This window comes from Salmo trutta, chromosome 31 (genome assembly GCF_901001165.1).
Source record: "Salmo trutta chromosome 31, fSalTru1.1, whole genome shotgun sequence".
Lineage (NCBI taxonomy): Eukaryota > Metazoa > Chordata > Actinopteri > Salmoniformes > Salmonidae > Salmo > Salmo trutta.
Genome location: NC_042987.1, coordinates 28,889,604 through 29,009,525, shown reverse-complemented (window position 1 = coordinate 29,009,525; position 119,922 = coordinate 28,889,604). Strand labels below are relative to the sequence as shown.

At 43.3% G+C, this 119,922-nt stretch overlaps 9 protein-coding genes, 1 long non-coding RNA gene and 5 other non-coding genes across 22 annotated transcripts; 5 read left to right on the top strand and 10 right to left on the bottom strand.

Moving 5' to 3' along the window:
* The first annotated feature begins 5,674 nt into the window (after positions 1-5,674).
* LOC115169887 (tissue factor) lies at positions 5,675-8,938 on the top strand. Its single transcript, XM_029725964.1, has 6 exons — positions 5,675-5,973; positions 6,728-6,842; positions 7,126-7,319; positions 7,560-7,741; positions 7,870-8,038; positions 8,290-8,938. Exons 1-6 carry the CDS (start codon positions 5,901-5,903, stop codon positions 8,424-8,426), a joined length of 870 nt encoding a protein of 289 aa, XP_029581824.1. The 5' UTR covers positions 5,675-5,900; the 3' UTR covers positions 8,427-8,938.
* Positions 8,939-9,552: 614 nt separating this feature from the next.
* On the bottom strand, positions 9,553-25,503 carry LOC115169885 (ATP-binding cassette sub-family D member 3). The gene is made up of 22 exons (XM_029725961.1): positions 25,304-25,503; positions 24,671-24,707; positions 22,280-22,375; positions 22,028-22,116; positions 17,908-17,977; positions 17,353-17,450; positions 16,308-16,431; positions 16,037-16,093; positions 15,731-15,873; positions 15,534-15,603; positions 14,998-15,067; positions 14,762-14,859; positions 14,591-14,682; positions 13,035-13,129; positions 12,810-12,882; positions 12,494-12,557; positions 12,262-12,339; positions 12,011-12,166; positions 11,650-11,769; positions 11,302-11,406; positions 10,723-10,779; positions 9,553-10,490 (listed from the first exon to the last, which is right to left on the bottom strand). The coding sequence occupies exons 1-22, from the start codon at positions 25,411-25,413 to the stop codon at positions 10,413-10,415; spliced, it is 1,980 nt and encodes a 659-aa protein (XP_029581821.1). The 5' UTR covers positions 25,414-25,503; the 3' UTR covers positions 9,553-10,412.
* A 165-nt stretch (positions 25,504-25,668) lies between these two features.
* On the top strand, positions 25,669-44,123 carry LOC115169882 (histone deacetylase complex subunit SAP130-like). 3 transcript variants are annotated; one of them, XM_029725954.1, is made up of 19 exons: positions 25,669-25,953; positions 27,163-27,290; positions 27,435-27,706; positions 27,788-27,961; positions 28,100-28,214; positions 28,394-28,637; positions 28,931-29,169; positions 30,014-30,109; positions 30,362-30,503; positions 30,787-30,905; positions 31,280-31,558; positions 35,885-36,059; positions 36,191-36,265; positions 36,461-36,780; positions 36,973-37,197; positions 37,462-37,587; positions 41,050-41,153; positions 41,481-41,594; positions 41,968-44,123. In XM_029725954.1, the coding sequence occupies exons 2-19, from the start codon at positions 27,182-27,184 to the stop codon at positions 42,124-42,126; spliced, it is 3,087 nt and encodes a 1,028-aa protein (XP_029581814.1). In that variant the 5' UTR covers positions 25,669-25,953; positions 27,163-27,181; the 3' UTR covers positions 42,127-44,123. The 3 variants fall into 3 exon arrangements, with proteins under 3 accessions (XP_029581814.1, XP_029581812.1, XP_029581811.1); XM_029725952.1 differs by having other exon boundaries at positions 28,091-28,214; XM_029725951.1 differs by having other exon boundaries at positions 28,085-28,214.
* Positions 43,984-61,523, bottom strand: LOC115169883 (uncharacterized). 3 transcript variants are annotated; one of them, XM_029725957.1, is made up of 10 exons: positions 61,192-61,523; positions 59,660-59,717; positions 50,997-51,158; positions 50,433-50,630; positions 48,941-49,132; positions 48,751-48,843; positions 48,132-48,267; positions 47,851-47,898; positions 46,116-47,740; positions 43,984-45,713 (listed from the first exon to the last, which is right to left on the bottom strand). In XM_029725957.1, exons 1-10 carry the CDS (start codon positions 61,251-61,253, stop codon positions 45,654-45,656), a joined length of 2,634 nt encoding a protein of 877 aa, XP_029581817.1. In that variant the 5' UTR covers positions 61,254-61,523; the 3' UTR covers positions 43,984-45,653. The 3 variants fall into 3 exon arrangements, with proteins under 3 accessions (XP_029581817.1, XP_029581815.1, XP_029581816.1); XM_029725955.1 differs by lacking the exon at positions 61,192-61,523 and having other exon boundaries at positions 59,660-59,917; XM_029725956.1 differs by lacking the exon at positions 61,192-61,523 and having other exon boundaries at positions 48,132-48,264; positions 59,660-59,917.
* Positions 61,524-62,002: 479 nt separating this feature from the next.
* On the bottom strand, positions 62,003-66,109 carry LOC115169886 (calreticulin). Its single transcript, XM_029725963.1, has 9 exons — positions 65,889-66,109; positions 65,434-65,535; positions 64,905-65,108; positions 64,655-64,749; positions 64,357-64,566; positions 63,995-64,108; positions 63,681-63,824; positions 63,373-63,465; positions 62,003-62,993 (listed from the first exon to the last, which is right to left on the bottom strand). Exons 1-9 carry the CDS (start codon positions 65,974-65,976, stop codon positions 62,775-62,777), a joined length of 1,269 nt encoding a protein of 422 aa, XP_029581823.1. The 5' UTR covers positions 65,977-66,109; the 3' UTR covers positions 62,003-62,774.
* Positions 66,110-66,304: 195 nt separating this feature from the next.
* LOC115169888 (uncharacterized) lies at positions 66,305-68,782 on the bottom strand. The gene is made up of 8 exons (XR_003870933.1): positions 68,718-68,782; positions 68,207-68,270; positions 67,993-68,027; positions 67,771-67,830; positions 67,506-67,568; positions 67,249-67,322; positions 67,012-67,083; positions 66,305-66,535 (listed from the first exon to the last, which is right to left on the bottom strand). It is a non-coding gene; the product is annotated as an uncharacterized LOC115169888 (long non-coding RNA).
* On the bottom strand, positions 67,140-67,212 carry LOC115170292 (small nucleolar RNA SNORD47). Its single transcript, XR_003871035.1, has one exon. It is a non-coding gene; the product is annotated as a small nucleolar RNA SNORD47 (small nucleolar RNA).
* LOC115170294 (small nucleolar RNA snR60/Z15/Z230/Z193/J17) lies at positions 67,382-67,466 on the bottom strand. Its single transcript, XR_003871037.1, has one exon. It is a non-coding gene; the product is annotated as a small nucleolar RNA snR60/Z15/Z230/Z193/J17 (small nucleolar RNA).
* On the bottom strand, positions 67,642-67,725 carry LOC115170295 (small nucleolar RNA snR60/Z15/Z230/Z193/J17). Its single transcript, XR_003871038.1, has one exon. It is a non-coding gene; the product is annotated as a small nucleolar RNA snR60/Z15/Z230/Z193/J17 (small nucleolar RNA).
* LOC115170301 (small nucleolar RNA SNORD75) lies at positions 68,095-68,165 on the bottom strand. Its single transcript, XR_003871044.1, has one exon. It is a non-coding gene; the product is annotated as a small nucleolar RNA SNORD75 (small nucleolar RNA).
* LOC115170293 (small nucleolar RNA SNORD74) lies at positions 68,343-68,422 on the bottom strand. Its single transcript, XR_003871036.1, has one exon. It is a non-coding gene; the product is annotated as a small nucleolar RNA SNORD74 (small nucleolar RNA).
* Positions 68,783-68,853: 71 nt separating the features above from the next.
* Positions 68,854-73,352, top strand: LOC115169884 (piggyBac transposable element-derived protein 4). 3 transcript variants are annotated; one of them, XM_029725959.1, is made up of 5 exons: positions 68,854-68,960; positions 69,650-69,743; positions 69,882-70,016; positions 70,328-70,522; positions 70,736-73,352. In XM_029725959.1, the coding sequence occupies exons 2-5, from the start codon at positions 69,673-69,675 to the stop codon at positions 72,732-72,734; spliced, it is 2,400 nt and encodes a 799-aa protein (XP_029581819.1). In that variant the 5' UTR covers positions 68,854-68,960; positions 69,650-69,672; the 3' UTR covers positions 72,735-73,352. The 3 variants fall into 3 exon arrangements, with proteins under 3 accessions (XP_029581819.1, XP_029581818.1, XP_029581820.1); XM_029725958.1 differs by lacking the exon at positions 68,854-68,960 and adding an exon at positions 68,967-69,224; XM_029725960.1 differs by lacking the exons at positions 68,854-68,960; positions 69,650-69,743 and having other exon boundaries at positions 69,900-70,016; positions 70,328-70,451.
* Positions 73,353-76,364: 3,012 nt separating this feature from the next.
* Positions 76,365-85,744, top strand: mrpl37 (mitochondrial ribosomal protein L37). Its single transcript, XM_029725950.1, has 7 exons — positions 76,365-76,863; positions 77,050-77,233; positions 79,365-79,480; positions 79,790-79,975; positions 80,102-80,256; positions 85,131-85,334; positions 85,557-85,744. The coding sequence occupies exons 1-7, from the start codon at positions 76,482-76,484 to the stop codon at positions 85,632-85,634; spliced, it is 1,305 nt and encodes a 434-aa protein (XP_029581810.1). The 5' UTR covers positions 76,365-76,481; the 3' UTR covers positions 85,635-85,744.
* A 136-nt stretch (positions 85,745-85,880) lies between these two features.
* LOC115169880 (acyl-coenzyme A thioesterase 11-like) lies at positions 85,881-109,244 on the top strand. 2 transcript variants are annotated; one of them, XM_029725948.1, is made up of 16 exons: positions 85,881-86,199; positions 97,703-97,899; positions 100,676-100,745; positions 102,573-102,633; positions 102,769-102,870; positions 103,209-103,344; positions 105,287-105,440; positions 106,111-106,230; positions 106,483-106,621; positions 106,777-106,832; positions 106,946-107,012; positions 107,409-107,492; positions 107,671-107,804; positions 107,949-108,113; positions 108,196-108,322; positions 108,459-109,244. In XM_029725948.1, exons 2-16 carry the CDS (start codon positions 97,734-97,736, stop codon positions 108,639-108,641), a joined length of 1,764 nt encoding a protein of 587 aa, XP_029581808.1. In that variant the 5' UTR covers positions 85,881-86,199; positions 97,703-97,733; the 3' UTR covers positions 108,642-109,244. The 2 variants fall into 2 exon arrangements, with proteins under 2 accessions (XP_029581808.1, XP_029581809.1); XM_029725949.1 differs by having other exon boundaries at positions 108,252-108,322; positions 108,459-108,681.
* On the bottom strand, positions 109,216-114,514 carry fam151a (family with sequence similarity 151 member A). The gene is made up of 8 exons (XM_029725947.1): positions 114,253-114,514; positions 113,814-113,966; positions 113,385-113,534; positions 111,430-111,592; positions 110,905-111,129; positions 110,638-110,777; positions 110,160-110,294; positions 109,216-109,984 (listed from the first exon to the last, which is right to left on the bottom strand). The coding sequence occupies exons 1-8, from the start codon at positions 114,416-114,418 to the stop codon at positions 109,338-109,340; spliced, it is 1,779 nt and encodes a 592-aa protein (XP_029581807.1). The 5' UTR covers positions 114,419-114,514; the 3' UTR covers positions 109,216-109,337.
* Positions 114,515-119,922: the final 5,408 nt, after the last annotated feature.

The following is a 119,922-nucleotide window of genomic DNA, read 5'->3' as shown; positions in this document are numbered from 1 at the left end:
TTATCAATTATACCACAAATTATAATATATGATGTAATGTCATATTCAGCATATTCATGAAATAACAGTGATGGCAGAGGAGACGATACTTTTCCTCAATGCAACAGAGCGTGCATTGCAGTTTTGAAGGATCATTATACATTTTAACCAGAAGTACATTAGGCTATGTGTAAAGGCAACCACCATTCATTCTCTGAATATGTTATACATTTTAACCAGAAGTACATTAGGCTATGTGTAAAGGCAACCACCATTCATTCTCTGAATATGTTATACATTTTAACCAGAAGTACATTAGGCTATGTGTAAAGGCAACCACCATTCATTCTCTGAATATGACTTGAGAGATTGATCCAATTGGATATTTTCCAAATCCCAAATTCAAACATACATCCAAAGATACCAAAACGTATTGCTGTGGTTTGACATATATTTGTAAAGAATAGCCCTAACAATCAAATCAATGCTAGAATATATAAATGGTCTGTAAGTTGTGTGGCGATGCATGTACACCCATATCTCACTCTGTCTTTTCAATTAATACTAATTCACCATGCTGAATCTATCCGCTCACCCTGTCATGCACTAAATCACCCGCATTTGGCAATGTACAACTAAATATATCACAGGTTGGGTAACTTGGAGATTTCATTTATTTGTAACATTCTGAATTCATATAGGTGTGCAGTACTTCAAAAATATTGCTGAAATAGGTCTGGACTAGAGTCCTATTCTTGCCTACGTGGACAGTTCTTAGAAATGCTCATTATGTCACTGTTTCATGTAAGAAAAAGTATGTGAACTCTTTGGAATTACCTGGTTTTCAGCATAAATTTGTCATAAAATTTGATCTGATATTCATCTAAGTCACAACAATACACAAACACAGTCTGCTTAAACTAAACTAAAGTTTTTTACAATCACTTTGGCACTAATTTCGGAACCTTGATGTCATTTTACAAAACTCTAGACACAAAACTCACAACCAATGGTCAAAATGAACATTTTTCAAAACTCTAACACTTTTTCCAATTGCTTGGATACAATCCACATAAAGCTAAGATCATTTGTCCATTGAACTAAAATCACCTGTTCAAAATGACACAACATAACATCAAAGTATTATCATTTCAAAATGCAATTCACACATTACATCTGAAATGACTGTCTATTCATTTCATTACAATGATCTAACTATCAATTGATACAACTGCTCAAAATGATAAGTAGCTGTTGCATTACTCTTAATGCATAGTTTTATGGAAACTGACGAACAATATTCCATGTTTAGATCATGAAGGTTTCAGGATAACGAGATCCAATGACACCAAATTTCGTGGACCATGAACCAATTGGACTACATTATCTATGGATGTAATATTTCATCATCATTCTTTATCAGACAGTGTTTCTATGGTCCCATGTACCACTTTTCCAGACCGTGTTTTCAGATTTGACATTACTGTACACTAACTGGCCACTTTATTAGGTACACCTATCTAGTACTGGGTAGGACCCCCTTTTGCCTCCACAAGACGGTAGTGTGTAAAAATCCCAGGAAGGCAGCTGTTTCTGAGATGCTGGAATCACCAGGTGGGGCATCAACAATCATACCATGGTCAAAGTTGCTTAGATTACTCATCTTGCCTGTTCTAATGTTTGGTCGAACAACATCTAAAGCTCTCTACTCTATATACTCTATATATTGAGTTGCAGGCAGCCACATGATTTGCTGTTCGAATGTAACCTTCCTTGATGAGCTAAATTAGGCCTGTAGAGCAGATGGCATGACCTATGTCATTGTGTGGGATAATGTCAGGTTCTACCATGCTCAAATGGTGCAAGCATGGTTTCAGGCCCAACAACAATTTACCACCCTGTACTTACCCCCATCCTCTCCTTTCCTTAACCCGATTGAGGATTTTTTATCCACATGGAGGTGGAAGGTATATTGTAGGCACCCTCACGAACAAGCCGCCCTTCTCCAGGCCATGGATGATGCATGCAATGACATCACGGCAGACCAGTATCAGGCCTGGATTCGCCCGAAGAGTCTTCCCAAGATGTTTGGCTAATGAAAACATCCATTGTGATGTGGATGAGAACCTATGGCCAAATCCACAAGACAGGTTTGATGGAAATATAGAAGTACAGTAATCAATCCTTTGTTTTGCTTTTTACAGTAAGCCAGGTGAGGAACACTGCAGTTGACGTTTTACTGTAGTTTTTTTCTTTTTTTGTAGCTAATTATTTTTGCTTTGATTCAAGGAAACCTATGTTGTGATTTCATTGCATTTCATCAATAAATTTCATATTTTGTTCAATGATTCCACTGTGTCTGTAGTATTCTCTCTACTAGTCCTTTTACAGTGATGTATTTACGTGTAGTAGCATAATGAAACATGTATCACATATTTTGTACTACAATATTTAATGATTGTACGAACAACTACACAGTGAAACTATCGGTATCTTGTGTGTGGGTGATCTAAATGAATGTTCCTATGGTATTTCGTGATAAATGAGTTATTTGAACCAATGATTCTGCAAGTGCAAGGTTTCTTTAAAGTATGAATGCACAATGCAATGTTTTGAACAATGGACAGCCTGTGTTACAAGTGATGACCGTTTTGAGTTTTGTGTCTAGAGTTTTGAAAAATTACCACAAGGTTCTGAAATTAGTGCCAAAGTGTTTGTAAAAAACTGTAATAACACACAAACAATTATACATGTTCATGTGTTTATTGAGCACAATGTGTAAACAATGATGAAAAAAGTATGTGAACCCTTGGATTTAATAACTGGTTGACCCTCCTTTGGCAGCAATAACCTCAACCAAACATTTTCTGTAGTTGTGGATCAGACCTGCACAACGGCTAGCTGAGCAGGCTGCCCATATAATCTGTCAAGGCGTTTACTGTCCGTACATGGTCATCTGGATAGTAAATTTGACCTGTAGCTTGTCATATATCGTAGCAGCGACATGAATGGAGAGACATGGACATTTTACAAATTTGAGTCAATGTAAGATTTTTGATAGTCCTCTTTTGAAACTGTGTTCTTTAAATAACTAGAATGATGAGTTTCAATGTAATAGTACATTTTGTTATAACTATAAATAACTATTATACATGATTATATAAATACTGTTTTTTTAAGTACTTGCAAAATGGTTTGTGATAAATTGTGATAAGAAACATTATGACGAAGGGGGATAGAATCTATTTCTGACCATACAGTGAACCGAAAGCAATTTGTTGGTTCTGAAATGTTTTGGGAAACCAGATATGCTTGTAAACAGATTAACATACAGTAGTCTAAGCCCTGAAATTCCAAAGCAGTGACTGAAACACAGAGTTCTCTGATGACTGAATCTGTATCCATTAGGAGAACAAGCTGTGAGTCAGCTAGGCCTGTCTGAAGTGTAGGATTGTTGTGATATTGTGGTTATACAGTGGCAAGAAAACGTATGTGAACCCTTTTGAAATTACCTGGATTTCTGTATAAATTGGTCTTACATTTTGATCTGATCTTCGTCTAAGTCACGACAATAGACAAACAGTCTGCTTAAACTAAACTAATAACACAAACAATTATACATTTTCATGTCTTTATTGAACACACCGTGTAAACAATCACAGTACAGAATGGAAAAAGTATGTGAACCCTTGTATTTAATAACTGGTTGACCCTCCTTTGGCAGCAATAACCTCAACCAAACGTTGCGGATCAGACCTGCACAACGGTCAGGAGGAATTTTGGACCATTCCTCTTTACAAAAATGTTTCAGTTCAGCAATATTCTTGGGAGGTCTGGTGTGAACCACTCTCTTGAGGTCATGCCACAGCATCTCAATCGGGTTGCGGTCAGGACTCTGACTGGGCCACTCCAGAAGGTGTATTTTCTTCTGTTGAAGCCATTCTGTTGTTGATTTACTTCTGTGTCTTGGGTCGTTGTCCTGTTGCATCACCCAACTTCTGTTGGGCTTCAATTGGTGGACAGATAGCCTTACATTCTCCTGAAAATTGTCTTGATAAACTTGGGAATTCATTTTTCCGTTGATAATAGCAAGCGTTCCAGGCTCTGAGGCAGCAAAGCAGCTCCAAACCATGATGCTCCCTCCACCATACTTTACAGTTGAGGATGAGGTTTTGTTGGTGTGCTGCTCCTTTTTCCCTCCACACATAGTGTTGTGTGTTCCTTCCAAACAACTCAACTTTAGTTTTATCTGTCCACAGAATATTTTGCCAGTAGCGCTGTGGAACATCCAGGTGCTCTTTTGCGAACTTCAGAAGTGCAGCAATGTTTTTTTTGGAGTGGCTTCTTCCATGGTGTCCTCCCATGAACACCATTCTTGTTTAGTGTTTTAGGTATCGTAGACTCGTCAACAGAGATGTTAGCATGTTCCAGAGATTTCTGTAAGTCTTTAGCTGACACTCTAGAGTTCTTCTTAACCTCATTGAGCATTCTACTCTGTGCTCTTGCAGTCATCTTTGCAGGACGGCTACTCCTAAGGAGAATAGAAACAGTGCTGAACTTTCTCTATTTATAGAAAATGTGTCTTACCACGGACTAATAAACATCAAGGCTTTTAGGGATACTTTGTAACCCTTTACAGCTTTATGCAAGTCAACAATTCTTCATCTTAGGTCTTCTGAGATATCTTTTGTTCGAGGGATGGTTCACATCAGGCAATGCTTCTTGTGAATAGCAAACTCAAATGTTGTGACTTTTTTTTTATAGGGCAGTGCAGCTCTAACCAACATCTTCAACTCGTCTCATTGATTGGACTCCAGGTTAGCTGACTCCTGACTCCAATTAGCTTTTGGAGAATTCATTAGCCTAGGGGTTCACATACTTTTTCCAACATACACTGTGAATGTTTAAATAATGTATTCAACATAGACAAGAAAAATACAATAATTTGTGTGTTATTAGTTTAAGCAGACTGTGTTTGTCTATTGTTGTGACTTAGATGAAGATCAGATCAAAATGTAAGACCAATTTATACAGAAATCCAGGTAATTTCAAAGGGTTCACATACGTTTTCTTGCCACTGTATAACCACAATATCACAACAATCCTACACTTCAGACAGGCCTAGCTGACTCACAGCTTGTTCTCCTAATGGATACAGATTCAGTCATCAGAGAACTCTGTGTTTCAGTCACTGCTTTGGAATTTCAGGGCTTAGACTACTGTATGTTAATCTGTTTACAAGCATATCTGGTTTCCCAAAACATTTCAGAACCAACAAATTGCTTTCGGTTCACTGTATGGTCAGAAATAGATTCTATCCCCCTTCGTCATAATGTTTCTTATCACAATTTATCACAAACCATTTTGCAAGTACTTAAAAAAACAGTATTTATATAATCATGTATAATAGTTATTTATAGTTATAACAAAATGTACTATTACATTGAAATTCATCATTCTAGTTATTTAAAGAACACAGTTTCAAAAGAGGACTATCAAAAATCTTACATTGACTCAAATTTGTAAAATGTCCATGTCTCTCCATTCATGTCGCTGCTACGATATATGACAAGCTACAGGTCAAGTTTTACTATCCAGATGACCATGTACGGACAGTAAATGCCTTGACAGATTGTATGGGAGGCATGCTCAGCCAGTGACAAACCAATGATGTATATGAACCACTGGACAAAAGCCCATGATCGAGGAGAGTTGTAAGGGAGGTGGAGCTATTGTTGAATGAGTCGTAACAAAAATTTCGACCGCTTGAAACTGAAATGTGGTAGGCTATAAAAACGAGGCACCAGCAGCACTGTGAGCAGTTATCTGGCGAACTTTGAAGTGTTATTTTTAGACGAACACTGGCTCAAGGGAGGACAATCAGCGTTTATTATTCGTTTTCGATAGTAACATTTTGGATTATGATGGATGTAAGGACTTCCGTTCACTTTGGAGTTTCCATCTTATCGGTACTATTCACGATTGGAGCATCTGGTACGTTTTACTTATGGCTTTTTATGAGTTTCATCTCAAAAACATTTAGCCAATTTTTTTTACCCAAGGCTGCCTAAATAGGCAGAAATTAACAGTCTCAGCTGATTCTACATAAACATTTTTGTTTTTTCCATTGGCACAGTTTTTGCGCTACACATTGTAATATGCACAATTACTTAGCTCTGATGCTCAGTGGGAAATATGCGAGATATGTGCATTCAAATCGATATATGTAGGCTATAGATCCTATTTCATTTATAGGCAATACTTTGGGGATGATATCTTGATTGTTGCTTTTTTATCAGGTTACAGTATCTGAGTTGTACAGATACAGAGGTAAAATACTCTGGACATCTTATCTTCACATTTACAAAACATCAACATCCCAAAATAAGTTAAAGGGAAGACTGGTGAACCAAACTACTCAGTAATCTCCTCCATATAACCTAACTCTCACACACTGACATGCACACACACATTTCAACAAAACACTTTTTTTTGTGTGATAACTGATCAATTAATTTATACATTTATAATTAGTCGATTTTGTTATCTGTTTTAACAAACCTTTTTTTGTATTTATGTTTTGTATTTTGTTGTGGTGTGGTTTTCATATAAGCCCTTGTTCTTCTAACCACACCTGCTCACTGTTTTATTTTTATCTGTTTTGTTGTCTATCACTTGTTTTCTTTGGTGCAAATATATTTTACTAAACTAAATAACTAATCATGCCTTGTTTTTCCTGGGTTAACAGGTGAGGATTATTTCCCTGAGGCTCAGAATGTTAAATGGGTGTCCAATAACTTCAAGACTATTCTAACATGGGGCCCTGAACCTACCAACTACACATACACCGTAGAATTTTCTGAGTAAGTAGCCTACATCATGTCTCTGCAGTCTCAGTCTGCACTGTTCTGTTCATCATTACATCATTGTTGAGAAAAAAAACGCCCTGTCCGTACAAGCACAAATTGACCACTTTTATTGATGAATACCTTCCTTCATGTCAGCAGAATGAACTTAAAACTGAGTGTACAAACTGTACCTAACACATAACTACACACACTACAACTTCACATTCATTTGAAGTGTATGACAGCAAATCACAGTTCAAACACTGTCTGATGTGGGAGTGCTGTGTTGTGTGTTCAGGGTCGGCAAGGACAGACAGAGGAACCCCTACTGCATTCAGAGCTCGGGGACAGAGTGTGACCTCACCAACGAGCTGCGGAACCTGGAGGAGACCTACTCTGCCGACGTCCTATCAGAACCCCTACCTGGTGTGAACTCTGACCTTGTAGAGTTCCCCTACACCCGGGCCGAGAGGTTCTGCCCCTACAAAGACAGTGAGTGTTATTAGCTACATTATTATTACAGTAATAAATACATTATTATTACAGTAATAAATACATTATTATTGTATTTACACTCACACAGTAACAACCTGGGACATTAAGCACCTTGTTATTGCATTGTAAAATAATGAAGTTATAGTATTAATTTATAATATTAAAATGTTGATTTCACTGGAAATTCCCCAAATAAATTCTGTCTGTGGTGCCTAACTTGTCTGGTTCTCCTTTTAGCTCAAATAGGAGCACCCAGTTTCAACATCAAGCAGAGCGAAGACAAGACCAAGATGACACTCCACATACAGGACCTTCTCACTCCCCTCTACAAAGATGACCAGCTGTTGACTATCAGAGGCATCTTTAAGAAGGACCTGAAGTACAGCGTCGTATACAACAAAGCTGGGAGCACAGGAAGGGTGAGTTGAACAGTCACAGTCAATAGATTGTAAATGCATCGCTTATGAGACTATACCTGTTGATTCCCACCAATGACACAGTGTGCGATGAGATAATATTGTATCTAACTCTAAACCTCTGTCCACAGAAAGAGACAATGTCAGACCTGAGAGATGTAGAGCTGACCAACCTGGATAAAGGAGAGAGCTACTGCTTCATGGTGGCAGCCTGTATCCCCTCTCGCTCTGCGGAGAAGAGACTGGGAGATTGGAGCAAGCCGAAGTGCTCACCCAGAGAGAGCAAGACCATCTTTGAGGGTAAGTGACCCCACAATGCAAAGCACCTGGTATGTTGAAGTTGAGATGGGGTGGAAGGAATTGAAGTAAGGGGAAATTCAGTGTACTCAATTAAATGTGTAGTGGATGGAGTAACTACAACAAATCTAGTCTATAAAGATAAACTGTAATTTGGGCAATAGCCTTTTTACTATAGACAACAATATGTAGCAACTTCAAGAACTTCAATTAAATTATCATAAATGAAATGAAGTATTCTTTCCTTCTCTCAGAATTCCCCTTTGGTGTGATCGCAGGTGCCATGGGCATCATGCTGGCTTTGCTCATCATCCTCATCACTCTAACCGTGGTGTGCTGCAAACGCTTCTGCTGCAAAAATAAGGAGAACCTGCAGTTGAGTCCGGTGTAAAGCTTTGTGTATGTAGAGTATGTGTGTACGTGTGTCTTATAAATAATGGTACTTCACTAAATCAACCGTTTCAGAGGGAGCTGTGCTCCCAATAATTTAGCACAAATGTGTCTTAACACTGGAAATGCATAAGGTCTGTGTTCACATTCCCTTTGTAAGTCTCATTATTAGCTGGTTCTTTTAAATGGGTAGATCATTTTTTTACACTACTTATTTGTTTAATACTAATGTTGAACAAGTAAATTAGATGAATCCTTGAGAAATACATATTTTTGCCACTATGTAGAAAAAACATTTCATTACTTGGCCACTTATTTATTTCAATCAATGTTTTTTTTGTTAAATATTTATTTTTGTATGTCTAATATGTTGATGTATAGTTCATGTTGAATAGGATTTGTCCATATTGTGTGCTGTTGGAACATGGATTTGCTACTTTTGGATGTGATCATTGTGGTGCATTGTGGTACTTTTTATTTTATTTTTTACAATTAAATGGATTGATGAGTCAATTCTCATTTGTCTTTAATCTAACACTATCCCTGAGAAGGAAATTTGACTTACAGCGCCATCTAATGTCATCTTTGTTTTACATTTGCCTTAAAATGATCTTACTTAAATCATGTTTGAAACTGATGAAACAAGAGGAAAGCCTTCTCATAGAATGATTGATTGTAGCTTAATGCCTGCTTATCAGTTTATGACCCAGTAAACCATGGGAATACCCTGGCAGAGGAGTGACACCAGTCACCATGGCAACATGGTGCCAGAGACCTCCGAGACATGCCCTGGAGCAGGTCCAAGTAATGGGTGCAGCTCAATAATAAACCAAATGGACTGCCTCTTCTTCATCTGAATGGACTTAAATGCCACTGTAACCTATTCCTAGTTCCCCTATATTTTTCTTGTACCGTGTTGGGCTAACATGCATCTGAAAAGGCAGAATAAGAGACAACATGGCAAAAGCTTTCTGGGGCATTTGCTTTCACCTGTCAAATTGTTTCAAGATCGGTGTGGAATCAGTGGATGAATGAAAGGAGATAGGAAGCCACTTAAGAGGTATTGGGATGCACAAACTATACTCTGATATCTAACAGAGAGAATAACAGTCTGCAGAACAGAAGACCAAGGGTCTTGAAATATTTATTTCTAGTTCAGCTCATAGCAATGGCATTTTAAATATCCTATGTTAACAAAAAGTACCACGTCCTCGATCCCCTTTTACAAAATAAACAAAGCTAAATTAAGTACAGTGTAAAGTAACTACAGTGCAGTACCTTCCAAATTGAGGCAGCCGCTGAGGGTTTATACTATAAGAGACAAAAAAATGTTTTTGCGTACATGTATGTACTGCAATTGACATATTTGGACTATCTATGCTTAATGTCATTTACAGTTACTGGCTTCATGAAAGAAAAATGCACTTCAGTGTTTCAACAAACAGCACTAAACAAACATTTAATTCAACATCAAAACTTGACATTAAAACTGACCATATTAAATAATGAAAAACAATGCAATATTAACAGAAATAACATTTTAAAACATAACTAGCCTCACCGATTGTTTCTTAGTACATTATTTGCTTCATATACAATTAAAACTCTCACTACACGCACGTCCTTAAAGGTAGACTCTGCAATATGACATCATCATACACAGCGGGGCGGCTTCCTGCTTCCAGTTCTAAACAACAACAGAATTCAATATCTGCCCTTAGGAAGCACCAATACTTTCAGTCTTGTTTTGTTGATTTCTGCAAGCAGGGAGTGTACCCTGCTCGGTATGATGATGTCATATTGTGGACTCTACCTTTAATCTAATACAGGATTAGCTATTTCTCTCTTGACATTGAGCTCCCAGTCTTCATAGTGTAGCGTAACATTTTAATATGTTAGGACTTGACTTCTCTGTTCCCTATGCTTCATGTAGTGCAGAATTACTTAGGACCATCTCTGTGAGCAATAATTGGCTGTGGTGAGGTCGTTATGACCCAAACTCAACCGTTTCCTGGGTGATGGCTTTGAACTCATAGTTTCCCCGTCCGTCCATGTGCAGGTAGTACTGGAGAAGAGACAATCACTGGTTAGAAGGTGTTCTTTCTTAAAGGTCCTTTTAGATATTTGGAACGTATTTTAACCTATATAAAAAACATGCTCCTATAAAATGGATATAAACAAGTAAACGCTCTTAGAATTAAAAAAGGACAAAAGAACAGGGCTTTAGTATTCACCTGCATTTTACTATTATATGCACAGTTATTTTATGTTTCATCGTTCGGTGTGAAAGGACTTACCTCATGGTGTTTCCACAAAGACTTTCTGTGAGAAACCGTGAACAACGTGATGCCCACCTGAGGAAAGGTAAATATGACATCCCATAACCTCGGAAAACACTTTCTCAGTCTCCTGTAAGTTTATTTTTATTTAACAAATTATTTTTACAATGACGGCCTACCAAAAGGCAAAAGGCCTCCTGAGGGGACGGGGGCTGGGATTAAAAATAGGACAAAATACACATCACAACAAGAGAAACACCACAACACTACATAAAGAGATATCTAAGACAACAACATAGCAAGGCAGCAACACATGACAACACAGCATGTTAGCAACACAACATGACAACAATATGGTAGCAACACAACATGGCAGCAGCACAAAACATGGTACAAACATTATTGGGCACAGACAACAGCACAAAGGGCAAGAAGGTAGAGACAATAACACATCACATCAAGTTACCATGCATCAGTTTCCTTGAATCTTTTTCATTCCTCTTTCACAATGTCCACATAAATAATATCTTTTTAAATAATCATCATTATCTATTTAATGTATAATCTTCATTAATAGTCCACGGTGTTGTATCTTACCGTCCTACAGTGGCTGTAGATGAAGTCCTCCACATCTACACTCACAGCACTGGTACACTCATCCAGGATGGCAAACTGGGGCTTATGGTAGAACAGACGGGCCATCTATATACCAGCGAGAGCGAGAGCGAGAGCGAGAGCGAGAGAGAGTCCAATCAATGAAGAGCTACATTTACCCATTTTACAGCCATATGTGCTTGTAAAATGGTCTTAAAAGTCATGGCAACATAAATGGAGTGAAGTGCAATGCAGCTAGCGGAATTAATCTGGCATAGAAAGAGACAAAACAACTACACGTGTCTACACTATTCTCTGTTGGTTTTTTTTAGGAAATGAGCAGTGACTTACAGCCATCCTCTGTTTCTCTCCTCCACTGAGGACGTCCATCCAGTCCTGGACTGTGTCCCAGCTGCCCTCCCTCTCCAGGATGTGACCAAGCTGGACGTTGTCCAGGTACTCCTTCAGCACCTGTTCCCCAGCAGAACACACACACACACACACACACACACACACACACACAACACTGTCAACAAACAGCATGCATAGCTTAGTGTTATCCTCAGACATACCACACCCTACTGACAGAGGCCACGTACAGCACACTGTTCTTTCTTCTTGAGAAGCATTACAATCATTGGTCCAGAAAAGGGCTGCTGTGATTGGATATATGATCCAGTAATGAGCTGATGTGATTGGATAGTTAGTCTACCTTATCAAAGGTGCCCTTCCTCCTCTGGTCCTCCACTGTATCTGGGTAGATCACCTGATCCCTCAGAGAGCCCAGGGTCATGTATGGCCTCTGGGGAACATAGAAGAGTTTCCCTCGCTCAGGTTTGGTGAGACGGCCACCAAACAGAGGCCAGAGCTGAGAAACAGACATCCATTACTACTCATGAATGTAAAACAGTCAACACTACAGCAACATAACAGGCTTTTTCAGCAATTGTTGATTCCTCATACCTCTCCCAGGACTCTGAAGAGTGAGCTCTTCCCACAGCCGTTGGGGCCACACACCAAGACGTTTGTCCCTGACGTCACCTTAGGTTAGCAGGGGATGGGAAGGCACAGTTCAGCCGTCTGCACTTACAGACGAAACAGTCCCTCAACCGTCTAAAGTCTAGTCTTTAGATTTCATGAATTGTATTAATTGGTTCAGTACGGAGTTGCTCCTAGGTGGGATGGAAATACTCACCTCAAAGCTGAGGTCTTTGATAAGAATGTCCCCATTGGGCGTTGCAAGAGGTGTATGCTCAAACCTGAAACACAAGTACAACAAGAGGTGTATGCTCAAACCTGAAACACAAGTACAACAAGAGGTGTATGCTCAAACCTGAAACACAAGTACAACAAGAGGTGTATGCTCAAACCTGAAACACAAGTACAACAAGAGGTGTATGCTCAAACCTGAAACACAAGTACAACATCAAACCAGGTAGTAGCTACTTTCATTAAGCATGTTAATCATGTTTATTGTATTGCTATAATATATGTATCTGTCAGACACATACTTAATAATCTTGTCTTTGTGGATGATTTCACCACTTCCTGGGACCAAGGTGATTCTATCTTGTAATTCACCATCTGAAAATGTGACAAAAAAATCTAAAGCAATCATCTATCACATCAACTAGTAAAATGTTCTCATGTTCCTGCATTAGAGTACTACAACATGAGACTGCTATCCAACAACAATAATATCATCAATACATTATCAGGGAACATGCAGCGGGCACCTCTGCCTCCCTGCTGAGAGACCATGGTCCTTTCGTATTTCCCAGAGTTCAGCTCTTTCAGGACTTTCATGATCTCGGTGATGCGAGCTGTGAACCTGTAGGGGGACAGCGGGGGTCAGTGAGGAGGAGACAGCAGGGGTCATTGAGGAGCAGACAGCAGGGGTCAGTGAGGAGGGGACAGCGGGGGTCAGTGAGGAGGGGACAGCAGGGGTCAGTGAGGAGGGGACAGCGGGGGTCAGTGAGGAGGGGACAGCAGGGGTCAGTGAGGAGGGGACAGCAGGGGTCAGTGAGGAGGGGACAGCAGGGGTCAGTGAGGAGGGGACAGCGGGGGTCATTGAGGAGGGGACAGCGGGGGTCATTGAGGAGGGGACAGCGGGGGTCATTGAGGAGGGGACAGCAGGGGTCAGTGAGGAGGGGACAGCAGGGGTCATTGAGGAGAGGACAGCAGGGGTCAGTGAGGAGGGGACAGCAGGGGTCATTGAGGAGGAGACAGCGGGAGTCAGTGAGGAGGGGACAGTGGGGGTCAGTGAGGAGGGGACAGCGGGGGTCAGTGAGGAGGGGACAGCGGGGGTCAGTGAGGAGGGGACAGCGGGGGTCAGTGAGGAGGGGACAGCAGGGGTCAGTGAGGAGGGGACAGCAGGGGTCAGTGAGGAGGGGACAGCAGGGGTCAGTGAGGAGGGGACAGCAGGGGTCAGTGAGGAGGGGACAGCAGGGGTCAGTGAGGAGGGGACAGCAGGGGTCAGTGAGGAGGGGACAGCAGGGGTCAGTAAGGAGGGGACAGCAGGGGTCAGTGAGGAGGGGACAGCAGGGGTCAGTGAGGAGGGGACAGCAGGGGTCAGTGAGGAGGGGACAGCAGGGGTCAGTGAGGAGGGGACAGCAGGGGTCAGTGGGGGTCAGTGAGGAGGGGACAGCGGGGGTCATTGAGGAGGGGACAGCGGGGGTCATTGAGGAGGGGACAGCGGGGGTCATTGAGGAGGGGACAGCGGGGGTCATTGAGGAGGGGATAGCAGGGGTCAGTGAGGAGGGGACAGCAGGGGTCAGTGTGGAGGGGACAGCAGGGGTCAGGGAGGAGGGGACAGCAGGGGTCAGTGAGGAGGAGACAGCAGGGGTCAGTGAGGAGGGGACAGCGGGGGTCAGTAAGGAGGGGACAGCAGGGGTCAGTGAGGAGGAGACAGCAGATGGAGGGAAAGAAGAACAAGTGGAGCAATCTCAGACCATTAAACCAGTGAACAATTGAACTGGTCCCAGATCTGTTTGTGCTCTTACCGTATCCATTGCTGTCATTATCAGGCCAAACAGTCTAGCCTCACAGCAATCTTCAAATATGAACATTAATGAGTTTGAGGAGAACAGATGATTGGATCCTAATTCTATAACCCCCACAACTATGCAAATATTGGAACTCTATCGCAATAACTGACAGGGAGTTGGCATGATAGCACAAACAGACTGGCATTCAGACTACCAGTGAACCACCAAACCATTGAACCACCGAACCAATGAACCATTGCACCAGTTGAACCAATTGTGTGATAAGAGCATTGTGTATGACTGACCCAGAGAGCCTGCTCATGTCTCTGCCAGCCAGGACGATCCTGCCCAGGGCCTGAGACATGCTCAGCAACATACGCCCACTCTGGTAATAGTCCTGAATGAGAACGAGGAGACAGGGAAGTTAGGATCTCAACCATCCAGAACACACACACACACTCTTTGTCTCTCCTCACCTCAAGCAGCTCAGCGTGGGTACTACGTAGGTGGCGTGGGTGGGTATGGTTCAGGAACGGCCTGCTCACCACCAGGTACCCCACAACAGTGGCAATATCTACAGAGATGGGAAAACCACAAGTAGTTAATTCAGCTATTTTCAGTTAATTCAGCTATATTATCTTAATTCAGATGAGAATATAAATAAAGCAATTGATAACAAACTTCAAATCAAAGACATGACAAGTATTCTCACACTTTGCAATGATGCTGTCCACAAAACCAGTTGAAAAGCGGAAGACAATGAAATTGTGCAAATGATCCACCTAGGGGTAAAAGCGAATGCAACGTGAGACATTGTATATGTACTGCAGTAAAGATATTCTGTGATACCATAGTACAGGGCCCGCGGGTGATTTTATTTGGCCGCCCAACTTGTTTTTTTATTTTTATGTTGGGTACATAAAAGACTGTAAAACCCCCCAGAAAATCAGCTCCAACTGATTTTAATTCTGGGAATCTGTTCCAAAGTATTCTCACACATAATAGAGAGATATATGTGATCGTATACAAACGTAAGCACTGTTTGAAATGATTATGTTCTAGTAAAATGTTATATATGTTTGGGCTTCTTGCGGTCAATTTGCAGTCTACTAATGATTTGTAATTATGTTCCGGCCCCTGACCATCCGCCCAAGAAACAAATGATCCCCGGGCTGAATCTAGTTGGTGATCCCTGCCATAGTAAGTCAACTACTGCCACTGATACAGTTAAAGCTCCAGCCCTCTCACCAGTTTCTGGAAGGTAGAGTGAATGGTCTGTTTCTCCCTCAGGTTTCCATTGTAGAAGGCAATTTCTTCACTGTGGCAAACAAAACATTAAACCATTTCTTTTTCACAGTGGAAAAAGAACATGAAACAGAAAGTCTTGTCTAAAAAAAAGAAGAAGAGGGGAACAGTAGTAAGGAGAGATGTGCGTCCCGACTGACCTGTTGGTGATTAGGCGTGAGTTGACGAATCGGTACTCTCCCTCGTATCTCTGCTCCATCACCGTCATCTTGCCGATGGGCCGCCGCAGACGTGTCAGGATGAGCCCAGAGAACACCAGGTAGCCTATCATACAGGCAGGACCCTGAGGGGGAGAGGAAAGTAGAGTAGACGTTAGAAACTCTATTCTACTGTACGGATGCATTGGAGATTATCATGGTCATTCTTTCAATTTAAACTTCATAAGCCTAAATGTAGGACAATTCCAGAGATCCATAGAAGGCTACATCAGACAAAGCAAGACTCACCTGTGGCCCGATGGCCGAGGTCAACTTGAAGATGTACAGACCAATGTCCAATAGAGGCTGAAGGGACAGAAAACCTGTCTGATTATCATCATAGGTTCAGTGTACTGTCAATAGCAGTAGATTGTATCAGGCTTTGGCAGAATTAGTTGTCTCTACAACAGAGGTCTTTTTTAATAACCTGGTTGAACCAGACTGAATTCTGCACTCACCATTGTTTCATTTGAGTGCAGAATTCGGTCTAGTATAACCAGGCTATTTAAGTGCAGGTTACCTTGCTGATGTTGGAGTAGAGGTCCACTACACTGTTACAGAACCTCTCAACGTCCTGGGTCAACAGCTGGTCGGGGTTACCGATGCGGTTGTCCAGGTTACCAATCTTATAGTACGTGTAACCTCTGGAGGATGGTGTGGTGAAAACATGAAACAGGGTTTAGCAGGTGGGTTATGTATTTTCTATCACTTTGAGTTTATGAAGTCATTGTTCCTTACACCATTGTAACAGGGTCACTACACTGTAACTATTGCATTGTGGCCACAAAATTTGTAAGATGAAAGAGGATCAAGGCAAAATCCTTCCAAACCAGCTCTATTGCTAAAGGCTAATCCACTGGGTTATATACAAACTAGAGACAGCGCCCAGAATTCTGGACGCCTGTTGTTTTCAGCGTAATCAACTTAAGTTTTCAGACGCTGTTTCATGGTTGCTGCCATCTTTCTATATCCGTTTTTACTGGGACGACTATACCTGCACACTAGCGCTCAGTGCTCACTGGACAGACAGCAGTATCCCGCGAACATGCTCCGGGAACTCTGCCAGAGCGTGCCAAGAACGTGGACAGCTACACAAACCAACCGGCACATCCCCTGGCCAACTGGGCTCAGCATGAGTAAAATGTTTCCATATCTTCGGCTGTGAGTGTTGAAAAAGAAAAATCGACCTCAGCGACAATTAAGTGAATAATTCAATGGTAGTTTTGTGCACAAAGGTGATGACTTAAGTGTCTTATTAAGAATTTTCAAATGTGACTTCTCTATGGGGCCGTCTATGGGAATTGCTTTTTGGGCCGGACTTCAGGTAAACTGCAATACCGAAGCTGTCATCTGGGCACAGCCAAACGTGTGCTTCCAGTCCGGAACCCGGGGACCTTGAACTTATCTAGTCATCCAGAACCAAATCTCCTGCTACGTGATTTGGGTTGGATGCAAATGTTAACGTCTTTCACAAGAGACAAGCTAAGGGCAGACAGACAGATGTTCTCTCAGAAGTAATATTCTGCAAGAAGTAGGCTTGGGAATGAGTGATCAGCAGGACTTACTGCAGGTATTCATCATAGAGGTGCTTGGTGAGTCGAACCCGGCAACAGAGCTTCAGTTCATTCAGACCCAGCTTGAGGAAGTTGTTAACCAGCGAGATCTGAAACAGGCAAACGGGCCATAATAGCAGTCTCATTTAAAAGCAGTGCATTACATTTTATAGTGCGAGTATACCACTCAATGGAATGTATGCACTGAGTAAATAATCATAAGAATCCTGAACACCTCATAAAACCTCGAATAAATATAGGCCAGGGATCACCAGTCTGTTATCAGGCAGTTTTAGTATTGACCAAAAATACACACAAACGCTCTCCCTATTGGGCACAATACTAATACTAATGTAAACCATAAATTCCCAAATCATGAGGTTAACTGTTTTGCTGTAAGTTCATTAGTTTATTATCAAATATACTGTATTGAGAAAGTGTAATGTGTAGAATTACACATTATAATGTTAGTTATATAATAATATATTTGGTTTTAATCTACAGGTAGTAGAGACAAGTAAGACAACAAATTAACCACAAAAATAGAAGTATGAAAGTTGCACTTACAAATGGCATGACTTTTATAAAGTTGAACAAGAGTCTCTTGAAATCTTTTGTTGAACGACCAATAATTGCACTGCAAACCAACATCCACAAAGTGAATACACTCACAATGTCACATACAGAGCAAAAGTGGGGTCATTCTACATTGTAAACCAAAGGTGTCAGTGTTTTTTAGCGCACAGAAAAACCCAACACTGGAAGCTAGATTGTCCGCACCTTAAAGAGCCACTGAACACGCCAATTGGCACGTGTGTTTTTCTGTCATTAGAAAAACTAGTTTTCAGTCTTGGAGGTGGGTTTCCTAACCGAATCCGCATTTGGTTAATGATGTTTGTCCCTCATGAGACACTGTAGACGGAGAAGCCTATTTCACTTCCTCAAAATCCCCAGCATTCATTTTTTGTATTTTTTATTTCACCTTTATTTAACCAGGTAGGCTAGTTGAGAACAAGTTCTCATTTACAACTGCGACATGGCCAAGATAAAGCAAAGCAGTTCGACTCTTACAACAACACAGAGTTACACATGGAATAAACAAACATACAGTCAATAATACAGTAGAAAAAGTCTATATACAGTGTGTGCAAATGAGGTAAGATAAGGGAGGTAAGGCAATAAATAGGCCATGGTGGCGAAGTAATTACAATATAGCAATTAAACACTGGAATGGTAGATGTGCAGAAGATGAATGTGCAAGTAGAGATACTGGGGTGCAAAGGAGTAAGATAAATAAATAAATACCGTATGGGGATGAGGTAGTTGGATGGGCTATTTACAAATGGGCTATGTACGGGTGGGTGCTGCTATGGTGACCAGTGAGCTGAGATAAGGCGGGGCTTTAACTAGCAGAGACTTGTACATGACCTGGAGCCAGTGGGTTTGGCGACGAGAATGAAGCGAGGGCCAGCCAACGAGAGCATACATGTCGCAGTGGTGGGTAGTTATGTACAGGTGCAGTGATCTGTGAGCTGCTCTGACAGCTGGTGCTTAAAGTTAGTGAGGGAGATATGAGTCTCCAGCTTCAGTGATTTTTGCAATTCGTTCCAGTCATTGACAGCAGAGAACTGGAAGGAAAGGCATCCAAAGGAGGAATATGCTTTGGGGGTGACCAGTGAAATATACCTGCTGGAGCGCGTGCTGCTATGGTGACCAGTGAGCTGAGATAAAGGGGGTCTTTACCTAGCAATGACTTATAGATGACCTGGAGCCAGTGGGTTTGGCGATGAACACGAAGTGAGGGCCAGCCATGGGGCTTTGGTGACAAAACGGATGGCACTGTGATAGACTGCATCCAATTTTCTGAGTAGAGTGTTGGAGGCTATTTTGTAAATGACATCGCCAAAGTCAAGGATCGGTAGGATAGTCAGTTTTACGACTATCCTACCGATAGGATGTTTGGCAGCATGAGTGAAGGATGCTTTGTTGCGAAATAGGAAGCCGATTCTAGATTTAATTTTGGATTGGAGATGCTTAATGTGAGTCTGGAAGGACAGTTTACAGTCTAACCAGACACCTAGGTATTTGTAGATGTCCACATATTCTAAGTCAGAACCGTCCAGAGTAGTGATGCTGGACGGGCGGGCAGGTGCTGGTAGCGATCGGTTGAAGAGCATGCATTTAGTTTTACTAGCATTTAAGAGTAGTTGGAGGCCACGGAAGGAGTGTTATATGGCATTGAAGCTCGTCTGGAGGTTAGTTAACACAGTGTCCAAAGAAGGGCCAGAAGTATACAGAATGGTATCGTCTGAGTAGAGGTGGATCAGAGAATCACCAGCAGCAAAGAGCGACATCATTGATGTATACAGAGAAAATCTAAGATAACTCAAGAAATGTATCATTGGTTTTGACCAAGGATGTTTTAGTTGCGCAATTTTACATCTAGCTACGGTGTTTGGTGCAATAGTTCTCAAGTAAAAAATTGCATGACGTGTTGTCTTATGTAAACAGTCGGCGCTGCTGAGCAGGTCTGCCTCACACTCTATGCTATTGTATAGAGAGCAATCACTGCAGCTGTTCACCCCATGTTAGTGGGCAAATGGACATCGCCAATTTAAATCCCAAACTTAATTAACCCGCTGTGACGCACAAATGTTACAAACTCTGTTTTAGATGAGATTTACTTTATTATCTAAATTACCCTATTTACACTTTGTAGTAAATTTTGACAGTAGAATACCTGCTTCTGACTCATATCAATGCCACATAGGCCGTTATCAAAGGGATTAGTTGCTTTCAAAGGCAGTCGCTCTTTAAACTGACCCAGCTAGTTGGGTGAGATTGAGTCACTGGATCTTGCAAAAGGCTATCACCAGTACCCTAATCAATTACTGAACATTGGAAAAAGCTACTGGTTAAAAGGTGAACACAGCAGGATGAGGAGTGCAAAATCGGATGGACACAAAACAAACTAAATAAAGTCTCATTAACAAGTTGGGCCAGTCTAGTCCTGTAGGGCTGCCAGGATCAAATGTCTTTGTCGATATTTCCACCCCAAACACAAAATGAAACCCACTCTAGAAAATAACCAGGATTATGTTAATAACTGACGAGAAGGTAAATACAGTATTTCAAATATGATCAAGCCTGCAACCCTTCATGACCAGTGATGCCCACAAACGCAATTAAACCACAACAACAATACACAAGTGAATTCATAAGCACTTAATCATATTCTGCTTCCAGGCACCCCAAGCAGCAAAGTATTCCATGCAAATGGACACTGGACACTAGTTTACCCCTGGTATGGCAGCAATATAGTAATAAAAGCGCTTATTGAATAGATTGACATCTCTGCTAATGATTCCACTGTGGAGGAATTAAGAGATGATTACAACCTGTCAAATATGATAAATAACAATTCTGCAAAGCTATGTTGAAATTACTGCTGGCAATGCTGGTGTGCTAGAGTTTTCGATGAAGTCCTACCTCTAGGGCTGGGCGATATGGCCTAAAAATCATATCTTGATTTATTCAAAGTCATGGGCGATTCACATCTTTATTTTTTTACGCTTTCTCTTACACTTTGTTGAACAATTAAAAGGTCAATACACTGCATTTCAAACAGTCAGGTCAGGAATAATCTAATGAATTCAGGGCTTGTAAAATTATACCTAGGCTAATATGCGCCTTCTACAGTAATAAGACCCACTAATAAGTGTATTATTTGAAGATTGCTTTTGTTGCAATAACCACGGATCTGGCTTTTTAAGTCCGTCTATGAAAATGACATTTTTGTTGCAAATTTAACAGGAACCATGCATAATGCACATTCACTAATAATGACTAACTTCTTGTAGCAGGCATTATAGAAAATGAACACAGGTCTCATAAATACTCTCTGAAGCATGAACCCACGTGCTAGTAAGTAGCCAGCTAATCTTTATATTTAAAGTCTAGCCAACTTGGATCTATTTGCTAGCTAACAAGGTAGAACAGTTGAACCTTTATGACCCTGATGTCCATCTTAAACTGTTTGAACAACATAGCCTGTTCACTTTGTTCAGATATTGAAATCAAGTGGCCTACCTAGATAAGATTATTTATCAGAATGAGAACGAGTTGCCAATTCCTTATATAAATGCGTATTTTTATGCTCATTGCACATTCATAAAACACAGACTAGACAGCTAGCACAACAGTATGTGGCTAAAATGCTGCAAAAGCGGTACGTGGTACTGCAATGCCACATGCGACAGAAATTGAGCATTTATTTTCCACATGTTCATTGATACTCTCGTTTTAGTAGGGTCTCCTCTGCTCTACATTTTGGCAGTTGAGACAAAAAGGGTATCGTTAGAAAATGTAAGTTATCCTCTAATACAGTAAAATAATGTCTCTAAGCGTTTCGGTGTCCATATGACTGATTATGTTGGACCAAACCTCAAATACCGAGTTTAAACTGCTTGTTGTCAGGGTGAAGTTATCATTCGTCTTTGTTGTTGTAAATGGAGGGGGAGGGGCTTGATGCCTGTGTGCGAGTGGGAAGGTGCACAGAAGGAGTCGAGACCAAAAAGACAGAACACATAAAAACGAACACAAAATAAAAAACCTAGATTTTTGCGATACAGGCATTTGGAACATCGACCTGAAACATTAATTAGATATATCGCCCAGCCCTACCTACCTCTCGATCATGGTGCCATTCTGGATCATCCACACATCACAGTAGGTTCTGGCCACCAGCATGGCAGCGATGAGGAGACAGTATCCTGACTGTGGAGAGGTAGATTACCAGAAATAGGTCAACACAAGTGATCGGGAGATGTGTTGAGATGTTACACAATACACTTCCTTACATTAAGTGAAATGCAATTCCAATGAAAATGAAAATGTTGGAGTACATTCAAAGTCATCAAGTTTGTAGAAGAGCTCATACCTCTTTGCAGAACACTCCAGGAACCATGATCTTCACTATCTTCAGGATACGTGCAAAGAACACCTTGTCCACCACCGTCCTTTCCTTCTTGGCCTCCTGACACACATCATACCAAACATTTACAGATTAATCAGATAAATAAACCCCTTCAAATCTCACCAGCTCAGTCCTACTGGTTCATCTGGTAAAGGCATGTGGATATTGACATTATTGCCAAAATGTTGTCCCTGGGTGTGGTAAGACAGGGGTTCCCAAACTTTTTCACTCTGGCTCCCCTTCCAGCATTGGGGAAAATCCCGCGCAAGCGCCATGTCCATTTCTATGGACACAAGCACTGCTCATGACACAAACTGTTCACATCCCTCTTGTTGGTGGAAAGAATTTTGCAGGTTTCAAGCTTATTTCCTGCAATTCTATGCAATTTGACATGGGGTGCAAAGAACCTTTAGCAGTTTTAAAGCAAATTTTCTTGCAATTCTATACATTTTGGCACATGTTATATGTATTCATGTGATATTTGAGTGACAAAAAAATTACAACACTATCTATGGGTAAAAAAAAATGTTAGCTGACATGGTCTAGTTGATCTGGACATTTCTGACAAGTTATAAATATCTCTCTAAGGAATGCAGTGACTAACATGACAAGAGAAACTGATGATGCACTACCCAATTTAGAAATTGCACCTTGTGCATTCTACTATTACAACTTTCAAGAGTAAGTTTAAAGCCGGACTAAGTTTCTAAAATTAATTAATTAATAAATAATAACAAAATATATATTAGTACCCGTCAAAAGTTTGGACACACCTACTCATTGCAGGGTTTTTCTTTATTTTTACGATTTTCTACATTGTAGAATAATAATGAAGACATCAAAACAATGAAAAAACACATATGGAATCATGTAGTAACCTAAAACGTGTTATACAAATCAAAATATATTTTATATTTGAGATTTTTCAAAGCAGCCACCCTTTGCCTTGATGACAGCTTTGCACACTCTTGGCATTCTCTCAACCAGCTTCATGAGGTAGTCACCCGGAATGCATTTCAATTAACAGGTTTGCCTTGTTAAAAGTTCATTTGTGGAATTTCTTTCCTTTTTAATGCATTTGAGCCAATCAGTTGTGTTGTGACAAGGTAGAGGTGGTATACAGAAGATAGCCCTATTTGGTAAAAGACCAAGTCCATATTATGGCAGGAACAGCTCAAATAAGCAAAGAGAAACGACAGTCCATCATTACTTAAAGACATGAAGGTCAGTCAATCCAGAACATTTCAAGAACTTTGAAAGTTTCTTCAAGTACAGTTGCAAAAACCATCAAGCGCAATGATGAAACTGGCTCCCATGAGGACCGCCACAGGAAAGGAAGACCCACAGTTACCTCTGCTGCAGAGGATAAGTTCATTAGAGTTACCTGCCTCAGAAATTGCAGCCCAAATAAATGCTTCACAGAATTCAAGTAACAGATGAATCTCAACATCAACCGTTCAGAGGAGACTGTGTGAATCAGGCCTTCATGGTTGAACTGCTACAAAGAAACCACTACTAAATGACACCAATAAGAAGAAGAGACTTGCTTGGGCCAAGAAACATGAGCAATGGACGTTAGACTGGTGGATATCTGTCCTTTGATCTGATGAGTCCAAATTTGAGTTTTGGTTCCAACCGCCATGTCTTTGTGAGACGCAGAGTAGGTGAACGGATGATCTCCACATGTGTGGTTCCCACCGTGAAGCATGGAGGAGGTGGTGTGATGGTGCTTTGCTGGTGGCACTGTCAGTGATTTATTTAGAATTCAAGGCACACTTAACCAGCATGGCTACCACACCATTCTGCAGCAATACGCCATCCCAACTGGTTTGCGCTTAGTGGCATTATCATTTGTTTTTCAACAGGACAATGACCCAACACACCTCCAGGCTGTGTAAGGGCTATTTGACCAAGGAGAATGATGGAGTGCTGCATCAGATGACCTGGCCTCCACAATCATCCCAATTGAGATGATTTGGGATGAGTTTGACCGCAGAGTGAAGGAAAAGCAGCCAACAAGTGCTCAGCATGTGGGAACTCCTTCAAGACTGTTGGAAAAGCATTCCAGGTGAAGCTGGTTGAAAGAATGCCAAGAGTGTGCAAAGCTGTCATCAAGGCAAAGGGTGGCTACTTTGAAGAATCCCAAATATATTTTGATTTGTTGAACAACATTTTGGTTACTACATGAGTCCATATGAGTCCATATGTGTTATTTCAGAGTTGATGTCTTCACTATTATTCTACAATGTAGAAAATTGTAAAAATAAATAAAAAAATACTATGGTAAGAGAGATGGTAAGAGAGAGATTTCAACATTGAGTGTTGTAAGAACATTTCCTGAATACAAACACTTACATCTTTGCTCAACTGTAGTTCTGATGATCTTTTCACCCTAAACATAAAACAGTAATGAAGCCAATCAATGGTAGCTAAAGACACACAACACACTCATATTACTTTGTTAGCTAGACTTTGGAATCCTGACCACCCAGCTATAACAGGCAATTCAATCATAGCCCCCCAGGACCTCTGAGTGTCAGTAGAGAAAATTTACTCCATAAACTACTAGCTACCTAAAAGTGTTAAAACAACAAAACAGAAATCTCGGATTCAATGTCATCATACAGGAACTTGTCTCAGTTACATTTTGTCTGACAAATGCCGCGTTCAAAACTACTGGAAACTCGGAAATCTCCGAATTAAGTGCGTTCAAAACAACTGGGAATTCGGCAAAAAAAACGATCTCCAGCTGGGAAAATCGTTTAGAACGGCCATCCAACTCGGGAACTCGCGACTCTTTCTAGAGCTCCGACCTGAAGATCACTGACGTCATGATTTGACCTCTTACTTTCCCCTAGTTCCCAGTTGTTTTGAACGCGACATTACTAGCTTGTCAACGTTGGCTACATCAGTTTAGCATTATGATGGTCCATCATCTAGCTAATCTTACTTTAGCTACGAAATAGTTGTCAAGCTTAATTTAGCTACCCATGTATCTTGTCAGCATGTCTTTTCCTCTTGAGAAGATACAAGGCAACGATTGTGGCGCCTGTTACAGTGCAGTTCTTAGCTGTCAAGTATTTACTGATCGCCGCCATGTTTTCATCTGTCGACCGACCAAAGAAGTAACGAGATGCATGCTGGGGTAACTACCTGGCTGGCGTGCTAGCATAATGAGCTATATGGTGCAACATTTCAGTATATCAGACAAATGCAATGCACATATCGTATGAATAAACTGTTTTAGCCAAGGACAAAAAAGTCAGCATGTCCTTTATCTTCAGTAAATCATGCTAGCTATGTGTGTCAACATTGCATTTTCACTTCTGTTTTCATTTCAAACTCAGCGACATTTGGCAGCAGGAGAAAACCGGAAGCAAATCCTTCAAATTAAAAGTGGTAAGGACTCTTACAGAAAATACTACACACTAGTGAAGACAATTCGAATTTCGTATGAACACGGGCAACTATATAATTCTACAGCAACCTCCTTATTGTAGCGTTATTTTTCCAAATGGCTTTTATTTTGCAATATGGCTAAACAAACTCACTGAAAACCGGAAGTTCTGAAATTGTGATGCTTGTGGAACACGCGCGTAGTAGAAAGACACGGATGGAGATTCCTGATCAAAAACAAGGTATGTTCTTGTTGCTGGTTCTATATAATCGTACTGTTTCTTAGTAACCACCGGTAATAATTGCAGATGAATGTACGTCTTTCTGATGAATGGGCTAATCAACAAATGTATTGATTATTGTTAGTTCAGTGACATAATGCAGCATTTAGCTAGCTTCTAGCATTGTTAGCTTAGGCGCGATATCAGTTAACATGTAACTAGTTGTGTACTGTATCTACTACGATTTAAATCGACTAAAAGAGCTGTCTGTTTAACTTGCTTAGTTAGCGGCTAGCCCACACTGGCTTCATCGAAGTAGCTACAAACTAGCAAGTCAGTGACTAGTAAGCTAACTTAACAGTACAGTTGTTAGCGAGTGACTGCTTTGAAGTTGTAACAAGCTAATGTTATCCTTGGCTTGAATCCAGTCCACTGCAAACAGAGTGTTCATAGTCAAAAGGTTGGCCATCAAGTTAGCTAGTTATTGATGTCTATATGGTTACAACTTGCAGAGAAATCCTTGCGGATGTCAATGCACTCACTTAACGTTAGCTACTTAACTAAGCATTATAGCATTGACTGTGTGATATGGACCTCATAATGGACGATTTTGAGAAAATGTCTGCTTAACGTTAGATGTTGGCAAAATTCAGTTGTGAACCTATATCAGCTAGCTACATACAGGTAACTGCCAAAATAAAGGAAACACTTGAGTAAATGAGGGATACAAAGTATATTGAAATCAGGTGCTTCTTCACAGATGTGGTTCCTGAGGAAATTAAGCAATTAGCATTACATAATGTTTAGGGTCATGTATAAAAATGCCCAGTTGCTAATTTTTTTGGTCTACCGTGGCTAGATCAAGACATCTCAGTGATTTTGAAAGAGGAGACTCAAAGGAGCATAGGGGGTTTAAAGGGTGTGTGTGTGTCTCAGTCACCAGATCTCAACCCAAATGAACACTAATTGGAGATTCTGGTGCCCCGCCAGAGACAGCATTTTCCACTACCAACAAAACACCACATTATGGAATTTCTTGTGGAAGAATGGTGTCGCATCCCTCGAATAGAGATCCAAGACACTTGTAGAATCTATGCCAAGGCGCATAGAAGCTGTTCTGGTGTCTCGTTGTGGTGCAACGCCATATTAAAACACTTTATGTTGGTGTTTCCTTTATTTTGGCAGTTACCTGTACCTTTCAAGTTTAATATTATTCTCTTCATTGTGTAGAAGTCAATTGTGTCAGAAGATGAGTTCGCAACAATATTCACGACCGGGAATACCCCCTGGTATGGGGAAAAAAATGATTCCTGGAGGAAACACTGCAATGGTGGCTAGTAGTCAACCAAACACAACAGGTAATATCATGCAACCTGTTGAACTAACTCGCTTTGTATCACAGCTTTTACAACTATTTGTAATGGTTAGTAAGTGTGAGAAATCATTGGTCAGTCAAGTCTGCTGCATAACAATGGTTAGTACTCCAACTCTTTGTACCACAGGTGGGACAGACGATAGCAGCCGTGACCCTCACCCAGACCACAGTCCTTATGACCGCCCCAGCGGTGGTGGTGGAGCACCAGGCTTTAGAGATGACAAGCAGGAGACAGTGGTGGTCAGGCCTTACCCCCAGGTCCACGGCCCCCCCCAGGGTCACCACCCAACACTACCTCAGCACCTGCCCCTCCAGCAGGGCATGCCTGTCACAGTGTCAGCCCCTCCACCGCACATTCCCCGGGGCCTGCCTCTGGCCTTCACTGAAGGACCTATAAAGGTATGGACGAGGGAGCTCAGAGTTCTGTCTGCTGCATTTACCTTCATTCTACTTTATCTAATCACTCCATGCCTTTCATAGGTGCAGTCATCTCTGAAGTCGCCCATACCCAGTCGAGTGATTGCCCCAGCACCAGCCAACATCCAGGGCCACATCTCCCTGCCACCCAAGGTGCCAAGCCACCTCACTGTAACCATGGAGAGCACTGTGCCTCCGACCCCCGGCATCCCTGTAGCAACTATCAGTGGCCAACAGGTAAGGACTGGTGTTGTTTACCGTTGTAATGTACCCCAGCAATAATATACCCTTTTAAGGTTACCCAATGTGATGACATGATGAAAAATGTGGTTCCAAATCTATAATGCTTTGTGTCCATGGGCGTGGCGTTTCCAGGGCAACCCCAGTAACCTGCACCATCACGTGCAGATCATTCGCAGCAATGGCCCGCCCCTGCAGCTCGGCTCCACTGGCGTTCCCCAGCACACCTTTACCTCCCATCTACCACGAGGTTAGTCGCATAGCCCAGAGCAGATAGAAACTTTTATCATTCAGAAAATAGTCAAGGTGCTTACCTTGACCAAACAAAGCACACCATAGTGGTTGGTTCATATTTTAACCCACTCTAGGTCCTCACCAAAACCATCCTAAGCACAGACATGTCTAACTGTTGTTCATGTATGTTTCCAGGAGCTGCTGCAGCGGCTGTGATGTCCAGTTCCAAAGGACCCACCGTACTGAGACCTGTTACAGGCCCTGGTAGTGGTACTGGCCCACCTACTGTCCAGCACATCATCCACCAGCCTATCCAGTCCCGGCCAATAGTAACAACGTCCACGGCTGTGTTGCCCACGGTGGTTGCCCCGGTAACGGCCACCAGGCCTCAGTCCCCGGTGGTTAGCTCAGCCACGCACTCCGCAGAGATGGTTCATGGGTACGACATGCTCAAAGCATTAACTTTGAACCATTTTTTACTGTTTTATTTTGTGTATGTGTGTGTATATGCCATTTAGCAGATGCTTTATTCAAACCGACTTGGTCATACATCCGTTTTTTTATTTTTTATGTCCAGGTAATCAAACCCACTATCCTGGCATTGCAAGCGCCAGGCTCTACGAACTAAGCTCCACATTGTGTAAATGTGTCTAGATAGTGCCCAATACTATTCCAGCTATTGCAGGTGTACGTAAAACCAATGTTAACTCTCCTCTTGTTCTCTTCCATCAGGCGTCCAGGGCTGACCATTCACCCCCCTCCAGCCACTCTGAGCATCCAGCGTCCTTCCCAATCTCGGGAGACCCCCACACGCATCACCCTGCCCTCTCACCCTGCCATCGGGGGTCAGAAACCCCAGCTGTACAACACCATGGCACAGAAGCCCATATTCAGCAATGTTACTCCTGTCGCTGCAGCAACTGTTGCCCCCATATTAGCCACCAATACTGCTCCATCGCCTAGCACGACAGGTATGATACTATTGTTGTGATACAGAGAGGTCTAACTCATCTATTTTCATTTCAGCATCATATTCAAGTTTTAAGTCACATGCACAAGTACAGTGAAATGCCTTTCTTGCAAGCTCCAAACCCAACAATGCACTAATCAATATCAATATAGCACTAAAAATAACATAAGGTAGAACAAAAACACACAAGAAATAGAAATAAAAAGAACATGATAAAGTAAGAAGCTATATACAGGGTCAGTTCCAATACCATATTTACAATGTGCAGGGATACTGGAGTGATAGAGGTAGATATGTATAGGGGGAAGGTTGACAGGGATACTGGAGTGATAGAGGTAGATATGTATAGGGGCGAGGTGACTATATACAGGGTCAGTTCCTATACCATATTTACAATGTGCAGGGATACTGGAGTGATAGAGGTAGATATGTATAGGGGGAAGGTTGACAGGGATACTGGAGTGATAGAGGTAGATATGTATAGGGGGAAGGTAACAGGGATACTGGAGTGATAGAGGCAGATATGTATAGGGGTGAGGTGACAAGGCATCAGATATATGATAGAGTAGCAGCAGGATAATTGGTGATTATATGTGTAGAGTCCCGTGAGTGTGCATAGATCAGTGCAAAAATAAAATACAAGGGTCAACTCAGTCCATGTAGCCATTCTGTTAGCTATTCAACAGTCTTATGGGTTGGGGACAGAACCGTTCGGGAGCCTGTTGATGTCAGACTTGATGCACCGGTACAGCTTGCTGTGCGGAAGCAGAGGGAACAGTTAGCAAGACTAAATGTCTCCTTTATTCTGTTTTAATTGTGTAATAACCACATCGTACCTCACCCAGGCTCAGGACCCCACCCCAACAGTAACATTGTCACCATGGCGATGCCCTCTCATTCCTCCCACGCCACAGCAGTCACCACGTCCAACATCCCCGTGGGTAAGTATCTCAATCATTCATGTTGGAGTCAAAGGCACCAGGCTACTCTCTGGAGTAACATACTCCACATGTCATGTTTACTTATCTAATAAGTCATTGGTGTGAGTAGAGAGACTATTAAAAACAGTGACACATTGAGTTAACATCTGCCGAACTGATAGCAACAAATTGAATTTATAGCACCAGTCCCTATGGAGGGATTTTATGTTGTGAAATGAAATTTGCACCCCATTCCACCTCCACCCTCTTCAGCTAAAGTGGTTCCCCAGCCAATTGCCCATACCTCGCCCAGGATCCAACCGGAGTACCCTGGAGAGAGGGGCAACTTGATCCCCATCTCAGGCCCCCGCTCCTCCCCCAACCCCATCACCATGGAGGCCCGCAGTGACAGCAGGTCAGAGACGGGCACGGCTAGATTTTTATTTTGGGTTGACGATAATGCATGCATCAACAAGATGAGTATCTGATCCCAGAGGATAGCACATGAAAACACTTCATGTTTCTCGATTGTCCTGGGCTACATATCAATAGTCTAAAATGTCTTCTCCTTATTTCTGCTGTACTTGGAGTAAATTTCTGGTTGAAAGCTGAAAATGTTATGAAAAGGCAAAAGTTGTGTTTTTTATCTTATTCAGTTGACATGCATTCTCTCCCCCCCCCCCCCCCCCCCCCCACAGGCAATCGGTGCCAGTGCAGTTTCAGTACTTCCTGCCTACCTACCCTTCTTCGTCGTACCCTCTGACACACACCTACACCCCCATCACCAGCTCTGTTTCAACCATCCGACAGTACCCAGGTACCACTCACCTCTTCTCTTACTATTTAAATCACTGCTTCCATATGACTCTGTAACCAATCAGATATTTGGAATTCTCGGGGTATAATGATGTTTATAATGATGCTGATGATAATGCTCTGTAATGATGATGATCATACTAGATGATGATGATGACCAATTATAAAAATGCTAGATAATGAAAGTACTGAACTAACTCTCACTTCAATCAAGATGAATGATAATTTTGTATTATTAAATCACTAGTTTCTTGTTCTGGCTTCCCAAGCCAGTCTAACCCAATTGTGGGCTAGTGTAATCTGTCTCTAAACAAGTCTCTAACCCTGTGTGTGTCAACCCCAACCCCTCGTCTCTGTTTCCTGTCACCTCCACAGTAACCCCTCAGGCCCCCAGCGGCACGGCCATGCAGACCCAGACCAGTGTGGGCGTAGCGTCGGCGGTGCACCTCAACCCCATGCAGCTGATGACGGTGGACCGCATCGCTCAGATCAACACGCAGAACATCCAGCCCGCCGCCATGGCCACGCAGGGCATCAAGTCAACCAACATCAGCACCCAGGGCTTGCACACGGCCACGGGTCAGATCACTGCGCAAAACATCCAACCTGTGCCCATCAACCAACAGCAGCCAGTCATTGAGAACAAGACCTCAGGTGAGTTGGTGAACAAAGAAGTTTAAGTTTCGTTGGAAGTTTGAAGAGGTTTGAATCTATCAAATTGTATTTATAAAGCCCTTTTCACATCAGCAAATGTCAAAGTGCTATACAGAAACCCAGCCTAAAACCCCAAACAGCAAGCAATGCAGATGTAGAAGCACGGTGGCTAGGAAAAACTCCCTAGAAAGTCAGGAACCTAGGAAGAAACCTAGAGAGGAACCAGGCTCTGAGGGGTGGCCAGTCCTCTTCTGGCTGTGCCAGGTGGAGATTATCAGAGTGCATTCCTAGGTTCCTACCTTTCTAGTGGGGGTTTCCTAGCCACCGTACTTCTGCATTGCTTGCTGTTTGGGGTTTTAGTCTGGGTTTCTGTATAGCACTTTGATATCGGCTGATGTAAAAGGGCTTTATCAATACATTTGATTGAATAGGGAGCCATTTTTATTATGTTGAACACTGGTGGACCAAGCACAGGAAGTAGCTCTTTGAGTCGTTTAGTTGGAATAGGGACCAGTATGCAGCTTGACGGTTTAGAGGCCATGACTATTTTCATGAATGTGTCTAGAGATGTACGATTAGAAAATTTGAGTATCTCCATTGATCAGTTCTGTGCAGACTCAGGACAACTGAGCTTTGAAGAAATACGCAGATTCAAAGAGGAGTCTGTAATTTGCTTTCTAATGATTATGAATTTATCAACTTCATGAATTTATCACTGAAGTGAAAGACATCCTCTCTTGGGGAATGCTGCTTTTTAGTTAGCTTTGCAACAGTATCAATAAGAAATGTTGGATTGTCCTTATTCTCCTCAATTAGGTTGGAAAAATAAGATGATTAAGCAGCAGTGAGGGTTCTTTGATATTGCACGATACTGTCTTTCCAAGCTAGTCGGAAGGCTTCCAGTTTGGTGGAGGGCGATTTCCATTGCAATTTTCTGGAAGCTTGCTTCAGGTCTCGGGTATTTTCTGAAAGCTTGCTTCAGGTCTCGGGTATTTTCTGAAAGCTTGCTTCAGGTCTCGGGTATTTTCTGAAAGCTTGCTTCAGGTCTCGGGTATTTTCTGAAAGCTTGCTTCAGGTCTCGGGTATTTTCTGAAAGCTTGCTTCAGGGCTCGGGTATTTTCTGGAAGCTTGCTTCAGGGCTCGGGTATTTTCTGTATACCAGGGAGCAAATTTCTTGTGACAAATGTTTTCTTTTAGGGGTGCGACTGCATCTAGGGTATTATGCAAGGTTATATTTAGATCCTCAGTTAAGTGGTTAACCGGTTTTTGTCCTCCGACGTCCTTGAGTAGGTGGAGGGAGTCTGGTAGGGCATCTAGGAATCTTTGGGTTTCTGAGAATTGATAGCATGACTTTTGATGATCCTTGGTTGGGGTCTGAGCAGATTATTTGTTTCGATTGCAAATGTAATAAGATAGTCCAGGAATATGAGGAAAAACATTTAGATCCACAATATTTATTCCACGGGACAAAACTAGGTCCAGGGTATGACTGTGGCAATGTGTAGTTCCGGAAACATGTTGGACAAACCCCACTGAGCCGATGATGGCTCCGAAAGCCTTTTGGAGTGGGTCTGTGGACTTTTCCGTGTGAATACTGAAGTCAACAATAACGTGAATATTATCTGCCATGACTACGAGGTCCGATAGGAACTCAGTGAGGAACGCTGTATACAGTCCATTAGCCTGTGAACAGTACCTATAAAAGGTGATTGAGTAGGCTGCATAGATGTCCTGACTAGAAGCTCAAAAGACAAAAAAATGTATGTAAATTGAAATTTGCTGTCATAAATGTTAGCAACACCTTAGCCTTTGCGGGATGCGCGGGGGATATGGTCACTAGTGTAACCAGGAGGAAAGGCCTCATTTAACACAGTAAATTCATCAGGCTTGAGCCATGTTTCAGTCAGGCCAATCACATCAAGATTATGATCAGTGATTAGTTCATTGACTACGACTGCCTTGGAAGTGAGGGATCTTACATTATGTAACCCTATTTTGAGATGTCAGTCTCTTTCAGGAATGGAGGTTCCAGTGAGACTGCTAAGGCGAGCGCCTGCTAGATTGAGGCACAGACACGGTCTCAATGGGGAAAGCTGATTTGACTGCGTTAGTGGCAGACTCCACTAAGCTGGCTATCTCATTGTGGAGCTGGAGGAGTTAGAGCCCTGTCTATGTTCATTGATAAGATGAGCACCCCTCCAGCTAGGATGGAGTCTGTCACTCAGCAGGTCAGGCTTGGTCCTGTTTGTCGGTGAGGGCCAATCAACACATTCTATTTTTTGGGAGGGGCAGAAAAGTTTTCAACCAGCGATTGAGTTGAGTGTAAATCAGTTAGACTATGCTGTAGAGCTCATCACTCCCCCTAACTGGCCGACATCTTTGTAGCTGATTTACACGCTCAAGCTATTTTGCCCTTGGTGACCTCTGACTGTTTCATCCTAACATCGTTGGTGCCGACGTGGATAACAATATACCTTTACTCTCGACACTCGCTAGTTTTAGCCTCAGCCAGCACCATCTTCAGATTAGCCTTTACGTCAGTAGCCCTGCACCCTGGTAAACAGTGTGTGATCGCTGGATGATTCTTTAAGTCTAATATTGCGGTTAATTGAGTCGCCAATGACTAGAGTTTTAAATTTTTCAGAGCTAATGGTGGGAGGCTTCGGCAGGCCATACCCCGTAACGGGTGAAGGAGAGACCTGAGAAGGCTCGGCCTCTGACTTCGACTCGTTGCTTAATGGGGAGGACCCGTTTAGAAAGTTTCTATCGGCTGAATGAGCGACACCGGTTGAGCATGCCGACAGCATTTCTTTCCATTAGTCTTGAGAAAATTGTCCGGCTGCGGGGACTGTCCAGGGGAATTTATACTACAGTACTAGCTGTACTTACTGGTGGCAGAGACATTGTTTCATCCTGGTCTAACGCTTGCAACACAGCTATCTTCACCAGTAACTTCTGATAGTTCTCCTGTATGATGAGTACAACGACTGCAATAAGATGGCATAGTGTTAATGTTTCTACTTAGCGTTTTCGGTTGGTGGAGGTTCTGTAGAACCATGTCCAGATAAAAAGTATCTGGGGTGAAAAAGTTGAGCGATTAAAAAATGAAGATGTTGGTTGTTACGTACGCCTCTTGGCGGAAGGAACACAACACCCTGCCTCAACTCCCCGTGGAGTGAAAAAGGTGTGTGATTGTAGGTGCGGGGAAGGATGACAGAAGCAGAGAGAAATACAGTTTGCAGGGAATTTATTCTTCCTTATACACATTAAGGTGGGGAAAAAGGGGCTGGACGGAACCAAAGAAAGTAAAAGTAAGAGTCCCCTCTCCTAACCTTTAGCACCAACTGGCACCTAACCAAAATACAGGTGGTGGTCCGCCCAGGTCGGACCTAACCTTTTAGCACCAACTGGCACACTAACCAAAATACAGGTGGTGGTCCACCCAGGTCTGACCTAACCTTTAGCACCAACTGGCACCTAACCAAAATACAGGTGGTGGTCCGCCCAGGTCTGACCTAACCTTTAGCACCAACTGGTACGCTAACCAAAATACAGGTGGTGGTCCGCCCAGGTCTTACCTAGTGTGCATAGACAGATTCAATACTACGGGTTATGTATGCCCGCAGGCCTCTTGCCTAAACACTCCCAAGGTGTGTTCCGCTTCCCCCCCCCCCCCGGGAACAAATGAAACAGAATAATTCACCAATACTTTGAACAATTTCAATAAACCAAAGTACTAAGTCCTATGGCATACACATACCTCTGCAGGAGCGGCTACAAAATACTTTCAACAACTTATACAGACCAACACAGGACATACAAAGAAGCTCTCTCCTCCTGACAAAAGAACACTGGCTTTTATCCAGCTGGAGAAGGAGTTGTAATTGCAGATAGCTGTATCCCTTGACGACGAGAGGGAGGGGTCAGAGCTCCAATCTGCGATGGGGTCAACCAATCAGCTGCTTTTGGAATCCAGGAAGCCATTTCTTGAAATACACACACACACACACACACACACACACACACACACACACACACACACACACACAAACAAACCCACAACACCGAAACTGGGGAACGTAACATTGTTAAATGTATTAAAAGTAAAAACCAAAAAGTTGGCAGATAGCCAAGTAGCAACAGACACACAACAACATGGAGACAAGTCCAGAATTGTCGAGTCTGAGATTTACATATTATGAATATAATACATATATCGTTCTACAGATTTCCTCCACTCTCTAAAGTTCTCATGATATTAATTTGTAGGTTCAAATTAATTTAGTTGTCTGGAAAAAATACCGTAACATTGTTCTTTATTCTTAGTTGTGTTAGCAGACGGCTCCACTCTGGTAGCCAACCCCATTGGCCAGCCGTTCGGCAGCACCCAGTCTTCCACCTGCATTGGGCAGACACACCCCCAGAACACTGGGCCTGGTGCCCCCACCCTGCTGTCCTCCCCCCGGCCTAGCATCCTGCGCAAGAAGCCTGCCAATGAAGGGTGAGTTTAGAACACCCCTCTGTTTTCCTCTGGATGCTACAACTTACTAGAGCAGTGGTCCTGGCGAGCTACGGGGTGTGCATGTTTTTGTTCCAGCCCAGCACTAACCCGTTTCTGTTTGCCCTATAAAGGTCTGCTGTGAGGAAGAACCTGATCCCAGAGGCCACCAGCCCCAGGATAGATGGAGGCATCAGGCCTGCATCAGGGTAGGACTTAGCACAGCACCTTGTTAGTAGGTCCTGATCACAGTAGATGCTGATTACACACGCTGGTATCCTCAGTAGATGCTGATTACACACGCTGGTATCCTCAGTAGATGCCGAATACACACGCTGGTTTCCTTCAACTACATCTTGTAGTTAAAAATGATTTTGTGATTGATATCTTCCCTGTTCACCCAGTATGAAGCACAAGGCTGATCTCCATGTGTCCCTGGCTCCCCCGTTGACGTCGTCCTCCATGGAAGCGCTGCCCAGCCATCAGATCAATGAGCAGCAGCCCTCTCAGCCAATCCAGACCCTCCTCTCAGTGTCCGCACCCCCACACTCCCAGCCTGGCCCCGCCATGTCCGCCATTACTCCACCAATCTCGTCTATGGCCAACGTGGTGGTTCCGCCTACACAGGCAGCGGCCAGTAGCACAGCGGCATGTGGAATAAGCTCCACCCTCCCTGAGATCAAGATAAAGCAGGAAGTGGAGCCTATGGATACCTCCAAAGCGGGTACATTTGAATTGAAAGATTTATTTCTCTGTAACACTTTTTGTTTTATTGATGTCCTTCTATTGCTGATATGGTGTACGATGCTTTTACCTTTTTAAATCAGAATGAATAAGAGGGCGGGCTGATCCTGGATCATTATTCCTAGTCTGAGACACTCTGTGAATATGGGCCTCGCCCCTCATCTCCCTCCAGGTCCCCCTATGCCCCATTGCGGTGCCCCCATATTGTCCATGATGCCCGGTGGGGACGTGATCCTCGGGGCCTCCCCCAGGAAGAAGCCCCGGAAGCAGCAGCACGTCATCTCCACGGAGGAGAGCGAGATGATGGAGACCAACAGCACAGACGAGGAGAAGGTCCTGGCCAGACCACACAGCATGAGGCCCGAGAAACGCAAGTCGCCCCCCAAGGAGTACATAGGTAAGGGAACATCCCTTGTGTGTGCGATTTGTTCCTAGTGAACGGTAAACTAGCCTCAGTAACTTGGAAACGGGCTCAAGTTAACTGCAGTCTTACATAATGTTTATTGCATTCTCCTCATTTTCAGACAATAAATCGTCATTGGCTAGAGTCTACTCCTGTTGTGGACTTTGCCTAAAGATTCACTAGTCTATAAGGACAAGACTTGTACAAGAACAGCCATATTAACCCTGTGAGTGACCTCTGTGTTTCTCTGCCCTGCAGATGAGGAGGGTGTGCGTTACGTCCCCACCCGTGCTCGCCCCCCGGTCACCCTCCTCCGCCACTACAGGAACCCCTGGAAGGCTGCCTACCACCACTTCCAGAGATACAGTGACATCCGGGTCAAAGGTCAGACCAACTTCTTTTATTGTTGATAACATTCAATGACATTCAACATTCAACTGTATTTCTAAAGAATGTTCATACATTCTGGGTTCTAAAAGCTTGTTGTGGTACTGAAATGCGCTTCTCGTGGGACTGACTGAAATGCGCTTCTCGTGGGACTGACTGAAATGCGCTTCTCGTGGGACTGACTGAAATGCGCTTCTCGTGGGACTGACTGAAATGCGCTTCTCGTGGACAAAAATGCCAGTAATGCTCTGGAGGCTTTTTGACATTGTTTATTTGTTGTTTTGTTTGTACAATCTAAATGACACAACAATTATTATTACAACAACATCACACACAAGGTTATTCTCTCTAGAGTGCACGCATATGAAAACATTTAGAACACACACACACACACACACACACACACACAAACCAAGAGGACTTCTTTCTATTGTGCTATGTGCACTGTGAAGCAAAACGGAAAGGAATTATTAGTATGCTATGAAAGCTAATGTCATTTGTTGTCATCACATCATTGTTAGACCTTTTCATTAGTAACGCTAGTGGGGGGAAAACACCAGTTAATTCCACTGTTCTGTTTTAGTAGTCTCCAGCATGGCTTGCTAGCAATTGACCAGTCACTTTCAAAGCACAAATATTTTATGACTAGGGTCTAGAGATTTTCCTACCCAGGAAAAACTCCTGACCCTAGTTATAATTAAATATATTAATGGTGTGTATTACTGTATTATTTTCTGCCATTTAATATAGAATTTAAAAAAAAATAGCTTTAAAACGGCAAGAATTTTTCTGAGCTCCATTGAGAAATTTGTAGAATTGCAGGAAATTGGCTTAAATGCTACAGTTTCTCTACACCGCCAAGATGGGGGGCCTCTAAAATGTTCTAAACAAAGTTGCCGCGCTAACGCCCACCACCTAAGCCCCTTTTTGATACAGAAAAAAACTGTATTATATTATAAAATGGCTTAATGGTGGTGTGTTGGAGGTATTACTGTATTATAAGGTGGCTTAATGGTGTGTTGACAGTATTACTGTATTATTATAAGATGGCTTAATGGTGTGTTGACTAGAGGTCGACCGATTAATCTGCATTGCCGATTTAATTAGGGCCGATTTCAAGTTTTCATAACAATCGGTAATCGGCATTGTTGGACACCGATTATGGCTGATTACATTGCATTCCACGAGGAAACTGCGTGGCAGGCTGACCACCTTTTACGCGAGTGCAGCAAGAGGCCAAGGTAAGTTGCTAGTTAGCATTAAAGTTATGTTATAAAAAAACAATCAATCTTCACATAATCACTAGTTAACCTAGTAATATCATCAACTATGTGTAGTTAACTAGCTTGTCCTGCGTTGCATATAATCAATGCGGTGCCTGTTAATTTATCATCGAATCACAGCCTACTTCGCCAAACGGGTGATGATTTAACAAAAGCACAATCGTTGCACGAATGTACCTAAAAATCAATACACAGAAGTATATTTTTTTTAAACCTGCATATTTAGTTAAAAGAAATCCAGGTTAGCTGGCAATATTAAACTAGGGAAATTGTGTCACTTCTCTTGCGTTCATTGCACGCAGAGTCAGGGTATATGCAACAGTTTGGGCCGCCTGGCTCTTTGCAAACTAATTTGCCAGAATTTTACATAATTATGACATAACATTGAAGGTTGTGCAATGTAACAGCAATATTTAGACTTATGGTTGCCACCCGTTCACTGAAAGAATAAACGTTTTGTTTTCAAAATGATAGTTTTCGGATTTGACCATATTAATGACCAAAGGCTCGTATTTCTGTGTTTACTTTATTATAATTAGGTCTATGATTTCATATTTGATACAGCAGTCTGACTGAGCGGTGGTAGGCAGCAGCAGGCTCGTAAGCATTCATTTAAACTTCCCTGCGTTTGCCAGCAGCTCTTCACAATGCTTGATCACAGCGCTGTTTATGACTTCAAGCCTATCAACTCCTGAGATTAGGCTGGCAATACTAAACTGCCTATTAGAACATCCAATAGTCAAAGGCATATGAAATACAAATGGTAAAGAGAGAAATAGTCGACGTGTCATAATTCCTATAATAACTGCAACCTAATATTTCTTTACTGGGAATATTGAAGAACTAGGAATATTGAACCGCTAGCTTTTATATGTTCTGAACAAGGAACTTAAACATTCGCTTTTTTACATGGCACATATTGCACTTTTACTTTCTTCTCCAACACTGTGTTTCTGCATTATTTAAACCAAATTGAGCATGTTTCATTATTTATTTGAGACTAAATAGATTTTATTTATGTATTATTAAGTTAAGTGTTCATTGTTCATTCAGTATTGTTGTAATTGTCATCATTTCATATATATATATATTTATATTTATTTATTTATTTTTTAATCGGCCGATTTTATAATCTCTATATGCTTTTTTTTGGTCCTCCAATAATCGGTATCGTCGTTGAAATATCATAATCGGTCGACCTCTAGTGTTAAAGGTGTTACTGTATTATTATTATTATACGATGGCTTAACCCTATCAGACCCGAGACCCTAGCAAAAATTGCCTTTTCATTTATCTGACCTTCATTTATGTGGCTGTCCAGCACTTATATTTAGCTTCACAATGAAGTGTTTTTACCATTATTCTTTTCAGGGTAACCAGGGCTACAAGTAGAACACAAAATAATTTGACAAATAGTTGCATTCATGAATTTTATTCACAAATGTCAATAACAAAAATAAGGTCTGCCAACGCAAAAACCTGTTTAAAAATCTATTTATATGAATGCTGTAAGTACAGAAATTGTTCGCTCATTGGGAAATTAATATCCACTAGCCAGTGACAACTGTTTGTAGTTTGACAGCAACTGTGAGCTTATTACAGTATTATTGACACTATGTCCTGGGATTTCCTACAATCTTCTATAACACCTTACCTTCTAATGACTCTTCTGTGGCTTGTGAGCATCATAGAACAAAACATGTCACATGTTCATGAGTCTTTTCATAAGTAGCTTTTAATAGTTTGAGCTACAAATTATTCGGGGGTGTCTCAAACACCACTAGCTCAGCCTCAATCCCACAGACTAATGGTTGGTATCTACGGATGCAGAAGAAATGGGCAAATGCAACTTTACACCACGGAAGTATGTAGCTCATTGGGTTAATGGTGTGGGACTCATTGGGTTACTTCCACAGGTCTTCCCTGTGGCTCAGTTGGTAGAGCATGGTGTTTGCAACGCCAGCATGGTGTGTGCAACGCCAGGGTTGTGGGTTCGATTCCCACGGGGGGCCAGTACAAAAACAAAATGCATGAAATGAAATGTATGTATTCACTACTGTAAGTCGCTCTGGATAAGAGCGTCTGCTAAATGACTAAAATGTAAATGTTAATGGTGTGTTGTTGAAGGTATTATTATATTATAACATGGCTTAATGGTGTGTTGTCATGGTTTCAGAGGAGAAGAAGGGCACCCTGCAGGACGTAGCCAATCAGAAGGGGGTGGTGTGCAGAGCGCAGGGCTGGAAGATGCACCTGTGTGCTGCACAGCTCATGCAGCTGGTGAGAAACGCTTCCCTTTTACGTGCAGTTAGCTGAATTTTAAGCACGACAAAAAGAGATCCTTGGAGTTATGAAGTTGGCGTGAAAAGGGGTGACTCTTAAAGTTATCCAAGTGGATCTCATTGTCTCGTGTCATTTAGCACGACGGCCATCTGCGCTGATGGTGCTTCATGGCAACGCGTCACATTGTATGACGTAGCTGTCAGAAGACAAAGAAGTGGTTCTATACCCATATTTTCTTAGAACAAGATACAGTAATTGTCCTCCTGAATAGCAGTCATTTGTGACGTCAATCATGTTGTATTGGTCTCTCTATTGTATCCCCAGACTAATCTGGAGCATGACGTGTACAGCCGCCTCACTACCCTCCAAGAGGGCCTGATCCCAAAGAAGAAGGCCGGGTCAGATGATGACATGCACCGTATCAACGAGCTCATACAGGTCAGAGGTCATACACACAACAACACAAAGGAAATCCATGCACGTCTGCTGCTCATGGGGAGGCCCAGAGTTTTCCCAGACCTGGTTACTTGACCAGGAAAAACTCTGGGCCTTAGTTATAGCCTACAAACCAAACAGGTTTTCCTGAGCACACGTTTAATCACAATATCTAAGAACTCACTATTCCCATAAACACTGCTACTACACTCATATTAAAGCCAGGCATGCTGCCCTGTAGCAGTATTTGGTCTGATTTGTTTAATCAATTCCACAGGCAGGTGTATATCATTTCTGAAGGCTCAAGGGAAAATCTACCTGGGCCTTTGTTATGAATGTCAGTCAGCCATCTTGAATTGTCTCTCCCTCCCCCCAGGGTAACATGCAGCGCTGTAAGCTGGTGATGGACCAGATCACTGAAGCTAGAGATGCCATGATGAAGGTGCTGGACCACAAGGAGAAAGTCATGAAGTTAATCAACAAGAACGGCGGAGCGAAGAAAGTCAACAAGCTGAAGCGCAAGGACAAAGCCTAGAACAGAGGGGGGACGAAGTTTAGGCTAACCCCTGTACCCTTGTCTTTCTAAAGACGGCTCTAGTCTACACCCCTCACTGATATGACCATAGACCACTGGTAGATTTGAGTCAGTATGGCGTCTGGGGTTACTCGTTAGCTGTGTGCAACCGTCCGACCACGTTTGACCTAGAACTGAGAACCAAGTGGTCGGCAGAAGGAACATATTAGGAACAAACACGGTTCCGCTACGTCCAAGGGAGGAGCTTGTCAATGGACAGGAATGTACAAGTATTAAGCACATATCAGGAAGTTGGTATGTTCTCAGTTGTTGATTGGATGGCTGGCAGAATTATTATGATTTTGATGGTTGAATGATGGTCTAGAGGGGATGCCGTGTCTGTTCAATTGATACCCTGGAACATTGTGTGATCAATATGGGTTGTTTATTAAACTATCATCAAGTACTTATTGCGTAATAAATGTGTAAAACAGTACAGTGTATTTATCCTTCACTCCTGAAAAATCACAAGTATGCTACCAAGTTCAGTCATTGGAAATGTCACTCTACGGTCCAAGTAAAGTGTTGTATATCACAGTATTCAACAGATCTTGGGACAAATATGTATCAAATACTTGTGTGCTTGGAGTTAGCTGCCTGGTCAACTAAATCAAGCACATCTTAAGTATTTGACCCCAGGCTAAATGTATTCTCTAGTAAATACAAATTGTAAAAGAAAGTGCAACTGTAATCTCTTTTAGAACTTTCACTGAGTGTTACTCAATTTGGGAGTAAAATGTTCAAGGGATGCCTTTTTGTCATGTGCTATCAGCAGCTGACTACACTGTAAACTCAATCAAACTCTTATCGGGACAAAGAACTTTCTGGGGCTTAAGCTTGGAATGTTGAACAAGTCTTATTTTGGTTTGTGGGTAAACTGAAAGATATTAAAACTGCAACAGTTTTATTCTTGGCAGTCTGACATTTCAAATGAAGAAATAGCAGAGTAATTTTCCATCACATTATGTGGAACAATATAAGACTTGTGCTTTTTTTAGGTGCCTCAGTTGTCAGAGTTAAAGCTTGTTAGTTTTAGGTCCCCATTTTGAAAGCGCTGCCGTTTCTACAGCATGGCACATTTTAAATCTCCTCAATCATACAGTATGATGCCTCTGGTGGTTGACTCCATGAGTCTACATTAAAGTCAAGTCCATCTGTTGTCCTCATAGTCACTACATGTCTATTGCTGTTCTAATTCTAAGTATCTAAGCATGCAAAAAATATTGCTGGACAGTCAATGTGTAGTGTCTCGTTATAGAGTTATTTGCTGAAGAACACAAATTAACGGGGAATGGATGTGTTTTTCAAACCACCGTTAAGAAAAAAGATTGCAGTCAGAGTGCAGTATAACTGCAGTATGCTGCAATTATTGCGCCAAAATACCACCGTAGACTGCAGTTTTAGAACTGCAATGTTTTTTTGTAAGGTCAATATGAACTGTGAATATATTATTATACCCACTCATCAAAAGCGATGCCATTGTTTGCACTGCCGACACAATTGTGGGGTATGGTAGTTGATTACATCAAGGTCATCTGTAGCTTCTGAACACAATTCTCAGTGGCAGGAAGGTTCTTCTGTGTGCTTTTTTTATAAAGCCATCTTGTTGATGCTGTGTAGTATCAACTAAATCAAGTTTTGAGTATAAAATCTGGATTCAAAATGGTATGAAACGAGGTGAAATTGTCTACATAGGCCTATAATGTGCATATGCACACAACGTATCTACATTCTTTAATGTTTTATGGGTAAAAAATAGTCAATTTTGTTTTTCGTTGATTATATGCACTTCATTTTTATTTGAGCAGGCAGGTTTGCTTGTGTATTTTTCATTTGTTTTACTGTGCATTGTAGCTGATAATGAATGTGTGTTACATGCAGTTGGGTCTAGATTCTTAATTTCTGTTTGGGTTTCTTTTGCCATTCCCCATCACTGCAATAAAGACACTTTGTACAAAGAATATGGCGTGTTATATTGGCAGTACCGGTATGCAAAAATGTGAATCCATTTTGTAACAATAGATATTTGCAAACTGGATGAAAGGTTAAGGCCAAGATTCAATCAGATCAAGAGTTAATCGATGATAGCCGACACCCTCATAGCTGATGTTTTGGCGGTGTCAGAGGTATAACTGCGTTGGAGCTGTCAAATCGGTGAGCAGCTGCTCTTGATCATTGTCACGAAGCCATACCCGTTCCACTCGCGTTAGAAGTTCAGAACAAGGAAGTGTATAACTAGAATTATTGATACTCAAAATCATTAAACAAAATGAGGATTTCTATCAGCCTAATCGAGGTGTAGATTACATCTCACATTCTAGTGTTTGAAACTTGTTAACAAGGCTGCATGGAATTTATCTTAATGCGACTCTGTGCAACTAATGTCAATGTCCGCTTTAGGTATAATGCCAGGAGCTGCTTGTGGATCTGACAGGTCTAACACAGTTCCACCTCAGACACTGCCAAAACAACCGCTGTGTGTATGTTGGCTAAAGCGGATCTAGGTGTAATATCAGACACTCACTTTGTAGTTCCCTACATTTATCTATGTATTACTGGCCCACGGCGTCTGAGAAAGTACATATGGATTTACATTTATATACATAGACACACATTTGTTTAAGGTATGGCTCACGCCATGTCACATTGGTAGGTAGAATATTATATAGCTAACCAGGAGGGAAAATTGGGCGTGCAAGGTCCAAGGGGTTTTAAACATTTATGTTTCATATATTTATATTAGATACTACTGTACTGTTGGAGCTAGGAACACAAACATTTCGCTACACCCGCAATAACATCTGCTAAATATGTGTATGTGACCAATGACATTTGATTTGATTTTAACAATTTGTATTGGCCGCAGTTGGCTTTACTTTAAACCTATTCAATTATTCATTTACAGTTGACTCATAAAGCTCGAACATAAAAAAGCTCATACCCTGCATTCTACCAACCTGGTTTGCTCATCTCCATCAAAAATTATTGGTTGTATTTGCAGAAAGCTCAATTCCAAATGATTCACTCCACCCTTTACCCTATCCCTTGGCATCTCATATATTTCTGATAAAGGATGGATGGTTAATTAAAGAGTTTCAAGATAAACAGGATAATAAATCCTTTCGTTTTCATGCAATTGAAACTTGAGGTTCATAAGGATGTGGAAATGTATGTTCTCACCTCTACCTATATCTGGACCAAGATTAAATACTATATTGCACCTATACCAGGGTATAGAATGAACCAACGCCTTACAGCTGCAAAGCAACCATCACCAATTAATAACTCATAAATGATTTTCAATGAACAATGCAATGTTGCAACCCTTAACTAGGAGTCAAGGTGAATCATGCCAGGTTGGGGAAAAGCGACTCTCTCCTTTCTCTCATTCCTTCCTTCACCTGCTATCTTTCCATCTACTTCCCCATTGTTGGGCTGTACTGCAGTAGACTCATGGCCAGACTGGTGACTTCTTCCCAGGGAATGGTTCATTTGTCCAGGCTGTGTGTGCGGGAGTTGACTGGGCCGAAGGACTCCCTGGAGTTGGTCTGTGAGGCAAGAATACAAATGAAGTTACTGTCACTGGATCGTAAACAGTCAAATATGCACACATGCAAGGTCCGATTCTTAAATGATTTGTTACCTTTATTTCTTAATTTTTTTAATAGTTAAAAGAAAATATATAAATATTTTTTTTTTAATGCGTTGTTGGTTAAGGGCTTGTAAGTAAACATTTCACTATAAGGTCTACTGTTGTATTCGGCGCATGTAACAAATAACATTTTATTTTATTTGACATGCACAAAGAAACACACACACACATGCCTTTCTTCTACACGAACGCACAGCTACTCACACCTGCTTACAGTACACCACATGCATAACCATACAGTAAACACACTCACACATCCAGTACACACGTCCCCAGAGTATCAAACAGAGCCACTGACCTTAACAGTCATCCAGTCAGAAACGGTGTCTACAGACTCGGAGTGGGCGGTGTCTCTCGCTCGGAACGCAAAGTTGTCTGGACCAGCAGGGTTTCCCAGTCTAGGCTCACAGGGGTCGAGCTCAGGGGCGACCTCAGAGTTACCATAACTACTGCTTCCAAACACAAGGTCCAGGTCTAACAGGTTGCTTCCAGTTGCCATGGTTTGTACTGTTTCTAATGGGTCAGACACTGTAGGATTGTTACAGTCTGACTCAGCAACACTGTTGGCTCTGCTGAGTTCCAGACCTAGGAGGTCCATTGTTGCAGTATTACTGGGGTCTGAACTATAGTGGTCCATTGATGCTGCGTTACTGAAATCAAAGCTAAAGGGGTCCCGTTTCGTTCTGTTATTGTTGTCTTTAAGGTTGGTACCATCGCCGCTGTGTAGGTCGACAATAGCTTGGTTGTCAGTCTCAAAACTTACGAGTTTGAAACTATAGGGGTCAAATGTGTCTTGGTTGGTGGCATGAGAGTTTTGTCCAAACTCATAAGGGTCTAACTTGTTTTGGGTCTCAGGTTGAGCGGTAGGCTCAAATTCATACGGATCAAATGAGGCTTGGTTGTCGGCCTCTTCATCGCTGAGTTCAGTGCCAAAAGGATCGAGAATCTTTTCGCTGTGGTGTTCGGGGCTGAGTTTGAATCCATAGTTGTACGAAGTTTGACTACTGGGTTCATAGTTCAGCTCGAGACTGTTGTTGCTGAAGCTGAATTTACTGTTGTGTTCAGCTGAGCTGGTAAGAGGGTCCATCCCGATAGCACTGTCCAGCTCTGAATCAGCTGAGCGGTTGGAAGAACCTGGATCACAGCGTTCAGCTTTGGGAGTGTCTGGCTCTTCTACAAGGACAGCTGACGCTCCCCCTTTGAGGCGTCTAGGTGGACGGACCGGGCGGGTGGGCACAGGAGGGCTGGGCTCAGGAAGGTCGCATCCACCTGTTCCGGCAGGTTCTGAGTCACAGGCCTGAATCCCAACAGGGCAGCTGAGTTCCACAGAGTCACACACAACGTCAAAGTCAACCCGTATAGATCCAAGAGTGATGTCGATCTCTTCTATGTCGGAAGGTGGGGATACTGCGTTGATATTAAACTCGTATCCATTAGGATCCGATTCGGTGGATAAGTTGGGCCCGGCAGTCCAGGTGTTGGCCCGGGATGCTTCACTGAAGGGTTGGCGTCCCAAAGCTAAGCCGGGTTCATCTGCGTCATCTAATTCAGTGTCCAAAGAACAGGTTTGAGCTGTGTAGATGGGCTTGAAACCCAAGCGCTCGGTCATGATCAAGGTTTTGGGCTCAATGAAGGAGAGTTCAACAGCGTCCGTGTGAACAGTGTCCAGATCCTCCCTGCTGTAACTGATTTCTATGTCACTGGATTCATCCTCGTCGGGGAACTCGGACTCAAAGCACTGGGTGCCGGTAGAGGCTTTGTTTTCAGGGCAGGAGAGGCTGTTGTCTGTGTCCTCGTTAAATCCGGGTTCCAGGCAGGCAGGGGTGTCTGGGAAAGGGTCAGTGGATGGATATGGCTCCTCTGTCCCCTCTGGAAAGAGGATGTCTGCAGCGAAGGGGTCTGTGCCTTTGAACGGGTCATCATCTAGGAGAAAGGATCAGTCGCAATAGAATTAGAGGCCTGGATAATGCTATAGCGTATCATCATAATCAATCAATCATATTGTCAAAGTTTTATATATGAACGTCACTCACCAGATTTATCTGTCTTGGCAAAGAAGTCGTCATCTTTGAAAAGGTCATCTGCAAATAGAAAATTATCACCATCATTGTCATCATTATCATCACAAGCATCATCATCTTCAGTATCACTACAACAACCATCATCATCACCACCACCATCACCTTCATTATCATCCTCACTGTTATCATAATCATCATCACTACCACCACCCCCAATATCATCATCATCATCACCAACATCATCATCACCAACATCATCGTCAAAGCATATGGAACAGAGAACAGATGCTCACGTTCAGATTCACAGTGAATGAAGGGGTCAGGGTGGTAGAAGTCTAGATCTTCGACTGCTATGCTACTGGTGGATCGTGTCTGGGAAATCTTCTCTTCCTCCTCCACTTTCTCTTCCTCTTCTCCCTTATCTATCTGCTAAAGAGGTATAGGATAAACCTACAGATGAAGGGAGTTTTCCTCATACATCCAGCATACACTGTAGTGCTTTCGTGCAGTCAAATGACCTAGTGGCCTCATGGGTGGAATGTTATTCATATTTTTCATAATTTCATAATTAATAAACATTGTTTTAAAAAATCTGGTGTTTCTATGTCAAACAGTGTTGTTATAGTTCAGTCCTCTGTGATGTACATAAAGTGTAATTTTGGGATTGAAACTCAAAATGGAATACATTTCAACTGTATATCTGACATGGTACAGGTGTCTTCTTTTGTTTAAGTCCACAACCATGTGTGTGAGGTGTATACTTCCGTTTCAAAGTAGATTTGTTTAAGACTACCAAGAAACACTCTGGGTGACCGTGATACAGCCCAGTGCAGTGAAAGATTAATTTAGTCATTTGCCAGTCTCTCCAAAAGATTATTGGTTTACAATAATTTACTTAGTTGGTAGCCATACCTTTGGTGTGCTTGGTACAGGTGTCTCCTCCTCCTCCTCTTCTTGTGTATAAGACAATCCGTCCTTAGCGCGAGCTGCGCACCCAAGGTTTGCCTGTGAGAAGAGAGAATAGCCAAAATTCAAGCTATCCCAAATTGTATGGTTATGATGGACATCATGTGGGATTTAAACCCATTTGTATGACACATACCAGGATTTCAGCGTAGACAGGCAGTGATTGGCTCCTTCCCCATGACCTGGCTGGTACATCGGGTACGTCCAGAGTTCCGTCCTCTGTCCTGAGGCTGCTGGGAGATGTGTCGTTTGACTCCACTTGCTGGTGGTCTGGCAGTGTTGCATCTCCAGTCCGCTCACTCCTCAGTGTACTGAACGTCTGCTCCTCCTAATCCACAGCAGACATCAACGAAAGCCACTATTCGTCGAATACATATGATACATCTCAGAGAAGTCTATATATGTGTTAGCTTTGCCCGGAACAGGACGAGATGCTCCACTTGGCTCGGGGAAGGCCAAGTGGTTGGCCCTAAGTACCAGACACACGGCTGGTGAAAGACACTATGCTTGTCTATCCAATAACACAGACCTTTTTAAATCTCTGAACCAACCAGACAGTTATCTGTTTAAAAAATGATCTCTGGTAAACATCAGCAAACAAAAGAAATCCAGCTGATATTAAATATTGGTCTACTACAACTTGAAGGCTTTTCTCTAAAGTCGCAGTATGATTAACAGGAGCAAAAATCAACATGGAGGATTAATGGCACACATAACGGATCAATGTGACCAGCCTCTTCACCCTTCCAGTTCCACAGGGGGTTTGGAGCTTGTCTGCATGGTGCAGCTGCCATGACAACACAGATCAATACACTGGAGGCATGATGAAGGCTACACATGAATCACCTGTCAGCAGGGGACTGAAATAACACAGAATCACCACCACCTGCTGGTCTGACTGAACCGTTTTATATTAGTAGTGTCATGTAACCGAGGTGGTTTGGAACCATGCTCCTGTAATGAGTACCTTTGCCTGAGACCTGAAGCTTTAGCTCAGCGGGCTAACACAGTCGCAGGAGACCTGGGTTTGAACCCCAGTCTATCACACACGCATATAGCCTGATTACACAGGCGGTTGGGAGGACGGGCTCATAGTAATGGCTGGAATGGTATCAAACACATCAAACACATAGCTTCCATGTGTTTGATCCCATTCCATTCACTCCATTCCATTATTTATTATGAGCCATCCTCCCCTCACAAGCCTCCTGTGATACCATATTCTCATATTCACTCTGCATCCTGGCATTCTAGGAGAACCCTAGAAGCCTGGCAAGCGAGACTATCTTATTAGCTACTGCTACCAGGCTTCCAGCTGCCATGTGAGGAGTACAGCAGGAGACGCAGTGGCAGGAAAAATCTGAGGCCATGGTCCAATTCACTTAATGGGCTTTTCAACCTTGAATGCTCTCTTGAATGCTCTCCCTTGTGACCATAGCCCAGGGCATGTATGCTGTCTTTTGTGACCACTGTCCCTTTTCAAAACTGCAGGACTGGATTATTGACTGGATACATGAAAGACCAGCCTGTCGGAATGCTGTCATCAATCCAGTGCTTCTATAGCAATCATTTCGAAGTACAATTCATTGAGTTCATAGCCAGAGTGGGACATATAAAGACATACCCACCTGTAAAATCTCCTCGTATGATTGGCTGATGGACTCCTCCAGAGGAATGGTGCGCTCACCCGCCTCCTCCACCTTCCCCTGGGCCTTTCTGACCTCCATCTTCAGCTGTTTGAGTTTCCTCCTGGCCCTGGCCAGCTCCCGCTCATACTCCTCCACCTTTGTCTCCCTGGCCACCTCCTCCGCCTGCAAGGACAGGATCTGTATTGGGAAGAGTAGGGACAGGGGACAGAGGAGGAGAGAAGGAGTAGACAGCAGAGTCAGAGGGACCTAACTTCGGAGCCGTGAAGGGTAGCAAGAATCATTTTCATTAATAAAATCTTTATTCATTTGAAGATTGGAGAAGAGGTCTGAACTGACCACAAACCAACCAAGTCTGTCTATGGTTGGTAAATGTCTTTATGGTTCAGTGTCTCACCATCATAGCATAGATGACTGAATAAGAATTACAAAACATGCAATAAACATTCACTGATAGAAATGATCATCATGCATAAAAACGGTTATTTGTTATGTTTTATTCAGTAACAGTAGTCGTAGCAGCTGTCATCTCTGTGTGTGTCTGACCTGCTGGCTCTCCTGGACGCACTCCAGCCTGGTCAGTTTGAGTTGCTCCTCCAGTTCCACCCTGTGCTGCTCCAGCTTCTCCAGGGTCTCCTCCAGTTCCTGGCGGTCGCCCCGCTGCTCCTGTAGCTCAATGACTTCCTGCTGCACTGCATCCTGCAGGTCCTGGTGGGGTGGAACACACAGGCAGGTGGAGGGAGGGATGGATGGAAGTATGGATGGAGTGGTGGGATGAAGGGTAGGAGAGAGCGATGGAGGGACAGCAGGGGCAGATAGAATTGGAGTAGTGAGAGAATGGAGGGATGGAAAGAACAGAAGGACATGTAGAGAGGGAATGGAGAGAGAAAGAGAGACACAGACAGAGAAGAAGGAGAGTTTAAAAAAACAAGGGGCAGATGGAGTAGAGGCAGCAAAGACAGAGAAAGGAGGGAGGGGAGAGAGAGAGACAGGGAGAGAGGGAGAGAGAGAGAGAGAGGGAGAGATAGAGAGGGAGAGAGGGAGAGAGAAGAGATATCAGTAGTTACTGAAAAGCTGAGGAAATAGAGGCTAGAGACAGACAACTATGCAAAGTCCCTTTCACTGCAGAAATAAAGCTTACTTGAGGCGATCCTTTTCCATTAATTTTACAAAGCAGTATCAAACATGATCTCCATTCTAAAAAGAGGAATGACTAGAAAATAAACCGGCGGGGGGGAAAACTGCCAAGAGGGGGGGGGGTGCGAGAAAGAGAGAGAGAGAGAGAGAGGCACTTCAGACTTTCCTAAAGAGTATCAAGGGCTCTACACGCATGAGCATTCTGATAATGAGCTTCTCGATACACTACAATAAGAGGTGTTATGAATGACAACGTGCTGTACTAACGCGGATAAATCACTTTATATTCACAGGCACCATCAACACTTCAACCTCTGGCGTGTCACACTTTGAGGGTTCTATTTTCAGACTAAAGACTAAAGAGCTATGTAGTATATTTATAACTACTGAAAGAAGTAGAGCTGAGAGAAAATCTCACTGTAGTGACTTAGACCTGTATATACCAAGAGAGAGCTGCTTCACTCAGGCACAATATGCACAGCTCATCCTGACAGTTGGTTAATGTCTGGAAAGGATTTCAGCCCTTCTGCTCAAGGCCCTAAGAGTTAACAACGGGGGATCAAGTTGTAATCATTTTGGGACATTATCCCAGATAGCAAGCTGACGCAGAGACAATTTAAGGCCAACTTGCTATCTTGCCAACCAAATCTGAAATGTACTTAATGTCAGTTGCTATCTTGGATGAGGGGAAGTTAATTCACTTGAGTAACCTTCACAATGGTACAATGCATCTATCATGAATCTATGCATGTAGAAGCAGTTCATTCTGCACTCTGACTTTGTGGTAAAAAATGCTGTTTGATCAAATACAAAGTTATTTTACAGACAACAAATTAACAACAGACTTTCAGCATGCTTATAGGGAAGGGCACTCAACACTGACACAACTGACTGATGATTGGCTGAAAGAAATTAATAGTAAGAAGATTGTGGGAGCTGTTTTGTTAGACTTCAGTGCAGCTTTTGATGTCATTGATCATAACAAATTTTTTTTTTTAAACGTACAGTGGGGCAAAAAAGTATTTAGTCAGCTACCAATTGTGCAAGTTCTCCCACTTAAAAAGATGATAGAGGCCTGTAATTTTCATCATAGGTACACGTCAACTATGACAGACAAAAATATTTTAAAAATTCCAGAAAATCACATTGTAGGATTTTAAATGAATTTATTTGCAAATTATGGTGGAAAATAAGTATTTGGTCACCTACAAACAAGCAAGATTTCTGGCTCTCACAGACCTGTAACTTCTTCTTTAAGAGGCTCCTCTGTCCTCCACTCGTTACCTGTATTAATGGCACCTGTTTGAACTTGTTATCAGTATAAAAGACACCTGTCCACAACCTCAAACAGTCACACTCCAAACTCCACTATGGCCAAGACCAAAGAGCTGTCAAAGGACACCAGAAACAAAATTGAGACCTGCACCAGGCTGGGAAGACTGAATCTGCAATAGGTAAGCAGCTTGGTTTGAAGAAATCAACTGTGGGAGCAATTATTAGGAAATGGAAGACATACAAGACCACTGATAATCTCCCTCGATCTGGGGCTCCATGCAAGATCTTACCCCGTGGGGTCAAAATGATCACAAGAACGGTGAGCAAAAATCCCAGAACCACACGGGGGGACCTAGTGAATGACCTGCAGAGAGCTGGGACCAAAGTAACAAAGCCTACCATCAGTAACACACTACGCCGCCAGGGACTCAAATCCTGCAGTGCCAGACGTGTCCCCCTGCTTAAGCCAGTACATGTCCAGGCCCGTCTGAAGTTTGCTAGAGAGCATTTGGATGATCCAGAAGAGGATTGGGAGAATGTTATATGGTCAGATGAAACCAAAATATAACTTTTTGGTAAAAACTCAACTCGTCGTGTTTGGAGGACAAAGAATTCTGAGTTGCATCCAAAGAACACCATACCTACTGTGAAGCATGGGGGTGGAAACATCATGCTTTGGGGCTGTTTTTCTGCAAAGGGACCAGGACGACTGATCCATGTAAAGGAAAGAATGAATGGGGCCATGTATCGTGAGATTTTGAGTGAAAACCTCCTTCCATCAGCAAGGGCATTGAAGATGAAACGTGGCTGGGTCTTTCAGCATGACAATGATCACAAACACATCGCCCGGGCAACGAAGGAGTGGCTTCGTAAGAAGCATTTCAAGGTCCTGGAGTGGCCTAGCCAGTCTCCAGATCTCAACCCCATAGAAAATCTTTGGAGGGAGTTGAAAGTCCGTGTTGCCCAGCGACAGCCCCAAAACATCACTGCTCTAGAGGAGATCTGCATGGAGGAATGGGCCAAAATACCAGCAACAGTGTGTGAAAACCTTGTGAAGACTTACAGAAAACGTTTGACCTGTGTCATTGCCAACAAAGGGTATATAACAAAGTATTGAGATAAACTTTTGTTATTGACCAAATACTTATTTTCCACCAGAATTTGCAAATAAATTCATTAAAAATCCTATAATGTGATATTCAGGATTTTTTTCTTTCTCATTTTGTCTGTCATAGTTGAAGTGTACCTATGATGAAAATTACAGGCCTCTCATCTTTTTAAGTGGGAAAACTTGCACAATTGGTGGCTGACTAAATACTTTTTTGCCCCACTGTAGGTGTTATGGATTTGCATCCTCTGCCTTATTATGGATTGAGAGTTACCTATCTAATAGAACACAGAGTGTTTTTGTTAATGGAAGCCTCTCTCATGCTAATTCAGTTGTGTGTGGTGTACCACAGGAAAGCCGGCTAGGGCCATTATTGTTTTCTGTTTTACAAATGACCTTCCACTGACCTTGAATAAAGCCTGTGTCTATGTACACTGATGACTCAACAGTATACACGTCGGCTGCAACAGTAAACCAAAAAAAAATGATTCACTTAACATAGAGCTCCAGTCAGTTTTAGAATGGGTAACTAGCAATAGGCTGGTGCTAAATATCTCAAAAACTAAAAGCATTATGTAAATAGTCTGGGTAGCCATTTGATTAGCTGTTCAGGAGTCTTTTGGCTTGGGGGTAGAAGCTGTTTAGGAGCCTCTTGGACCTAGACTTGGCGCTCCAGTACCGCTTGCCATGCGGAGGCAGAGAGAATAGTCTATGACTAGGGTGGCTGGAGTCTTTGACAATTTTTAGGGCCTTCCCCTGACACTGCCTGGTATAGAGGTCCTGGATGGCAGGCCTATGGTGTTGAACGCTGAGCTGTAGTCAATGAATAGCATTCTCACACAGGTGGTCCTTTTGTCCAGGTGTGAAAGGGCAGTGTGGAGTGCAATAGAGATTGCATCATCTGTGGATCTGTTGGTGCGGTATGCAAGTTGTAGTGGGTCTAGGGTTTCTGGGATAATGGTGTTGATGTGAGCCATGACCAGCCTTTCAAAGCATTTCATGGCTACAGACGTGAGTGCTACGTGTCGGTAGTCATTTAGGTAGTAATTTATATATATTGTATTGTAATTTGCACTGTACTATGTATTATACCTAGATATTGTGTGTATGTACTAATATGTAGGCTATGTGTGATGTTTTAAATGTATGTATTTCAGTCCTTGACAAATAATGTTCTGTAATATGTATTATGTCATGTTTCATATGGACCCCAGGAAGAGTAGCTGATGCTTTTGCAACGGCTAATGGGCATCCTAATAAATACCAAAAACACCAAATACGTTGCAGCTATTTGACATCAGAAAACCCAGTGGATCAGGGACTGTATTCATAAATTACCTAATCCTAGATCAGCACTGCTTTTTTAATACGGGCCCAGTAGCATAGACATCTGCAACAATAATATTTTTTAATACGGGCCCAGTAGCATAAACATTTGCAACAATAATCTTTTTTAATACGGGCCCAGTAGCATAGACATCTGCAACAATAATAATTTTTAATACGGTCCCAGTAGCATAGACATCTGCAACAATATACTTTTTTAATACGGGCCCAGTAGCATAGACATCTGCAACAATAATCTTTTTAATACGGGCCCAGTAGCATAGACATCTGCAACAATAATCTTTTTTAATAATACCACTAGCCGAGAGATAGGAAATCAGTTTTTGGGCCACCTCTCAGAAATTAGAGAAATGGTGTTGCCGGGGGATATAGAGCTCCATACCAGGTTGTTGCTGGGTTACAAAAATAAAATATCATACATCACAATGTCATCCCAGCAGGCAGTGGTGCACTGAAAGCGTTCAAAGTGTATAGTAGTTAACATAATGATGGTCTTTCCTATGATGCTGAAGAACACCAGTAGATATGATCTGTGTTCTAATGGCCTGATGGTACTGTGTATGCATTTGGCTCTGTAAATACAAAGATAGCCTTCTCTAAAAACTGGCAATAAGAGATGCGTAAAGGAAAATGGAATCTGCTCATTAAAGGCTACCGATTTCCCGAAGGAATACAAATACCTGTACTTTAATCTCGGCACGCCTTCCAATCCTTATACACAGAATCACACAACAACACAGAGGCCTCTCAGCTAACAAACATATTACATACAGTACTGTATTCTCATGTTTTAGGGCTCCCGAGTTGTGCAGCGGTCTTAGGCACTGCATCTCAGTGTTAGAGCGTCACTACAGACCCTGGTTCGATTCCAGTCTGTATTACAACAGGCCGTGATTGGGAATCCCATAGGGCAGCGCATAATTGACCCAGGGTTAGGGTTTGGCCGGGGTAAAGATGGCTCCGACAGAGATGGTCGCCTCACTTCGAGTCCTTAGGAAACTATGCAGTATTTTGTTTTTTTTATCTATTATTTCTTACATTGTTACCCCAGGAAATCTTAAGTCTTATTACATACAGCCGGGAAGAACTATTGGATATAAAAGCGACGTCAACTTACCAACATTACAACCAGGAATACGACTTTCCCGAAGCAGATCCTCTGTTTGGACCACCACCCAAGACAATGGATCTAATCCCAGAAGCCGACCCAAAACAACGGTGCCGCAGAAGGGGCAGACGGTGCGGCCTCCTGGTCAGGCTCCGTAGATGTGCACATCGTCCACCGCTCCGGAGTATACTACTCGCCAATGTCCAGTCTCTTGACAACAAGGTAGATGAAATTCGAGGGTAGGGTTGCCTTCCAGAGAGACATCATAGATTGTAACATTCTCTGTTTCACGGAAACATGGCTCTCTCGGGATATGAAGCCATCGGGCTTCTCCATGCATCGCGCCGACAGAGATAAACACCTCTCTGGGAAGAGGAAGGTTGGGGGTGTATGCTTCATGATAAACGACTTATGATGTAATCATAACAACATACAGGAACTCAAGTCCTTCTACTCACCCGACCTAGAATTCCTTACAATCAAATGCCAGCCATATTACCTACCAAAAGAATTCTCGACAGTTATCGTCACAGATGTGTACATTCCCCCTCAAGCAGACACCAAGACGGCCCTCAAGGAACTTCACTGGACTCTATGTAAACTGGAAACTATATATCCTGAGGCTGCATTTATTGTAGCTGGGGATTTTAACAAAGCAAATTTGAGAACAAGGCTACCTAAATTCTATCAGCATAATGATTACACTACGCGCGGGGGTAATACACTTAATCACTGCTACTCTAACTTCTGCGATACTTACAAAGCCCTCCCTTCGGCAAATTCGACCACGACGCCATCTTGCTCCTACCGTTTCATTGGCAGAAACTCAAGCAGGATGTACCAGTGACTAGATGTACCAGTGACTTGAGAGTAATACAGTGCCACCGTCGCGGCCCACTAACAAGGACTGCCCTCCCACTCCTTCTCCGTGGCCGACGTGAGTAAAATCTTTAAATGTGTTAACCCTTGCAGGGCTGCTGGCCCAGACGGCATCTCTAGCCGCGTCCCCAGAGCATGCGCAGACCAGCTGGCTGGTGTGTTTACGGACATATTCAATCTCTCCCTGTCCCAGTCTGCTGTCCCCACATGCTTCAAGATGGCCACCACTGTTCCTGTACCCAAGAAGGCAAAGATAACTGAACTAAATGACTACCACCCCGTAGCACTCACTTCTGTCATCATGAAGTGCTTTGAGAGACTAGTCAAGGATCATATCACCTCCACCTTACCAGCCACCCTAGACCCACTTCAGTTTGCATACCGCCCCAACAGGTCCACAGACGATGCAATCGCCATCACACTGCACACTGCCCTATCCCATCTGGACAAGAGGAATACCTATGTAAGAATACTGTTCATTGACTACAGCTCAGCATTCAACACCATACTACCCTCCAAGCTCATCATCAAGCTGGAGGCCATGGGTCTCAACCCCGCCCTGTGCAATTGGGTCCTGGACTCTCTGATGGGCCGCCCCCAGGTGGTGAAGGTAGGAAACAGCATCTCCACTTCGCTGACCCTCAACACCGGGGCCCCACAAGGGTGCGTGCTCAGCCCCCTCCTGTACTCCTTGTTCACCCATGACTGCGTGGCCATGCATGCCTCCAACTTAATCATAAAGTTTGCAGACGACACAACAGTGTTGATTACCAACATCGACGAGACGGCCTACAGGGAGGAGGTGAGGGCACTCGGAGTGTGGTGTCAGGAAAACAACTTCTCACTCAACGTCAACAAAACAAAGCAGATGATCGTGGACTTCAGGAAGCATCAGAGGGAGCACCCCCCTATCTATATCGAAGGGACAGCAGTGGAGAAGGTGGAATGTTTTAAGTTCCTCGGCGTACACATCACAGACAAACTGAAATGGTCCACCCACACAGACAGTGTGGTGAAGAAGACGTAACAGTGCCTATTCAACCTCAGGAGGCTGAAGAACTTTGGCTTGTCACACAAAACCCTGACAAACTTTTACGGACGCACAATCGAGAGCATCCTGTTGGGCTGTATCACAGCCTGGTACAGCAACTGCACCGCAAGGCTCTCCAGAGGGTGGTGCAGTCTGCACAACACATCACCGAGGGCAAACTACCTGCCCTTCATGACACCTACAGCACCCGATGTCACAGGAAGGCCAAAAAGATCATCAAGGACAACAACCACCTGAGCCACTGCCTGTTCACACCGCTACCATCCAGAAGGCGAGATCAGTACAGGTGCATCAAAAACTGAAAAAACTGAAAAACATCTCAAGGCCATCAGACTGCTAAACAGCAATCACTAACTCAGAGAGGCTGCTGCCTAAATTGAGACCCAATCACTGGTCACTTTAATAAATGGATCACTAGTCACTTTAAACAATGCCATTTAAATAATGCCACTTTAATAATGTTTACACATCTTACACTACTCATATCATATGTATATACTGTATTTTATACCATCTATTGCACCTTGCCTATGCCGCTTGGCCATCACTCATCCATATATTTATATGTACATATTCTCCTTCACCCCTTTAGATTTGTGTGTATTAGGTAGTTGTTGGGAAATTGTTAGATTACTTGTGAGATATTACTGCACAGTCAGAAATAGAAGCACAAGCATTTCGCTACATTCGCATTAACATCTGCTAACCATGTGTATGTGACCAATAAAATTTGATTTAATTTGATTTGGTAGGCCGTCATTGTAAATAAGAATTTGTTCTTAAATGACTTGCCTAGTTAAATAAAAAAATACTAATAAAATGTGTGGTGCCATTTGAAAGCCATCCCCCTGGGCAAAAACTTGTTGAATCAACGTTGTTTCCACGTCATTTCAACCCAAACAATCTAAGTGATGACGTTGAATCAACATGGGAAACTAACTGGATTTGCAAAATGTCATCAACGTAAGGTCATTTTGTTTTTTTAACCTAAATCCAATGACATGGTGACATTTGTTGTTGATCTCACATTGAATTCACGTTAGTTGACAACTCAACCAAATGTAAATCAAAATTAGACGTTGAACTGATATCTGTGTCCAGTGGGAGGTGTCTTGATCAACCACCTTAAGCAGTGAAACAGGAGAGCACATGCACAGACTCATGCACACACATTCACACATACACACATTCAAACGCACACAAGCACACTCACACACATACACAATCATTCAAACACACACACACACACACATGCACATACACACACACACACAGATGACAATATAAGAAACGTGCAGTCTTACTTTGATTTCTCCAGTCTTCTGAATGACACCCTCGTCCTGTTCCACAAAGTCCTGGTCCCTGGGGGACCGGCAGAGAAGACAGGAATGTTTGACGAGGGCTGCACCTAACCATCCTCCCTTTCCTCCATCTCCACCTCCCTCTTCCCTCTTCCCCTCTTCCCCATCCTCCATCTCCACTCCATCCATTCTCTTTAGTATGTCAGTCAAACAGACATAGCATATGGAACCAGAGGCAGGCTGTCCGTGAACACGTGTGTGAGTGTGAGTGTGAGTGTGAGTGTGTGTGTGTGTGTGTGTGTGTGTGTGTGTGTGTGTGTGTGTGAGAGTGTGTGTGTGTGTGTGTGTGTGTGTGTGTGTGTGTGTGTGTGTGTGTGGTCACCAAGAAGCAAAAGAGGGAGGGAGAAGGGGAGAGAGAGAGTGAGAATATACCAACTGAGTATGTGCAAAGGGATTGCGTGTAGATGGAGAATGAGTCAGAGAGGGAGGGAGGGAAGTGAGGGATGAGAGAAGGAGAGGACATGAAAGAGAAGGGCAGTTGTATTTCCAGGGAAGACATAAAAAGCTTGCCCATCCTTGACAGGAGAATGAACTACCTCTTCCTACTCTTCTCACACTGTAATTCTCCTCCTCCCATACCTGATTTAGCACCGTGAAAGGTTAACACTCAGAAGTAATAATGGGAATGTGCCATTCCTCAAGGACATGCTGTTCCTTAACCATTTCCATGACACCGAATGTATCTGTCATTGCAGAGTTAATATCACAGTGCTGTGTTACACTTAACCCCGCTGTCTCTCTATGCCAATGACTGTTTTCTCCAAGCTGCAGTATGGGCCATGCCTATGTGCTGTGACTTTCCAATTTGAAGCCTGACTGCCAGGTGAAAATCTCAGGGCTCAGAGGGCTGTAGTAAAATAGCCTCATTTGAGAATGACTGTAATATAAATAGGACTGCAGTGTTAACGCAACACTATTGGCTCACCTGACGACTCTCACCAATTGTGCAGTTCAATACAATACAGTTCTATGAAAGAGTTTAAACATTTGGCCCAATGCAAATTCTACACTGCAACTTTTCTTTAATGTAGTATACAGTAGGCTTATATAAAATATCATCATAAATGGCAGGTATGCAAAAAATAATACAATGTGCAGTTAAAAGGCAATTCATTAGCCTACTATAAATGTATGGCGTCCTATTAATATTTTCGTGATGGTCAAGAATTCCATTTTAGAATTTAATTAATTCCAGTCAATTTTAAATTAACCAATTGCTGTCTGTTTAAAATATAAAATATTGCATGCATAAACCAGCTACTGTACATTGAGAAGAGGTGAAACACTCGCTGCTTTATTGCCTCTTACTGGCCATTCATAAAAAAGCATCCCTTCAAAAATGATATTACTGAAATTGCATAGATGGGTCAGAAATGAACACGAACTCAATCTATTATGGATGATGGGTCAATGTACGTAGGTCTACAAGGAGATTTTCGTCAACTATGCATTTCCTAATCATTATCGTTACCAACCTCTCACTGCAGGGTGCCCGTTGCCTTGGCGTCCGCAAGCAATCCAGCATAAAACGCATCATCTCTGCGGTGCTCTCTCTCCCATCGCATCCCCAGGTACCCGACTAGATCTTGGCTGCGATCCCGAGCACAAGGTGGGATCCCTTTGGCTAGTTCGGTTATCTACCTTGAAATAACCGTGGTCGACTCTGTTTTTAGTAAACTGGCGCTGCTCCTAAATTTGACCATTTATCCTTGCCTCTTCCGACTCCATCATTGAGAGGTACAGTTGCTGCTTTTTCATCACGTGGGGGAGTCGACCCTTCAGACTGGATGAGTTCAGAGACGCGGTACAAACATAATTGATTTGCGCTGTTTAAGTTGTCACTGTGCTACATGACAGAAGTTATACAGACCTTTGTATGATGAAAAATGTATATTTATAACAGGCTATTATGCCGTCGCAGATAAACCTCCAATAAGTCACATTGGACCAAGAGACAGGATGCTGCTGAATGTTGGTGATACAAATATGCACTTTGGAGTGACAGTAGCCGCAATAGAATAAATTAAACTCTGTGCCTTTCTCATTATCCTATAAATAGCAAGGCAATAACTCCCAACACACAGAGGAAGAAAAACACTTTCTTAGGAGATTTTATGAAAGGCTGTCAATGTTTGTCATTAATTCTGGTCTGTAGAAAAATGCCTCGAAGCATATGGTGCTACTTAATTAGCTTGGCTTCTAATTGCCTGTAGCCTAAAGAGTGTATTATTATTATTATTATATAGGCTATGACGATGATTTGTAACAAAGGGAACACTTTACACATGTAAAATCCAAACAACCCTCTTTTTTTACTACTATACAGTATTTTTGCACAACAATATCTGTAATCGTCATAATTTCCCAAATAAGGTTACAAATATCTACAAAAACAATAAGGGGGAACAAATGCAATAGGCTACAACATTAGGAAGTATGAGGTTACTGTGCGAGACAAAATACAACAGTGAAAACTCACAATGGAGTAAACGTTTGACTTGGCTACAGTAGTTCATGGCTGAATGTCAATGGAATAGAGGTTGGTGAATGAATTTGGCCATGGTGAGGTTATAGATGCTACTTCTACCTAATATTATGTCAGTATGTGACTGCATTTAGTTAGCAAATGGACATTGAATGAATGGGAAACTATCGCTATGCATGACAAGGTTGCGTAGAATTCATATGGCGTACATATTCACTCAATGTGAATTAAGAAAACAAAACACACAAGCTTCATTCAATTATCATCTGTGATATTTGGTGGAGCAACAGACAATTAAAAGCATACTTACAAGAAATAGGTTAGTTTTGACTCACTGGTTTACCGCCTTAGTTAATAAGGCGATAAACCAGTGAGTCAAAATCAATATCTAATAAATAAAAAACATAAAATAAAAAATGTCAAAGATTTTGCCGTAAAACGTAAATGACTTCTTCACCGCCCCTTCTCTCAACATTACTTTGAGGCCTGACTGACTGGATGGTAAAGCGAAATGACGCATAATCCCTCCCAGGCTCAAAGGAAGATTCACCCCAATGAGAAAGTCAGAGTCCTCTAAAGTTCATCCTTTATAGAGTCTGTTTCCTCCTCTTCTTCCTCTGCTCCAGTCTCTTCTTCTTCCACTTCACGGTCCTCTAACTCTTCCTCCTTTTCTTCTTCCTCCTCCTCTTCTTCAGGCTCGTCTTTTGTCTGCTCTTTCCTCCCCATCTCTTCCGCCTCTAGTTTCTTCCTCTCATGTTCCTCCTGGGACACCTTCATCTTTTTCTCTGGATCCTACAAAACATGAAACAGAGACAGCCATTTTAACAAACCACAGGAATTAGCATTTTTACATTTTGTAGTGTGCTGTTAGGCAACGTTGCAAATATGTCTTCATAAGGATCTGAAACCAAACTAGTGAATTTATTCAGACAAATAATCCTTTAACAAATTGTCAGGGAACAAATTGTCAGATAACAAATTGGGGTTAGGGGAATGCGACTCAAGAGACACCAGTGTGAATACCCACTGGGCACACACTGTTTGAATCAACGTTGTTTCCACATCATTTTAATGAAATAACGTTGAACCAATGTGGAATAGACGTTGAATTGACGTCTGTGCCCAGTGGGTATGTATCAAAGTTTGAACCTGAGAGGTGAGTACCACTGACCTTAGTCTGACCCCAGGTCTCATTGCCAACCTCTTCTGCCAGCGTAGCGTCGTCTGTGATCAGGAAGTTATCGAAGATGGTCCCAGATTTCACCTGTGACAGCAATGAACATGTCTGAATTACTCCAAATATTTCTGGGCAAAAATATTATTTCAGGGATGCATTTTCTCTTTTCAATTAAAAAGGAAAAATAGAGCCTTTGTAAATAATGATCACAAACGGAATACTTTTCAATAAGATTCCACTCTTTAGCATTACGTGTCAATAATTAAGGTATTGAAACGACTGAATAAGGTCCTCCACAGTACCTGCCACAGGTCCAGGCCAATGACGCCGATGCTGTCGAATCTGTATATTTCAGAGTCTGCGCTGTATTCTGGATTGTCAATCTCAGGATGCACCCATTTGCCCTTGTAGTCAGGGTTATCGATCTTGCGGGGTTTCCATTCACCCTGAGAAGGCAAACAAATCAATTAAACAGCTGTTCATATGACTGAAGTGGCAATAGAGAAAACTACTGTCATACTCGATGTCTCATTATCAAAAAAGGAAATGTGGTCTTGTCATGTGTATAGGGCCAGGAAACACCTTAGCCCCAGTTATGAAGCGTTTGACTGCTTGCCTTATAGTCAGGGTTGGAGACCATGGGTGGCTCCCATTCACCGTCCATCTCATTGTCCCAATCCTCAGGCTTCTTAGCGTCAGGGTCAGCAATGTTCTCTGGCCTATCCCAGTCCTGACAAATGACAACATTGAATCATTAATCCCACATTAACAAAGTGAAAATCATGAGAGACATTCTACTCATAAAAGATTGACAAAAGGGATTGCTTTTGCATCAAGAATAGCTGGCTAGATACCTGGTCGGCCAGTCAGTTTCTGCCATTGTCCTGCCAATACAATAATGTGGCTTGCTAGCATTGTTGAATGCAGAAACAGCCATGGGTCTCTAGACAGAAATGGTGTCTACCGTTATCTACCCACCTCTGGTTTCTTATCGTCGGGGTCCTCCACCCTCTCCCTCTCGTCCCAGTCGTCTGGCTTCACAGCCTCTGGGTCCTTGACCTTCTTAGGGGGCAAAATATCCCAGTCCTCCTCCAGACTTCCAGACTCCACTTTCTTGTTGTCAATCTTCACCTCGTACGTGTTGTCAGGGTTCAGGATCAGAGTGTACAGATGAGTGTACTCATCATCCTGGAAAACAAAATAAAGAAGATTGATTTGATCCACCCAATGTGGACGTCACATGTCGAAAAAAGCTCATTTGTGACATATGCTTTACCTTGCACCTGACGTCCTTGCTGATGAGGTGATTCTTGCCCTTGTAGTTGATAATGACATGAACTTTCTTGGTGCCTGGGCCACAGATGTCTGGACCTGGATATGGGAAAACCACTATGATTAGCAGTACAAATTAAATATACAACCTGAACAATTGATCTAAATGTTGAATGAGGGGGGGTACAGTGTAACTAAGTGGTTATCAATCATTTTGCTAGTACCATCATTATCTCATTGGTAATGGACTTTACCGAACATGATGTTGTATTTGGAGTCTCCATGCATGTCTGCCTGGTCGAGGTCAGCGGGGAATAGTTTGATGTAGCCTCCCCCACAGTCGATGTTCTGCTCGTGCTTCACAGTGAACTGGATCACCAGGGTCTTGCCCTGGTTGCTGAAGGGCTCAAATCGAGCAGAAGAAGAGTAGAAGTGGGCATCCTGGCTGGTCTGGAGACCTGAGGGGAATAAGATATGTTTTGGACTGTTTCAACTTCAGAGTTGCCTCCTGCTCCACAGTCGAGAGGAAAAGCAAAAATGTGTAAAGAGACTGATTCTGAAATTCTCAGAACAATGGTGGGGTCACAAAACTGACTGACCAGATGAGGTGTAGGCAGTCACTGTAAAATAATTTGTTCTTAACTGACTTCTCTGGATTAAAAGTTGAATCCAAATATTTTATCACATGGTCTTAACGTCAGAGGAATCAAAACATTGGACAAGCTTATTTTTAGCGTGCACTTTAAACTGCATGAAGCCTCAGGTTCATGACACGATAGCTACCTTTGTCTTTCTCTGGATCTCCATAGAATTTCCCAGGTGTCAGGAGAAATTTCCCGTAGTCAGACCTATGGCTGGATTCAACCCACCGGGTAGTCCAAGCATCTGACAGCAAAAACAGAATCAAATACTAGAAAGGCCACAATATTGGCATAGTTGAATACAAATTTAGCTAACGTTGATGGTTTATTCAAGCACTAGGCTAGCGTCACCCATTGGCTAGGTAGATACATTTAATTAGCTGGCTAACTTGATAGCTAGCCAGCCACCATTTTTGTAAGCGACTGTGGCTTAAGTAAACTATATATGCATTATTGCGTCTAAGCACAGCTAGCTACTATCGTGGCATCATTATGGTAAGATTAGCTCTGACAGTTAGCTGTAAACTAGCTAGGCTAGTTCGACATTTCCAGATAACTGGCAATAACGGCAGCCTACACGAAATTAATGGAACTCACCCCCATCTTCAAACTGCTCTTTAAAATACAGCGATGGTTCGGCACTGGCTAGTGCAATCAGTGCACTGAATAGCATCGACCCTCGCATGGCGTGGCTTGTTCAATTTAAAATGATAGTTGGCCACCCTGCTAAATGCAGTTTCCCCACTCCCTGTCCGTCTGGCCAATCGGTCTACTCTGAACAAATGTCCGATTTTCATTGGTTGACAGGGAAGCTGAGCCCTTGGATGCTGTGGTACGGCTAATGTACCATACTGTATTCAAGAAATTAGCAACACAAATTTGCCAAAGGACTCAAAATGGTATTATCGCTTGCCTGAAGCATCATACTGCACCTACCATTGATATATAGGAACTATCTTCGAGTCATATCCTCAGCTGATAGTTAATGTAGCAAATAAGAAAAATGGCACCGATTGATTATGTTCAAATTCCTTTTATTGGTTCTGGACAATGAGGTTACTTACACTTACTGGTTTTATTTACCAAGCTAAAGTAGAACACATGTACAGTTTAATGAGGTTTATTTTAAAATCTTTCCAAACAAATTGCTAAATTATAAATTCAAGCCAGTGATGCACTGCTTTCTTCAGGACAACTGTAGGTCAGTGGTAATGGCAGTTCCTGAACACCCTCCTGACCAAACACTGGAGGGAAGGAAAAAAAGACAAGTGAGACAAATAAAGTCACTGGTGGGCTGAAACATTAGGAATCACTGGGGAGAGATCAGTATTCTTATTGTCATCAAGATCTCAGGGAGAGAGTTCAAGAATTGAATCATCATTTGCTAACCCCACAATTTAACTATGAATCATAGACCAGAGGGGTATACTACAAAGCAGGATCAGCAAGTTAGCATTAGCCAGATAACATTGATACAACTATATTGACAGGTCCATCAAGCAAGCTAAACCTGATATGGTTTTTGGTTGCAGTCAATTACTGTGCCCATTTCAAGCTGATCTTGAAATGGGCACAGTAAAGTTTTGAATATTTTAGGTAAGATTACAGACCAACTCATTGAGCCCACTGAAATATACCCCTCATGTAAAGGGTCAGACACTGACTCAGTAAAGCCAGTGGCAGATACTGAAAAATAGTTTTTTGCATGTGTAAAACATACCCGCTCAATTGATTCTCACGTGTCGGGGGAATTTATTGCACATTCATCTCGACTTCCAACACCCCCTTGAACCTGGAGTGGGAATAAGCAATGGGTTCAGGAGCAGCACAAGATATTCACCCCATTAAACCCCCAGAAATAAATGGAACAGTTGGAATATAATCAGTGTACTCATATGGCAGAATATTTTCATCACTGGCTGTTGAAATGTAAAGGCAGTGTTGCGCAAGTGCTTACTTTTACTTGTGGTCCATCTTGCATCAATTTTGACAGCGAGAACCAGGATCAGTCACATTTTTATCTCGCCATGCCTGAAATCGAGAATTTGTCAGGAAGTGCATGAAGCCATATTTAAAATGACATCTAATTGCCAATACATCAGATAGGAGCGAAAGACAATGCTGATAGTTCTTCATGGTTAATCTGCTGAACTATGCGGTCATCATTTGTATCAGCAACGGTTGAGTGTCCCAGCTGCAGTAAACACTACTTACCAGCAACTGTTACATGACGAGTCAAAGGTTCCACCCAAGGGACCCCAACTTGAGGCATACCACCTGAGGATCAAATAAAGTGGATTCATAAAATGGAATCAGGGAGCAAAAATAATTATACATCCTTATTTAACAGTGGATACATCAGATAGGAGCGAAAGACAATGCTGATAGTTCTTCATGTTTAATCTGCTGAACTATGCAGTCATCATTGTATCAGCGATGGTTGAAAATGATGCTTGCAGCCAAAATAAACAGGACTCACCATCAATGGTGATCATTGTGGCTGGAAGTTCAGACCATGGCACTCCAGCTGGAGGCAAACCTGAAACAAAGTTCAATCAAGATTGTTTCAGAGGGGAGGCATTTTGGAAAAATTATGGCAGTAGATCATTTCATTGATCTAAGATCCTTCATCCTTCCCAATGATAATCAACGGCATAGCTAGTAAAAATCCAAACAGCTAAGGGTTTCCATGAAAACATACCAGGATTGAGCGCTCTGGATCAGCAAGAAGTTAATCTAAAAGGAAAACATTCACTATTAAATTTGTCCAGTCATAACATGTCAATCACATAGTTTAATAGATAGCCATCAGTTTGAAAATGTGTCAGAAATCACTTCTGTCCACTACTCTTATTCAAATATTCATCACAGGCTAAATATTAATTACAATGAGTGATCATCAATGTGTGCCATACCTGATTGTAAACCATTAGGCAGATACATTAGTCATCCAGGATCACGTGTGTTGAACTTCATAATCTGAAAGTTTACAGAGGGACAGTTAGATATCACAGGCAAAGTCTTACTGGAATGAAAAGTTCAAATCCAATCCATGTCTTGTCAGTAAAGTTGGCGTTTCCTCAGGCGTCTCAGATGTCCCTACCAACATGTTCTTCATCACATCAGACACGGATTAAAATCCTGACAATTTACTTAAATAGTTAGAATGTGTTGATTCTGAAGTAAAGTAAAGTAGAATTAAAGTCGGCTGTTGTGTGAAAGATGTAGCCAAGCCATAGTAGTTCGTGTTGGCAAGTTCATGCACACATGGCAGGCCACGCATGCACCTTGACTTAACGTTACACGCAAGTCAAATACTGATAGCAAAGCTGGCCACCAAGCAAAATGTTGGCGTTTTTATTTGATACCTGTATATAGTTCCTCATTTCAAGTTAAACTACCTTGTTAAAACAATCGAATAGTTACCCTTTTTTGAAGCGCACAATATGACCTCCACATTTCGACTGCTGAGTTCAGCGCGGAAAAGAATTTCAGAAGGGGTGACGTTGGTATTTATACTGTGGCCCGCTGGCTTGTGGGTAAAATTGGCGTCACATTACATGACGTTGTGCGCTGTGTTGTTTAGGCTTTGTTGAATGCTATTCTGGATCGTTGGAACGTCCCAACTCTGACGTTACCCCATTGAAGTTACAATTGTAAATGGTTACGGTAAGGGTTAACGTTAGAGTTAGGCAAGGTTATGGTTAAGGTTAGAGTAGGGACGTTCCAAAGATCCCGGATTGGACTTAAACTATTTGTTTTGTAGCTAGTCACCCGCCGTTCCACTCGCTAGTGCTTCGTTCCATCAGATAACCTTTATGATGCTTCTGGTATGGCGTCTACCATGTAATGGCATAATTATACCTAAACACAGCTAGCCACCTAAACGTGGAGAAACGAAATACATGGTTGCAAGCCGTCAGCACTAACCAGGTAGCTAAGTGAACAGACAGTAAATGTGTTAGCTAGCTAGGTGGGGTAGCTGGTTAGAAATCTGCATGGGGTCCCACTGTGGGGGCATTGCTTGACAGACCTGATAACCCTAACCACGGACACAAATGAAAATCATAGCCAAGCCAAGCCAGCTAGCTCACTGATAAACAATAGCTTGTTTTGAATTGCTGTTTCCTAAATCCCTAAAAAGCCTAATATTAGGAGTGTGTAGTCTGTTGTCAGACAACCATTTCAAGTCATCTGTATTTATGAACTCAGAAATCTAGCTAAAGTTATAAAACATCTATATATGTTGGAGAAAGTTTGAGTGCCAACCGATTTCAGTACCAACCGAAATGGTATTGTTAGCTGGGTAACTCAATGATCTAAACTTACCCCCTGGTGTGTATGTGTTGTGGTTTCAGGCTGTGGAGATAGCCAGTGGGTAATGATGGAGCAGAAGGTGCTGGACACAATTGGTCAGGCCAGACACTCTCTCTTTGGATGCAACAACAAGAGGTTAGTGTGTGCTAATGAATGCTTTATTGATGTTGTCTAGTGCTCTTCAAAATCATTACCATGTCACTCATCACTGTTCAACAAATTGGGCATGATCTTCTCACCCTTAATTGAATATTTGATTAAAATGCCATACAGGGGGGATAAAAGGCAACGAGAAAACAGCACTGAGGAGGATGGAGGGGAAGTACAAGAGAATGACTGGGATGAAAACTATGAATGTGACAGCAACATATCATATTTCGAAGATGAGATGGATCAACTTTTGGACCTGTAAGTACAATAAGTTTCACTATTACGACTTCTCTCACATGTCATTCCTTGACGACTACAGTACGGATACATATCATATAGCTAGCTGTATGTGCAAATCTTATGGAATGCAGCATACACCTTGAATTATGTGTTTTGTGTTGGGCCACTCATTCACAGTAAGCATGTGATATTATATATGATTTTTTTTAAATCACAGAATTGTATTTCTTGACTATTAAAGATGAAGGGCTATTCACTTGTGCTAGGGATGTCACAATAAACTGATTTTGCTTCACCCTGACTACATTTTTTCATTGATTTGTTTTCAGAGAGGAAAATAAGGACTGTTGGACAGAACCTTTAGAGACTGCAGACGGCAATAGGGCAGCAGTTACAGAGACTAGAGGGAGGGATGACTCCCCTCCCAAAGCGACAGTCTCTTCACAGTCCAGAGTAAGGTTTCCCTCGTCTTCCTCCTTAATAGATTCCGATTTCAAAGAAGCGTTGGATCAACTTTTGGACCAGTGAGTTGAATCAGTTTCAGTATTATAACTTGTCTCATAAAATGCCATCCCTTGACCACTACATGTGATATTATGCCTTCAAATGATGGTATGATTATTATTTTCTCACGCATAAATTTGTTCCTTGACTATTATATATTTGCATGTACTAGGGATGTCACAATTAACTGATTTTGCTCACTCTTATCCTTATTTGTCTTTGATACGTTTCAGAGAGGAAGATGAAGACAGTTGGACAGAACCTTCAGAGACTGTAGATGGGAATGATTCCCTGTCCAATGGGACAGACTCTTCACAGCCCAGAGTAAGAGGTTCCTCCCCTCTCTCCACTGAGGCTTCAGAGTCCAGTGGGGAGGATGAAGACACATTTTCCTTTGAGACAGAAGCCATAGAGACCAGAGCTTCAAAAAAGAGAAAAACCATCTCCAGCCCTAAAGGAACACAGAAAAAGGGGAGAAAGAAGGCCAGGCCTCCATCCTCTCCCCTTTGGTTATCCAGCCCTGCCAAATCCAGAAGGAACGCTCATGCAGCCACACCTCTTATCATTGGGTCAGAGAGGAGGTGGAAGACTGAGGATGAACCAGACCAAGAGCCTAAACTGTTCCCCTTTGAACCAGCTAGGACTCCAGGACCCCAGCTAGACACTTCAAAGAACTACACTGTTCTAGAGCTCTTCCAGCTCTTCTTCAGTAATGACGTTGTTGATACTCTCTGCTCAAACACCAACAAGAATGCCAAGAGAAGACATGAACAGGGATTTAAACCTGTATCTGTGGAGGAAATGTACAACTACCTCAGCATTGTAATCTATATGGGTCTGCTGAATGTGCACACTGTATCAGACTACTGGGTCCCGAACAGGTTGTATGGTATTCCTTTTTGCCGTACAGTCATGACTATGACAAGATTTCGGGCAATCACCTATTCACTGCACATGAGTGACCCAGCAGAGGATGAGGAAAACGACAAGAAGAAGGGGACTGCGGGGTATGATTGGCTCATGAGAATCAAACCTCTCAAAGACCAGATATTGGTGGCATGCAGAGCCTTCTACCACCCATTCCAGAACCTTTCCATTGATGAGCGCATGGTGCGCTCCAAGGCCTGCCACAGCCTCAAACAATACATTAAATCCAAGCCCTACAGGTATGGATTCAAGCTGTATGTTTTAGCAGATTCAAGAAATGGCTACACCTGCGACTTCAATGTCTTTATGAGCAAGAACCCATCTGCTTCAGGCAAAGGGGAGAGCTATGATGCTGTCATGGACCTGTTGAATATCCCTCACTTGGGCACTGGGTACCACATTTACGTTGATAATTATTTCACCAGCGCAACTCTCTTCCGTGACCTGTACAAGAACAAATTAGGAGCTTGTGGAACCATACGTGAAAACCGTGTGGGCCTCGCTGGTATTCAGGAGAACAGTATGCCTCCCAGAGCAAAGAGAGGGACCATCCGCTGGCTTCGTGACGGGGAGCTGCTCTTCACCAAGTGGATGGACGCACGACCAGTCATCATGTGTACCACCATCCATAAAGCCTTTGCAAAGGAGCAGGTGCAACGACGCAAGAGGTTAGAGGATGGAACCTGGACAACAGAGCCTGTACCCGCCCCAGCGCCGATTAAGTCCTACAACAAGTATATGGGGGGTGTGGACCTGTCTGATTCCCTTATCAAATGCTACAGTGTGGCCCAGAAAACCATGAAGTGGTACAAAACCTTCTTCTACCACTTTGTAGATGTTGCTGTGGTGAACAGCTGGCTCATGCACAAGGACATGGCCGTGACTAAGAACACAAAGCCCATGGCCCAAAAACAGTTCAGGGAGAAGCTGTGTTCGCAGCTTGCTGACATTGCATTGAAAGGGGATGTTCAGGAGGAGAGGGGGGAGGAGCAGAAGGAACAACCGAGCGAACAGCGAGTGGAAAGGCAGGGTGAAAAGCATGGAGAAAAACAGGATGAAAAGCAGGGTGAAGAAGAGGAAGAGGTGGAAGTTGGTTTATTGTGCTGTCCTGTGCCCACAAAAGATCCCATCACTGTTGCGTTGTGTAATAAAGCTTCTGAGGGAAGGAGGCAGTGTCATTTGTGTAAGCACAAGACCATTTGGCAGTGCGAGTCCTGCAAGGTGGCACTCTGCATAATACCAGATAGGAACTGCTTCAGAATATGGCATGTGAAAAAAGACAATGACGAGCAAGATTTAAGTTAATAGTTTATTTTCGTTCAAAGGGTTTCAGGATTTCTGAATTGGTGGGATTTATAGAGAATTGTTGCGCCTATATATTGTTGCACATTGGGCCAGTAACCGAAAGGTCGCTGGTTTGAATACCTGATCCGACAAGGTGAAAAATCTGTCGACTTGCCTTTGAGCAAGGCACTGTAACCTAATTTGCCCCAGGGGTGCCATACTACTATGGCTGCCCCTGTAAATCAACATATTTTACTCCACCTATCCGGTGTATGTGATGACAAAACAATTGTATTTATTTTTTTAATTCAAATGTATTTGCGTTCACCACAAATGTTTGCTTATGGTTGTCAATAGTTTTGTGCGGTAAACACATGGCTTGCTATAACTGCCAAAAGCTCAATGCTTTCTATATCACATATCAGGAATTGCTGAACAAAAAAACATTGGAAGACATTTTGCTGTTCATTAGAAAATTAGCAACTGTTTTTTTTTATTGATCATTTTGGAAATTGTTTCAGATCATTCTGAATTTGTTGTTCACCTTTATGCTTTGGAATTGCCACTTTGGGAACATCTCAGCTTGCCTGCTTTGGTTACCAGGGTTTGGGTTAATAAATAACAACATCTATAACATTCCCTCTGTATTCTTTCCATTTTATTTAATTGTTTCATTAAATTACATTTTGAAATGTACGCAACTAATTGAACTATGTTTCTTTTTTTAGGTGTCTTGTTTTGACATATTATCTTATGTCTACAATAATGTACCATATTAGGGGGGAATAGTATCTGATGGATTAACAGTATCTGATAGGAACAGTATATAATTGATTCAGTTTGGACACAAATATTATGATTGACCTCAAAATATTTATTAAGAGAGAACTTTCACATGAGCATTCTGGAGCTGGACTTCTCACAGTTCTCTTGAGATCATCTTCTTTGACTCTTGTATTGATCCAAATGATTATCGCCCTCTTGCTCCTCTCCTCCTTGGAGTCTGTTTTCTCCTTGTCATAACTGTACCAGAGACATTTGTATCTGTCCCTGCTGAGTTCGGCAGCAGCAGGGCCAGTATGTTAAAGATGCACTATGCAGAAATTGTTCCGGCATTTCCTGGTTGCTAAAATTGTAATAGTTCACCTAATTTTTGTTTATTTGACAAAAAACAAGTATAAAAACAAAAAGTGGCAGCATAGAAATAACACATAGAACAGATCTGCTTTTTAGACTTGCTTTAAATGAGAATGACAGATCTATAACTCACATTTCTATGTGAATTTGGACAGGTCGCCCAAAAAGTGACATATTGCAGCTTTTAAAGATATTCCACCTCTTCATCACCTTCAGCCTCAGATGCTTCTTCAGGCAGTGAGTTGTCCTCATTACTACCCTGGCTGCTGTGTTTGTCCTCCAACTTCTCGTACCAGAGCCCATTTCTCTCGGTTCTCTTCAGCTTATTCTTCTTCCTGGCTATCTCCTCCTCCCACTCTTGCCAGCATCTTTCCGGCCTCCATCTTGTTTTCTCACCCTTGAGGAGTTTTGCCCAGTTCTCTTTCTCTCTCTCGCTCTCGCTGGGCATGGCTGCAAATCACTCCACCATTAATGTAGAACTCATCACTTTGAGTCTCCTCCCTTCAGTATGTTCTTGCAATCTTTCTCTCATTTCTCGCTTTTACTTTTTAGTTCACCCAGCCAATCACTTTCCCTGGCCCCGGTCTGGACCCTACGCCTGTTCTCCTCAGCCTTCTGAAACTTATGCTGGGCTTCCTCCAAAGTTGAGGAAGACATTATCTTATTGTTGCCCCTGTGAGGCAACTTCATCCTCACACTCTTCATTCTCAATGTCCAGCAGCTCTGTCTTCCTTGTCAGCCCTGTGCCTCGGTGCTGGGTCAGCCTTAGGCTCGAGTCCATACTCAGGTGTCAGGTCTGGTTTTGGCCTGGGCTTGCACTCGATGGCCCCGCCATTTGGCACAGGAACAGGGACAGCAGGCACCCACTTTCTCTGTACCCTTTTTTTGTCCTGCTGCACACTCCATATTTGTGTTCCCCAATGTCTTCTGTCCTCTTTTTCTTTCATAATTTTCTGTCTTTGTGTTCTTACCTAGTACACTAAAATTCTCTATCTCACTCAGTCTCTCCTTCATTGCCTTCTGTTCCCTCCTGGTCATCTCTGCCTCCTGCCTCTTGTTGGCACAAAACAGGGATGTACAGTATGGAGGTGAACAATCTGAAGAAGACTCTTCTTGGGTTGTCCTTATTTATGTCATTCAATTCCATTCCATCATTCATTCCATTGTCATAATCGGAACTACACTGAACAAAAATATAAACGCAACATGTAAAGTGTTGGTCCCATGTTTTATTAGCTGAAATAAATGATCACAGAAATGTTCCATATGCACAAAAAACGTATTTCTCTCAAATTGTGTGCACAGATTTGTTTACGTCCATGTTAGTGAGCATTTTTCCTTTGCCAAGATAATCCATCCATCTGACAGCTGTGGCATATCAAGTAGCTGACTAAACAGCATGATCATTACACAGGTGCACCTTGTAAGAGGACAATAAAAGGCCACTCTAAAGTCTGCACTTTTGTCACACAACACAATGCCAGAGATGTCTCAAGTTTTGAGGGAGTGTGCAATTGACATGCTGACTGCAGTTATGTCCACAAGAGCTGTTGCCAGAGAATTGAACGCTCATTTCTCTACCATAAGCCGACTCCAATGTCATTTTAGAGAATTGGCAGTACGTCCAACTGGCCTCACAACCACAGACCACGTGTAACCACGCCAGCCCAGGACCTCCACATCCGGCTTCTTCACATGCGGGATCGTCAGAGACCAGCTACCTGGACAGCTGATGAAACTGTATTTCTGTCTGTAATAAAGCCCTTTTGTGGGGAAAAACTCATTCTGATTGGCTGGGCTTGGCTCCCCAGTTGGTGGGCCTGGCTCCCAAGTGGGTGGGCCTGCCCAGTCGTGAAATCCATAGATTAGGACCTAATTTATTTATTTAAATTGATTGATTTCCTTAAATGAACTATAACTCAGTAAAATCATTGAAATTGTGGCATGTTGTGTTTATATTTTTGTTCAGTATATTTTTGTATGTCAGTGTTACTTTTGTCTGAAAAGGTACAGATGGTTCTGAAGCAGCAATTTTTTTTCCTGATTTCCTGATATTGTGTCTGTAAAAAGCATAAAAACTAGGCTGAGCCCATCTATATGAAATACTACAAACCTAACCTAAAGGTTAAATAGAAATAATCTTCATTTTTGTTATCTCAATTAAAGAACATGAACATACATGACTCTGATTGTGTTTGACATCATGACTGGAATTACATTTATCAAATGCGAAAATTCTGACAGGACAATGCCCCCAGACTTAGATCAAATGATGTTCTCTATTTCCATCCAAAAATATGAAAAGGCCATACTTCTCATCAAAGTATTCACATATTTGATATGATTGAACAGATTAACGAATACACTATTTCTCACCTGTCAAAATGCATTTTTCCTTCCACCAAGTATTGGGAAAGAAGTAAGGACGCTTTCATTTTTGGACAAGGCCTATTTTGCATGTGGGTTCCACTCCCATCCTGTTGGAGGCGGTAGTATACCACACTGGTCGTTTACCAATTGCTTTGAACCTCAGTACGGGTGAAAAAGATGGCGGCGCCCTACAGTGATACGTGTAACGAGAAGATGCTTTAGATAATTATTACTTTATAAAGATAAATAATACTTAGCAAAATGTTTAAAGAAACAGCACAACTTTTTAAGGCCGCAGCTCCTTTGCTTGCGAAAACGACGCTTTTAAAAGAGGTAAGAATCAGCTCGACACATGGAGGGAGCAGTGTCCATGGGCATCGATATTTCAATGTCACCTGCAGTATATGTGCGAAGGTACCGCCGAGAAAAAAGCCGCGAGTCAAGGTGGACATACCCGGACTCGAGCGCATTACCTATGGCGATAGAATGCACTATGTTCCTGGGTTGGCAAAGCCCTCTTTCCCTACCTGGGTGCGAGACTGGAACGACCCCTCTCATTATTATGCGCCGAAAGAGGAAGAAATGCCACTCCATAAAGAGAAGTCTTGCTTCGTATTTAACCAAAGGACAAACGCACTTGAAGGTATTTTCTATTAATGTTTTATAAACTGTTGGCTCCTATTATTGATCCTGTATTAGACAAATGGAAGATATAAGTCAACAAAAGAGATGCCACTAAATGTCAATTGGAGGCCAAAATATAGAAATCAATAAAATAAAAATAAATCAATTGTGTGTATTCTCTTTAATATTTATTCCTATGTTACAGGTGTCAGGCAAGCACTGTGGCTCACTAAATCCAAGCTGACGAAGGGACTTCCGGACCAGGTTTTGTCATTGGCTTCGTTCTCAGCCAATCAGATTGAAAACCAGGATGAGCGAGTTCAGAATGCCATCAGGCATGCTCGCTTCTGGGACACCACAGAGGAACGACCGTCCAGAGAAAAGTTCTGGTGAGTCTAGTCTAGAGGTCGACCGATTAGGATTTTTCAACACAGATACCGATTATTGGAGGACCAAAAGAAGCCAATACCGATTAATCGGCCGATTTAAAAAAATATGTATTTGTAATAATGACAATTGCAACAATATTGAATGAACACTTATTTTAACTTATTATAATACATCAATACAATCAATTTAGCCTCAAAAGTGCAATATGTGCCATGTAAGAAAGCTAACGTTTAAGTTCCTTGCTCAGAACATGAGAACATATGAAAGCTGGTGGTTCCTTTTAACATGAGTCTTCAATATTCCCAGGTAAGAAGTTTTAGGTTGTAGTTATTATAGGAATTATAGGACTATTTCTCTCTATACGATTTGTATTTCATATACTTTTGACTATTGGATGTTCTTATAGGCACTTTAGTATTGCCAGTGTAACAGTATAGCTTCCGTCCCTCTCCTCGCTCCTACCTGGCCTCGAACCAGGAACACATCGACAACAGCCACCCTCGAAGCAGCGTTACCCATGCAGAGCAAGTGATGTTTGAAACGCTATTAGCGCGCACCCCGCTAACTAGCTAGCCATTTCACATGGGTTACACCAGCCTAATCTCGGGAGTTGATAGGCTTGAAGTCATAAACAGCGCAATGCTTCAAGCATTGCGAAGAGCTGCTGGCAAAACGAAAGTGCTGTTTGAATGAATGCGTACGAGCCTGCTGGTGCCTACCACCGCTCAGTCAGACTGCTCGATCAAATCATAGACTTAATTATAACATAATAACACACAGAAATACAAGCCTTAGGTCATTAATATGGTCGAATCCAGAAACTATCACGTTTATTCTTTCAATGTAATACGGAACCGTTACGTATTTTATCTAACGAGTGGCATCCATAAGTCTAAATATTCCTGTTACATTGCACAACCTTCAATGTTATGTCATAATTACGTAGAATTCTGGCAAATTAGTTCGCAACGAGCCAGGCGGCCCAAACTGTTGCATATACCCTGACTCTGCGTGCAATGAACGCAAGAGAAGTGACACAATTTCACCTGGTTAATATTGCCTGCTAACCTGGATTTCTTTTAGCTAAATATGCAGGTTTAAAAATATATACTTCTGTGTATTGATTTTAAGAAAGGCATTGATGTTTATGGTTGGGCACAGTCGTGCAACAATTGTGCTTTTTTCGCAAATGCACTTTTGTTAAATCATCCCCCGTTTGGCGAAGTCGGCTGTCTTTGTTAGGAAGAAATAGTCTTCACAGTTCGCAACGAGCCAGGCGGCCCAAACTGGTGCATATACCCTGACTCTGTTGCAAGAGAAGTGACACATTTTCCCTAGTTAAAATAAATTCATGTTAACAGGCAATATTAACTAAATATGCAGGTTTAAAAATATATACTTGTGTATTGATTTTAAGAAAGGCATTGATGTTTATGTTTAGGTACACGTTGGAGCAACGTGTACCTAAGCGATTATATGCAACGCAGGACAGGCTAGATAAACTAGTAATATCATCAACCATGTGTAGTTAACTAGTGATTATGATTGATTGATTGTTTTTTATAAGATAAGTTTAATGCTAGCTAGCAACTTACCTTGGCTTTTTACTGCATTCACATAACAGGCAGGCTCCTCGTGGAGTGCAATGTAAAGCAGGTGGTTAGAGCATTGGACTAGTTAACCATAAGGTTGCAAGATTGAATCCCCGAGCTGACAAGGTAAAAATCTGTCGTTCTGCCCCTGAACAAGGAAGTTAACCCACCGTTCCTAGGCCGTCATTGAAAATAAGAATGTGTTCTTAACTGACTTGCCTTGTTAAATAAAGGTGTAAAAAAAAAAAACAATCGGTGTCCAAAAATACCGATTTCCGATTGTTATGAAAACTTGAAATCGGCCCTAATTAATCGGCCATTCCGATTAATCGGTCGACCTCTAGTCTAGTCGACCACTACTCAGATGAACGCAAACAAACTAGCCCATGACCCATAATTGTCTTTGTCTGGTGTCACAGGTTTTCATTCACATCAGAATCACAAAATACATGGCTGGGCCAGCTTGGGTCTCTGAACATTAATTCCACTGTCTCTGGGCTGACATGTGGCATCTCTCTTCTGTCCTTTGTTTCTCTAGTGTGGCTTTGCTGAGGAGCCTGATCCACCTGTGTGGGAGCCTGCAGGTCAGTCATCCTGGGCTTGGCAGGAGGATCCTGGCGGAGAAATACAGTCTGGCTGCCACATGGAGCAGAGGTAGGCCCGTGACCCCTGACCTCATTCAATAGCATTATGCAATAGTGGTAAATACAGTATTATACTGGACTTTGAATGTATTTGTTGTTTTAGTGTTACTGAAATAACACTATTGCCCATCTCCTCATCAAGTTGTACCCAGACCAAAATCAACCCCCTAAGTCCCACTAGTAGGTAACGTGTCCAGGGCCCATTATTTAATATCTATGAGATAGACAGGATAGCCACAGTACATAGGCTACTACTACACACCATTGACCAATAGCTTAGCTGTTTTATCTCACCTCTTCCTGGCCACCTGTCCTCCAGGTGAAGACTTGTTCCAGGTGCGAGGGCAGAATGGGTTGCTGCTCAACAGCATGGCCCCTCTCCCAGTGCTTGCTGGGAAAGAGGAGGTCCAGAGCACGGCCGACCATGTCCTGGAGACGTTCTACCCAATCTCTCCCACCATCGACCTGCAGAGTGTCCAGGTCTACGAGGAGCAGAACCATACAGGCAATACTACTGTTTGTCAATCAACCAGTCATTACAGCTACAGATCCATACAATTTGTATGTAGAACAATGGAAATGTTGAATTCAGGTCAGGAATGAACTCACAATTAAACCTCTGTTCCTTCAGGCTTCAAGGAGGACTACCCTTACCCTCATGCCCACACCCTCTTCCTCCTGGAGGCAGGAGACACCCCTGTCACTCTCCTTCCTGAGCAGCTCCGTGCTAAGATGATCATGTTTGCCTTCGGGAACGCCCTGGCTCGTGCTCACACTCTCCACGGGGTAAAGGCTGTTTGTAACCTTACACGTAAATTAATTACATAATGGTATAATGTCCAGTACTTTATTACACAGGGGTAGTAGGTACACATTTGTAACAGAAATTATAAAAAGGGATTGAATGAGATAGAGATTTGATCAGGATTTCTGCTTGGCTCCGCTTGAGGCCCCCCAACCCGAGACAAACCACACACAGTCGTGGGCTGCTCAGCTCATCGCTCTCATTCTGTCTTGCTTCAGCAGGTTGGTTCAGCAGCAGCAAAATCTGCGTGAATCTTTACAGATTTGTGAATGAAATGGGGAGGGATGGGTTTTTTGCCTGGGTACTGTGCCCAGGTTAATGAGGCCAGCCACATTGTTGACAAAAAAGGCCCCAAAAAAAGTTTGTGAATCCATACAGACGAATAATAATTCATAAAAGATCAATAATTTATTTCCATACATATATTTCATATCAATATTAATACAAATCTAGTTTTTCTTACACTAGTAGAAACAAGTGCCATTAATCACCCACGGACTGGTTCATAATAATGGACTATTCCACCCTGACAGAGTTCCTGTGCATTGTTACACACAATATGATTGCAAACGTGGCTTTCATTGAAATTAAGCTGCAACAATGAACACATCCTCCACCGATTTCTCCCTCCACTGATTGTGTATGTGGGTCACGCGTCTAGTGTTGAGCGATTAACCTACATTTCTGTGGGGTTTTTTTTCTATTTTTTTCCCCCCGTTTTTTAAACAACTAATTGACCGATGTCTGTTCAGTTATTTGAATTCCATTTCATTCTGTTTTTTTCTGTTAGCTCAATGCGAACATTGCACAGTTTCTCTAGAGATTAACTGTGCAATGTAGTAGGGAGTTTTCAACAGGCCAATATTTTTCACAGTTTAGTGACAATGACCATAATTCATTGCGCATCTTCTTGTCCGGTCTGTTTCTTTTACGCCTACTACAGAAGAGACCGAAGACTGCATGATCGTGAGGTGATCTAGAGAGCAGCTGTTGCTTCGTGAGGTATCTCTACCTGAAAATATATTATCGAAATGATTGATAGTTGGTATTCAGGAGTCATATAAGTATGCCTTATTTACTATGAAGAACTACAAAATAGTGATATGTCAGACAGCACACAGTAGGCAGCAGCTCTATAGAGATGATGACTTGGAATGAAATAAAAAAAGTCATCAAATATACAGAACAACTGAAATATTTTATTAAAGTAATGTGAATAAATTATGGAAATCACAGGCTACAAAAAGAAAACCAGCCACGTCACGGACACCGACGTCACGCTTCCAGACAAACTAAACACTTTCTTTGCCCGCATTGAGGATAATACAGTGCCATCGCCGCGGCCCGCTAACAAGGACTGCGCCCTCTCCTTCTCAGTGGCAGACGTGAGTAAAACATTTAAAGATGTTAACCCTCGCAAGGCTGCTGGCCCAGACGGCATCCCTAGCCGCTTCCTCAGAGCATGCGCAGACCAGCTGGCTGGTGTGTTTACGGACATATTCAATCTCTCCTTATCCCAGTCTGCTGTCCCCACATGCTTCAAGATGGCCACCACTGTTCCTGTACCCAAGAAGTCAAAGATAACTGAACTAAATGACTACCGCCCCGTAGCACTCACTTCTGTCATCATGAAGTCCTTTGAGAGACTAGTCAAGGATCATATCACCTCCACCCTAGACCCACTTCAGTTTGCATACCACCCCAACAGGTCCACAGATGACGTAATCGCCATCACACTGCACACTGCCCTATCCCATCTGGACAAGAGGAATACCTATGTAAGAATGCTGTTCATTGACTACAGCTCAGCATTCAACACCATACTACCCTCCAAGTTCATCATCAAGCTGGAGGCCATGGGTCTCAACCCCGCCCTGTGCAATATTGGGTTCTGGACTTTCTGAAGGGCCACCCAAGATGGTGAAGGTAGGAAACAACATCTCCACTTCGTTGATCTTTAACACTGGGGCCCCACAAGGGTGCGTGCTAAGCCCCCTCCTGTACTCCCTGTTCACCCACGACTACGTGCCTATGCACGCCTCCAACTCAATCATCAAGTTTGCAGACGACACAACAGTAGTGGGCTTGATTACCAACAACGACGAGACAGCCTACAGGGAGTAAGTGAGGTGTCAGGAAAACAACCTCTCACTCAACATAACAAAGGAGATGATTGTGGACTTCGGGAAACAGCAGAGGGAGCTCCCCCCCTATCCACATCGAAGGGACAGCAGTGGAGAAGGTGGAAAGTTTTTAAGTTCCTCTGCGTACACATCACAGACAAACTGAAATGGTCCACCCACACAGACAGTGTGGTGAAGAAGATGCAACAATACCTCTTCAACCTCAGGAGGCTGAAGAAATTTGGCTTGTCACCCAAAACCCTGACAAACTTTTACAGATGCACAATCGAGAGCATCCTGTTGGGCTGTACCACAGCCTGGTACGGCAACTGCACCACCCTCAACCGTAAGGCTCTCCAGAGGGTGGCGCAATCTGAACAATGCATCACCGGGGGCAAACTACCTGCCCTACATGACACCTACGGCACCCGATCTCACAGGAAGGCCAAAAAGATCATCAAGGACAACAACCACCCAAGCCACTGCCTGTTCACACCGCTACCATCCAGAAGGCAAGGTCAGTACAGGTGCATCAAAGCTGGGACCGAGAGACTGAAAAACAGCTTCTATCTCAATGCCATCAGACTGCTAAACAGCCATCACTATCTCAGAGAGGCTGTTGCCTACATTGACACCCAATCACTGGACACTTTAATAAATGGATCACTATTCACTTTAAACAATGCCACTTTAATAATGTTTACATATCTTACGTTACTCATATCATAAGAATATACTGTATTTTATACCATCTATTGCACCTTGCCTATGCCACTCGGCCATCGCTCATCCATATACACTGCTCAAAAAAATAAAGGGAACACTTAAACAACACAATGTAACTCCAAGTCAATCATACTACTGTGAAATCAAACTGTCCACTTAGGAAGCAGCACTAATTGACAATAAATTGCACATGCTGTTGTGCAAATGGAATAGACAACAGGTGGAAATTATAGGCAATTAGCAAGACACCCCCAATAAAGGAGTGGTTCTGCAGGTGGGGACCACAGACAACTTCTCAGTTCCTATGCTTCCTGGCTGATGTTTTGGTCACTTTTGAATGCTGGCGGTGCTTTCACTCTAGTGGTAGCATGAGACGGAGTCTACAACCCACACAAGTGGCTCAGGTAGTGCAGCTCATCCAGGATGGCACATCAATGTGAGCTGTGGCAAGAAGGTTTGCTGTGTCTGTCAGCGTAGTGTCCAGAGCATGGAGGCGCTACCAGGAGACAGGCCAGTACATCAGGAGACGTGGAGGAGGCCGTAGGAGGGCAACAACCCAGCAGCAGGACCGCTACCTCAGCCTTTGTGCAAGGAGGAGCAGGAGAAGCACTGCCAGAGCCCTGCAAAATGACCTCCAGCAGGCCACAAATGTGCATGTGTCTGCTCAAACGGTCAGAAACAGACTCCATGAGGGTGGTATGAGGGCCCGACGTCCACAGGTGGGGGTTGTGCTTACAGCCCAACACCGTGCAGGACGTTTGGCATTTGCCAGAGAACACCAAGATTGGCAAATTCGCCACTGGTGCCCTGTGCTCTTCACAGATGAAAGCAGGTTCACACTGAGCACGTGACAGACGTGACAGAGTCTGGAGACGCCGTGGAGAACGTTCTGCTGCCTGCAACATCCTCCAGCATGACCGGTTTGGCGGTGGGTCGGTCATGGTGTGGGGTGGAAATTTCTTTGGGGGGCCGCACAGCCCTCCATGTGCTCACCAGAGGTAGCCTGACTGCCATTAGGTACCGAGATGAGATCCTCAGACCCCTTGTGAGACCATATGCTGGTGCGGTTGGCCCTGGGTTCCTCCTAATGCAAGACAATGCTAGACCTCATGTGGCTGGAGTGTGTCAGCAGTTCCTGCAAGAGGAAGGCATTGATGCTATGGACTGGTCCGCCCGTTCCCCAGACCTGAATCCAATTGAGCACATCTGGGACATCATGTTTCGCTCCATCCACCAACGCCATGTTGCACCACAGACTGTCCAGGAGTTGGCGGATGCTTTTGTCCAGGTCTGGGAGGAGATCCCTCAGGAGACCATCCGCCACCTCATCAGGAGCATGCCCAGGCGTTGTAGGGAGGTCATACAGGCACGTGGAGGCCACACACACTACTGAGCCTCATTTTGACTTGTTTTAAGGACATTACATCAAAGTTGGATCAGCCTGTAGTGTGGTTTTCCACTTTAAATTTGAGTGTGATTCCAAATCCAGACCTCCATGGGTTGATAAATTGGATTTCCATTGATTATTTTTGTGTGATTTTGTCAGCACATTCAACTATGTAAAGAAAAAAGTATTTAATAAGATTATTTCTTTCATTCAGATCTAGGATGTGTTGTTTAAGTGTTCCCTTTATTTTTTTGAGCAGTATATTTATATGTACATATTCTCATTCACTCCTTTAGATTTGTGTGTATTAGGTAGTTGTTGGGGAATTGTTAGATTACTTGTTAGATATTACTGCACTGTCGGAACTAGAAGCACAAGTATTTCGATACACATGGTTAGCAGATGTTAATGCAAGTGTATGTGACCAATAAAATTTGAAGTGATAAGCAGTAATTGGCAGTCACTACCATCATGAAAATTGTATTAATTGTTTTATTCTGTGTTACAGCATTCATCCCACATAATGCATAGTGCATAAAAAAAAGATACAAATATAATCGAAACCAAACCTTAAACGCTCAACACTATGTTGTTCAACCTCTCTTCCCCCTCCCTTCAGACTAAGCCTGGGGTGCTGGAGCAGCCCATAGTGGTCCAGTCGGTGGCCACCAACGGCCGGATGTTCCAGTATGTGGTGTTCCAGCTCAACACCACAGACCTGCAGGCTGACGAGGGGGTCAAGAACCAGGTGTGGGTGGAGAATGACCAGCTGCTGTACGACTTCGCCAAGGTCCGCCCCCTCATCAAGAAGAGGGTGGTGCAGGTAAGAACTACTTCGTTTTTTTCTTTATTTGTCTCTTTTCAAAAGTTATATAATCAAACCGTTATAAAATACACTGTACACCCTTATAGGGTCCCACATCTGTTATAAACAGAAATGGATAGTAACAGGGAATCCATTTTACTTAGTAGCTTAGATTTTATACAAATGGTATTTCAAACATCAAAATGAACAGGTTTTGTTTTCTCTGCTTTGCCCCTGCAGATACCACCAGGTCTATCTGGGTACAAGCCTGAAACCTTCCAGAAGTTCCTGTCCCTCTTTCTGCATGGAGCTGTGTGAACTAGCTACATTAAACAGCACCAAAACAATAATGTTCCACTATTCATAACCTTCCTATTTCTACTGTCATTACTGTAATATCTGAAAATAAAGAGACCCTAGATACTCTAGCTCATCAGTCTAAAATTGCATTGTGTTTCTCTACCCTCGGCTCAGTTTTGAATTAGATCTGTAGAAGAGGATTGTGATCCATATCTCTTATCGCTTAAGAAAATAACCAAAATAGCATTGTGGAAATGTAGCAATGTATGTCATTATGACAAACGCATTATTTTGAGATGCTTAATTTGTTTCCAGAATTTATTAAATGGATACATATGTCACACAATTAAGGTGGATTGTATGTCATACAATGAAATGTGCTGGTGAAATTATCCATTCCACCTTAAAATGTGGTTTGGTGTGAGGTGGTGTTGGCAGCAGTAGCCATTTCATGCTGCACCATGTCCTACCACGCTGTCATAACAAGCTGAAACGCGCCCGAGATAGTCTACGCTGTACATGGGTAGAGTGCACAAGCTAAAAAGCCCAATGGGATATTCCTGTGCGTGTTATAACTTTTGAGGTAAGTTCATCGACAAAAGCACCAGACTGTTCTTTGTGTCCTCGCTGCTCTGTTGCCATTTTGTTGATTTGTTACGTTTGGTCTGGTATGATATTAATTTGTGGATGTCCATCATCCATTTCGTATGATATGTTACGAATTCCAATTTGTTGTGGCTAACATTAGCTAGATGCCTGGGTCATTCCTATAGCCCGGTGCCCCCAGGAAATATCACCTTATTTAGTGTAAAATGTGGATTCCAAAGGGCTTTAAATATCAAGTTAAGTGTCCTTTACTATAAAAACGCAAATATATGGATGTCGAAGTGAATTTTATGCATTTTGTTTTTAGTGTGTGTCGTCGTTTTTGCCATGTCCCCGGCTGCTATTCATCAACTTATGAAAAATATTAGGTATTAAATATACTGAACAAAAATGGAAATGCAACATGCAAAGTGTTGGCCCCATGTTTCATGGGCTGAAATAAAAGATCCCAGAAACTTTCCATACACACACAAGGCGTGTTTCTTTAAAATGTTCTGCACAAATTTGTTTACATCCATGTTAGTAAACATTTCACAGGTGCACCTTGTGCTGGGGACAATAAAAGGCCACTCTTTAATGTGCAGTTTTGCCACACAACACAATACCACAGATGTCTGCAGGAATGTCCACAAGAGCTGTTGCCAGATAATTGAATGCTCATTTCTCTACCATAAGCCTTGAACAACTCGGACAACTGATGAAGCTGTGGGTTTGTACAACTGAATAATTTCTGCATAAACTGTCTCAGGGAGGCTCATCTGCATGCTCGTCGTCCGCACCAGGGTCTTGACCTGACTGCAGTTAGGCGTCGTAACCGACTTCAGTGTGCAAATGTTCACTTTCGCTGGCCACTGGCATGCTGGAGAAGTGTGCTCTTCACAGATTAATCCCGGTTTTAACTGTACCGGGCAGACGGCAGACAGCATGTATAGTATCGTGTGTGCGAGTGGTTTGCTGATGTCAGCGTTGTGAACAGAATGCCCCATGGTGGCGGTGGGGTTATGGTATGAGCAGGCATAAGCTTTGGACAACGAACACAATTGGATTTTATCGATGTCAATTTGAATGCACAGAGATACAGTGACGAGATCCTGAGGCCCATTGTCGTGCCATTCATCCCCTGCCATCACCTCATGTTTCAGCATGATAATGCATGGCCCCATGTCGCAAGGATCTCTACACAATTCCATTGAGTATGTTTGGGATGCTCTGGATCGATGTGTACCACAGTGTGTTCCAGTTCCCGGCAATATCCAGCAACTTCGCACAGCCATTGAAGAGGAGTGGGACAACATTCCACAGGCCACAATCAACAACCTGATCAACTCTATGCGAGGGAGATGGGTTGTGCTGCATGAGACAAATGGTGGTTACACCAGATACTGACTGGTTTTCTGATCCACATCCCTACCTTTTTTTGAAGGTATCTGTGACCAACAGATGCATATCTGTATTCCCAGTCATATGAAATCCATAGATTATTGTACATTGTAGAATAATAGTGAAAACATCAAAGCTATGAAATAACACATATGGAATCATGTAGTAATCAAAAACGTGTTAAACAAATCAAAATATATTTTATATTTGAGATTCTTCAAAGTAGCCACCCTTTACCTTGACAGCTTTGCACACAATTGGAATTCTCTCAACCAGCTTAATGAGGTAGTCACCTGGAATGCATTTCAATTACAATGTAGAAAATAGTAAAAATAAAGAAAAACCCTTGAACGAGTAGGTGTGTCCAAACTTCTGACTGGTAAATATATACTTTTCCTGAAAAACATGAGGACCAAAAGGCACCGCATGGTAGGAATGACCAGGCGAACGCTAATGTTAGCTAGGTGGCTAACCGTTAGCTAGGTTACGGGTTAAGGTTTTTTATTTAACTAGGCAAGTCAGTTAAGAACATATTCTTATTTACAATGACAGCCTAGGAACAGTGGGTTAACAGCCTCGTTCATGGGTAGAACGACAGATTTTTACCTTGTCAGCTCGGGGATTCAATCTAGCAACCTTTAGGTTACTTGCCCAACGCTCTAACCACAAGGCTACCTGCCACCCCAAGATTAGGAGTTAGGCTAAAGGGTTAACCCTCTACTGCACACAGTTTGTTTTTTCATAATACATTTTTATCCATCTTATTTTTTGGAAGATTTAGGCTTTCGGGTAATGTATCAATAATAAAAAATATATACTTTGACCCCAGAGACCAATATAATTTTTTTCGTCAGGGAAACGCTGTGCCATAAAGCTACTAAAACACCAAGGAAAATCGGATATTTTCATAACATTTATTAAGTGAAATATAAATTCAGCAAAAAAAGTGTGTGTGTGAACATAACAAGATTCAACAACTGAGACATAAACTGAAAACGTTCCACAGACATGTGACTAACAGAAATGGAATAATGTGTCCCTGAACAAAGGGGGGGGGGGGGGTCAAAATTAGAGGTTGACTGATTTTATGATTTTTCAACGCCAATGCCGATTATTGGAGGACCAAAAAAAGCTGATTTTCATATGTATATACAGTTGAAGTCGGAAGTTCACATACACCTTAGCCAAATACATTTAAACTCCGTTTTTCACAATTCTTGACATTTAATCCAAGTAAAAATTCCCTGTCTTAGGTCAGTTAGGATCACCACTTTATTTTAAGAATGTGAAATGTCAGAATAATAGTAGAGAGAATGATTTATTTCAGCTTTTATTTCTTTCATCAAATTCCCAGTGGGTCAGAAGTTTACAAACACTCAATTATTATTTAGTAGCATTGCCTTTAAATTGTTTAACTTGGATCAAACGTTTCGGGTAGCCTTCCACAAGTTTCCCACAATAATTTTGGCCCATTCCTCCTGACAGAGCTGGTGTAACTGAGACAGGTTTGTTGGCCTCCTTGCTTGCACACGCTTTTTCAGTTCTGCCCACAAATTGTCTATAGGATTGAGGTCAGGGCTTTGTGATGGCCACTCCAATACCTTGACTTATTTGTCCTTAAGCCATTTTGCCACAACTTTGGAAGTATGCTTGGGGTCATTGTCCATTTGGAAGACCCATTTGCGACCAAGCTTTAACTTCCTGACTGATGTATTGAGATGTTGCTTCAATATATCCACGTAATTTTCCATCCTCATTATGCCATCTATTTTGTGAAGTGCACCAGTCCCTCCTGCAGCAAAGCACCCCCACAACATGATGCTGCCACCCCTGTGCTTCACGGTTGGGAGGTGTTCTTTGGCTTGCAAGCCTCCCCTTTTTTCCTCCAAACATAATGATGGTCATTATGGCCAAACAGTTCTATTTTTGTTTCATCAGACCAGAGGACATTTCTCCCAAGAGTACGATCTTTGTCCCCATGTGCAGTTGCAAACCGTAGTCTGGCTTTTTTATGGCGGTTTTGGATCAGTGTCACGTTCGTCGTATGGAGTAGACCAAAATGCAGTGGGAATGTGTATACTCATCTTCTTTATTGAGAAGGAACGTGAACACTGAACAAAATAACAAACACCGACGAAGACAGTCCTGTAAGGTTAAACGCTATACACGGAACAACTACCCACCAAAACCCATGGAAAAACACCCCTACTAAATAGGACCTTCAATTAGAGGCAACGAGGAACAGCTGCCTCCAATTGAAGGTCAACCCAATAAACTAAACATAGAACTAGAAAAACTAGAACGAACATAGAAATATACTAACATAGAACATTAACCAAAACCCCCCGAAACACATAAAACAAACACCCCCTGCCACGCCCTGACCAAACTACAATAACAAACAACCCCTTTTACTGGTCAAGACGTGACAGTACCCCCCCCCCCCCCCCCCCCAAAGGTGCAGACCCCGGATGCACCTCAAACAAAAAAACACAAAGAAACCCCAAAACAAAAATAATCCCAAACTAAAGGGAGGGAAGGGAGGGTGGCCACCGTCACCGACGGTTCTTGTGCTACACCCCCCCCTTCCCAATCCTCCCCCCTATGGAGGTGGCTCAGGAGTGGGACGCAGACCCCGCTCCACCATTGGCTCACCCCACTTTGGTGGCGCCGCTAGAGCGAGGTCCCTCGCCGCCGACCCCGGACTGGGGACCCTCGTGGCGGGCGACTCTGGCAGCGCCGGACTGGCGGACGACTCTGGCAGCGCCGGTTCCGGGCTGTACAGGCGCACTAAAGGCCTGGTGCATGGGGCTGGCTTTGGAGGCGCCAGACTGGTAATACACACCTCAAGGCTAGTGTGAGGAGCAGGAACAGGACGTACTGGACTGGGCAGGCGCACTAAAGGCCTGGTGCATGGGGCTGGCTTTGGAGGCGCCAGACTGGTAATACACACCTCAAGGCTAGTGCGAGGAGCAGGAACAGGACGTACTGGACTGGGCAGGCGCACTAAAGGCCTAGTGCGTGGGGCTGGCTTTGGAGGCGCCAGACTGGTAATACACACCTCAAGGCTAGTGCGAGGAGCAGGAACAGGACGTACTGGACTGGGCAGGCGCACTAAAGGCCTGGTGCATGGGGCTGGCTTTGGAGGCGCCAGACTAGGGACACGCACCTCAAGGCTAATACGAGGAGCAGGAACAGGGTAAACCGGATCCTGAAGACGTATTGGAGGTCTGGAGCATACAGCCTGCACAACCCTTCCTGGCTGAGTGCTCAATATAGCCTGGCCACGCTGAGGAGCTTCCATCAATCGCACCGGCCTTTGAATGCTTCTTCGCAATACAGTGCGCATTTCTGCATAGCTCGGTGCCTTCTTCATTCGTCGCTCCCCATAATAAGCACGGGGAGTTGGCTTAGGTCTATTACCTGACCTAGCCACTCTCCCCGTGTGCCCGGCCCAAAAAAATTCTTGGGGCTGCCTCTCGCACTTGCCAATCGGCGCGTATAACGCCTCGATTGGCTGCCTCCAGCTCCTCCTTAGGGCGCTGGTACTCCCCAGCCTGGTGCCATGGTCCTGCCCCATCCAGGATCTCCTCCCATGTCCATGAATCCTTATATTCCTCCTGCTGCTCCTTCCTCCGTTGCTTGGTCCGTTTGTGGTGGGTAGTTCTGTCACGTTCGTCGTATGGAGTAGACCAAAATGCAGCGGGAATGTGTATACTCATTTTCTTTATTGAGAAGGAACGTGAACACTGAACAAAATAACAAACACCGACGAAGACAGTCCTGTAAGGCTAAACGCTATACACGGAACAACTACCCACCAAAACCCATGGAAAAATACCCCTACTAAATAGGACCTTCAATTAGAGGCAACGAGGAACAGCTGCCTCCAATTGAAGGTCAACCCAATAAACCAAACATAGAAATAGAAAAACTAGAATGAACATAGAAATATACTAACATAGAACATTAACCAAAAAACCCCGAAACACATAAAACAAACACCCCCTGCCACGCCCTGCCCAAACTACAATAACAAACAACCCCTTTTACTGGTCAAGACGTGACAATCAGTGGCTTCTTCCTTGCTGAGCGGCCTTTCAGGTTATGTCAATATAGGACTCATTTTACTGTGGATGTAGATAATTTTGTACCTGTTTCCTCCAGTATCTTCACAAGGTCCTTTGCTGTTGTTCTGTGATTGATTTGCACTTTTCGCACCAAACTATAGTTTGTTAACAAGAAATTTGTGGAGTGGTTGAAAAATGAGTTTTAATGACTCCAACCTAAGTTTATGTAAACTTCCGACTTCAACTGTATATATAAAGTCAAGGTATTGGAGTGGCCATCACAAAGTCCTGACCTCAATCCCATAGAAAATTTGTGGCAGAACTGAAAAAGCGTATGCGAGCAAGGAGACCTACAAACCTGACTCAGTTACACCAGCTCTGTCAGGAGAAATGGGCCAAAATTCGCCCAACTTATTGTGGAAGCTTGTGGAAGGCTACCTGAAACGTTTGACGCAAGTTAAACAATTTAACGGCAATGCTACCAAATACTAATTAAGTGTATGTAAACTTCTGACCCACTGGGAATGTGATGAAGGAAATAAAAGCTGAAATTAATAATTCTCTCCTATTATTCTGACATTTCACATTCTTAAAATAAAGTAGTGATCCTAACTGACCTAAAACAGGGAATTTGTACTGGGATTAAATGTAAGGAATTGTGAAAACTGAGTTTAAATGTATTTGGCTAAGGTGTATGTGAACTTCCGACTTCAACTGTGTGTGTATATATATATATATATATATAATGACAACTACAACAATACTGAATGAACAATTAACACTTATTTTAACTTAACAGAATACGTAAATAAAATCTATTTAGTCTCAAATAAATAATGAAACATGCTCAATTTGGTTTAAATAATGCAAAAACACAGTGTTAAAAGAAAGAAATTAAAAGTGCAATATGTGCCATGTAAAAAAGCTAACGTTTAATTTCCTTGATCAGAACATATGAAAGCTGGTGGTTCAATATTCCCAGTTAAGAAGTTTTAGGTTGTAGTTATTATAGGAATTATGACATGTCGACTATTTCTCTCTTTACCATTTGTATTTCATATACCTTTGACTATTGGATGTTCTAATAGGCAGTTTAGTATTGCCAGCCTAATGTCAGGAGTTGATAGGCTTGAAGTCATAAACAGCGCTGTGATCAAGCATTGCGAAGAGCTGCTGGTAAACGCAGGGAAGTTTAAATGAATGCTTACGAGCCTGCTGCTGCCTACCACCGCTCAGTCAGACTGCTCTATCAAATATGAAATCATAGACTTAATTATAATAAAGTAAACACAGAAATACGAGCCTTTGGTCATTAATATGGTCAAATCCGAAAACTATAATTTCGAAAAGAAAAAAAAACGTTTATTCTTTCAGTGAAATACGGAACCGTTCCATATTTTATCGAACGGGTGTCTAAATATTGCTGTTACATTGCACAACCTTCAAGGTTTTGTCATAATTATGTAAAATTCTGGCAAATTAGTTCGCAACGAGCCAGGCGGCCCAAAATGTTGCATATACCCTGACTCTGCGTGCAATGAAAGTGACAATTTCCAAAGTTAATATTGCCAGCTAACATGAATTTCTTTTAACTAAATATGCAGGCTTAAAAAAATATACTTCTGTGTATTGATTTTTAGGTACATTCGTGCAATGATTGTGCTTTTGTTAAATCATCACCTGTTTGGCGAAGTAGGCTGTGATTTGATGATATATGATTATATGCAACACAGGAGAAGCTAGTTAATCTAGTAATATCATCAACTATGTGTAGTTAACAGGTCATTATGTGAAGATCGATTGTTTTTTTATAAGATAAGTTCAATGCTAGCTAGCAACTTACCTTGGCTCCTTGCTGCACTCGCGTGCCACGCAGTCGCCTTGTTGAATGCAATATAATCGGCCACAATCGGCGTCTAAAAATGCCGATTACCGATTGTTATGAAATCTTGAAATCGGCCCTAATTAATCGGTCAACCTCTTGTCAAAATCAAAGTAACAGTCAGTATCTGGTGTGGCCACCAGCTGCATTACGTACTGCAGTGCATCTCCTCCTCATGGACTAAACCAGATTTGCCAGTTCTTGCTGTGAGATGTTACCCCACTCTTCCACCAAGGCACCTGCAAGTTCACAGACATTTCTGGGGGGAATGGCCCTAGCCCTCACCCTCCGATCCATCAGGTCCCAGACGTGCTCAATGGGATTGAGATCCAGGCTCTTCGCTGGCCATGGCAGAACACTGACATTCCTTTCTTGCAGGAAATCACGCACAGAACGAGCAGTATGGCTGGTGGAATTGTCTTGCTGGAGGGTCATGTCAGGAAGAGCCTGCAGGAAGGGTACCACATGAGGGAGGGGGATGTCTTCCCTGTAACGCACAGCGTTGAGATTGCCTGCAATGACAACAAGCTCAGTCAGATGATGCTGTGACACACAGCCCCAGACCATGACGGACCCTCCACCTCCAAATTGATCCCGCTCCAGAGTGCAGGCCTCGGTGTAACGCTCATTTCTTCGATGATAAACGCGAATCCGACCATCACCCCTGGTGAGACAAAACCGCGACTCGTCAGTCCTGTCTGGTCCAGCGACAGTGGGTTTGTGCCCATAGGCGACGTTGTTGCCGGTGATTTCTGTTGAGGACCTGCCTTACAACAGGCCTACAAGCCCACAGTCCAGCCTCTCTCAGCCTATTGCGGACAGTCTGAGCACTGATGGAGGGATTGTGTGTTCCTGGTGTAACTCAGGCAGTTGTAGCCATCCTGTACCTGTCCCCCGGGTGTGATGTTCCTGTGCATGTGTTGTTACATGTGGTCTGCCACTGCGAGGATGATCAGCTGTCTGTCCTGTCTCAGGCGTCTCACAGTACGGACATTGCAATTTATTTTCCTGGCCACATCTGCATGCCTCCTTGCAGCATGCCTAAGGCACGTTCACGCAGATGAGCAGGGACCCTGGGCATCTTTCTTTTGGTGTTTTTCAGAGTCAGTAGAAAGGCCCCTTTAGTGTCCTAAGTTTTCATAACTGTGACCTTAATTGCCTACCGTCTGTAAGCTGTTAGTGTCTTAATGACCGTTCCACAGGTGCATGTTCATTAATTGTTAATGGTTCATTGAACAAGCATAGGAAACAGTGTTTAATCCCTTTACAATGAAGAGCTGTGAAGTTATTTGGATTTTTACGAATTATCTTTGAAGGACAGGGTCCTGAAAAAAGGACGTTTCTTTTTTTGCTGAGTTTAGTAGAAACAAGCACTCTTACAAGTTGGGCATGAACTAGTATATCACTGCCTCTCAAACCTGTGTGGTAGACCAGGGGGTTTGGTCAAGACCGCTCTGGATAAGAGCGTCTGCTAAATGACGTAAATGTAAAAAAGACGTCTACACAGATCAGACACGGACAGAGTATGATTAGCTCGTTTTCAAGGGTGTTTATTTAAATAATAAATCAAAAAGAAAAGGATAGGTCTCCCCATGAGACCCTCTCCGGGATACCGTCTTCTGGGCTCCGGGTCTCGCTGTATCCTGTCAGACACAAAAACTGAACTCCCTCCTCATACCTCTGCAACCGTCCCCAACTACACAGGAGTCCTTTCTACACCCGCTCTTCCTTGTGTGCTGCCCTTCTGGCAGCTTTATGGGCACAGCTGGTGAGCAATCAGCCCTTGATTACTCACCAGCTCCCAATCAGCCCCAATTAGTCCTGGCCGGAGAGCCCGTCGAGACCTAGCACGTCCAACAGATGGAGCCACCGCCTTGTAATGTATACTCCGTCTGTCACCAGGCCTCGACGAGTCTCCCCCTGGTGGCTGACCTGCTGTACGCCACACCTGATTCTGGGGTCCATTCTTCCTCGCAGTGTCCTAAAGATCATTGTCCTCGCTGTCAGAGAGTATGCTCGATTAGACTACTTTCACCTATAGAAAGTTCCTGTGTCTATTTCCTATGAATGTCAGTGGGTATTTTGGCAAAAACATTGACTAAGGCCATCATTTTACAGAATTTTACATCTTTCATTGAGCATGATTTTGCCCTGAAAGGTATCCAAAATGCACAACGTTGCCCTGAGGCAAAAAAAATGTTAGCCTAACTGTACAACGTTGCACTGAAGAAACAAAAACAAAATATGTTAAAAACCTATCAAATATGGTTCTTTAGAGGTTCCTACACAAGTACATATTTTTTTTATTGCCATGTTATCTCTATTTAAACATGAAAAATAATGAAAAGTATCTGACCTTTTGCTCAGACCATGAAATGGCATTGTCTGCGGTTTCCTTAACATTTCCCTTCACTGGAAACAAGGGGCCTAGCCCGAACCATGAAAAACAGCCCCAGACCATTTATCTTCCTCCACCAAACATTGCAGTTTGTACTATGTATTGGGGCTGGTAGCATTCTCCTGGCATCCGCAAAACCCAGATTCGTCTCCAGGTGGTGAAGCGTGATTCTTCACTCCAGAGAACGCGTGTCCACTGCTCCAGAGTCCAATAGTGGCGAGCTTTACGCCACTTCAGCCGACGCTTGTTATTGAGCCTTGTGGTCTTAGGCTTGTGTGCAGGTGCTCGGCCATGGAAACCCATTTCATGAAGCTCCCGACGAACAGTTCTTGTGCTGACGTTGCTTCCAGAGGCAGTTTGGAACTCAGTAGTGAGTGTTGCAACCGAGGACAGACAATTTTTACGCACTACGTGCTTCAGCACTCGGTGGCCCCGTTCTGTGAGCTTGTGTGGCCTACCACTTTGCAGCTAAGCCGTTTTTGCACCTAGACTTTTCCACTTCACAATAACAGCACTTACAGTTGACCGGGGCAGCTCTAGCAGGGCAGAAATTTGACGGACCGACTTGTTGGAAAGGTGGCAACGATGCCACGTTGAAAGTTTTATGGAGCTCTTCAGTAAGGCCATTCTACTGCCATTGTTTGTCTATGGAGATTGCATTACTGTGTGCTCGATTTTATACATCTGTCAGCAACGAGTCTGGCTGAAATAGCCAAATCCACTAATTTGAAGGTGGTGTACACATACTTTTGTGTATATATAGTGTATCATACTAATTTGAGTATCCCAGATTTTTAGTTTACTATGTTACATCTAGCCTATGAGACCAGACTGGTACTTTGGAGTGAACTTTTCTCTGTAGTTAGCAACCTGGCACCCACGAGTGAACTTCCCGTTCTAGTCAAGTACCTCAAATCCACAATGATTTTTTTGATCGCAGACCAGAATTTGTAAATTCTTAAGCCTTTACCGTGTACCTATGTTTGTCCTCTGTTGTTTGCCTTTCTTGGATTACTGAAATCCATACTTTTTAATAAAAGGTTAATCAAATACAACCACCGACTGTTTCCTCATTACTGTTACACTAAGATGGCAACTCATCACGAATGTGCCAATTGAATCTTAACAAGGTGAAACAGTCGGTGGTTGTATTTGATTAACATTTAATTAAAAAGTATGTATTTTAGCAAGCAAAGAAAGGCACACAGAGGACAAACATAGGTACACAGTAAGGGTTTTAGAATTTAAATGTTTTCAGTATTGACTGCATGGTGAGTCGGAGGTTCATTAAAAAAATTATAGTCTACGCTCAACTCCGTACGTGGAATCATCGTAGAGGTGAGGTACTTAGCTATGCCCATTTATGCTGGTAGCTCAGATAGCTTAGCTATACACTTATAGTCTTGATATGAAAATTTGCTGCTAAACTTTATACGACGGTACTTTAAGCTGTCAAATGGAATGAACTAGCATTGTTATTTAGCCGGCTATGTTAGGGGAAGCTCCTATTCCAGAACAAGATTTTGCAATCACTGTGCAATAATCTGTCACATCTCCTGTGTAGATTTGAGGTCGGGTATGTCATGGGGCAGGCAAGGACTACTGCCACAGAGTTTTCTTTGCTGTTGCTCTGTATTCTTCCTAAAAATGTATTATTCTATAGCCACATTTTGCATGGATAACATGTTGGTCACTAGGTCACTCAAATGAAATGCATTTTCATTGACCAGCGTTATATTACCTTTCCTAGAGAGGAGACCTAAGATCTCTGAGACCCTAAGATGAGCAGACCCCAGGATGAGATGGCGGAGGAGGGGGAGGAGGTGTTCAGGAACCTTACAGAGGTAAAGAAGAGCCAGATAGTGATGCCCTGCCATGCCAACCACCGGCAGGAGCTCAGTGTGGGTCAGCTGCTCAAATGGATGGACTCTACAGCCTGTCTTTCAGGTGTGTTCTCACTCACAATGGGCCTGTGGGAATAGGCCTATTGATCCAGTTTTGGATGATAGATTAGTTGATTGAATGATATCTCATATACACCCGCATCGTGCTCAGTAAGGCCTTTGCATAGACGGAGATGGCATAGTTTCTCACTATGAAACATAAACACAATGTAACACTGTAATATTTTGTGACACTGACCAGCATTTTTTCACAGATAAAAACAGCTGAGATGTTCCTAGGACGTCTGAATACTTCACTGTCACCTAAACTCCTGGAGTAATAGACTGTGCTGATGATAGCAGATTAAATATTCTTTGTAGAGTTGTAACTTTTGTTACTCAGTTTAAGGGAAAAAATATGAACAGTATTTAGTGACTGAAAGACCATACTGTTCCTACTGATGTGTTGCTGTGACGTAAATGGCTATCATGAGAAAATTACTCTTACACTCACTAGAACCAACACACTTCGCACACAAGGCTAAGTGTGTTGTAATGTTGAGCAGTAGTCCATACAGTATTAACTGTAACATATCTATTATTATATCTTTACTTGGCTCACCGTGCTCTAGCAACTCCTTGTGGCGGGCCGGGTACCTGAAGGCTGACTTTGGTTGTCAATTGAACGATGTTTCTATCAGAGCTAAGGATAAGCCTCAGATGCAGACAGTTCAAACCACAGAAGTTTATTTACAAAATAGGGGGCAGGCAAACGACAGGTCAAGGTCAGGCAGAGGTCGGAAATACAGGGCCGAGTCCATAAGCTGCAGGCAGGCTCGGGGTCAGGTCAGGCAGAATGGTCATAACCGGAAGAACTAGAAAACAGGGACAAAAGAGAACACGAGTACGGAAAGAACACACTGGTAGGCTTGATGAGACAAGACGAACTGGCAACAGACAAACAGAAAACACAGGTATTTTTTTATTTCACCTTTATTTAACCAGGTAAGCTAGTTGAGAACAAGTTCTCATTTACAACTGCGACCTGGCCAAGATAAAGCAAAGCAGTGCGACACAAACAACAACACAGAGTTACACATGGAATAAAGAAGCGTACAGTCAACACAATAGAAAAAAAGAAAGTCTATATACAGTGTGTGCAAATGGCGTGAGGAGGTAAGGCAATAAATAGGCCATAGTAGCGAAGTAATTTAGCAGATTAACACTGCAGTGATAGATGAGCAGATGATGATGTGCAAGTAGTGATACTGGTGTGCAAAAGAGCAGAAAAGTAAATAAAAACAAAATGGGGATGAGGTAGGTAGGTAGATTGGGTGGGCTATTTACAGATGGACAATGTACAGCTGCAGCGATCGGTTAGCTGCTCAGATAGCTGATGTTTAAAGTTAGCGAGGGAAATATAAGTCTCCAGCTTCAGCGATTTTTGGAATTCGTTCCAGTCATTGGCAGCAGAGAACTGGAAGGAAAGGCGGCCAAAGGAGGTGTTGGCTTTGGGGATGACCAGTGAGATATACCTGCTGGAGCGCGTGCTATGGGTGGGTGTTGTTATCGTGACTAGTGAGCTGAGATAAGGCGGAGCTTTACCTAGCATAGACTTATAGATGACCTGGAGCCAGTGGGTCTGGCGACGAATATGAAGCGAGGGCCAGCCGACTAGAGCATACAGGTCGCAGTGGTGGGTGGTATAAGGGGCTTTGGTAACAAAACGGATGGCACTGTGATAGACTGCATCCAGTTTGCTGAGTAGAGTATTGGAAGCTATTTTGTAGATGACATCGTCGAGGATCGGTAGGATAGTCAGTTTTACTAGGGTAAGTTTGGCAGCATGAGTCAAGGAGGCTTTGTTGCGAAATAGAAAGCCGATTCCAGATTTGATTTTGGATTGGAGATGTTTGATATGAGTCTGGAAGGAGAGTTTACAGTCTAGCCAGACACCTAGGTATCTGTAGTTGTCCACATATTCTAGGTCAGAACCGTCCAGAGTAGTGATGCTAGTTGGGCGGGCGGGTGCGGGCAGCGAACGGTTGAAAAGCATGCATTTGGTTTTATTAGCATTTAAGAGCAGTTGGAGGCCAGGGAAGGAGTGTTGTATGGCATTGAAGCTAATTTGGAGTTTAGTTAACACAGTGTCCAAAGAAGGGCCAGATGTATACAGAATGGTGTCGTCTGCGTAGAGGTGGATCAGGGAATCACCCGCAGCAAGAGCGACATCGTTGATATATACAGAGAAAAGAGTCGGCCCGAGAATTGAACCCTGTGGTACACCCATAGAGACTGCCAGAGGTCCGGACAACAGGCCCTCCAATTTGACACACAGAACTTTGTCTGCAAAGTAGTCGGTGTATAAATGCACAGGGGATAATGGGGAAAATGTGTGACACCTGGAGGGGGGTGGAGGCAAGCACAAGAAGGTGAAACAGATTAGGGTGTGAAAATGTCCTCCGACACATTGGTGCGGCTGGCTTCCGGGTTAAGTGGGCTGGTGTTAAGAAGCTCGGTTTGGCGGGTCATGTTTCGTAGGACTCATGGCTTGACCTTCACCTCTCCCGAGCCTGTTGGAGAGATGCAGCAATGAGACAAGATCGTAATATCATGAAATTTGGGGAAAAAAGGGGCTAAAATTATTATTTTTTTAAATAAAATAATAACACGAGGAATGAATACACAGTGAATAACAATAACGAGTAAAAATAACATGGCTATATAGAGGGAATACCAGTACCGAGTCGATATACAGGGGTACGAGCTAATTGAAGTAGCTATGTACATTCACCCTCTAGACAGGAAGTGACAAGTCACTGTGTTCTTACTCAACACAGCTGAAAGGCATGCTGGGTGTCCTTGTGTCACCGCCTCGGTCGATGACATCCACTTTGAACACACTATTGGGTAAGTGTCTGTGTTGTTGATTCACCTTCCTCATTATAAGTTATCAAAGTCGTTCTGGACTTGGTGTTCTTTGACAAGAAGCCTTGGTCCGGGTGGTATACCTTTACATGTTAGACATACAGTGGGGGAAAAAAGTATTTGATCCCCTGCTGATTTTGTACGTTTGCCCACTTACAAAGAAATGATCAGTCTATAATTTTAATGGTATGTTTATTTGAACAGTGAGAGACAGAATAACAACAAAAAAATCCAGAAAAACACATGTCAAAAATGTTAGAAAATGATATGCATTTTAATGAGGGAAATAAGTATTTGACCCCTCTGCAAAACATGACTTAGTACTTGGTGGCAAAACCCTTGTTGGCAATCACAGAGGTCAGACGTTTCTTGTAGTTGGCCACCAGGTTTGCACACATCTCAGGAGGGATTTTGTCTCACTCCTCTTTGCAGATCTTCTCCAAGTCATTAAGGTTTCGAGGCTGACGTGTGGCAACTCGAACCTTCAGCTCCCTCCACAGATATTCTATGGGATTAAGGTCTGGAGACTGGCTAGGCCACTCCAGGACCTTAATGTGCTTCTTCTTGAGCCACTTCTTTGTTGCCTTGGCCGTGTGTTTTTGGTCATTGTCATGCTGGAATACCCATCCACGACCCATTTTCAATGCCCTGGCTGAGGGAAGGAGGTTCTCACCCAAGATTTGACGGTACATGGCCCCGTCCATCGTCCCTTTGATGCGGTGAAGTTGTCCTGTCCCCTTAGCAGAAAAACACCCCCAAAGCATAATGTTTCCACCTCCATGTTTGACGGTGGAGATGGTGTTCTTGGGGTCATAGGAAGCATTCCTCCTCCTCCAAACACGGCGAGTTGAGTTGATGCCAAAGAGCTCCATTTTGGTCTCATCTGACCACAACACTTTCACCAGTTGTCCTCTGAGTCATTCAGATGTTCATTGGCAAACTTCAGACGGGCATGTATATGTATTCTTGAGCAGGGGGACCTTGCGGGCGCTGCAGGATTTCAGTCCTTCACGGCGTAGTGTGTTACCAATTGTTTTCTTGGTGACTATGGTCCCAGCTGCCTTGAGATCATTGACAAGATCCTCCCGTGTAGTTCTGTGCTGATTCCTCACCGTTCTCATTATCATTGCAACTCCACGAGGTGAGATCTTGCATGGAGCCCCAGGCCGAGGGATATTGACAGATCTTTTGTGTTTCTTCCATTTGCGAATAATCGCACCAAATGTTGTCACCTTCTCACCAAGCTGCTTGGCTATGGTCTTGTAGCCCATTCCAGCCTTGTGTAGGTCTACAATCTTGTCCTTGACATCCTTGGAGAGCTCTTTGGTCTTGGCCATGGTGGAGAGTTTGGAATCTGATTGATTGATTGCTTTTGTGGACAGGTGTCTTTTATACAGGTAACAAACTGAGATTAGGAGCACTCCCTTTAAGAGTGTGCTCCTAATCTCAGCTTGTTACCTGTATAAAAGACCTGGGAGCCAGAAATCTTTCTGATTGAGAGGGGGTCAAATACTTATTTCCCTCATTAAAATGCAAATCAATTTATAACATTTTTGACATGCGTTTTTATGGATTTTTTTGTTGTTATTCTGTCTCTCACTGTTCAAATAAACCTACCATTAAAATTATAGACTGATCATTTATTTGTCAGTGGGCAAACGTACAAAATCAGCAGGGGATCAAATACTTTTCCCCCCACTGTACAGTAAAGAACTGGAGCCACAGCTTAGATTGTGGATTTGTTATTTTTGCCATGCCTAGTGTGGTTGACATAGTACACTAGTGGAAATGGGTGTATGTTTTTTTCAGGGTTGGACAGGTGGTCAACATCAAAGCCAAAGTCAACCGAGCTTTCAACACTAGCATGGAGGTCAGGCCACGTTCAAACCCTATAACACCTAAATAAGACCTATAGTTTTATCCTAACGGATGGATTTCTGGCTGGACAAATAGTTGAATTCCTGTGATTTTTATTCTTTGTGATGCTTTGTGTGTGTGTCTCAAGGTTGGCATCGTGGTGAACTGTGAGGACCTGTTCAGCGATAGCCACTGGAGGGTGTGTCAGGCATTTGCCACGTTTGTCACCCAGCGCACTACGGGAGGAAAGGTGAGATTTGATTGGGGACATAGTGTGTGGAAGAACGTTAATGAAAGGATACAGATGTTGTGATGATGTGTAAGAGTTGATGTTGAGTAATGTTGAGTTGACTGTGTGTGCATATACTCTCAGGTACTATAATAACCTGGTGTGTGTGTGTGTTGGGGTGTGTGTGTGTGTGTGTGTGTGTGTGTGTGTGTGCGTGCATTTGTGTGCGTGCATTTGTGTGCGTGCATTTGTGTGCGTGCATTTGTGTGCGTGCATTTGTGTGCTTGTGTATGCGTGTGTTTGTGTGCGTGAGTGCGTGCGCGCATTTGTTTGTGTGTGTGCGTGTGTCCACTCCATAGGTGCAGCTGCGTCCATTGGTCCCCCGTACCCAGGAGGAGCAGGTGGAGCACAGCCTAGCAGCTGAGAGGAGGAGGATGAGGCTGGTCCACGCTGACATCATGAAGGACCTGCTCACCAACAGGGCCTTTCAACAAGGTCAGTCGCCGTGGTAATGACCTCTGCAGGAGGACTATCTTCACTATTGGAACTGTAATGGTGTATGACACTTTATGCTACAGTGCATTCGGAAAGTATTTTTCCACATTTTGTTAGGTTACAGCCTTGTTTTAAAGTTGACTAAATTAATGTATTTTTATCTCCAGACAATACCCCATAATGACAAAGCGAAAACAGGTTTTTATAATTCTTTGCAATTTTATAAAACAAAAAAAACAGAAGTAGCTTATTTGCTCCTGAGTGGCGCAGCAGTCTAAGGCACTGCATATCAGTGTTAGAGGCGTCACTACAGACCCTAGTTCGATTCCAGGCTGTATCACAACCGGCTGTGATTGGGAGTCCCATAGAGCGGCATACAATTGGCCCAGCTTCGTCCGGGTTAGGCTTGGCCGGGGTAGGCCATCATTGTAAATAAGAATTTGTTCTTAACTGACTTGCCTAGTTAAATAAAGATAAAATGTACAGAAGTATTCAGACCCTTTTCTATAAGACTCGAAATTGACCTCAGGTGCATCCTGTTCCCATTGATCATCCTTGAGATGTTTCTACAACTTGATTGGAGTCCACCTGTGGTAAATTAAATTGATTGGACATGATTTCGAAAGGCACACACCTGTCAATACAAGGTCCCACAGTTGACAGTGCATGTCAGAGCAAAAACAAGCAATGAGGTTGAAGGAATTGTCCGTAGAGCTCCGAGACAGGATTGTGTCGAGGCACAGATATGGGAAAGGGTACCACAAAAATTGTGCAGCATTGAAGGTCCCCAAGAACACAGTAGCCTCCATCATTCTTAAATGGATGACGTTTGGAACCACGAATACACTTCCTAGAGCTGGCCACCCGGCCAAACTGAGCAATCGGGGGAGAATGACCATGGTCAGGTAGGTGACCAAGAACCCAATGGTCACTCTGACAGAGTTCCAAAGTTCCTCTGAGGAGATGGTTGAACCTTCCAGAAGGACAACCATCTCTGCAGCACTCCAGTAATCAGGTCTTTATGGTAGAGTGGCCAGACGGAAGCCACTCCTCAGTAAACGGCACATGACAGCCTGCTTGGAGTTTGCCAAAAGGCACCTAAAGCCTCTTAGACGATGAAAAACAAAATTCTCTGGTCTGATGAAGCCAAGATTGAACTCTTTGGCCTAAATGTCAAGCGTCACGTCTCGAGAAAACCTGGCACCATCCCTACTGTGAAGCATGCTGGTGGCAGTATCATGCTGTGGGGATGTTTTTCAGCAGCAGGGACTGGGAGACTAGTCAGGATCAAGGGAAAGATGAACGGAGCAAAGTACAGAGAGATCCTTGAGGAAAACCTGCTCCAGAGCGCTCAAGACCTCAGACTGGGGCTAAAGTTCATCTTCCAACAGGACAACGACCCTAAGCACACAGCCAAGACAATGTAGAAGTGGCTTCAGGACAAGTTTCTGAATGTCATTGAGTGGCCCAGCTAGAGCCCGGACTTGAACCCGATCGAACATCTCTGGAGGGACCTGAAAATAGCTGTGCAGCGACGCTCTCCAACCTGACAAAGCTTGAGAGGTTCTGCAAATACAGGCGTGCCAAGCTTGTAGCGTCATACCCAAGAAGACTTGAGGCTGTAATCACTGCCAAAGGTGCGTCAACAAAGTACTGAGTAAGGGTCTGAGTACTTATGTAAGTCTGATATTTCAGTTAACCCTTTTTTTATAAATTTGCAAACATTTCTAAAAACCTGTTTTTGCTTTGTCATTATGGGGTATTGTGTGTAGATTGATGAGGGGAAGAAACAAATTTTATCAATTTTAGAATAAGGCTGTAACGTAACAAAATGTGGAAAAAGTCAAGGGGTCTGAATACTTTACAAATGCACTGTAAGTAACGTTGAGTTTGTGTGCTGACAGGTGCTGTAATAACCTGTGTGTTTATGTGTGTGTGTTAGTGGAGGTCCAGGAGGCTGAGAAGGCGGTGCCAGCAGAGAGGACGCAGGTAGAGAGTGTAGAGCTGGTTCTCCCTCCTCATGCCAACCACCAGGTCAACACGTTCGGAGGACAGATCATGGCCTGGATGGAGAACGTGGCTACTATCGCTGCTAGGTACGTGGCTACTATCGTGGCTACCCCCCCCCGCCCCACACACACACACACACACACACACACACACACACACACACACACACACACACACACACACACACACACACACACACACACACACACACACACACACACACACACACACACACACTGCTGAACAATAAATCAAATGGCCACCCGGACTATTTACATGGACCCAAAACCCCCCGCCCCCTGTGTTTTTACACTGCTGCTACTCCCTGTTTATTATCTATGTATAGTCACTTTACAAATTACCTTGACTAACCTGTACCCCCGCACATTGACTCTGTACCAGTACCCCCTGTATATAGCCTTGTTATTGTTATGTACTTTTTTTATGATATTTTTTAACTTTAGTTTATTTAGTAAATATTTTCTTAACTCTTCTTGAACTGTATTGTTGGTTAAGGGCTTGTTGCATTCGGCACATGTGACAAATAACATTTGATTTGACACACACACACTGTTAAACAAGAACAGAAAACACCACACAAGCAGAGTGTGATAAGAATGTAATTACACAGTATTGTATCATCTTCATCTTCATCCTCCTTCTCATCTTCCTCCTCCTTCTCTCATTCCTCCACTCCCTTTTCTCACTCCTCTTCATCCCCCTCTCCCTACTCCACCTCTTCCTCCTCCTCTCCAGTCGTCTGTGTAACGCCCACCCCACCCTGCGGAGCATTGACATGTTCCATTTCAGGGGTCCCTCACAAGTGGGCGACCGGCTGGTCCTCAAAGCCATCGTAAACAACGCATTCAAGAACAGGTGAGCTTTAAATCATATACTGTATAAAGCAAGGCTATAAATTGGTTTGACTGTGACAGTTTTTTGTATTTGAGTATTTCAAATCAATGGTGATAAGGATCGGGAGAACTTGTGCTCACATTATTGATTGATTTATTGAGTCATTTTTTGATTAATCTTGAATAAATTCTAATTTTTGTCATTAACTTACATTGGAATGTTGAGCTGACCTGAGATGGTCATGTGATTGGCTGTGTCCCTGTGATGTCGCAGCATGGAGGTGGGCGTTTGTGCAGAGGCCTATCAGGGGGAGGAGCCTCTGAGGCACATCAACAGCGCCTTCATGATCTTTGAGGTCTGCGACAGGGATGGCAAGCCCTGCACGTTGCCAAAAATACAACCTGAACCCCTGGTCAGAGTCAACCAGTTCTCATTCAAATTTGAGTGAAATTAGATAAAACAATTCTATACATTTTTATTTAGATTTTTATTAGCAGTTAATGAACAGTAACTACCTAAGGACCCTATTTCACAATATTGTCCTTATTTAACCTCTTTCACTGACAGGAGGGAAGGAGACGGTATCAGGAGGCCATCGCTAGAAAGAAAATACGACTTGACAGGTGAAGAGAAGGATACTTCCTCTGAGTAACTTTAATCGTGACTGAAATGTAGCCTGCAAAGTGTATGGTGTACACAATAGAATATTGTAACAGATCTCTGTGTGTCCATTCAGGAAGTACATAATATCCTGCAAGCAGACCGAGGTGCCCTTATCTGTACCGTGGGACCTCAGCAACCAGGTAAAGGACGACGAGAGACCTTAACGTCAAACAGTACAGAATACACCCTCTGGTTCTCATTCTGCTTCTCACTCACCGTAGCAGTTGAAACAGTTTAGAATAGTACAGAGGTTAGAGTTGACATGTTGATTAAGATCCAAGATTGATCTAGAATGATTAGCACATCTTAGTCACGAGTAAGACCAAAGGTCATACATGCATGGGCCGATTTTATGGACTGTCCAATCACCTGGGCCTTGAAATCAATTATAAAATGTATCGCCAGGTGATTGCGTGAGTGCTAAAGTGCTATGTCATGTCTAACTCTCCCAATGAACACATTGTGCTTACTGTGTTTGAAGCTGAACAAGTGTCAAATGGGAACAATAACTTTGAATGTATTTTGAATGGCTGCAGGTGTACCTGAGCTACAACAACGTGTCTGCTTTGAAGATGCTGGCTGCCAGAAACAACTGGGTTTTAAACTCTGAGAAAAACAAGGTGAGCTGGGTTGAGACTTTTATTTAGGCATAATGGATAGGGAGCCACTGTGGGACACAGGCTATGGCCACGAGGGCCCAGAGTTTTTCTCGATCACAGTGCCAAACCAGGAAATACTCTGGGCTCATGTTAAATTCAGGACTAATCATGGCTTATGTAATCCCTCTCTGGCCCACAGGTGAGCCTGTACACCTTGGAGCAGAAGCAGGTGTTGAGTTTTAAGATTGAGTTTGAGGCAGACGTCCCGGCTGAGAGGGCCTTCATGGTGCTCTCTGACCTCAGCAAGAGAGTGGAGTGGGATCCAAACTACGAGTGGGTATCTTGGGTATCTGTATGCACAGACACAGGACCCTCTCTTATGAGGTGTATAAGGCCTCAAGAGTATACACAGCAGCCTCCTGCACTACATAGTATGTGTCACTGGCTTCTCCTGATTTCATGACCTTCCCTGTGTAGGAGGTGTGAGCTGATTCATAGGGTGGACGATGATGACTTTCTGTACCGCGTGGTGACTCCTTCCATATGCCAGGGTGGGGTCAGTAGCAGCCCTTCAGTCAATCAGGGAGGGATGGTCCAGGACTTCATCCTCCTGGCCTCCAGGAGACCGCCGTGTGACAGCGGGTGAGTGGCAGACTGACAGACAGGGAGACAGACAGAAAAATAGAGAGACAATGTGATAGAAAGAGATTCTTTTCTTTTCAAGGGACCCTTATGTTATTGCTCTGCGTTCGGTCACTCTACCCACACACCCTCCTACAGAGGGCTACAACAGAGGGGAGGTGCTGTGTGCCGGCTTCAGCATCATGGAGGTCTCCAACACTGTATCCAAGGTAAGAAAGTGTGCAACCAGTAACAAATTGTTTGCCCAATGTGTTTGTAGTCTCTTGAATTACCACTGGTAAAATGACCATGACCGGTGGCAACTTTAATGATGAGGACAACTCCTATCCTGTTTGGCCCTCCTAGATCTCCTACTTCAACCAGGCGTCTCCCGAGGTCCTGCCCTACATCTCCACAGACATCGCCGGGCTCTCCTCCAGCTTCTACGGCACCTTCTGCACCTGTAGTACCTTCCTCCAGGACAACAGGGACAACCCTACCCCCAAAGACCAACCACCCTCCTCCACACTGAATAGTACACTACTGTAACCCCCTATCCTCACCACACCTGACCCCCTCACCCTCGATGAGTATTGTGCTGATGGATTTAACAGACTGCTATTAGATGATCTGATGAAGTTCAAGTCTTATTTTATTAGACTGAATAATGTAATGAGCATGTTCATAAATCTGTTTGTGCTGTCTTGCCAACTCCTATGGCCATTGACAATGACCGTAAAATATATCTGGGACCAGGCTAATGAAAGAGGAGCATCTACAGCAAACATTTTTAGGGGCACTGATGGTTTTTAACAATGTTTTGCATCTCCAATTATAACATGTGAAAATTATGAGACAAATGTAAATTGTATTTTAAGTTTTCCAGAGAATGAATACTAACGAGATGTTTTTTTTACTGAGAAGGGCTCTGTATTTTTTTTTTATAAAGGGTCAGAATACAGAACGTAACACTGCGTTTTATGATGTTTTTTATGATGAGGCATTCAAATGTTTCAGCCTAGTTACACATAAGATAAGAATATAATATCTTAAACTATGGGCAATAAAGTTTTATATATTTAAAAAAACTTAACTACAAAGATTGTACAAAATTATTGCTAACAATTTTACTATAAATATATTACAATCAAATGGTTGTTTTTCATTGGTTTTTATTTACTTTAAAATTCAACAAAAGATGAGATGAAAATGTAGCAAACTGTCATTTAAGAGGTGATCATGTCTTCACATCTTAGACCTGTAGTTCTCAGTTATAAAAAACAAACTTCTGTCTTTGCTCCCAGAGATGCTGGCCATGATTGCCTGTGGTCCTGCCTCCTCATCAATCCCACTTTCTATCCCGGTCTCCACTGTAAGTGAGTACCGTGACTGCACCTCCCGAATCCTCCTCTGTCCATCCACAGATCTCCCCAGTGGCTCCGCCCTCACCTGCAGAGACACAGCCTGCCATGTCCCCTTCAGTAAAACCTCCATGTCATCCACCATGGCCCTGTTATAGCCCTCCCTCAGGACTTCAAGAGGCCAGCTGGGGGCCAGGGTCACATAAGGGAACACCTGGTTGACTGTGTGGAGGAACTCCCTCCCAGAGATGTAGCCCTGGGTCTGGAAGGCTCCATGGGACAGAGCCATGTTGACCCAGATGGGGCGGTACAGGAGGTCGCTGTGGTAGGCTGAGCTGAGGAGGTGAAGAGAGGGTTCCAGCTGGCTCTGGGACTGGATCCTTAAGTAGATACCACAGGGTTTTGGAGAGGCCAGAACCAGGTTCAGGCAGTCCTGGAGAAGGAACTCTGGACGGGAGCCCTCCACCACTGGGACCCCAGGCTGGGCGGAACCAGATCCTACCGGAATGATGAGCATGCCACTGGCACTGTCTGCAACAGATTATGAATCCATCAGGAGATTTTACCGCTGTATTCAATATTGAACTCTAGACAGTATGAATGTCACTGAACAAAAAAACAAAATATCTGTATAAAGCCTATCATTGCAATTCTCTAAGGTTGCCATTTTGGTTACACCCTCACCCTTCATCATCATCACTCCTACCTGACAGCAGAGAAAGCAGCGAGGCTCTGTCTGTGACTGTGTTCCACTGGATGTACAAGCCATCTCTATATTTCGGCTGGAAATAGTCAATCAGGTCTCCTCCAGGGTAGAACCTCCTCTGCCGATTTCTTTGCTCTACAATCACACAAACAACTCAGTCCTGTTTACATTAATATCAGGATGGACTGGTTGGAAATACCATTTGGTTTTACTAGTTGTTGTCAAATTCTTTTGAAATACATTTTCAAGACAGGAATGTAGAATGGTAATACTAATAATGAATAAGCTAATGATAATGATTCGTATGACTGTACATAAGTCATATACGGTTCTCAAAACTCTCCTCAGGGACCCCCAGCTGTTCCATGTGAGCACAACATGTCAACTCATCCTGAATCGGGTTAACTAGTTCAGAGCTACAACAAAATTCTGAAACGTCCGGGGGTCCCAGAGGAGAGTTTCACAGGGTTTGACTTACTGGCAGCTTCTTTAAACTGGGACAGGACAGGTTCATAGATGTCATAGTAGACCCGCTTAGGGTTGGTGTTGTCTCTGACGAACAGCAGGTCATTCACACTGGGGTTCTTTTCCTGGCTCTGCCACAGAGTCAGACTGAACCTGTACACAGGGACAGACAGCTTATCTCATTGTCCACCATTCAGACAAGTGTAACCTCCATCAGTGTGATTGGAAGATATGAAAGTCACGACTAGATCAATTACTGTATAGGAGCTGTTCTAGTTACTTTGGTGACTGGCTGAGTAGCCAGCTGATGTGAGGCCATCCGTTCTTGGTCATGAGCGCATGGACGGGGAAGGTGACTGTCTGAGGGACATTTTTGATGATGGCGTACATGTCCTCCACCATGGCCTGTGTGTAGGTGACGTTTGGGAACTGGGGCAGATACAGAACTGCCCAACCAGGAGAGATGGTCACGTCTGGAAAACTCTGCTGGATCATTGCCAAGAACCTGCATGGAGACAGGATAGTTGGGTATAATTAGTATGAGACTGATTCAAACCTTGAGATCCTGTTAGATCTCCAAGTCAGACAGTGACATGTAATAAAGCACTGGTATCTTAATTAAATTGAATAAGAAAAATCTATCTGGTCATGATTATTGTGAAAGAAAAGGTTGAAACTAAATTGTACTTGGCAATCCATCCTGCTGGTACGAGATCTGTATTGTAAAATTAGTTTGCTGAAGCATAAAACAAAACATACAGGTCTGGGATTTGGCTAATACGATTGCTCTTTCCTTGCTACTCACTCAGGTCCGTTGATGACAGGCCAGAAGGCTGGGACGTTGGGCCCAGGGAGGATGTCAGCGTTCAGCCACACCGGCCGGTTGATGCCTTTAGTCTGGTTCTTCATGCTCAGGATGCCCAGAGAGGGAGTCACCGCCTGGATGCATTTGAAGTCCAGCTTTATGCCTGAAGGAGTCAGTTGTATTACAGGCATGTTGTACGTAATTACAGTCGTGGCCAAAAGTTGAGAATGACACAAATATTAATTTCAACAAAGTTTGCTGCTTCAGTGTCTTTAGATATTTTTGTCAGATGTTACTATGGAATACTGAAGTTTAATTACAAGCATTTCATAAGTGTCAAAGGCTTTTATTGACAATTACATGAAGTTGATACCAAGAGTCAATATTTGCAGTTTTGACCCTTCTTTTTCAAGACCTCTGCAATCCGCCCTGGCATGCTGTCAATTCACTTCTGGGCCACATCCTGACTGATGGCAGCCCATTTTTGCATAATCAATACTTGGAGTTTGTCAGAATTTGTGGGTTTTTGTTTGATACGCTGAGCCGGCGCACTTCTTCCTGGCTGACGACCAACTCTAGCACGGCAACGGTGAGGAGCTTGTACCGAGCGCACCGGGCTGTGAGTGCGCATGGGCGACACAGTGCGCATCACCGCATACCATGGTGCTTGTTCAGTCACTCGCTCCCCACGTTAAGCACAGGGAGTTGGCTCAGGTCTTAAAACCGCCTTAGCCAATCTACCCGTGTGCCTCTCGGGCCTCCGTTGTTGCCTTGCCTGTTGATCTCGTCGCTGTACCTCCCTCGCTGCTTCCACCTGTTCCCATGGGAGGCGATCCCTTCCGGCCTGGATCTCCTCCCACGTCCAGGATCCTTTGCCATCCAGGATGTCCTCCCATGTCCAGTCCATCGGCCCACGCTGCTTGGTCCTTTGCTGGTAGGATCATCTGTAACGTTCGTCGTTCAAGGTAGACCAAGGCGCAGCATGAGTTGAGTTCATCATCTTTTATTTTAAAGGTGAACCAGCAAAAAACAATAAACAACACAACGAACGAACAGCTTCGTAGTGCAAAATACATGCAACCAAACAAAGACAAGATCCCACAACTGAATGTGTGAAAAAGGGCTGCCTAAGTATGATTCCCAATCAGAGACAACGATAGACAGCTGCCTCTGATTGGAAACCATACTAGGCCAATCAAAGGAAAAACCAAGATAGAATTACAACACATAGAATGCCCACCCCATGTCACACCCTGACCTAACCAAACAGAGAAAAAACGTCTCTCTCAGGTCAGGGCGTGACATCTTGATGATCCGATAAATGGTTGATTTAGGTGCAATCTTACTGGCAGCAATATCCTTGCCTGTGAAGCCCTTTTTCTGCAAAGCAATGATGATGACACGTGTTTCCTTGCAGGTAACCATGGTTGACAGAGGAAGAACAATGATTCCAAGCACCACCCTCCTTTTGAAGCTTCCAGTCTGTTATTCGAACTCAATCAGCATGACAGAGTGATCTCCAGCCTTTTCCTCGTCAACACTCACACCTGTGTTAACGAGTGAATCACTGACATGATGTCAGCTGGTCCTTTTGTGGCAGGGCTGAAATGCAGTGGAAATGTTTTTGGGGGATTCATTTCATTTGCATGGCAAAGAGGGGCTTTTTCATTAATTGAAATTCATCTGATCACTCTTCATAACATTCTGGATTATATGCAAATTTCTATCATACAAACTGAGGCAGCAGACTTTGTGAAAATTAATATTTGTGTCATTCTCAGAACTTTTGGCCACAACTGTACATTAGATTTCATGTGATTATGCATAGCTTAGATCCTTTTGGATAATTGATTGACTTTATAGATTGGTATTAAAGGACCAGAAGAAACTGTTTCACTAGGCTCTGATATTTAAAGTTGAATTGATATCTGAAGTCATATTGCTAGGTTTGATACCTTTCTTTGACTGGAGCACGGCATCCAGCCACTGGTCCAGAGTGTTGTCACTGTAGACAGCAGGAGGATGAGCCATGATGGGGATGGTGGTCACGTTGACCGTAGCGTATCCCTGCACAGTCACATCAGCCTCCAGAACCATGATAGAACCTAGAGAGGGGGACAGAACAGGGTTGTGTTCACTAGCCACCAAACAGATTAAAACGGACTGAAACAGGGAGGGACTACCTGAACGTGTCCAATAAGAAACACGCTTTTTCATTTTCCATTGGGAAACGTTTTGCTACGGTGTGTCCTAAGTGAATGCTACTGCAAATCCCCTCTGTATACTGTCAAATGTAGACTTAATGTTGACACTTTCTGTACCATAAGGTTACATAGAATTCATAGAATTCCGAGAACAATGCATCTTTTATTTTTTTAAATTACTTTGCAGTGCTATGTTCATCTCTGACTTGTTGTTGGCACGGTGATACCAGGTGGCGTACAGCGCGTCTCTCTCCCTGATGTCTCCAGTTTGGATGAGGAAGTCCAGCATGTCTCCATCAGTAGGGAATGGCAGGACCGTTTCAGATGCCCTACCAGTAGGCACAGGAACAGTTATTATCTTCTCATCACAGATGATTAGCTATCGTAACCTGTAGCCCTTATTGATATGGAAACTGCAGTTATAGTGATCAAGATACAAGCAAGGCGTAACATGGGTTACAGTAGATACAAACGCCATTTCAACATTATTAAAACAATTATTGAAAGTGTTAAGATCAACAGATTATATATTTCAATTGATTATTATGCTGATTAATTTGTATTCTGGGATCAGTAAGTAAATAACTGTTGATTGTATTTTTTTGAGAGAGATATTTACCTCCATTTTGAGTCAGGAGAACAGAGGTGATGATGATGACCAGAAGTAGCACAAGCAGAGCAACACAGACACACAGCGTGATCAACTGTTCTTTAGTAAAGTATCGACAATATCTCCTCAGGTCTTCATTCTCTTCTTCCTCTTTCTTCTTTCCTTCTTCATACATTTTCTCTGTCTTTTCCTCCTCTATGAGATCTCAAAGCTGTGACAAGTGCAGTCAGATTCAGTGTAGACAGGCAGACAAGGACTGTTGGACTGTTGTTGAGTGAGAGAAAGTGTAGTGTTTTATAATGAGTGAACACGTGTGTGTGTGTGTGTGTGTGTGTGTGTGTGTGTGTGTGTGTGTGTGTGTGTGTGTGTGTGTGATCTACTTTCCTACACAGGCCAGCCAATGAGTGTTATCTATGGACCAGAGATCACAGTGATTTCACAGAGCAGATAAAGAGAATACAGGGCACAATCTCACCCCTCTCATCTCATTCTTATGACTCTCTACCCTTGGATTCCGAGAGAACTACCCTATTGTTTTTTCACGGGTCAAGGATGAACTTAGAAGATAAATGTGTGGTGGCATAATGATTTATAACCAAATACATTTCTCAAATAACTGATGGATTAATTATTTATACACTTTTATCTGAAGATATTTATTGATAACTACAGGTGTGATATGGAGTTGATTGTCCAGCACATCGTATTCTAATGTCACATTATCAGTTAATCAGAACAACATTGTTATTGTCCAGACAACAGGGTTGTTTATTATGGCATGCAACAGAAAAATGTACGTTTCTAACTGGACTAGTCAAGGTAATCCCTCTCTGTTTCAATCCGTTTTCTTCCATTTGGTGCCTAATGAACATGACCCAGTGCTCCACTGCTGAACCCTGTGACGGACAGACAGTCCCATACTGCACCGACAGCATACTCACTAGGCACACACTGGTTGAATCAACGTTGTATCCATGTAATTCAAACAAAATTACGTTGAACCAACGTGGAATAGACGTTGAATTGACGTCTGTGCCCAGTGGGTATTTTGACCACGATAAACCAGCCTGGTCTCATAGACTAGATGTATCATATTAAATGCAAATCTTAAATTAGAATGACATGTTACGTTTGGTATGGTTATATAACACAGACGTTTACAGAGTTATGTCTCTATTCAATCAGATCCGCTTTAGCCAACATCCACATACTAGAGACTAAAATAACCTTAAACTTTTTTCTTCAGCTTTTAATATGTTTTTTACATTTTATTTTATAAAGCATTTGATGTCTGGATTTCACTGTTTTGCGCCGTTTTTGTCCTTTCTTACACCCACACTTTTGACATTCTGGTACTGTCACAATCTTCGTCGTGTTGAGGAAAGGAGGACCAAAATGCAGCGGGATTGTGGACACTCATGTTTTATTACTGACAACAAAACAAGAGTAAAGCATCCACTTGACAAACAAAACAATAAATGATACTCACGACACTAAACAGTTTTGCAGGCTCACAAACGCAGTGCAAAAACAATCTCCCACAAAAGACACATACAAACACACCCTAATATATGGGACTCTCAATCAAAGGCAAATGGACAACACCTGCCTTCAATTGAGAGTCCCAACCCCAATTGACCACACATAGACATACAACAGCTAGATCAATCATAGACATACATCACAAGGAACAGTGCCCAAAAAACCCCGGAATACACAAATCAAATCCCCTACAACAAACACACCACCCCGAATACCATAAAACAAATACCCTCTGCCACGCCCTGACCAAACTACAATACCAATTAACCCTTATACTGGCCAGGACGTGACAGTACCCCCCCTTAAAGGTGCTAACCCCGGAAGCACCTTAAGAAAAACAAAAAAAAACAACAACCCCAAACAACAACAACACAAAAATTCCCCCCTACTGAAGGGAGGGAAGGGAGGGTGGCTGCCGTCAACGACGGCACTGTGCTACACCCCCCCCTCCCCAACCCACCTATATCTGGAGGTGGCTCCGGTTCTGGCCGTTCCGGGCAGTCGGGCCACTCTGGCAGCTCGGGGAAGTCTGGCAGCTCGGGGCAGTCGGGCCACTCTGGCAGCTCGGGGCAGTCGGGCCACTCTGGCAGCTCGGGGCAGTCGGGCCACTCTGACAGCTCGGGGCAGTCGGGCCACTCTGACAGCTCGGGGCAGTCGGGCCACTCTGACAGCTCGGGGCAGTCGGGCCACTCTGACAGCTCGGGGCAGTCGGGCCACTCTGACAGCTCGGGGCAGTCGGGCCACTGACAGCTCGGGGCAGTCGGGCCACTCTGGCAGCTCGGGGCAGTCGGGCCACTCTGGCAGCTCGGGGCAGTCGGGCCACTCTGGCAGCTCGGGGCAGTCGGGCCACTCTGGCAGCTCGGGGCAGTCGGGCCACTCTGGCAGCTCGGGGCAGTCGGGCCACTCTGGCAGCTCGGGGCAGTCGGGCCACTCTGGCAGCTCGGGGCAGTCGGGCCACTCTGGCAGCTCGGGGCAGTCGGGCCACTCTGGCAGCTCGGGGCAGTCGGGCCACTCTGGCAGCTCGGGGCAGTCTGGCAGCTCGGGGCAGTCTGGCAGCTCGGGGCAGTCTGGCAGCTCGGGGCAGTCTGGCAGCTCGGGGCAGTCTGGCAGCTCGGGGCAGCCTGGCAGCTCGGGGCAGTCTGGCCACTCTGGCAGCTCGGGGCAGTCTGGCCACTCTGGCAGCTCGGGGCAGTCTGGCCACTCTGGCAGCTCGGGGCAGTCTGGCCACTCTGGCAGCTCGGGGCAGTCTGGCCACTCTGGCAGCTCGGGGCAGTCTGGCCACTCTGGCAGCTCGGGGCAGTCTGGCCACTCTGGCAGCTCGGGGCAGTCTGGCCACTCTGGCAGCTCGGGGCAGTCTGGCCACTCTGGCAGCTCGGGGCAGTCTGGCCACGCTGGCGGCTCCTGACTGGCGGGCGGCTCTGGCGGCTCCTGACTGGCGGGCGGCTCTGGCGGCTCCTGACTGGCGGGCGGCTCTGGCGGCTCCTGACTGGCGGGCGGCTCTGGCGGCTCCTGACTGGCGGGCGGCTCTGGCGGCTCCTGACTGGCGGGCGGCTCTGGCGACAGTCGACTGGCGGGCGGCTCTGGCGACTGTCGCCTGGCGGGCGGCTCTGGCGACTGTCGCCTGGCGGGCGGCTCTGGCGACTGTCGCCTGGCGGGCGGCTCTGGCGACTGTCGCCTGGCGGGCGGCTCTGGCGACTGTCGCCTGGCGGGCGGCTCTGGCGACTGTTGACTGGCGGGCGGCTCTGGCGACTTTAGACTGGCGAGGCTGGGTTTACGCACTAGATGGCTGATGCGTGGTGCTGGTACTGGATATGTCAGCTTTGAAACACACACCTTAAGGCTAGTGCGTGGAGCGGGAACAGGACGTACTGGACTGGGCTGACGCACTATAATCCTGGTGCGTGGTGCTGGTACTGGATATGCCAGCTTGGGAACACGCACCTCTAGGCTAGTGCGTGGAGCGGGAACAGGATATATAGGACCATGGAGGCTTACTGGCGGTCTCGAGCTTAACCCTGGCATCGCCCTTTCTGGCTGAATGCCTACTACCCCCTGGTAAATGCGGGGCGCTGGTATAGCGCGTACTGGCCTAAAAACACTTGGCCTCGCCATAACACCCATTACCCCGAAGCATAAGACCTGTCCATTAACCGGCCTTCGAAAAACAGTCCAGGGATTTGGCCTGGGGCTCCAAACTTGCCCCGCCAAACTACCCATATGCCCCCCCCAAAAAATTGTCTTGGGGTTGCCTCTCGGGTTTAATCGCCAGTCGTGTTCCTCGGTAGCATTCCCGGTCTTTGCTCCATGTCCATTTCTCCCGTTTATCCAATCCAAATTCCCTCTGCTCCTTCCTCTGCTGCTTGGTCCTTTGGTGGTGGGAGATTCTGTCACAATCTTCGTCGTGTTGAGGAAAGGAGGACCAAAATGCAGCGGGATTGTGGACACTCATGTTTTATTACTGACAACAAAACAAGAGTAAAGCATCCACTTGACAAACAAAACAATAAATGATACTCACGACACTAAACAGTTTTGCAGGCTCACAAACGCAGTGCAAAAACAATCTCCCACAAAAGACACATACAAACACACCCTAATATATGGGACTCTCAATCAAAGGCAAATGGACAACACCTGCCTTCAATTGAGAGTCCCAACCCCAATTGACCACACATAGACATACAACAGCTAGATCAATCATAGACATACATCACAAGGAACAGTGCCCAAAAACCCCTGGAATACACAAATCAAATCCCCTACAACAAACACACCACCCCGAATACCATAAAACAAATACCCTCTGCCACACCCTGACCAAACTACAATACCAATTAACCCTTATACTGGCCAAGACGTGACAGGTACGTATTATACTTACAAAAGTCTTGATAATTGATGCAAGATGGCGCCGAAAGAGATGGTCACCTCGCTTCGCGTTCTTAGGAAACTATGCAGTATTTCGTTTTTTTATGTATTATTTCTTACATTGTTACCCCAGGAAATCTTAAGTATTATTACATACAGCCGAGAAGAACTATTTGATATAAGAGCAACGTCAACTTACCAACATTACGACCAGGAATACGACTTTCCCGAAGCGGATCCTCTGTTCGGACCACCACCCAGGACAATGGATCTGATCCCAGTAGGTGACCCCAAACAACAGCAGACGGAGCGGTCTTCTGGTCAGGCTCCATAGACGGGCACATTGCTCACCACTCCCGAGTATACTACTCACCAATGTCCAGGCTCACTCGGGATATGTTATCAGAGTCGGTACAGCCACCCAGTTTCTTCACGCATCACCCGGACAGAAACAAACATCTCTCTGGTAAGAAGGGCAGGGGTGCATGCCTTATGATTAACGATTAACGCTAGCGTCCCACCCGCGGCACACACTATTCAACAGCCAGTGAAATAGCAGGGAGGCAAATTCAAAACAACAAAAATCTCATAATTCAAATTTCTCAAACATACAACTATGATATCCCATTTTAAAGATAATCTTCTCATTAATCCAACCACATTGTCCGATTTCAAAAAGGCTTTACGGCGAAAGCATAACATTAGATTATGTTAGGAAAGCGCCTAAAGAAAAACCACACAGCCATTTTCCAAGCAAGGAGAGGCGTCACAAAAACCAGAAATACAGCTAAAATGAATCACTAACCTTTGATGATCTTCATCAGATGACACTCCCAGGACTCAATGTTACACAATACATGTATGTATTGTTCGATGCAGTTCATATTTATATCCAAAAAACCCATTTTACATTGGCGCGTGATGTTCAGAAAATGTATTGCCTCCAAAACTCCCGGTGAATGAGCACATCAATTTACAAAAATACTCATAATAAACGTTGATAAAATTTACAACAGTTATTGAAAGAATTATAGATACACTTCCCCTTAATGCAACCGCTGTGTCAGATTTCAAAATAGCTTTACGGCGAAAGCACATTGTTTAATATTCTGAGTACAGAGCTCAGCCATCAAAGCAAGCTATACAGTTACCCGCCAAGTTCTGGAGTCAACTAAACTCAGAAATAGTATTATAAATCTTTACTTAGCTTTGCTGATCTTCGTCGGAATGCACTCCCAGGACACCCACTTCCACAAGAAATGTTTGCTT

Excerpts from the sequence above, each read along its gene's own strand:
- LOC115169887 (XM_029725964.1), top strand. The coding sequence starts at position 5,901 with ATGATGGATGTAAGGACTTCCGTTCACTTTGGAGTTTCCATCTTATCG. Across the intron at positions 6,843-7,125 it reads TACACCGTAGAATTTTCTGA|GGTCGGCAAGGACAGACAGA; the intron begins GTAAGTAGCCTA and ends TTGTGTGTTCAG. Across the intron at positions 7,742-7,869 it reads AAGCTGGGAGCACAGGAAGG|AAAGAGACAATGTCAGACCT; the intron begins GTGAGTTGAACA and ends CTCTGTCCACAG.
- LOC115169885 (XM_029725961.1), bottom strand. The coding sequence starts at position 25,413 with ATGGCGGCGATCAGTAAATACTTGACAGCTAAGAACTGCACTGTAACA. Across the intron at positions 11,770-12,010 it reads GGAAGGGCACCTTTGATAAG|GTGCTGAAGGAGTACCTGGA; the intron begins GTAGACTAACTA and ends GCTGGGGAACAG. Across the intron at positions 10,780-11,301 it reads TCTACAGCCACTGTAGGACG|GTGGGCATCACGTTGTTCAC; the intron begins GTAAGATACAAC and ends ACCTTTCCTCAG.
- LOC115169882 (XM_029725951.1), top strand. The coding sequence starts at position 27,182 with ATGAGTTCGCAACAATATTCACGACCGGGAATACCCCCTGGTATGGGG. Across the intron at positions 27,962-28,084 it reads CAACTATCAGTGGCCAACAG|GCGTGGCGTTTCCAGGGCAA; the intron begins GTAAGGACTGGT and ends TTGTGTCCATGG. Across the intron at positions 37,198-37,461 it reads GCCCCCCAAGGAGTACATAG|ATGAGGAGGGTGTGCGTTAC; the intron begins GTAAGGGAACAT and ends TCTGCCCTGCAG.
- LOC115169883 (XM_029725955.1), bottom strand. The coding sequence starts at position 59,845 with ATGGATGGAGTGGAGATGGAGGATGGGGAAGAGGGGAAGAGGGAAGAG. Across the intron at positions 49,133-50,432 it reads CATACGAGGAGATTTTACAG|GAGGAGCAGACGTTCAGTAC; the intron begins GTGGGTATGTCT and ends GCTGTGGATTAG. Across the intron at positions 47,741-47,850 it reads TGCCAAGACAGATAAATCTG|ATGATGACCCGTTCAAAGGC; the intron begins GTGAGTGACGTT and ends CCTTTCTCCTAG.
- LOC115169886 (XM_029725963.1), bottom strand. The coding sequence starts at position 65,976 with ATGCGAGGGTCGATGCTATTCAGTGCACTGATTGCACTAGCCAGTGCC. Across the intron at positions 64,750-64,904 it reads CAAATACAACATCATGTTCG|GTCCAGACATCTGTGGCCCA; the intron begins GTAAAGTCCATT and ends TCCCATATCCAG. Across the intron at positions 63,466-63,680 it reads TTGGCCTGGACCTGTGGCAG|GTGAAATCTGGGACCATCTT; the intron begins GTACTGTGGAGG and ends TTGCTGTCACAG.
- LOC115169884 (XM_029725959.1), top strand. The coding sequence starts at position 69,673 with ATGATGGAGCAGAAGGTGCTGGACACAATTGGTCAGGCCAGACACTCT. Across the intron at positions 69,744-69,881 it reads TTTGGATGCAACAACAAGAG|GGGGGATAAAAGGCAACGAG; the intron begins GTTAGTGTGTGC and ends AATGCCATACAG. Across the intron at positions 70,017-70,327 it reads ATGGATCAACTTTTGGACCT|AGAGGAAAATAAGGACTGTT; the intron begins GTAAGTACAATA and ends ATTTGTTTTCAG.
- mrpl37 (XM_029725950.1), top strand. The coding sequence starts at position 76,482 with ATGTTTAAAGAAACAGCACAACTTTTTAAGGCCGCAGCTCCTTTGCTT. Across the intron at positions 79,976-80,101 it reads CGAGGAGCAGAACCATACAG|GCTTCAAGGAGGACTACCCT; the intron begins GCAATACTACTG and ends CTGTTCCTTCAG. Across the intron at positions 85,335-85,556 it reads TCAAGAAGAGGGTGGTGCAG|ATACCACCAGGTCTATCTGG; the intron begins GTAAGAACTACT and ends TTGCCCCTGCAG.
- LOC115169880 (XM_029725948.1), top strand. The coding sequence starts at position 97,734 with ATGAGCAGACCCCAGGATGAGATGGCGGAGGAGGGGGAGGAGGTGTTC. Across the intron at positions 106,622-106,776 it reads AAATACAACCTGAACCCCTG|GAGGGAAGGAGACGGTATCA; the intron begins GTCAGAGTCAAC and ends TTTCACTGACAG. Across the intron at positions 108,323-108,458 it reads TCTCCAACACTGTATCCAAG|ATCTCCTACTTCAACCAGGC; the intron begins GTAAGAAAGTGT and ends TGGCCCTCCTAG.
- fam151a (XM_029725947.1), bottom strand. The coding sequence starts at position 114,418 with ATGTATGAAGAAGGAAAGAAGAAAGAGGAAGAAGAGAATGAAGACCTG. Across the intron at positions 113,535-113,813 it reads GATGAACATAGCACTGCAAA|GTTCTATCATGGTTCTGGAG; the intron begins GTAATTTAAAAA and ends CCCCCTCTCTAG. Across the intron at positions 110,295-110,637 it reads CCAGTTTAAAGAAGCTGCCA|AGCAAAGAAATCGGCAGAGG; the intron begins GTAAGTCAAACC and ends GTGTGATTGTAG.